General features: G+C 41.6%; 9 protein-coding genes across 12 annotated transcripts; 8 read left to right on the top strand and 1 right to left on the bottom strand.

Annotated features, from left to right (window-relative positions):
* Positions 1–1,099: 1,099 nt before the first annotated feature.
* Positions 1,100–12,435, top strand: rskrb (ribosomal protein S6 kinase related b; the record flags this gene model as incomplete). Its single annotated transcript, XM_079509064.1, has 13 exons — positions 1,100–1,179; positions 2,347–2,640; positions 2,814–2,897; positions 3,201–3,269; positions 4,071–4,140; positions 7,475–7,582; positions 7,909–7,949; positions 9,181–9,208; positions 9,580–9,669; positions 10,622–10,710; positions 11,409–11,519; positions 11,770–11,883; positions 12,196–12,435. The coding sequence occupies exons 1-13, from the start codon at positions 1,150–1,152 to the stop codon at positions 12,433–12,435; spliced, it is 1,368 nt and encodes a 455-aa protein (XP_079365190.1). The 5' UTR covers positions 1,100–1,149.
* A 1,970-nt stretch (positions 12,436–14,405) lies between these two features.
* aldocb (aldolase C, fructose-bisphosphate, b) lies at positions 14,406–30,516 on the top strand. 2 transcript variants are annotated; one of them, XM_079507121.1, is made up of 9 exons: positions 14,406–14,562; positions 20,684–20,821; positions 22,753–22,964; positions 23,650–23,704; positions 24,025–24,185; positions 24,337–24,420; positions 26,094–26,268; positions 27,202–27,401; positions 29,308–30,516. In XM_079507121.1, the coding sequence occupies exons 2-9, from the start codon at positions 20,710–20,712 to the stop codon at positions 29,398–29,400; spliced, it is 1,092 nt and encodes a 363-aa protein (XP_079363247.1). In that variant the 5' UTR covers positions 14,406–14,562; positions 20,684–20,709; the 3' UTR covers positions 29,401–30,516. The 2 variants fall into 2 exon arrangements, with proteins under 2 accessions (XP_079363247.1, XP_079363248.1); XM_079507122.1 differs by lacking the exon at positions 14,406–14,562 and adding an exon at positions 18,928–19,071.
* Positions 30,517–31,824: 1,308 nt separating this feature from the next.
* Positions 31,825–39,393, top strand: pigs (phosphatidylinositol glycan anchor biosynthesis, class S). Its single transcript, XM_079508316.1, has 12 exons — positions 31,825–31,893; positions 32,788–32,927; positions 33,521–33,632; positions 33,875–33,964; positions 35,866–35,957; positions 36,216–36,456; positions 36,919–37,061; positions 37,184–37,298; positions 37,588–37,733; positions 37,902–38,002; positions 38,252–38,462; positions 38,985–39,393. The coding sequence occupies exons 1-12, from the start codon at positions 31,875–31,877 to the stop codon at positions 39,261–39,263; spliced, it is 1,689 nt and encodes a 562-aa protein (XP_079364442.1). The 5' UTR covers positions 31,825–31,874; the 3' UTR covers positions 39,264–39,393.
* A 1,473-nt stretch (positions 39,394–40,866) lies between these two features.
* Positions 40,867–46,220, top strand: srsf1b (serine and arginine rich splicing factor 1b). Of its 2 annotated transcripts, XR_013790698.1 has the most exons (5): positions 40,867–41,308; positions 42,228–42,448; positions 42,729–42,901; positions 43,799–45,073; positions 45,609–46,220. XR_013790698.1 is itself a non-coding variant. In XM_079508628.1 (4 exons), exons 1-4 carry the CDS (start codon positions 41,115–41,117, stop codon positions 43,973–43,975), a joined length of 765 nt encoding a protein of 254 aa, XP_079364754.1. In that variant the 5' UTR covers positions 40,867–41,114; the 3' UTR covers positions 43,976–46,220. The 2 variants fall into 2 exon arrangements, 1 of the variants encoding a protein (XP_079364754.1); XM_079508628.1 differs by having other exon boundaries at positions 43,799–46,220.
* A 1,545-nt stretch (positions 46,221–47,765) lies between these two features.
* Positions 47,766–51,907, top strand: dynll2b (dynein, light chain, LC8-type 2b). Its single transcript, XM_079508330.1, has 3 exons — positions 47,766–47,957; positions 50,635–50,771; positions 51,194–51,907. Exons 2-3 carry the CDS (start codon positions 50,640–50,642, stop codon positions 51,329–51,331), a joined length of 270 nt encoding a protein of 89 aa, XP_079364456.1. The 5' UTR covers positions 47,766–47,957; positions 50,635–50,639; the 3' UTR covers positions 51,332–51,907.
* A 1,884-nt stretch (positions 51,908–53,791) lies between these two features.
* heatr6 (HEAT repeat containing 6) lies at positions 53,792–67,223 on the top strand. The gene is made up of 20 exons (XM_079508105.1): positions 53,792–54,113; positions 55,129–55,236; positions 55,456–55,596; positions 55,994–56,109; positions 56,329–56,443; positions 56,570–56,671; positions 57,169–57,315; positions 57,488–57,774; positions 58,105–58,279; positions 58,787–58,993; positions 59,815–59,914; positions 60,291–60,697; positions 60,921–61,043; positions 61,137–61,223; positions 61,399–61,533; positions 61,645–61,767; positions 62,231–62,355; positions 62,543–62,639; positions 63,289–63,493; positions 65,170–67,223. The coding sequence occupies exons 1-20, from the start codon at positions 53,832–53,834 to the stop codon at positions 65,760–65,762; spliced, it is 3,675 nt and encodes a 1,224-aa protein (XP_079364231.1). The 5' UTR covers positions 53,792–53,831; the 3' UTR covers positions 65,763–67,223.
* Positions 67,224–67,331: 108 nt separating this feature from the next.
* ddx52 (DEAD (Asp-Glu-Ala-Asp) box polypeptide 52) lies at positions 67,332–83,925 on the top strand. Its single transcript, XM_079508059.1, has 16 exons — positions 67,332–67,425; positions 75,677–75,772; positions 76,007–76,247; positions 76,796–76,926; positions 77,458–77,643; positions 78,065–78,208; positions 78,704–78,815; positions 78,906–78,978; positions 79,481–79,684; positions 80,237–80,327; positions 80,434–80,556; positions 81,456–81,606; positions 82,358–82,433; positions 82,822–82,893; positions 83,239–83,532; positions 83,729–83,925. The coding sequence occupies exons 2-15, from the start codon at positions 75,686–75,688 to the stop codon at positions 83,516–83,518; spliced, it is 1,971 nt and encodes a 656-aa protein (XP_079364185.1). The 5' UTR covers positions 67,332–67,425; positions 75,677–75,685; the 3' UTR covers positions 83,519–83,532; positions 83,729–83,925.
* Positions 83,926–85,863: 1,938 nt separating this feature from the next.
* LOC306927643 (large ribosomal subunit protein uL23-like) lies at positions 85,864–88,830 on the top strand. 2 transcript variants are annotated; one of them, XM_079507449.1, is made up of 5 exons: positions 85,864–85,913; positions 86,843–87,023; positions 87,569–87,745; positions 88,496–88,565; positions 88,770–88,830. In XM_079507449.1, the coding sequence occupies exons 1-5, from the start codon at positions 85,889–85,891 to the stop codon at positions 88,782–88,784; spliced, it is 468 nt and encodes a 155-aa protein (XP_079363575.1). In that variant the 5' UTR covers positions 85,864–85,888; the 3' UTR covers positions 88,785–88,830. The 2 variants fall into 2 exon arrangements, with proteins under 2 accessions (XP_079363575.1, XP_079363574.1); XM_079507448.1 differs by lacking the exon at positions 85,864–85,913 and adding an exon at positions 85,940–86,024.
* Positions 88,831–92,621: 3,791 nt separating this feature from the next.
* LOC306927945 (baculoviral IAP repeat-containing protein 2-like) lies at positions 92,622–104,199 on the bottom strand. Its single transcript, XM_079507835.1, has 4 exons — positions 103,239–104,199; positions 96,356–96,434; positions 95,744–95,789; positions 92,622–93,954 (listed from the first exon to the last, which is right to left on the bottom strand). Exons 1-4 carry the CDS (start codon positions 103,547–103,549, stop codon positions 93,527–93,529), a joined length of 864 nt encoding a protein of 287 aa, XP_079363961.1. The 5' UTR covers positions 103,550–104,199; the 3' UTR covers positions 92,622–93,526.
* Between the last annotated feature and the right edge of the window lie 18,142 nt (positions 104,200–122,341).

The following is a 122,341-nucleotide window of genomic DNA, read 5'->3' as shown; positions in this document are numbered from 1 at the left end:
GAAGAAAGGCACATTCACGATTACTTTTAATTGGTCACATGTGGAAGACTGCTATTAGTAGTACTATTACAATGCCACAAATCGAACGATAATTAAACGTTAAAGACAAATGTTAAAACCATAGGTCAGTGCTGGTGCATGTGTTATAATTATAAAAGACATAAGTAGGTCCATTAAAATTAAACTAGGGCAATACAATAAAGTGGCTATTGCTTATGTTGCAAGAGGAAATGGAACAACCATTTTATTTTCAAACCAGGGGGAAATAATGTATTCGTTTTGCAATGACTCCATGCTTTCTTCATAGATGCAACAGGCTAACCGCAAAATAACTAAATAGACCTGTGACCTTTACAATGGCAATCGTTGGCTTTTTTATTTTTCTATCGTTACTTGGCAAATATGGCATTTGTGAATTGCGACACTAATGTGAATGCGTGTCTGGCTGGCTGCAGCACGACCACGAGTGTGTCACCGTCTCCACACCTGAGCGCAAAACTTTCTTAAGCTGCGCACTTCTTAAGCTGCGCGCAGCTTAAAGCTTGAGTTTTTAGACAGCTGGTGGATGGAAAAGAAGCTCCACCTCCGCCGAAGACTTGAGCGGAGGAGAGCGTTTCCGGGAATCTGGCCGTCGCGCAAGAATTCAGCGGAGGTGGAGCTTAATTTCCATCCACCAGCTGTCTAAAAACTCAAGCTTTAAGCTACGCGCAGCCGAGAACGTGCGCAGCTCTTTCGACCGTCTGGCAGTACCTAGAGCGTGTGTGTGCACGCCACCGCTAAACGAGTTTGTGTTCTCATTGGATGACAAAGATGTGGGCGGATTTGCGCTGACGACGTTGCGGGGATCTATGGGATTCTCGGATTAACTTGTTTACGGTATGTCGCCATATCTCAGAGAGAGTCAGTTTACACAACCCAGACAGTTGAAAGTGGGTGAAATTACACTTAATGAACAGAGTAGCAGCTAGTAGTAAGTAGAGTTTGAACACATGACACATTCGTAAACAAACAGGTGCGTGAGCCCGTGTGTTGCCGACCGTGCAGAACCGTGCAGGGAGACTGCACTGCATGGACGTGGACGAGGAGAGGAGAGGGGTGGACGACATACGATGAGGACCATTCGATGATCACCTGGCTGCTGTCACAGAAATGGGGGCCGAAGCCAGCAGAAGCAGGAAGGTGAGTGCGGCTCCTGGCTGCATGCGTGTGACGCACGTAATGGGGATCCCCATATGGAGACCCCCCCCACCCCTCCCCGTTACTTACGCTTTAATCCTGATTCCTGAAATGTAAACATCGCAATAAAAGTGCTATATTAACTCCATTCAGAAATCTTAGTTTGTACACTACACGGAAACCTTTATTATCATCATGGAAATTAATATAAACGCACAGATTCCATGTTTTTCGGGGGAATTCATGAATTAATTGCCAATAGAGAGAATGAGAGATTAGAGTGGGGGGGCGGCATTCGTACAGTGTGTGGATTGATGTTTAGCATTTGGCAAGAATGATGATGATGATGGACATCTTGCATGGTTGAACACACACGCATGTCGCATGACCATAGACTGTAAAGCTCATGACGCATCTTTGTAACAACGCAGAAGATCTGTCCTGTTGGGGGGGGGGGGGGGGGGGGATGAGTGACAGTCACTCTGCTCCAACAAGATGGATCATGGATGGATGGATGTAGGGCACAGCTTTTCCTCCCATAGCCTACTATTAGTGGTGGTGGACCACTATTATGGTAGCCCGATAATAGACACAGAATGTAGTAGCCACTGTAGTTGCCTCCCTGCTCCCATACTAATTAAAGTGTTTGTTTGTTTGGTTGTTTGGACCATATTCTTTTTGTCAAACCTTATCTTAAATCGGTTCTCCCTGCTGAGATTAAAATATCCCTTTCAGGGGAGAGCTGACAACAAACATGGATTATTCTGTTTGATTTATCTCCCAATTCCCCCCCCATTCAGCATGAATTAGGTCAGAGACAGCACGGCACCAGAATAATTAGGTTTCAGAATCTCCTCTTGCAGTATGGATATTGAATTATGGATATTGAAATATATATATATATATATATATATATATATATATATATATATATATATATATATATTCTGAAGTCACAAGTAGTAGTATTTTTGGTTAAAACTTTTGTTAAGTCGAGTCTGTATTCTGATCAGCTCAATTTAAAATGTATAATGTTCCAGACAGTTCCAGTTTTATTTGTTCAATCACTTCCAATTTAACTTATTTATTTTGCGTCCAGTATGATTTCTCTCAGCACATTAATCATGAACTTGATGGCCCCTGTGTGCACGTATTTTATTTCTTCTCCAGAGGTATTCTGAAAGTCAAGAGGAGGAGCACTCCTACTCGTCCGGATGGCGTGGCTTCCTCTCCAGCGTGGGCTTGTCCATCCCAGCAGGTCTCTGTCGCCTGGCTCCGTCCGCCCTGCACCTGCGACAGCGGCGGATGCTCCAGGGGAAGGCCGCCAACATCCCTGACCATGTCCTGAGGCTGGCCGGAGTCAGCCCAGAGAAGCTGAGAGCAGAGTGGAGTCTGCCAGCGTTCATCACCATGTTTCTACCCGAATTCCCCCATAGAACTATGCCCAGGGAGGAACATTTTCAGGTAGGTTTCAAGTAAAATCCAACATGATCTCATTGCTCTTTAATATTTAGTGTAAATAAATATAATTGTGCTATTCAGAGTAAGAGGTTTGTATATTTGCCAAACAACTATATCTTTATCAAACTTCTTTCCCAGGAGAGTTGCTTTGTCATGTCTTTCTGTCCATTGCACAGGTGTTGGGTTACATCACCAAAGGTTCATTTGGGCCCATCCTGAAAGTTAAGGACAAAGCTAAAGAGAAGACTTATGCTGTCAAAGTAAGACCTATATTTATTTAATTTATGTGCCTCTAGCTATGTCCACTTTGTGTTCCCTATGTGTGAATGTGATTTATAATAATTGTAATAAACTGTACCCTCAAGTTAAAGTTTACATTCTTATAACTTGGTTAATTGGTGTAAAAATATCTCTGGCAAGCATCGGACATGCCGTGTTTCATTGTGTGTGTGTGTGTGTGTGTGTGTGTGTGTGTGTGTGTGTGTGTGTGTGTGTGTGTGTGTGTGTGTGTGTGTATGTGTATGCGTGTGTGCGTGCGTGCGTGCGTGCGTGTGCATGAACAGGTTATACCTAAATCAGAGATTCTAAGGCTTGGTGTGCTGGAGCAGTCTAAAGAAGAGGTCATAGTTCAAGTGAGTGCTAACATACAGTATGAGTTATAGGTCACATGATCAATGTGAACAGGAGCAAAATATAAAAGAGCAAATCAAGAAAAATAACAGGTCTACCCATCTTTAGCAGCATGATGATACAGTTTTCACTATGGTGTGTGGACAGTAAAATCCTTAATTATTGAACACTGAAGAGTGTACAAATGGAACCAAATTTACCCTATTGGTTCCATTTGAGTAAAGGATTTTACTGTGTGGTATTAATAGAGAGATGACTTCCGCACACCCATTAGGTCATTTGGAGCAGGTGCGATGATGACGAGGCATACAATGTGTCTCTCCTTTCTACACTGTGTGGTATTAAGAAATGGATTTTGATTTGGATCTTTTAGCCTTTCGGCTAATCTTCCAAGAGTCCAGTCAGGAATAAGTTAAAACATTACAGAATACATTACATTACATTACATTACAAAATACACTGATGCTAAAAGACAACAGTCAAGTATCACAGCGTAAAGTACCTATACCTCTAGTCCTCTACTCACTCATCCGCACACTCACGCACACACAGGCACAGCATATGCCTGCCCACAGACAGATACAGTACATTCACCTATCTATAGTGGACTATGCATGGTCCACTATGGAAACAGAATGATTCACTGTCGGTCAAGTGATCCTTCACAAAACTGCAAAAATACTGGTGGGTGGACTGTGTGGGGAAAAGCAGGCCATGGTGGGAGCCGACCCCTGCCCCTGTTCTGTGAGTCTCTCGTCAGTAATGAGCTGTGTTTCAGGTTGACCTGTGACCTTTGCCCACAGCGTCAGGTTCATCACCCATTTGTCCACGAACTGCAGGACTGCTGGCAGACCCAGCGGCACCTCTACATTAGTGAGTCCTATAGAAAAACAGCCCTGATCCACAGTCCAAATCCTTCCCTCACTCTACCCTGTCTCACCTCAACACCAGTACAGCACTGCCCAGAAGCATCCCACAGTCCCTGGCATGACATTGTCAATGTTTAGATGACGTAATCATCTCTGAACCAGCCGAGAGTCATTATCCGAAACCATCCCTCCCACACTGTCTAACGTTAACAGTGTCTAAAAAATACCCACGGTCCTTATGCAACCCCCTCGGTGTGTGGATTTAATGATTGGACGTGTCCTAAACCAGCCCAGACCCACAATCTCAAAACTGCTCATCTTAAAATGTTTCACCTCAGACCTCAGTGCCAATAGCTTTGTCCAGAAATTACTCCAAATTCTCCTTTACATGATGCTGTTGGTATGTAGATGAAACAACTGAATGGATGGACAATTGTCACATAATAAATAGTGTGTTCCATACCTCTGCTGGTTTGGGGTTTAATCCCACCCAAATTATTCTTCTGTGCCTTCTTTGAACTGTTTCCCTCTCAGCTTTCCTGCTTTCTATTTCAATGAGAATATACAAGAGCAGTGGACTGCTACTAAATCCCTTTTAATAAATATGAAAATGACAAAAAGAACATATGGGTGGCGTAGAGGTAAAGCACTCACCCCACCACCGCAGAGGCCTGGGTTTGATTTTCATCAGCGGCGCGTCCAGCTTGACTAGGAGCTCCAGCGAAAACAGTTGGCAATGTTCGAGGGTGGGAGGACAGCATGGGATTGTGTTCTTTGTTATTGTAATGCTATTGCCCCCATCACCCCTCCCTGCTGAACCAGTGTCCCAATCAACCAGTGGGAGATTGGGCCACTGGTTCAGCAGGGAGGGGTGATGGGGGCAATAGCATTACGTTCTGATGAAACTCCTCAATGTCAGGTGAAAAGTAGTCTCGCGTGAGTAGCTAGTTGTCTCACAGCTCCGTCTACTGTCCCTGAGAAACATTTTGACATTTTATTTATTTACATTTTTAGAAAATCTTAAAAAGCATTGCAAAAAATAGCCCATCCAACACATTGAGATATTATTGGGGCATTTTCTGCTTTCATTGATAGAGACAGAAAATCGACCAGAAATAGGGAGAGAGAGACGGGGAGTGACACGCAGCAAAGGTCGCTGGGATCGGAGGTCAAACCCGCGACACGCTGTCAGGTTGCACTAGCAGCCTACTGTAGGTGCCCAGACGGCTACGCCAGCCATCCAGGCTCTGCTATTCTCTATTTTCTGCTATGAGTACAGGTGTGCCTTGAGATTTTGACTTGCCCAATTGTGTGCCTTGTGTGCAAAAAGTTTGAAAAACGACACCCTCCCCAGACCAACAGTAGTGGTTGGCAACAGGGACCTCAGTACATGTGGGAATAAGAGGTTTTAAAGTTTGCTGTGAGAGATTGCTTCTGGATCTGGCCTAAACATCACCTAGACAACCTAACTTCACCAAGCTAATTAATGCTTTGTCACTCAACACTTCAACAAAATGATTCTTTATTTGGTAAAAAAAAAAGAAAATGTTCATGCGACAAAGTGAATTAGCCTGAACACTATGCACCTGCAAGTGCTGTGTTAGCTGTATAATCCCCTATAGCTGTGATATTATGTCTCCTCCTACTCCTCTCTCATGTGTTTAGCGTTTCTCTCCTACTCAACCACTGACTCAGATAATGTGACCCAGTTTGTTGCCCACCCCCCCGTGAGCAGAGGGCTGAGCTAGCCTGGGAGCCAGATGTTGAATGCTGCATACATGTACAGTCTATGTCACAACCAAAGGATATAGCAACCCTTTTTCCTTAAGCCAAACAGTAGAAAGCCTGGGTGTGCTGTATCTCTTCACCTGGAAATCAAATGATCCTATCCTCTCTTCCTGATGTCACCCCCTCTTCCACCTCTGCCTCAATAACTTTTGCATTGTATATCTTGATTGTCTTCAGCTGCATTAGCCTCCATTACAATTGCAGATTTTAAGATTTGCCAGAGACAAAGTTCCTTGTGCATGCATGTTTACGTTATGAATAAAATAACGTCACATCAGTGCCCTGTTTTAACCACGTATGCAAGGTCTATGCTCAACATACGCCGGTGTGGCGCTGCGAATGATGGGGTATCAATTATTTAAGGGGGATATAACTAGGCAGATTTGTTTTTCAGTTCAGGTTAAAAACTCCAGCAGGGAGACTACATACAGTAAGGCTGACCTTATAGTACACCTTGATGTAAGCAACACAGTTGCAGCTAAAATGGGTGTGTTCGATGGGCCAATGTGCAAGAATGTATGTTGTTGACGACTGTCTATGCTTGCCCATTGCTGCACCAATGGCTTTGGGCAAATATACATAAATACGTACGTGCCGCATTGGCCACATAATGTCAACGTGGCCGCATTGGCCATGTATGTCAGTGGCGCAGCTTCCATATTGAGAGGGGCAGCTTATAACCATAACTCTGCTGCAAGAACATGCCTGAGTAGTTTATAAGTACCTGAGAGACTAAAACTATGTTCTGTTTTATAATCATTACTGTTACTATCTATCTACAGGTATGTAAGACCAGTAAGACGCCTTAGGCGACAAGCGACCGCAGGGCTGAGACACTACCGGAATAATGTCCATTAATTATGTCAACACTGTCATAGAAGTTTCATTTTAAATTGTCTCATAAGCATTTGTGGTCCAAAAATATATAAACTGTCTCAGCGATATTGTCAGGGAGTTGTCTCTGTCGTCACAACTGTAAATAAACTGGCTCAGAAATTTGTAATAATTCGACGGCAGTAACATTAGCGTTTTCTCTCAGTCAGTTGATTCTTTATATCCATACGAGTCAAACCACCCCGATCATGGGAACTAAGTGGATGGCAGTCAAAATGACAAAAGCGATCTTTATAATATTAATACTTAGGCACAAACCAACTATTTTAAGATAAGGTGTCATGATTGTGACATACAGTACATGCAGGGCATACATGCATTAGGAGGCACTAGCTTGCTCTCACCAATATGGTGGCCATGTTGACGCATTGCTCCAGTGAGTAGCAGCAGCCATTGCAGTATCTACATATCTACAGTATGTCTGGGCATGACTACATTTAACATACATTATTAATTGTATTAGATGCAGCTGTGTTGCTTACTAGCCATGTTTTTAATCTGCTGTAGTATTTACCCTGAACTGGAAAACAAACTACAAAATCAGCCTAGGGTTGATGTCCCTAAAGGCCTACACTATTTTTGAGAGTTTTAATATAGTAACATGACCAAAATAGGGACGCCAGGTGTAATGCGGTTAATTGTCCCCACTCCCACAGTGTGCGATTACTGCAGCACAGGAGACCTGTATACATACTGGGTGATGATTGGCCAATTCTCAGAAGACAGTGTGAGGCTGTTTGCAGCAGAGCTGGGATGTGCTTTAGGTGAGTTCAAAGGATAGGTAAGGACAGAGACATGAATTTGACCTCATCAGTGTGTTTTAAACACTTTATTTGTATAGGGTATTTGTATAAGGTTCTTCCATTTTTAACTGATGGGAATTTGGCAATTATTTCCCTACCTTTTCAGTTGCTATACCAAAAGATAAAGTAAATAGTCAAAATTAGTCAAAGTCTGAATGCTGAACATTCATATAATGTGGATATTACATTTTTAATGACCATCAGATACAATGTAATATTAATCTAATACATTTTTAGAGATGGTTCTACATTATAGATAATTATCAGTTCTTTCATGTCCCCTGCAGGATTTCTCCATGACATTGGGATCATTCACAGAGATGTAAAGGTAAACGTGCATTCACACCAGATGCCACATGATTTCTTTGAGTCATGGATGTGAAAACGGACTAATGTGAATTGTCCCTGATGGATGAATGAATGAATGAATGAATGGATGGATGTAAAGGCGCAACCTGTCCTCCAGCGATATTTCGATATTCAATACCCAAAGCAATGCAATCGTGTGCAATCTGAAACATTTTCAATGAATCGATATTTGCTCAGTAATGTAATGCGTTTCCCACGATTCAAGTGACACCATTATTGCTATCGTGGCAATATTTGTTCTCATTGCTCTTCTATTGAAACTCTATTTAAAAAATGTTTGTTTAACATAGACAAGGTTAGACACAAATCTTGACCTTTGTGTCAAACACATTTTGAAATTGTATTTCGCCCCAGAGCAAGCGAGAGGCTCTATTAGCTAAGTGGTAAAAATGTGACTCTGCACTTGCACAGGAAACCTAGGTTAAAATCTGGGATAGAACAGGAGAGTTACAGTGCAGTTTTAAGTGTGAAAAGACAATGTAGAAGATTGTTATAACATGAGATATTGATCATTTGAAAAACTGAAGCCTGAAGATATATGACAATTGCAAAGAAGATGTAGTATTAAACTTGTGAAGATTATATTTTGTCAAAATTCTTTGGATTATCTGAAGAAGATGCTAAATATCCAATATCTATTCAGCAAAAAGAATATATAAACAGCCTCAACCTTTTGCAATAGGGTTTACATTGCAGTGATTCAGGTGGAAAGGCTACAGTAACTAACAAGAAAATGACATGTAGGTGTATATAAACATTTAATAAATGGTTAATACAACATTTACTTCAAATAATTGCTACTTTTATCAGTAGCAATAAACAAGAACCAAGAAATTGTAAAGTAAAGCATTCACAGACAATTGCATCGTTCTAAGCAATATTGAAACTGACCTATTTTTTGGTACTTAACCTATTAAACTGTTCAAGATAAATATGTGTTACTGTATTTGCTGTCTGGATTTGTTCTTACATCCGGATATCCCGTCCAGGACAGGCTTCAGACGCGCCTCCTCAGGAGACTTGGTTCAGATCTGAACTCATTTGATTTGGCGTTAGGAATCCATTGCCACTGCATGCCCTTGCTGACGTCGACCCCAGGCAGGGTTCGAACCCACAACCTTCCGCATGAAAGGCATATGCTCTAACCACTACACTTGTCTTAATGTCCCTTTTTCCTCTTTTTTTCCTAGATGGAGAATATCCTACTAACAGACAATGGTAAATAATAAATTATATTCTAGTCAGCTTCCACAAGAGGGCAGCATAGCTGTGGTTCCCAAGAGATGTGGAACATCCTGTCAGGCTGTCACTAGTGTGCAGCAGTCACAAAAACACACAAAAAGCATACTTGATTGTAATAGGGATAATAAATAGACTATTCTGCTGTCAGTTACACTATCTATACACAGAAAGATCATCATATTATAGTATGAAATAGTAAATTGATACTTTAATCACAATAAAGATATTTTGATAGCAACATTGCTATGCAAAATGTAGAAGCTCTACATTTTGCATGGCAAAAAAAACATTAAGCATGCTTATCTTCTCTACAAAAATAGAGAATAATGGTCTGTTCCAACTTCTAGGTCACCTCCGCCTAGCTGACTTTGGTTTGTCCCGGCGTCTGGAGCAAGGAGGTCGAGCCTTCACGATTTGCGGCACCATCCAGTATATGGGTGAGAAATGGAAAAGACAGAAAACACATTCCTTACGCACATTACTGCTATCACACCAGCGATGTGTCAAGTGCTGAACCGCAGACAACTTGCATTGTATGTGAATACAATCACAGTTGTGTCCTTATTATTAAATTAATAATATCAACAATTGGTGAAACTGGCCTCAAGCTAAATAACATATTCATATTGCATATTCATAGTTACATTTATTTTTCAGCTGATAATTTAATATAATTTAATAACATTTAAACACATTTAATCTAGACGTATCTACAGATATGCAGTGCATTGTTAATTGCGACCGAAGGTCGCAGTCCACTATGGAATCGCGCATTTCCCGTCAGTTGGTGTGTCAGGCACCATATATGGTGGTCGGGGTGAGAGAGCATGTGACATCTGGGATGGAGCACGTGACATCACGTGACATCATCAGGGATGGAGCATGTGACATCACGTAAGGGATGGAGATCCCTGATGTCATCCATATTAAGCCCATATATGGAGATCCCTGATGTCATCAATATTGGCCAGCAACTCTACATCTGACCTCAAACCTCAAACCCTTAGATCTCCATATATGGAGCTGACCTGTTCTGACATTCCATATGTTGATCCTTCCCCATCCATCTTTCCTATTCGATGTCTCCCTTTTGACTGATACCTGTCCATTTAAACGTTATTAGTGCAGCCGCGCCCGGCAGCCGGCGAAAACTAGAGTTCTCAACAGGCCCGAAGATTAAGACCTGGCCCTACCTGGGCCCTCATCTGGGCCAGAAAATTAAGATCTTACCCCCCCATGCCAAAGCGCCAGCGCTCGCCCAGCAGTCTGCTGTCACCCAGGCGGATTTAGGGCGAGGTCGCTTCTTGCCCTCAGGCGTCTTACTGGTAGTACAGAGTACAGACACAGTACATAATCATGCAGTGCAGTGAGCATGTTCTGTTTTCACAGCTCCTGAGGTACTGAGTGGGGGACCCTACACGCACGCAGCTGATTGGTGGTCCCTGGGCATCCTCCTCTTCTCATTGGTTAACGGGAAGGTGAGGTATTCATCATGTGTAACTGAATGTGTATGCTACACAGTACGCATGCATGACGTTATTGTTTATTTGGTCGTGACTCCATCGTGTACTAGTAGTTACTCGTGTCAATCGTGTATTCTCTTGTTTTCTTTTTTTTATTATTATTTTTATCCCACGATTTTGCAACCCAGTTTTTTTTCACCCAGTGCAAATTATCTAATGTAATCCTGGGCGCTACACTTCCTCCGCCAACCTGGGGGGGCAGTGGACTGACCTCATGCCTCCTTCTATGCATGAGGAGTCCAAGCTGCTTCTTTTCACCTGACAGGGGGGAATTTCCCTGGCCAGACGTAGCACGTGGAAGGAACACGTTATTCCGACCAGTTCCTTTCCCCTCCATCAGGCTGGCCAGGGGGAGGTAGTTTTAGAGACCAGGATTACTGCATGTTTTTGTGAGGGTACCTACCCTAGGGGACACGGGGAGAACATGCAAACTCCACACAGAAAGGCCCTATATTCTCTTATTTTCTGTATCGTGTTGACGGCAATGTTTTGGGTGCAAGAAACCTTTATCTGGCATGAATTTTGGAAAGTCACAAAATGAAAGAAGTGCATATGGAGCAAAAAGGGGAAAAGGGGACATTGATGTTTCTAACTTTCTATGCGTTAATTCTTTGTTAATTTATTTTCTCCCTTGCGTGTCCAATTCTGCTCAGTTCCCTTTGCCTCCAGAGGCAGACCACTGCCACATGTTGAGGAAAGTCAGGAGTTTCCCCTATGAAATGCCACTTAGCTTTAGCCCTCCACTGGCCTTGTTAATCACTGAGGTAAGTACACATGCACACAAGCATGCAGACAGGCACACACACACATACATACTGTACACACATAACTGCAGTAGCCTTGCTATTCACTGAGATACTGTAGGTCATTTACACTGGATGAAAGAATATAGAAACAAGATCATTTAACATATAGTATATACCAATATTTAATTATATATCATACACTTTTATCTTTTAACTGTAAGAGAGGGCTAGAATGGTGTCATGTTCACAGTCACAAACCTCTCTGCAGTTACTGTGCAAGACTCCTAGCCGTCGGCTCAGGACCCTTGATCGTTTCAAACGCCAAACGTTCTTCCACGGAACAACTTTTGACCTTACGCTGCTCCAACGCCGACCTGTGGAGGTAATTTGACAGAACTTTTTTGAGGGGCGCCAGCCCCTCCTATGCACAGCTTTGTTTTTAGGTGTGTTTGTAGCATGGAACGTGATGATTTGATTGGCTGATATATGATGATGTATGATGATCAGAGCGTCCCTCACTTCACACGAGTGTGTATTTTTTAAATTATAATATTATTGCAAGATTGGAAATGTGCATATTTCCCTCAATCTTGCTCCGAAGGCTAAATATATAGGTATAAAACTCTGAATGAATGAGCTCTGAATGAATGAATGAAGTTGAGTGAAGTGAACATTCTCTTTTGTGATGTTACAGGTGATTCTGGAGCTGAGAGAGAGACCCGACCGTTCGGCCAAAGCACGGCGGGGACTCACCTTGTCTCTACAGCCTCTCAAAGGCTTTGATTACGATTTGCTGCTCAGCCCTCCTACCACACCAGACACACACCTGGATGCTGACTCTCACACATGTGCTACCACCACGGCCCTTCCTGGACCAGCAGCACCGTATTACCCTGCTCAGGATGAGCATCCAAACAGAGAGGTGTTTGTGTGAAGGACTCTCAGGTTTAATTCTGTCCACACACCCAGGCACACACGCATGCACACACACACACACACACATGCACACACGCATGCACACACGCAAGCACACACGCATGCACACGCACACGCACATGCACACGCACACGCACACGCACACACACACACACACACACACACACACACACTAGCCGATAATCGGGCATTTTTGACGCTCGGGGGGCGTGATCGGGATCGGCCCAATCAACAGCAAGAATGTTTGATATTTGCTCTGCCCCGCTCCGATTATCCTGTAGTGTGTGGTACTATCAGATTTCAGATTGAAAAAAATCGGCTAGTGTAAGGCCACCTTAAGTGTGTTGTTTTTATGGTATGCTGTGCACAATTTATTTCTTCTAAATTGATTAACTGATTAACTGGTCACTTCACACTCACTCATTCACATTTATTCAAGCGTTTATGTATTCAAGTTTACTGTCATTCAAGCAGGAAAGACTGTACTACACAATTTTCCATGTCTTGCACAAACTTGATCACCCTGTTAGCAAATCACTGGAGGCTAGTAGTACTGTAAATTCATCCTAAGACATTAAACAAAGACATTGTTCCTTTTAATTCTATGATCGACTTTATGGCCAGTGTAGTTGCGAAATTTTAAGTTGCAGCTGATTTTTAACTTTTGGAGCAATTATTCATGTATTCATGTAAGTCATGTAATCTTTCCTCATTTTAATTTCCCCAGTCAATGTTTTTATTGTTAAAATTATGATATTGGTTAACATTTGAATTAAGTAATTCAAGCATCAGGTTAAGGTTGCTCATGCTGTCATTCTTTGATGCTGTATATAATCTTAACACAAGCCCTGCACAGATTTCCACTTTGTCAAAGTCATAATATGACAGGAGTCACCTGATATTTCTATGAAATGTCTATGTAATCATTACATAACATGACAACTGAAAAATCATTCAAACATAACATGTTTCTTAGCAGACTTGGAAGTCAGGTCTGAAGTCAAAGGCTACTGTGATCCTAGTCTTGTATGACCAGCCATCCAGTCTCGCTCCACTCAGATTCAGAATGGACTGTGAAACCAACCTGTACCCTACTACCCGCACCTCTGTGCACTTGCCTGAGTAACAAATTACAATGTATATTACTGTCCCAATGTGTGCCCAGAATGCCTCAAATTATGTAATCCTTTATCTGACTTTTTGTCACAAATATGCTTGTTTATAAGATCGAAATCCCATTTATAAGATTTATATAAATATTTTGGATGCAATGGTGGTAGCCCTGCATCATAACCTGTGATGCTATTCAATGCAATAATGTATTGTTGTACAGATGTTCTATTCTGTATTTTTGTAAGTACCTGTGGCTCAGATTAAAATACGCAACTGTTGATACATTGGGGGTAAAACATCTGTGCATCTTTTGGCTGGCTCTGCGTGTTTCACTGTGCGTGCGTGCGAGTGACTGTATTAGTACGATTGAAAATGATTTGGGTTTTTCTTTCTCTTCTTAATCACTTAAACCCTCTAGATTTAGTAAACTGGACCTGAGTAGGCTCTGTAGGCCTACTTGGACCTCTTTTTCCATCTACACACATTATCTTGTGTGGCCGCAAGATAACGTTTATGCATAGTGGAAGCTCCTAAATGTGTAATTCACGGAAAATATTTATTACTTGAGGATAAAGCATGGCATAAGAAGATGGAGCCCCAAGTCTCTTTGCCAACAATATAGCCGGTCTACAAGCTCACAAAGTGTTGTGACTTGTGAGCTTGTAAGTAGAGTATTTTTGGTTAATGCTCTGCTCAGAATATGGATGCTGCGGTTCAAACCATAGAGTTATATAAATACACAAGGTTCAAACGGTTAATCCATTTCGTCAAAGATGCAACATCATGCTGATGCTCATGATGCTGGGGCTGGGTGTGTCTCCAGAGCAATGAGAGCATGCGCAGCAGTCAATATTCATTCAGGATGACGTAGTGATGCTCGTCCCCGCCCCCTGGCTGTGTCTTTAGTACAGAGCGTACAGAGTCACGTTGCGTTGCAGTGTTGAACCACCCGACTGAACAGCAACATCCATCCTCTGATTCCTCTCTACTGTACACCTGCACCCAGCATCAGGTAATATAGCCTACACCTAAATATAGATTCAAAACAATTTAGTTTGTTTTCTGGATAGTGGTGATAAATGATGCTACACACATCTAACTGTATGTTGTAATGTCGCTCCTCATTAGCTAAATTAATCATTAGTAATTTACGCTCTGCGCATCTCGCCAGGCTCCAGCTTGATAACGTTCATGTAAATACGGCTTACGCGACAGTGTTGTCAATATGACCATCATCAAATGCGACAAATAAATAAACACGATGCACTGCAGCCTGTTGCGTTGTAAATGTAGTTGCAGTGAATGCAGTCGCACGCATACACGGTCATTACTCATTTCGAGTCATTTGTCACTTCCGCTGATGATAAGTCCCATCATTCGGCTGGTTATCGCTGTTGACTTAACAGCTTAATTGAAATGCTCCATCGCACTAGCCACTAGGCTACTAGGTTGTCACTTGCCGATCGCGATGCATTGACATTGTTAGCTTGTTGTGGATCAGCCACAGTCGTACTACGAGTACGAAGTAGACAAGCGACTATGTGTCCCCCCGCCATGTTGTATTTTAAGCCAGGCACGCAGGCAGGTACTGGTGGTAGTGTGTGGGTGTGAATGAGGTGTCATCATAGAGCACGTACACCTGACCTAATGCGGCCCTAGACTGATGGGTGAGGGTGACTGGTGGCATTGGCTCCTGGAACAGGCCGCGGTGGTGCTGGTGGAAAGCAAGGTGATCCTCTTAGCTCATTCTGTGGATAAAGGCCTCCAAATAGAAACCTACCGCACCTGGAACCAGCTGGTCTCTGTGTGCGTGCATCTCCAGCACGTCTACATGCCATGGCCTACAGAGGGGCAGGGGCAGGGCACTGCAGAGTTGCAGACTATGCAAACTGTGTACTGTACTCTAGCTGCGATAGAAATCATTTCATATAATAACATTTAAACACTTAAATATAGGCCCACTAGATGAATGCAAGCAAAACAAGGCACTGCAAACGTGTTTCATCATGCTAAGCAAAGGTTTTCCATAGATCATTTTGACTGTTAGACTAGACCCACCCATAATAAAAGGAATGTAAATATTTTAAGTCAGAATGATAGCTCAGGCATTTTTGAGTGGTGCAAACCACTCCAACAACTGGCTTTGTACCCGTGTTCGTACCAAAAAAATGAGCATGGTTACTATGGTCCCTGACATTACGTCAGATCACAGCTGATCATAAGACCTTGCACCACTCAGTTCACACGGGTGTGATTTTTTTTTATGATCCAATGTAAATGTAATGGCAAATTTGTCATCATGGCATCTTGTCTCTTATGTGACATTACATAATCTGAGTGTTATGACAATGATTGTTGAATTAGTGACAATGTTTGGCAATAAGTGTCTTGAGGTAAGACGTAATAATAATAATACATCAAAGCTCTCGTGAAGTCAGGGAGTGTACTGTATGTGCGCATGTTGAGGTGACTGCATGATGCCGTGGGGAGTTGGCTGTCGCCTCGTCATGTCGCAGTGCAGAAACATGTTTTCTTGTTTTGTCGACTCTACAGTACGATTGCTACTATGCAGCATGGTAGGAACAAGGAGACATCCAGTTATGCATCATTGAAGCAAAGTCTGTTTATCCAAATCCCAGAGGAGTTCTGTTATGTGTTGGCATACAAAGACTGCCTCATCTCTGGAATAAACACTGCCAAGCCCAATTTATACTTTGTCCAAGGAAGGACAGACTTCAAGAAAATACATTATTTTCAATTAAGTATGTGCTGCATTGCCCGGACAAAAGCATGTTATGCAAATGCCATGTCCCTAACTCCTTATAATCTGTCTCAGCCTTGACAGTTGTGGCTACAAAATCATACACATCAAGCTGTTCCACTGATCATGGATGAAATGGTATTTTATCCATGATGACGCAGATGGATGTGGCTGTGGGATTCCCTCCACCATGTTCAGAGCAGTGATCACCATCTTGCTTGTTCTCGTTGATTTTAAATGATGACCTTTGTTACAGCTTGGAAGGTCTCCACCAAGTGCAATTTATGCTGATTCATGGGGCAACTTGGCATGTAAAGTACAGTTCATCCTTTATTGAGACAAAGGTTATCTTTGAGAAGGTCACTCTGATGCTTTCTGAATGCAGCTTCAAAGTACTTGTGATGCTGCCAAGTCTCTTTGCAGGTTGATTAGGTTACACAGGATTGATACATGAATAGCATTGGGCCTCACAGCCTCCAAGTTTTCTTTGTGCGCTTTTAGTCTCAGTTTCCGTGATGGGAATGCCAAACTGCAGTCTACAATGCCGTTCAGAACCCCTTGGTGTGTGTGTGTGTGTGTGTGTGTGTGTGTGTGTGTGTGTGTGTGTGTGTGTGTGTGTGTGTGTGTGTGTGTGTGTGTGTGTGTGTGTGTGTGTGTGTGTGTGTGTGTGTGTGTGTGTGTGTGTGTGTGTGTGTGTGTGTGTGTGTGTGTGTGTGTGTGTGTGTGTGTGTGTGTGTGTGTGTGTGTGTGTGTGTGTGTGTGTGTGTGTGTGTGTGTGTGTGTGTGTGTGTGCGCTGCAACTAATAATTGTTTTCTTAGTGATTATTCTATCGCTTACTTTATCGAAATATTTTAGAAGCGCATTTTTGTATTTTATATATCAAGAAATCTGTTAACCAATGACTTAAGCATTATTTATATTTTCCCCATTTGCTTTTCATTGAATTTTAAACAAACATAAATGAAAAAGGTTTCTACTTTGACGAACAATGGTGTCATGCAAAATTGTACTTAAGTACAGTACTAGTAAATGACTGTACTTCGTTACTTTCCACCATATCATTTTAATTGTGTTTTTAGGATTAGGATCACAAGTTGCAGCTGGTCAGTGGACCTGAAAGACTGCGACAGAGTGTAAACATGTAACATGTTGCAGTGGCTCTGACACAACTCACCTACCCTTTTTTTCTTTCATTTTTTTAAAAATGCAATTAAATGCCAATTAAGATAATATATATGCATACTTACTAATTTATATATATGCAAATGTTTTTGCAATATTTGCAATAGTTTGCAGACAGTATACCAACCAACCACATTTGGAACCAGAGTCAACTGGTAGCGTAAATAACACATGGCCATACGGTTTGGTTCCTGTAGCATAACTTGCAAAACACTATTGCAATGATAATAGTGTCACGCGTGCTGTGACTGCTGTCATGCTTGAGCAATAGGGAAAGAGAAATGGGCGGAGTTTGGGCAGAGCCTGCCTTAGAAGGACTCGTTCTGGGCACCATGTTGTTTGTTGGCTTGCTCTGATCATCCTATATCAAATGTAAATCACTTACCCCATTCACTAAAGACCTACTATGTCCCTGTTCTTGCCTGTTCCCTTGTGAGGAAAAGGTCTGTAGTCTGTACTGACAAACTCCATGTACAGTAGGCCTGTAATAATATCACCACGTTCTTTTTGACATGGTAGCAGTGAGCACTCTTTTGTTTGTTCTAGCTTTTGTCCTGTGTGTGCGTGCGACGTGCGTGCGTGCATGTGTGTGTTGTGAAGGTTGTTATCTTGTGGCGGTAAGCTGGGATTAACCGAGAGAATACAGAGTGACAGGGCATAGCCACACAGCCTTGTTAGGGAGAAACGTGAACAAAACAAACCTCTCGCCCGTACATTCACACGGCCATCCTGGGTACCGACCAAAGTTGATGTTTTGGTTACAACGAAAACATCACTCTGGCGGCCTGATCTGCTTAACAGTCGTAGTTAGATAAATACTGTACTCATGTCTAGGCCTGTCATGACTGTGACATTTTACTTGAGGATTAATTGTCATAATTATGGTTAATGATTTAATTTTGTTTTTGGAATTGAATATTGGAACATATGAATACAAATGTCTGTTCTTACTTCTTAGGCCTTCTATTCTTTGGTTTTGGAGAATAGTAGAAATGTTCGCTGTTTTTTTTGGTTTTTCTGGGAAATGTATGGACATGATTATGCAGAATTGTTGCGATTATCTCAAATAATTATGTTATAATAGTGACAGTCCTACTGATTAATATTGTAGAGTGTTTTTCTATGATCTAATCTGATAGGGACACTGAGCGAGGATGGTCAACATAAGGGTGAAGCTAGCCTCTGTACCCAGGTTTTTATTTTCGTTCGCGTTCGGCTCAAAAAAATGAAAGCCTGGGGGAACGTGACACATTTCCTGGTCTAGGAGAGTAGGAGTGGGAGTGAACTAGAACTACAGTCCAACCTATCTACCAGTCAGCACGCTTGGGTTTCCGAGACTACCAGTCAGCTATCACCAGTTGTCAGAGGAGGCAGTGGAGCGACTGAGATTTGAGTTAGAGTTGTGTTGACGGACTGCGATGAGTTCTTCAAGGCACACGATAACGAGCTGACGACATGGACAGCCTATGCCAGGCTATGACAGATTAGGTTCTGTGATAGTGTGTGGCTGTGCGTTGTCTGTCTGTCTGGTCTGGCAAAGGACTATTAACGTTTAGAGTACCATTGCCATAGATCCCGTGAGTAGGCCTATTCCTTCTTTATTGTTCCTAGCGGTAAACAAGGAAGTGATCTTGCATCGTCACACACCCTAAAGATCATTTGGCTCTTCAAAATAAGAGTTGAACAGGGAAGAATGCTGGCGTGAATTATATCACAATTTTGCTGGCGGCCTAACCGTTAAATTGTGTGATTGAGTGGGGAGGTTATTTTACATTTTACATTACACTATTAAGTGTTGAAGAGTAGCTTACAATATTTACAGTAGTATGGTGTTGGCTGATCAGAGTGACAGTCTTTCTTTGCACTCATTGGGAGAGATGCAAATTGTAGTGCCAAGACTTGTATGTTGGCAAGGCTCAAGTGGGAGACATGAATTTGAAGAATGTTTTGGAATGGAAATTTACAAACTGTGCGTGTGCTGGCACGTGTAATTATGTTGGCCTCTCTACCCAGAAACGGTGTGCATCAGTGAACCAACCAACTGTCTGGGTAGTGGGTACGCAACTGCTTATGTACGGCAGAGTGAAGAGAGGAAGAATGTAAGCTGGTTGGGAGCTTGTGTGCATGTCAGCATGATGTTTGTTACTGCCACCAAACACATGACATCACAAAGACCGCTCTCATTGCAGCTGACCTCCTGTGAAGAAAGGTTCTTGTACACAGTAAAATCCTAATTGTTATTTGAGGCAAATTGCTCACACCATGGAGGCCTTTGCATATTGTTTTCGTAATTGCCACCTTAAGCTGAATTTAGTAAGACTTGAAAAAAATATTGGGTAAAGTTCTTTTGCATTTGAAGAAGAAAAAAAAACCTGTGCAAAAATATCTGCACAGCCTGCACCGCAAACACCCGGGTTTAATTATTGGCCGGGGCCGGGCGCTTCAATGGACACACAGTTTTCACAGGGGGAAGCCTGCAGAGATTGACTGTCCTACTGGACGGGACAGGATGTATGTTCAGCAGGGCAGTGGAACTGGGGGAGATGGCGTGATCCTCCAATACTGAACATGTCACTCTCTCTGTTAAACTCCTCACAGTCAGGCGACAAGGAGCATGTGTTTCCTGCTCTCCCCAGGACAACAGGGACCATAGTACACTACTGTGTAAACAACTTCAACAATTACTAAATTGGAAGAATATTGGGGAAAATATTTAGTACACACTTGCCGTATTATAGAACATCTTTATTTTGAAAATGGACACATTTAGTCTGTGACCTTCATCAGCATCATTAGGTAAAGGGCTGGTGAAATGCTGGGCAACTGTTTTTCTTTTTTATGTATATAGCCCCTGTCACACTTGGGGCGGGTGTATACAACCTTGCATCTCCTCCAATACACATGACGTCGCCAGCCACTTCTTTTCAAATGACAGTGAAGATTTTCCCCGGGAGTGCATAACGCATGTTGAGGAACATGCTATCCTTCCTACTGTAGCTCCACTCCCTGCTGGACAAGTTCCCCAACCAACCTGTAGGTGTTGCTAGTGCAACCACAGATACCCTCCCTACCTCGGCTTATCCACGTGGTGGGCGCCTCCAACCACCCAGATATTGAATGCTACGATACTGTACAGGTCTACAAACCGTTAAGCAAAGTAATGTCTCTCTGTTTGTTTTTATTTCTCAGCCTCCGCTCAGCAACGCGCAGCCACCATGACACACCAGTTTCCCGCATTTACTCCTGAGCAGAAGAAGGAGCTGCAGGACATCGCTGAGAGGATAGTCGCCCCTGGCAAAGGCATCCTGGCAGCGGATGAGTCCACCGGTATGAGCGTGTGCGTGTGCTTGTGAGTGTGTGTGCATGTGTTTGCATGCATGTCTGTACATCTAAAATGTAAATAAGACCATTGGATATTGATCATGATATAATGATTAGAATAGAAACATGGTCTCTGTAGTCAACATACTTGTAAGACTTATGTGAGTCTGAATGTCTAAAGATTTTTAAATATAATAAACACTTCAGCTGGCTTGAAACATTTTAACACATTTCGAGCCATACACGTTCAAATTCGATTGAGAAACCACTTCAATGCCATTCCCGTGTGTACAGGCGCGTAGCGTGGATCAAATGATTGACTGGGCAAATTAGCATCGCGGGTGGGGGGGGGGGGGGGCTTGCCAACATGCTAATGGGAGACGATTTAAAACAAAGGCAGCTTGCATGCTGTAGTTTGCTACTAAACAGACATTTGCATGCACAAGGGCTGCCAAAGTAGGCTATCTTTCTTGTTTTTCTTTAACCTCTTCGAAGTTAGACTGGGCCAGATCTAAACTGACCCTGACCCTACGCCAGTGCCCATGCATGTTTGTTTAAGTACATTCAGTGATTTGACTTAATTCAAATATCACTTATTTTTCCTTTTTTTCTGGATAATCCTCCCTACTATAGAGTGTGCTGACCATATAAGGAGTTCCTCCCTGTCCCCAGCGAGCCCCTGGGGTCAAAAAACCCTAGTTTCAGTTTTGGTGGCGGGTGGCAAAGCCTTCATCCAATCAGGATGAGAGGGGCCTTCCTCCAATCATGATCGAGTGGGGGTGGGCCTTGGTGCACATGCTGTTGGCCTGTTGCACTTCCCCCCACTGTAGAGCGTGCATGTGCACATTTTGTTACCGGGGCGGACTGGGTGGTTTTCCAAATCCCCCAAATCACCTTGCGCGTTGCTCCGGTTAGCATGTTAGCGTCTTTCATGCTAGTTTTAGGGCCGGATTGAGCAACAGACCAGGATGTGGCTAATACTTCCGGTTCAAGCAAGGGGCCAGTGAGGCTATTCAACGTTGAAGCTCTCCTCCCTAGTGGTAGGAGGAGGGACTACAGGCGGACCCGTGGATTCATGACCGGGAAATCCCGTGCAGCTGGGCTTTAACATTGAGCGCTCGGTTGCACTTCCGCATTTGACCACCAAAATTTGGTGGTCAAATGTGGAAGTAGACGTTCTCAGACGGTACTTCCGGCAGTCTTCCGGGTGCTTCAAAACGCCACTGAGCAACTTCCACTGACATGAATAGCTGGGGGGGCGGAGCTTCGCGCCAGATCAGTCTCTATCCTTTTATATACTCTATGGGTTCAAGAGCTGCGTCACAGGACCCGCGATTTGTAGTTTTTGCCTGGCACAGGTAAAAGGGTGCCCGTAGAAACGCCTGGCTTTTAATGTTTTAAACATTTCAAAATCTGGTAGGATCACTACCGGATCATAATGTCAAATACGCACAATACAAGATTTCAAAAATAATGGGACGCCACACACTATGCAGCACTGTGCGTCATTTCATCACATGCGGAAGCAGCAGCAGCAGTAGCTGACTAGAACAGAGACTGTTTAATTGGCAGTGGTGACAAATAGTTGGGATTTATCTGTGAACACACATTCTAGACGGTGTTCTTCCCACATATCTACAAGCCTCAGCTGTCCAACGGATCACTGCTTTTAGATTTATCTTTCTTGGCCAGTAGCGATCCAGATAAATATCCAACGGGTTTGAACATTCTCGGGGCGGCCCGACCGTCCTGTGAGTAAGATTGGATCTTTGAACCCCCCTGATACTTGGGAGGGTTGTTTCTGACCACAAATCACCCTGATTGTAGTGTGAGCAAAGCTTAAGGTTGCACATGGCTAATAATGATGGAGAAAATTAAACTGTGTGTATCTTCCATTTGCCTAGTCATTATTTGTGTGTCTGTCTGTGTGTCTACAGGCAGCATGGCGAAGCGTTTGAACCCCATCGGGGTGGAGAACACAGAGGAGAACAGGCGACGCTACCGCCAGCTCCTGTTCACAGCCGATGAGCGCATGGACAACTGTATTGGCGGCGTCATCTTCTTCCACGAAACCCTGTACCAGAACACAGACGACGGCACGTCCTTCGCCCAGCTCATCAAAGACCGTGGAATTGTCGTGGGCATCAAGGTGCGTTCACTAGCACCCCTTCATTCTTTCAGTGCTTCTTTTTGAGCAGGGGGGGGTGGGGTATGTCAAGTGTTTTTCAGTGCTTTTAGAGCTGTCAGTCAGCGTAGCCAAAATGTATACTATTTGAAAAGGAAAGGGTGATGGTTTTACTCTGAGATTCCTCTTAGTAGGTCGCTGTTGTACTGCCAAGCTTTTAAAGTAAACAATAGCCTTGACTTGATCTGCAGTTGAAACAAGACCGGCTGCCACTATGTTTATGAAAACATACTAGCTGTGTCTCTGTGTTGTGTTTAGACACACCTAGTCATGCGTACACACTACAAACTGACATTTCTGTAGGTATCAAGAGAGGTGAAGAGGATAAGCTAAGCTTTAGAACATGTATTACGTCACAGGAATAGGAAGGTCATATTCTGTTATTCGAGTGGAAACAAGTGCGGGCTTGTGTCATCCGTTTTGAGAATAATTCAGGCTGCCACTATGTGTTTTTCCCCCTCATAACAGAGAGGGAGCCGTTTATTTTCTTTAGATAGTAAAACCTGAGAATGAAGGAGAGGCACCGGCTGGATCCTGGGCCAGGAGGACTTTTATGGATAGTGAAGAGCATGTTAAACACAACATTATTGATAACTATTAAATGCTTAGGGATGATCTAAATGTATTATATTTGTTTGCCTCTTGGCAGGTGGACAAAGGTGTTGTGCCCCTGGCAGGAACAAATGGCGAGACAACCACCCAGGGTATGAAATTAAGTCCTATGCAGTCAAACACTACCATAAATAAACAAGAAAATTGGCATGGGCTGTATTTGGATGAGAAATGTATTAGTATGCATTAATCTACACATTATCCCATGCCTAATCTCTCTTCTTATGTTACTTTTGTTATAGAATATATAGAATAGTCCGTCTTTGTCATTTTAAGTCATACTTTGCCTACGTGTAAATCAAAATACCACGTCATGTTTGTACTGTTATGAGAGTGTACTGTACATGGTGCATGCTTATAGTTCTATTGATTCTCATTCTCATCTTCTTCTTCATCTACTCTGCATGTTCAGGTCTAGATGGTCTGTCTGAGCGTTGTGCCCAGTATAAGAGGGATGGTGCAGACTTTGCGAAGTGGCGCTCTGTGTTGAAAATCTCAGACACCACACCATCTGAGCTGGCCATCATGGAGAACGCTAATGTACTTGCCCGCTACGCTAGCATCTGCCAACAGGTCATTGTTTCTTTTTTTTCAGTGTTCAGTATGCTTTACATACTGAACACAAGGGGTCTTATACTACTAGTACAAGTACAAATCAAAATGGAATCATTCTAGTACTAATATAAACACTAATAATAAAAACAGATGTTTTCATGTGTTCCAGAATGGTATTGTTCCTATTGTGGAGCCTGAGATTCTTCCTGACGGAGAGCATGACCTGAAGCGCTGTCAGTACGTTACTGAGAAGGTCAGTACAATTCTTATGGTCATATACAGTAGATAGAACACGGTGACATCAGAGCTGTGCTGAATCCTTTAACAAGCCAATTATGTAACTGAGGTGACCACCAGACCTCCACAGGTGGTTGACCAGAAATACAACAGAATTTTCTACAAAATATTAAATATTAAACTCCCAAGTAAATCCCAATTAAATACTTGTGTATAGTATTTAAGTAAATTGCATTTAATGTTGAACAAAAGGCGGCGTTCCGAGCACTCAAAAAAGTATAGAAAATGAGGAGAGGGTAGCTATCAAATCAAGGTACTTTATTACAAAAGTTAAACGCCAACATGTTTCGACTCACAGAGGAGTCTTCATCAGGGCAAGTAGGAACCTCCATTGAGTACCTAGTTGATTTTCTTTTTCAAATTGCATTTAACTTTTTCTCTGCTATCTACGATTATAATCGTAGCCCTAGGCTAGGGTACTAAAGGTGCTAACTACGTACATGTTCGTAGACAACCGTATACTCCATATATGAAAGCGGCGACCGTCCATTTACCTTTTAGTATTGCTCCGGTACTATGGAGAGCCTCCGTCCTCACCAGCTATGGGATTTTTAAATCCAGCTCCATTGAGCCTCCATTATAACAGGATTTTCAAAGCCTTGTGTCTCTAAAGCTTTGAGCGCTGTCCATGGTGAGCTGTCGTGCATCCCGACGATCGTAACTCATTTGTCTCATTTGTGAACATCGCTGCGGACATGTAACTGCTTCTAACGAGAGCTAAGCTGTATGAGCTTACGGCTAACGATCAATGTCCTCACAACAACAGCCCCCACCTCACTGATAACCCGGAAATGAAGGATCGTAGAGTGAGAGCGGACGGGTGGCACAGGTTAAGTGCTATACAGAGTCGAACGTAATCGGCGCAAGAAGACGTACGCAACGGAGGGTGAGAGAAATTTCTCCCCTTGCGTCACGTCAGTTACGTCGCGTTAAAGTTAAACAGGACAACATGACATCATCGTTCGAAGCACTGCTTTGCAAACTCGTCGGTGATTATCAGTCCTGGACTGACGTTATGTCCAGTGGGCAGTGGGCCACCCAATGCATGGGCTTGCTTTAATATGTTTTTGGGCCAAATGTTAGCCCTGAATTTTTCACCCAGTCCAGCCCTGGTTTTCAGACGAGAACTCTGTGGAATTATACAGCGGAGAACACCAAGGCGTTGCGGTGTGAGCTTGTAGAGGCACTGAGGCAGTGGTATATACTTCAATTATGATGATATAGTGTAAAACTCACTCTATACAGTTATAACTACTTCTCAACTCGTAACAAAAATAAAGTGTCACATGTACCAGTAGCCTACAGTTTGTACAATCCAATCTGTCATAGCTGCCATCTAGTGGACGAATAATTGATTGCACATATAGACCGACACAAGCCTACAATAGCGACGCAACTCATGCAGGGACTATGTAAGGACTAAAAAAAACCTTGCGTTTTTTGTGTGCGTTTGACTTCCCCACGCAAGGCACAAACAGACTCTGTCCAGGCCTTTAGGTGTGCTTATGCTACCACCTAGCGAGCAATACTGGAGTTAATGTTGTTGCAGTTGTTGTTTTTTACGCTTGTATATAATAACTATTTGATTAGGACCTTTTCATATGTTCTCATTGCACCGTTAACTTGTAGGTCCTAGCTGCTGTGTACAAGGCCCTGTCAGACCACCATGTGTATCTGGAGGGAACCCTGCTGAAACCAAACATGGTCACTGCCGGACACTCCTGCCCCGACAAGTACTCCAATGAGGAGATCGCCATGGCGACCGTCACCGCGCTGCGCCGTACCGTACCCCCAGCTGTCACAGGTCTGTGTGACTTTCATGCACAATCCTCACAAGCAGGGTTGCACCAGTTAATCAAATTACCGTAACCAATTATAAAAATGTATCTATACTTTAATAAAATAATCGATTAATAATCACTTCCTATTTTGGCCATGTCAAGATTCAGAACATTTCAAAAAAATGAAAATGGATGATCCACAATCTTTCAAAGCAACATGTTGTGAGCTTGTACTGTAGATCTGCTATTTTCACTATTTCTGCATGACAACGTTGTGCAATGAAGTATAAAATAATGCGTAGGTGGTTAACACTCTGGCCGGCCAAAACAGAGGTCTCCGTCCTATCAAATAATTACGCCCAGCACCCAGGACGGAGATTAATCAAAAGACGGAACATTACTCTACAGCCTGGGAGCGCCTGTTGGGCAACATTCGATGTCATTTCCGGTTGGGACGTCACCCAAAGTGTTCCCCCTCCATTTTAATGGATGGGATAAACAATCTTAAAACGTGAATAACTGTTAATCTAAATCAATGATTCCAATTCCAAAGATTGTGTTGTCGCGTAATCACACCTCCGTTGGTTGTCGATCCCCTCGGGGGTCTTTTGGCTACATTCTATGCTATCTAGCACAAACGAAGATGGCATCACCTTGAAATGGGCTTTGAAGCTGCAAATCGCTGGGCCCCCTGATTCAATGGTTTCAAATACACCTGGGTGATAAGAGTGTTGTCGTCATTAAAAAAAACCTTCATGGTAATGTGATAAATCGAAAAAGTTATAGAATAAAATTATTGTAAAAATCAATAGTTGCAGACAGTCCTACTTACAAGAAAGAAAGATGATTAATGGGGGGGTAAAATGAATGCCACTTTCAGCTGAATGGAAAGATGAATCTGTTCTGTAAAATCCTATCAAAAAATGAACTTTGTGTTTGCACGTCTCTTTTTGCAGGAGTGACATTCCTCTCAGGAGGCCAGTCTGAGGAAGACGCCAGTGTGAACCTGAACTGCATTAACCTCTGCCCCCTCGCCAAGCCCTGGGCTCTGACCTTCTCCTATGGCCGTGCCCTGCAGGCCTCTGCCCTCAATGCCTGGAAAGGAGACCTTGATAATGAGAAGGCAGCCACCGAGGAGTTCCTCAAGCGTGCTGAGGTACGTTTTGAGGTCTACGTGGTTTATAGGTGTCTTTCGGTGAAAAAGAAAGACTTCAATGTGAACTGGTAATCTAGTACATAATGAGTGTGAAACTCTTAAGTATATAGCTACTAGAGTTCTCATCGGGCCTGAAAATTAAGGCCCGGCCCTACCCTACCCTAACTGGGTCGGCCCGAGGCCCGGCCCGACCCTAACAATTACCATAATGTCAGGCCCGAAAACCCGAAAAAGCCTGAGTGAAAAAAAGAGAAAAAAAGGAAAAAGAAAAATGCCACTATATGGCCGCGGCGCCGTGGATTATTGAGACGACCGTGTCAGAGAACGCACAACGCACTATAGTCTAGTCGCCGAAATAAAGGATTTATGTAACTCACGTTAATTGGCTGTTCCATTTCCAACATTCTAATGGTTTCCAGCAATTTCCAGGGGTGAGTAAACATCTTCTGAATCAAAGTAGCAGCGATCCTCTGAAGTGACGCAGTTAATTATGTCCAATAGGCTACTGTCCCGTTAACAAAGTGCAACTTTTTCATCATTCACCGTTGTGCAACAGTCCCGAACAGAGCTATACAATATTATGACAATTGTCAACTTGCCTATAATCTACTAGGTTACATCGTTTACATAATCATTGCCTCTCAAACCCACATACCACGCGTAATGTGCATTGCCTAACCAAAAGAACAGACATACAAACCATCAACATGCCGCTCGATGGCGTGTCGAGTCTGTCGACAGCTTGCAGATCTTTTATTTTGGGCAGTGGGCACACAACGAGGCGCGCTGCGCTGCAATTTAGCTTATTCACCCAGCTGGGTTCAACGAGACAGCAGTGTCTCGTTAAGCCCCGACGTTTCCAAAACGAGCTATTGCGGATGAATCGATGGTCTTATAAAATATTTAAGCATATGGCAAGTTAACTTAAGTTATACAGTTGATGCTGAGCAGTAAGCAGCTCATTTGGTTGGCAAACCAGAGGCCAGCCAGCGGTAGCAAGTTCAACAACCACCGTTCTATTCTGTCACTTTGGTGCGCTGTGCTGCTGCTGATCATCGCCTCCTCCTCCTTCAGTCACATATAGTATATCGCCTAAACTGTAAAAGTTAATCGCCAACATTCACCAGCTCAGCCCTCTTCATATTAAATAAATAGGCTACATTACACAAACAACAGAATTGTTATTTTTGTTATAATACAATTATTTTAAAAAAAATCACGGAAAATCACAGAGCCCGAGGCTCGGCCCGGCCCGACTAATTATCGTGCATTTTGGGCCCGGCCCTACCCGAAAATGTCGGGCCGGGTCGGGTTCGGGCAGAGATTGAGAACTCTAATAGCTACGGGTTATGTCAATCTGGAAACCCATTGGCAAAACAAAAGGAAAACAGTGCCCTCTTTTAGGTCAGTGTACTCACACACACTGATGGCCGAAGAATGGCTTGAAAGGCCTATTGCTTGTCAACCCCTCATAACAATGATATAAATGCCTCTTTGAATGCAGAGAACCTGAAACGTGTTTGGACTGCAAGTACCGGTATTCTGGTGACTTGCATCAGACACATCAGATACTCGAAAATGTATGTCACTTAGCATTTCTAGCATTCTAATGGTACATACAAAGAAAATAATAATAACTAAATCTATACAGATATCATGCATTCCTGAAGAATACACGAGAGTAAAAAACCTGCACAGAAAAACATCCATCAAAATTGGATGTTTTTGGACAAAACATTTCAATAACGGATATAGAGAACTATATATAGTTCTGAATATTGTGTATTCATATTAGGATACAATACAATGAGCAAAACAGTGCCGGACATTGGCATGGGTTCTGTTTAATGGGTTCTGGCTGTCTATGGCATGTGGCCCATATTGACCTCTGTTCTCTTCCCTCCAGGCAAATTCCCAGGCATCGCTGGGACAATATGAGTCTTCTGGAAGTGACTCTGCTGCTGGACAGTCTCTCTACGTGGCCAACCACGCCTACTAAACACCTCACCTTCCACCCACATACTACTGCCTCCAACTAATAGTTTTACCTGCTCTGTCACTCTGTCACTTCCCCGTCAGTCACAGGCCTGCGCTGTCTACTGTACTTTAGGGTTGTCACTGATGCGTTACTATGACAACTGTTATAGATGTCTTCTTAAAATATATATATTTTGAACTATGTTCCTGTTAAGCTGAACAAATGAAATTAGAAGTTTGAGCTTTGAAGGAAAAAAAAACATATGATCAAGGTTGACAAGTTGAACATTTAATTGTTTAATTTCGGAACCAGTTGATGTAGAGAGTTCAGGTGGGATCTCACAAAAGTTATAAAGTTTTAAGCTTGTGTTCTGTTCCGTATTCACTCCATGCCTAACCTAATCCCCTCTCACCGACCCTCCAGAGCAGAGCAGAATAGCATGATGTGTGACTCGTTGTTTGGCTTCTGTCTGACTGCAGCTGTGAACTTATCTGTGAAACTCTATACAACTGTATTAACACCCATTGATACCAACAGATAATCAGTGACATGACGATCATCATCGAACAGAGAATGAACCTCTGGCAAGATACGATGGCATCTGCCAAGAGTTCACGGTGTGAAGTGTTGTTTTTTGCAGAGTGACGGATTTTTTTAGCGGCCCAGTGAGAAGTCAAGTATGGAGGGCGTAGTACTGTGAAACGCATTCTACACTCCATTGGTTGCACAAGAGACAGTTGTAGCTTCAGCAGATGTTGGGATAGATAGACAGCAAAACCACTATACACCCAAGTTTCATCGTACGTAAATGTTTGTTTCCCACTCTTCTAACTATTAGTAATTGAGGAAACATCTTGTGTCTATCAGTATAACATTTAGCTTTGAATTATTACACAATCAGAGTATTCAGTTGGCGTGATGGTATAGGTATTATGTGATACTCGTGCGTCTCACCCCCCTCCCCCATTGAAGGAGAGCAAACTAGTGGACCAGCAAGTATTGGGGTTTGTAGGGGGAAACATTCAACGCAGTTTTGAAATCTTGTGATGTTTGTGATGTCTCTATTGTTCTTGAAGCACTTGGTGTGTGAAATAGTGGAGAAAAGTTATAGAAAATTAAAAATATTAACTAATTAAATGTGTGTACCTATTTTGTGTTTTTCTTGTCATGTCCACTTCTCTACATGTAATGAAAGTATTTTCTTTTAGTCTCTTGGATAGGTCCAGTAAAAATACCAACAGAAATTATGACGAATATAATTTAACTTTTATATTGTAGCTATAAAAAGTTAAATAAAACCTTAGTTGCATATTTTGAGTGTCTCATATTGCAGTTGTAGTTTTTTTTTTAACACTTTTTTTTACACATTTCACCCTGCCCACCCAATCAAAGGTTAAATTTCTCTTTAGCCAATAGGCCTATACAAAATATTTGTAGCAGGTACCATTTTTGATTAGGTGGGCTGCGGGCAGCATTAGAGAAATTTAGACCAACCGTTGCCAACTTGCCATCGGTGCTAGATAAAATACATCAGTGCTGTTGGTCAAAGAAGGAGAAGATAGATAAACTGATATGATAGTTTTCTAGGCATTTCGGGCGGTGGCATACTGTATATTCGTCCTGCCCACCCCAGTGGGGCAGCCGGCAGGCTAGAACCGGCCCTGTAACCTCGTATCACCAATTCACCACCGGCCTTTCATCTGAAACAGACCGTACTGCGTACAAATATCAGACGGAGACTAATATCAGGCATATTGGAATTTGGCGACACAAGCGCAAGAGGCGCTAGTGGTGCTTCCGGCAGAAATAGGTGCGTTTATTTAAAAAAAAAGGGTTAGCCGACGGTGCGGTTGCTTTCTAACCAAACAAGTCCAACCAACCACATTTTGCAGTGAATGAGTTCTCACCTTCTTAGGTTCTCACCCATATATAGTAAATCATGTTTACTATTTAGCAATATATACCGTCGTTTCATTTGAAATAAAGAGAATAAGAGATCCACCCCTCAGTCTACGTAGGTCACGTGATACAGCTTAAACTGGTTGAAAAGAAAGTAACGCACTCTGCCTGTATCGGATCTAACCGCAGTTCTAGGAAAGCCCTGCTGTGATTGGCCAGTAGTCGTTGTGATTGACAGTTCTCGTTTTTGCGACCAGTCATTAGTCCTACAACTACAGTACAATACAACCTATCTCAAACCCTCACCCTAAACCTAACCTCCCACGGGGCAGCACACCTAAACCTAACCTTAACCCATGTCTAACCAATGACTAGTCTAAACTAATACTAATACTAACTACTAGGTTACTTGGTACTACTAGTACCAAGTACTACTAGTATGTATGCACGCACCCCCCTAAACCTAACCCGAACGGACTAACGTCAGTAAAACCATGCCTTCCCGGGAGCCAATCAGACACATGGTGAGGCGGGTCTACCCTAGAACGTTGGTGGGATTCATAATCACGCCTCACTGGCTGGCTCGCATAAGTCAAATGGCGAGCACGGAAGTGGGTGAGTGAATTCATGATAGTAGATGTGTGGATCGATAGATGGTTATTATTACATTTCCACTCGCTAACTTCGACTCGTTAGAACACTTTTCACGCCACACAGCGGTACTCAAGCAACGACATAGATCATGGTCACACATGCAAAGCTGCTCACAGCCTATCCCTGAAACATGACTGATGCTGCCTGGCTGTCACAGCTACAGTACACTACACTACACAGTTCTCTCTGCTCTGGTCCATAGCGTTAATGGACCAGAGCTAAGTTCTGGGGACAGGACAGCCAGATGTACTAATATAATATAGCCGTTTCAAAACTGTATTTCATTTTGGGGGTGCACACACTGCACACAACCAAATGTGCAGGGCTCAGAATCTGCAAAGTTGTAGCCTAGCACACAATTAGCTTGTGGGCTACATCTACAGTTGTTGTCATTTGTCACTCACCTAGCCATGGTTCACATGTCATGATTACCTATTCATGACAGTCATGTTTCAGGGCTATATCTCACCAAACCATACAAACTCCAGTTACTCCACATATTTTCTCTCTTGATGGGTAAACAGCTGAAAGTACACAGTGAAATCCTGAGTGTTAATAACTCTGAGATATAGTAACAGTCATGTTGCTGTGTATAACTGTGTAATAATAATTACAATGGATATTGTTTCCTGTATGTGTTGAGCATGAACCGCTTCTGAACAATTAACCTTATTCTGGCGCACCAAATCACCTCTAAATAAAAAATAACCAATTCAAGCTTTTACCCTCGGTTGCCTCGGTGCTTTGAAAATCGTCCATCCATTGCTTGCCTGATACTTTTACTGATTCCCAATAATTTCCATTGGCTTCTTCTTCCTTGCTGTCTGTCTGTGTCTCTCTGTATCTCTCATACAGAACGCAAGCGAGGCCAGCTCGCTGCTCTGGCCATCGCAGCAGTCGTGATTATCGTGGGGGTCCCTCTGTGGTGGCGGACCACTGAAACGTACCGTGCATGGCTACCTGTCAGTGAGATCAAGGAATTGGCCAAGCTTCAGGTGTGTGTGTGTGTGTCAGTGAGATCAAAGAATTGACCAAGCTGCGTGTGTATGTGCGTGCACAGTTATGGAATTCAGTCATGGAATTCTGGGCCCTGTGACAGCATTTGTACAGCCAGAGCAGAGCTGCTGTAAGCGATAGCTTCTCGCTTTCTAGGACAACCTTTTTTTCTTTCTTTCGTTTCTTTCCAATGAAAACTGCCAGCCAAGTCTATGGACTTTGAGGAGGATATTTACAATTACAATGTTTGTTTAGAGCACTTTATAGCCAGCCAACTCTATGGACTTTAATGTTTGTTTAGAGCACTTATGATGTAAATCGTTTGCCAGCCAAGTCTATGGACTTCGATGTTTGGTCAGGGCACTAATTGACGACGTTAAATGCCATGTGGCCGATATAAATACAGTGGGTGCACCTCACTTCAAGTGATTTTTATTTTATCTTAAGGACCCCCAATTTGATAAGATTGTAATCTCTGGCATCTCTAAGAATGTTTTTTATTGTTATACAATGATTTAGTCTAATACGGTGTGGTGTAATTCCTTTACTGTAGGCATAGATCTAACAGTGAAAACCCTAATCTGTTTTGCAGCTGCAGCTTAGTGTTGATGTGGAGGTAGTGTTTGCACGTGGAACCCTGACCCCTGAACAGCAGAAGAAGGTTCCATTGACACAAACAGAAGATGAGGAGCACACGGTAGATGGTGAGGATGTCCAGTGTTACTGTAAAGCTTGAATTATATTAAACTGGCATTTTATTATACTGTTATTTTTCATCACTTGTTTTCTAAGTAGAGAGTGGCAACTGCTTTTGTTAACAAGGTTCAATAATGTTCACTCATCTAAGGTGAACTGACGATAATGTTAAATTGAAGTGTGTGGCTACGAGGACATCCCATGACATCTCCCCTTAGACACAGTTGTTGTGACTTGTCCTTCTTTGCAGAGGACACAGCTTTAAGGTACAGATATGAGACGAAGTACCGTACAGCTACCATCATGGAGGAAGATTCTTTAAAACAGCCCACTGCTGCAGGTGAGATGTTATATTCAGCTTTCATCTCTGTCTGAATGTATCTTAAAGAGAGGTGAGGAAGGGATGAAAAAGGCAGCAAAAACGGTACATTTGTGGCTTGATTTGTGCGTACTACTTGGTGTATAAAAAATGATGAATGCCCCTCTGCCTTCATTTGTAAATTGGATGCGTGTGCCTGCCTGTGTCTTGTTCAACAATGGCTGAATGATCAGGCACAGTTTAAGTATTGCTCATGTGAACATGAGACACAAGCACAGAAGTTTTTATATGAAGCTGGAATGCAAAAAAACGACAAAATGAAGTCAGTCTATGATCCGCAGTAGGAGGGCAGGGCACTGGAACTCTTCTATCTGATATGGATCAGAGAATAAGCAGCAGGCTGCTTTATTAATCCAAGAAGGGAAATTTGTCCTGCATCGGAAATGGACAGATGTTATCCAGACTGCATCAGATGAAAATACTTTAAATTGTGTTTTTATGGCGTTCATTTGATCAACCCATTACAAGTTGGATAATTGCTGCAGCTCTATTGGAGCTTCAAAATGGTCTTATAATGCCCCACAAGGCCACAACCTCACTGTCCCACCACGGGCCGAGGCGGTGTCTGCCGCTGTCCTGCAAAATCAAAACATGACATGGCAAACAATACTCATGTCTACAAACGCTGTTATCCATGTTACTCTTACACAGAGTGTTGCATTGGTCATTGCATGGGGTACCACGCCGTCCGCCCAGATATTTTTCAGGAGCACACAAACAAAAATGCATTGATTAAAAACACCCCTTAAGTTTGCACCTCAACAAAGGTTTACAAAGCCTGCTGAATGTCACACCCAGCCTATATTAATATGAATGAGCCTAGATGCTAAGATGCATATCAATTGCCCATTGTGTGACCTGTAGTGTAGGTGTTAAGCGACGTGCGTGTGACGTGACGTCTTTAAAACACTGTGTCCCACCAGAGATAGTTTCACCAATGCAACACTGCTGTTACCGGTATTTCAAAACCAGGCTCTCATGATAAAATTCAACAGGCTTCTTTTCTTTTACAAATTACACTGAAACATTTTGTTGTAATTCTAATGTAACTATAATGGCCCCCAACATGTTTTCAAATGCATACGCAAGCACACCTGAGTTCAGCTAATAACTAAAATAACGAATCAGACTGTGCTGCTTGCAACATTTATGGTATAAACCTCAGATCAAATACCTGGCTACGGTGTGTAGTACCCTCATTTTCAACTGAGGGGGGTAAAATATGTCTTGCTTTCTTTGGTCCCTGGTCGTGGAATGACCTGCAGACTAGACTAAAATTGGCCTTGAAAGTTATTTTGAGACGTTTCAAAGTGATCACTGCTTTTGTACAATCCAACATTTGCACAATTTCGGACAGGTATTAGCCTATAGGTTAGCCAGGCTCATATATCTATTTTCTTATGTATATATTGTACATTTCAATTACAATGTAGCACTTTGCCCGTTTTGCATCTCCTGGCTCCAAGGGTTGTACCTCTTTGTAGATAATTATTGTATTTTTAGGTATTCTGGAGGATAAACATGGATGTATTACTGTTTTTTGTTATGTCATGTATTGTGGTAGCACTGTTGTGTAATTTTATTTCTGCCTCTTTCTTGGCCAGTTCCCACTCGTAAAATAGATTTCTGTCTCAATGTGTTTTTACTGGTTAAATAAAGGTTAAATTAATAAATAAATAAAATTCAGTTCCCTCATATTTTACTGCTTTTAAGTAGCCTGACACTCATTTTCATTTCGTCTCACCAGGACATACTTTTTTAATGGTAGCGATTCAGGGCTGGAGCCAAGTGTAAACAACCATAAAGGTTTTCTATTGAGACCACTATTTGACTATAATATTTGTTCCTTTTGTTTTCTTTAGAGGCAGATCTCTCTCTGCACATGCTCAGTGAGAACCCATGTGGATCTGTCGTTGTGTATGTCATTCCAGAATCATCATCCTTGCTGCCTGAGGTTAATCACAATGTCTTTCATGTTCTCTCTATTTTTCTGCACTCCTCCGACTGTCTCATACCTTTTCATGGACATTTAATTTTCAGCTAGTTTTCTTTGCATTCCCTCTTTATCAAGACTCCTCTCTACTACACATTTTTGTACATACATGAAGATTTCAGTTTTCTTAGTCATTAGTTTAGATTTATTCTTTGTGTAACATTACTCTTGTCACGTCTTGTGTGTTGTCTGTATGTGCCTGTTGGCCAACACTCTCAGGATGTGGCGGTGTACATTGGTCAGCGGCGGACAGCCGTGCTTCGTATCGGTGCAGATATGAGAGTGGGCAAGACTCTGCCACAGCTCCTCACGCACCTTCAGCCGCGGGTCAAGCAGGTGCTGCAGGTTATGTCTTTCAGCCACGCTGACATCACCGCCGCACTTAGTGACAGAGTCCGTCTCAGCCCAGGCAACAAGGAGAGCATGGCTGGTAGCATGAGAGCCTTCAAGTCCAGCCCAGGTTAGACTTTGTTTGCAGCACATCTTAATCTCTCCCAATGAACATGGCGTTCTACTCAATGGGGGCTATGTTGATTCAACAATAACAATAAATATTTAACACAGCAAACCATGCTGAAACTTGATCTCTATTAAGCAATGCCCAATCTGCGAACCCATCGACAAAAAAAGAGACTGGATGTTGGCCGTTCACACTCCTAGCACTCCACTCCTCTACACATTGTAACAGGAGTTGCCGACAAATTCAGCTGTGGACTGGAGCTCTGAATCTGTCTTGAGATATTAAGCAATGCCTAACTTTAATCACAATTAAACACAGCCTAACTCCCTCCCTACCTATTAGAAAACAGCCAAACTGAACCAATGGAAAACAAAAACATGATCTTTTGATGATGTGTGGAAATTAATCAAATTTCACATTTAATTATTTGAAATTTAATCTATTTTGTCGTCACTGTTTCAGGCTATGAGATCACTTTCAGCCTGTTGAACCCGGACCCAAAGTCGCACAACCTACAATGGGACATAGAGGGCGCTGTGCAGAGCTACATCCAGCCTTTGCTTACAAAACTGGCCCCTGTGGCCAACTTTAGTATAGACTCTCAGGTAAAGTCACTGTGGGCATTTTGTCCCTAATATAAAGATTCCATTCCTTGTTTGTGCATGTGTGTTTGCAAAGAATAATTTGCAGAGTGAAAATATACTAGCTATACCTGTTCTCCATACAGATTTTGTACTACGCTGTGCTGGGGGTAAACTCTCGCTTTGACAGCAGCCTCAATGCCTACACACTCAACGCTGACAGCCTCGCACATGTCATCAACCCTGTGGAAGCTAGGCTAGGTACGAGAGAAAAAAAACTGTTTTGGGCTTGTCAGGTCGAAATATTCATTTATAACTTTATAAACTTCACAAATTTTCTAAAATAGCAAAAATATCTAATCTAAGTTTGTAGATCAGCTATTTAAATTTCTTTATTTTGGTAAGGTGTAATGTATGAGTGGTTAAACATGAATAAATAGAAATACATTTTTACAGAATGACACGTGTTATAGAGGCTGTTTTACATAGATTTGAAAGATTGAAAACCACTGATATGATTGAGGGTGATTTATTTATGTTTTGTGTCCAGGTTCAAGTGCTGCATCTTCCAACCCAGTGCTGAACTTTCTGCTGTACGTCCCTGACGCTCACCACTCTCCACTTTACATCCAAGGCCACAGGAAGCAGCATGTACCTTCCAATGCATTTCACTCACCGCGGTGGGGCGGTATCATGGTAAGATCAACTCTGTTCTAAGGATCAGGTTTTTTGTAAAGGACATTTGGGAAGTCTGCTCTGTGGGTGGAATAAACCCAGTCTTCTTAAAGTATGTGTGATGTGTGTAGCTGCAAATTAGACAGACCTTGTTCAACCTTCAGTGTAAATTATATATTTTCTTAATAGGTCTATAACGTCAATGATAACTACGGGCCAGAGACTGACTTTCCTGTAAACATCAACATTAACATGGCTGAAGTCATGGGAGTCTTCCTCGCACAACTTCGGTAAGAAATTTGGAGAGTTTGTACTACCACAAATCAATAACACATTCAATGCACAGGCATTTGAAGATGAAACATCTGCCAAGGGACATGCTTAAAAGACACTTCACAAACAGCTGGCCATTACTAGTGTCACTTTGAAGTCACGTTTGTTCTTCTTTTTTTAGATATTTTTGGGGCTTTTGCCTTTATTGATAGATGATGTGCGTGCAAGCAAGCCTTATAGAACTTTCCTCTGCCCTGTTCCCCCAGGCTTATGTTGGGTGTGAAGTCATCTAACTCTCCCCCTGGCTTCCTGGTGGCACCATGTGACAATGCAGGATTGGCTGACTGGGAGCTTGATCGCCTCATGTGGAGTCGTAGTGTGGAGAATATTGCTACGGCAACTACCACCATCACCTCCCTGTCACAGCTCCTCGACCAGATAGGCAACATTGTCATCAATGACAACATTGCCCAGCAAGTAAGCTGTGTTATATCAATTTACTTTGTTTGGTTTTATGTATAAGGTTGTTATATTAAAAAATACGAACTTTTTCATCAGGCGTGCTACATTCTTTATGGGTTTCTTGTTTACAAACCTTGAGTCTGCACGTGCTGGTTTCATGTAATCAATTCTCAACAGATCCCCAAACCTGTTTTGGGGAGCGCTGGTTTCAGTTCAGTTAACCTCCTCTTGTGTGTTGGCTGGTGAGACGCAGAGATGCACCCTAATGAGACAGATATACTGTATACTTCACCCTGCCAACAGTGTTGCGCACAGAGAACAGCTGACATACTATCTCAGCTTGGAGGTCTGCTGTTCTCGGCCATTCAATGCACGCAACACCTTGATGAACAAAGCAGATTCTGACTATATAAAGTTTAGTGCCAGTAATATACAGTATACACGGAAAGTGAAATGGCTGTATTGATATTCTATTTTGGTTCTCTAGGGCCAGGATTTCACACAATTTCTTATTTGATCGTTGTTCCTATTGTGCAGGTATCAAGCGCTGTCACTGCTCTACAGTTGGCTGTGGGTGAGCTGGAGGCAGGGAACCTGGGCTTTGCTCTGCAGTACAGTAAAGAAGCTATCCTTGCTTCAGAGAGAGCTTTTTTCGACCCATCCCTCCTCCATCTCCTCTACTTCCCTGATGACCAGAAGTTTGCCATCTACATACCACTGTTCCTGCCCATGTGTGTGCCTATTCTGCTGTCACTTCTCAAAATGGCATCTGAGGCCAGGCAGCGACACAGGGATAAGAATGCCAAGAAGGACTGAGGAACTGAGGAACATTCCGGCATGAAATACTCAAGTGTTCCGATGTGTGATGCCTTACAAAGGATTATAATGTTATGTTTGTCATCAACACTACACCATAACGGTCCTTGAAGACTGGACATGTTTTTGTTTGGGGTTTTTGTTTTGGGGGGGGGGGGGGGGGGGGGGGGGGGTTGCTGAATAATGCTGCTAAAAATCCGAAAAACGCAGCAGTGTGCAGGGATTCTGAATTCAAAACATGTCACAAGTTAAACGTATTAGTTGTGTTATGGAAGTAATATGTCCATCCGGAAGGTGAATGTATCTTAGAAGTTTATTCAGAAGAACAGCATCAAGCAAACCGCATATCTCAGTCTATCAGGCTTGGCCTGCATCTCTCAGTATTCTCTCCCTCAGCACACCCCTCTCTCGTGGTCTCCTCCCCACCAGACCACCAGGTCCGCAGATAAACATGACCATCACAAAAGTACAATACAGACGCTCTGACTGTCGCCACCCTGCTGAGACAGGAACTCCCTAGCCAGGCCCAGCAGGGTCTCATAACAAACAATAGGTGTGACATTGTCTTTTACATACAGCTTGATCAAAGGGTTGATTGGATTGAGACAGGCCTTCCAGCCACATACATTCATGAAATGATACTAGGTCAATATTTGACAGTCCAATATTGCCATAACACTTGTGAATGGCCTTTTGTTAGTACAGTGGATCTAAATTGAGTGTGCACTGGGACCTGAATGTTATGTTGGCCAAGAAGGCTCAATATATGTAAGGAATGAGTGACTGAGATGGTTATTGAACACAAACCAATAAGATGAAGCAGGACTGGTGTCAAGTCATAGAAAATAATGACTGCGTCACTGCATAATCCTGGTAATTAGTAAACTTACTTAATGTACAGGCTAGGATACAGTACACATTTCTGCTGCCATGGCAATGTAATTAGGCAGCAGAGAGTGGCTGACTTACAGCATGCAGATGGTTGTGGTATTTATTGAAGGTAAAATGCATTCTTTAGGATGGGTCTGTGGGATATTTATCTTTTTTTTTCTTAAGGGAATGGATGGATGTATTTATTATGTTTTCTTGAATGACTACTGTGGATATTGCACTGTTAACATTTGAATGGTTGTCAATTTAACATTTTTATATTTGTTCAATACATTTAAATTGTAAACAAAGACTGCTGTTACTCTGACATTTGTTATGCTGGTGTATGCCAACAAGCCAAGTAACAAACACCATACATGTGCATTTATTTATAGTACTTTAGGCCTACATAACAGGATGATGGCACAACACAACAGCCAGCCACAATAAAAAATAATTATAGCCGGGATTGTTTCTATTTGAACAGAAATGTGCAATTTAGACCTAAATTCACTAGTCTATGTCGACTCCTCTTGTGACTGAAATTTGCACTCTGCTCCCTGCCCCTTGTACCCTCTTTTGATGGGTTCGATCCTTTCCCATACGGCTTATCCCGGAGGTACGCGAGCAGGGCGGAGTCGGCAATCCAGTTAGAAATGTCCATGCATTCTGAGAAAACAAACGCCGTGTATCAAAAGGAGCGCACCATGACTTTTGCTGTGATGACGTAGTAGGCCCTCTGTTCGTCAAGCTACAGAAGCTAGTAGGTACCTCCCAAAGCGACTGCTTTTCTTTCTTCAGTTTCGTCTTGGCTTTCGTTGGAGATTTTACTATTTGTTTTTTTAACCCCCACCGCGACACATTATTATCATCCGTGTAACGTTAACTAGACAGTGGTTGTAGATAATTTGGCTGTCCCGAAGGGCAAACCATCGTTATTTATAGCCTTTGCGCGCTAAAAGAAGCAGCTTGATTATCGGCATGTCTGGCGGGGAAGTGATCCGGGGCCCTGCGGGGAACAACGACTGTCGGGTGTACGTGGGGAACCTTCCCCCCGACATCCGCACAAAGGACGTGGAAGATGTTTTCTACAAGTACGGAGCGATCCGAGACATCGACCTGAAAAATGGAAGAGGAGGACCGCCCTTTGCATTCGTGGAGTTCGAGGATCCGAGGTGAATATACCGTGCATAACAGACACTAGCCCCGGTCCAGAGTGTTAGCACCAAGGCTAAACGCACTAGCCCTGGCCAAGAGCGTTAGCATTAGCACCAGGGCTAAGCACACCAGACCTGGCCTAGCTCTGGTCCATAGCCCTAATGCTTCTATAATTAGAAGCATTAGGGCTATGGACCAGAGCGTTAGCACCAGGGCTAAACACACTAGACCTGGTCCAGAGCGTTAGCACCAGGGCTAAACACACTAGACCTGGCCCAGAGCGTTAGCACCAGGGCTAAACACACTAGACCTGGCCCAGAGCGTTAGCACCAGGGCTAAACACATTAGACCTGGCCCAGAGCGTTAGCACCAGGGCTAAACGCACGTCGCACACTGGTTCTCCAAGTGGGGTCCGTCCGTGGAGGGGAGAGTAGTCCGGCGTCTCCGAGTCCGCACAATATTTTAATTAATTCATTTTAATTGATATTTTAATTGTGCAACTTTATGACAACGGCGTTACATTTGGCACACCGTTAGAGCATATTGTCCCTGAGGATGGGGGGGACATTTTTGGCTACAGGCCCAGCGCCATCGAAGATTTGAGCCGCGGTAACCATGGCAGCCATTTTCCAAAATGGCCGCAACGGCGCCGCCGCCGCCACCTGCTCCCATAGATAAGAGTGAGCGATTTAATTAATTAAATACATATCAAATTCAGATGGCTTTCCCTTTCATATCGAACAAGGCAAACCATTCAAAATAAACTATTTAAATCAAACTAATTTTGAGACACTAATGTCACCACTGTCAAATATTGACCCAAAGTGTTTGTTTACACAGATGACTGAGTGGTTCAAGGCTGTGTGCATTCATCTGTTGAGCACGTACCCCTCCTGGGTTTGGTATCAGTGAGTAATGGACGTTTTGTCTTAATAGAGATGCCGAGGACGCCGTTCATGGACGCGATGGATATGACTATGATGGGTACCGCCTGCGTGTCGAGTTTCCTCGAAGCGGAGGACGTGGAGGTGGTGGCCGAGGAGGAGGAGGTGGCGGAGGAGGAGGAGGAGGTGGTGGTGGTGGAATGGGAGGAGGAGCCCCCAGAGGAAGATACGGACCCCCTTCACGGCGCTCAGAGTACAGGGTTATTGTGTCAGGTAGGTGTTGTGTTCTTATCTTATCGCAAATCTTGCACTGTATTGTATTTATAGTGTATGAGAACATACTGTATATTGCAGTTGTAATATGGAGAATGTCAAATAAAATGTTACCTCTAATTTTTATTTATAACTAACTTGAAAAAACATAATACATTTATTTGTTACGCACTTTATATAATTAAAAAGAAAACAAGATACTAGGAAGAAATGCAACAACATTTTAACCATATTTTAGCCATAATTGCATGCTAATCTCTCACCCATTCTTGGTGTCCAGGTCTTCCCCCCAGTGGAAGCTGGCAGGACCTAAAGGACCACATGCGCGAGGCAGGTGATGTATGTTATGCTGACGTGTTCCGTGATGGCTCCGGGGCGGTGGAGTTCGTTCGCAAAGAAGACATGACCTATGCCGTCCGCAAGCTGGATAATACTAAGTTTCGCTCTCATGAGGTAGGTTTGGCTTACAGTCCTAGAGTAACTCAACAAGGAAGGAATAACTCTGTTGGCATTGCCTTGAGAGTGGTAATAATTTACTATTCTGTCCATATCGGGTCGCAACTCGGAACAGGGCTGGGTCGGCTCTAGCCAACTTGCAACGCTCGACACAGCAACTCGCGGCCCTTGGACCGATAGGTGTCTCCTGTGGCTCAAGTTCGTTAGAGATGGCACCCCTCCGTCGTGGTCTATAAGAGAATGCTCCACCCTTCGGGCACCTAATACTTCTTACTAGTAGTAGAGGTCCCTCCCTACTACTAGTAGGAGGGAGGCCAATCAGAGGAAGGCGGGGCGTTACCATGTCTAGAAACGGACGTAGTCTAGAATTATGCTCGTGGCAAGGAAGGGACTACAGACTGAATCAATGCTGGCAGTAAATGTTTGAAGAGACAAATGGAATGAAGGTGAACACATTACTGGTTGTTTTCAGGATGGATGGATATAACATGGATATAACAAACAAGTTTATCCTTTCTGAAACGGATGCTTTTGGGGCTGCGCCAAATTGATGTGTATCAGTTTGGTGTCTACTGGATTGCAGTGCTTGGATAGACCAAAACCCTGAATCACTTTAGGTATGGTGGATGCCACTACAGAAAAGGTCTTAACTGCATTAGGGTTCCTAATGCAGGCATGGACTGCATTTAGTGTTTGCTATATTGTGACTTTGTTAAATATATTTCAATGCACTGAGTTTCTATCAAACATTTACTAAAGTCCTTTTGTTTTTGTCAAGTCACTCACTGCTCATCCAATTGCTTTTATTATGTTATCAGCTCTGTGTCTGCAGGAATCCCTGGTTTCTTTGAATCTCATGGAATAGCTTTCCTCTTCATGTGTGTGTGTGTTTAGGGAGAGACTGCCTACGTTCGCGTGAAAGTGGATGGTCCACGCAGCCCCAGCTACGGCCGCTCTCGTTCTCGCTCCCGCAGCCGGAGCCGGAGCAACAGAGGGTCACGCAGTTACTCGCCACGTCGCAGCAGAGCGTCACCGCGCTACTCCCCCCGTCATTCCCGCTCACGCTCCTAGATATACATGAGACCCTCTGTAAAAAACCAGCCAGCTCAACCCAACAACGCACCTCAGACTGCCAGGAAGAGAGCAAACGTCATGACATTGAATATAAAACAGAGCTCACACCCCCATCTGCTCTGTTAACCCTTTCAGTGTTGTCCTACTGTGGTTTGTTTATTTTTCCATTTCTTTGTTATTTTTCTTTGGCAGGGTTATCTTTTTTTTCCCGTAGCACCAAATCGTTTTTTATTATTTGAGTATCTGTTCTGTTTGTGGGCCTGTCTTATTTGTCACCCGGCGTCACACCCTCACCTCGAGGTAATGTACACCCACCCCCACCCCTTCTTTCTTTATCTGAAAATTATATCTCTGCTGTCGGGCAGAAATCATATGTCCAAAATATTAACTTATTGGGGGTCCGCATCAAAGTTGGTATGGTGACTATACATTGTCACATACTTGAATGTGTCCTATCACTTTACCCAAATACAGCTCGAGTTAGTTGATTTTTGACCATTAATTACTTTGTCATCCAAATCAATGATGGAAAAAAATGATCTCCAGATTTGGAGTTGGGTGGTTTGACCAACAGTTTTGAGGATTAAACAGTCTGTGTGAAAAACAGACCAATTATCCACATTCTATTGGGCAGCGCCCCCAGAGGCAAATTCAAATGAAACAAACAACAGAGGGTGCTGTTTTTTCCCCTGTTTTTGCCGATGGGTTCCCGCTTCCCAGCTTGGTGTGGGTAAAACCCATGCACAGACGTAAACAGTGTTCAATAGCAATTATAGCACTGATTGCAAAATGGAGATAGTTGAAAATGGGAGATGGCTGTTTTTTGCCCGATAGCGACGATATGTTTCCTCTGCTGAATCCAGGAGCTTTTTGATGGGTAATGGCACCATGTTGTTTTGGTTGGTTTGTCATTGTATTGCTTTATGTGGGGAGGCTGTTGCTTTTCTTGACCTTGGATTTACTGTTGTACTGTGACCTTCTCGTGTGTCTCTCTGTAGAGATCAGAGGAGCAGTATAGGATTGGATCACAGGAGCAGGAAACACAGTTCATATTAGGATAAACAGGAGGAGGAGGTGTCAAAACTGGAGTCAATGGTATGATGCTGTGGCCTCTCAACTCTGAAATCTACATAATAGGGCTTCCTTGTTTTTCTTTTACGCTCAATATTCGCTTGACAATGCCCGAGTACCATTATTGAATGTTTTCAATAGTAACAGATTTTTGTTTTGCTATTTGCTAGTTGCTGTAGTTACTTCTGCATGCCTCATTTCATATTTCTATAGTTCAATGCACCGGTAAGGCTACTTGGGGCCCTGTGGTTCTGCACACAGGTCTTGCAATTTCCTAATTTTATTGTTTGGAGACCACATCCTTTATCTGGATGTAGTACGTAATACTTTTTGTTTGGAGAAGCAATCGTGTGTTCTGGCTTTGGTTAATGTTTCAACATTCAAAATACAAACTTTTGTTTGTAAGTGATACTCGATAGTGTCCTTTTTTAGATTTTTTTCCCCTCACAAAATATTCAACCTCCTAGATGTATTAACTGATAGATTTTTGTATTATTATTTACTATGTGCGAAGGTGTGATTCTAACTGGCCTCCTTCTCTTTGACTGGTATTCTGAAGGTTTGGACTGGGCTCATTGTCTCTCCATTCCGGAGCCGGATCAGTGGATCAGGATTCAGGATCAGTTCAGGATTAGAATTAGGCTTCAGGATGGATACATGGAACAGGAGCATGGGAGCATTTTACTGGGAGAAGATCCCGACCCCGGCCCAGTCCAGCCCGCATAATGCCCGATAATCCCACCAAATTAACAAATTTAATTTAATTGGCGTTTCAAATTACTACAATTTTTCCTTTTTTGTGAATGTGGAACCTCAGAGACATGATGGTGGCATCTGGATGAGCTTTTTTTTTTTTTTTAAGAATTTCCCCCCCTTTTCTGGTGTTTATTAAAAGAAGGAGCAAAGTTCGGATCAAAACCAGGAGGCGGGCTGGGAGGTGCAGGATGGATCCGCGCACGTAAGGAGAGTGGTAAATAGTGGGTGCACATAATCAGAGGAGGGAGGGAAGAGGGAGGCATGGGGATTTCAAGGGAGTGTGTCATTAATGTGTCTTTTTTCCCCTAGGAGGTTTTTTACATGAGGAAGATGAGTTCTTTTTTTCTTGATTCAGATGATAAGGTGTTGGAAGTGTGTTGATCGGTGTCTTCAATAAAACTTTCAGTCATAGTAATACATGTTTGTGTTTTTCTTATGGCAGTGGAGCTGCTTGGATTTCTAGGTCCATGACATCCATCACACTAGGTTTGAGATTTGACACTATAAACGTATAAAGTGTTTCCCAACCCTGGTTCTCAGACATAAAGTACAATACTGCTTGCTGGTGTAACAGGATTCTGCTATTTAAAAGCACAAAGCTAGCACAAAATATCTTCATATGGTGGTCTGTGGCCAAATACCTGGTGATTTGGGGGTTTCACAGAAGTTCCATTCTAATTTAACTTTAAGGTATCTTGTCCGTGACAGGCCTGCAATTACATAGAGAGCAAGTGTATATGAAATAAACATGCACATTTATGTATAATGTTAAGGACAAAATTGTCCATCACTGTTTATGAACAAAGAAAGATTAAACCTAGCCTTTTTTCTTTACTTTATCGATGAAATTATGTATAATATAGGCTTAGTTAGTAGGCACAAACCTACATTCAACGCTATTTAGTATTTATGTAAAATGTATTTTTATAATGAGTACTGAGCTCTGGTAGAGGGGGGCGACAACCACCTCTAGCTCGATGTAAGACAAGGAGCTTGTGGTGGACTACTCAAGGTTTTTGAGTAGTAGGACTAAACAAAACGGATTATTTAATTATTATTATGAAGTAATATGTTTGGAAATAGGCTAATTTGAGCGTGGGGGGCCAAATTGTTAGTGAAAGTTTAATGTATGCTGTACTATAATATGTTAAATGGACTGGACCGAAAACACCAAGGCCCTCTACAGGAAGGGACAGCGCAAGCTGTTCATAACTTCATCCTCACCAGGTTCAGGTCCTTATGCAACAGGCTGCTGCAGGTGTTTGTAAAGTCTGTACTGACCAATGAGTGTCTCCTCTTCTTTGCCATGGTTTGATGGGGATTACATCATCACAAGGAACAAACTGAATAAGGCAAGATGATGATGAGGAAGGCTAGCTTGCGTAATTGGAGTTAAACTGGACAACCTGGAGCTGATGGAGGATGAGGAGGAAGTTATCCTGATGAACCACTCCCACTACCCTCTATTAGTCAGTCCTTTGTTCCAATAGTCATCAGACTCCATAACCAATTAAGCCCCCATATGTTCTGTACTTGTACAGAACATATTATGTACCATTCATTGTCGATGGCATTCAATGTTTGTGTAAAAATCACTCAAAGCTGGCCATTCATTGTTAGTTGCATTCAATGTTTGTGTTTACACAAACACTCAAAGCTGGCCATTCATGGCATTCAATGTTTGTTAGGACAATATTTGTGTTTACACAAACCCTAGCTCTGGTCCATAGCTCAATGCCTTGCTATGGACCAGAGCTACACAAACCCTCAAAGCTGGACACATAGGAAATTGAATAATGACGAACCATTTATGTAGTGAAGCAATTATTCTAGCTGTGTAGAGCCTATATAATATAGGTCGATATTATTAGAATATCAGTGCTTGAAGAATGAGGATCAATGATAAGGATAAGTAGGGATCAATCACTCTCCCTGGGGGCGCAACGGTGCATTCTGGGTGGAAATAAGATGCGGCCGGTGGGCCGCTAGTGGAAAACGCCAGCAGTCGGGCGGCGGCCTGAGTCGAACCAATAACAAAAGCGATGCAATGCAGAAGGCGGAGCAGACCCTTACGTCGCATGTAGCAGCATAAATGAGCAATAAACGAACTGTCAAAGCCTACTCAACACACGCTGAGCTTCATTGATAGACGGTAAGCATGGATGATGATTGCATGGGTGATGTGGGTTCAATGATTGTTAGTTAACCAGAACCCGAGCGAAATTAATTGATGTACGCACTGTTGTTTGCAGTGTTGTTTGCAAGATCATTGAATTGGCTTACAATTTGTAGGCGTTCACAAAGTTGAATGATTCTCATGAGCCAGCGTCTAAACTTGTAGAGTGTATTGCTTTATCTTATCTATTAATGGGGCTTTGTTGCAATGTCATGCTCCCACAGTTGGAACTGTTTTAACTGTAGATGTTGTGAACCTGCATGATTTACTTGTCGGGAGAGTCGTATAATTATCCACGCAAGTTATGTCTATGCGAATGGGCAGGTGTTTCGGACAGCGAGGCCTTTTAAGCACATTCCTCCCAGGTTCATCATCGGCTTTATTCGGCTATGTCAGTGTTTCTCAACCCTTTTAATTTCAAATACCCCCCAATTTGATATGTATAGGCCACGGATGCCCAATTGGATACAATGTTGGTTTATCGCTGGGACCCCAATCTACACTATACAATTATCAGTATTTAATTCTCAGAAAGTACAGATCCAAGTGGTTCCACTTGTGGTACACTCCTGGATTTACAGGATCCCAGCTTAATTATTTAGCTGGGGATCCCTAGCCGCAATTTGCAACTCTAGATTTTTTTATAATGGGATGAATCTAGAGTTGCAATACCCTCCATTGACTCCCCACTCATCATTTTGCGTTTGCGATCTGCTTGTCTTAAACGACGTTAAACTCACCAACATTGCAGCTGTAGTCCAAGCTTGAATTATTCTCTTTCAATCTGCAAAGCTTGTTTTTCATAAAAATCCCCCGTTATGAGCTACTTTCTGTCAAGAAATTCTGTGCAAGTGATTTTTCTAAGTGCTGGAGTTTGGAAGCGCTCGTCGTAAGTCACTGAACGTCCCTGCATGCATCTGTTTCGCATTTGCACATAATGCAGGAGGCAGCAGCGCGACCCCTTAATAAAAACGAGCGCTTCCAAACTCCAACATTTCTTCTTCTTGACAGAAAGTAGCTCATAACATGTCTACGGGGGATTTTTATGAAAAACAAGCTTTGCAGATTGAAAGAGAATAATTCAAGCTTGGACTACAGCTGCAATGTTGGTGAGTTTAACGTTGTTTAAGACAAGCAGATCGCAAACGCAAAATGATGAGTGGGGAGTCAATGGAGGGTATTGCAACTCTAGATTCATCCCATTATAAAAAAATCTAGAGTTGCAAATTGCGGCTAGGGGATCCCCTGGAAGTTGGACCCCCCCCCCCCCCTCCAAGAACCCACAGGGGACCCAGTGATGTTGTGTATTTAGTACTTTAGTTGAGGGCCTCACTGACAACCACATTGGACTTTACAGGAAATGCTGGCTAATGAGTGCGTGCAAAGTTGAAATGATGCTCACACACAGAACAGAGGGGGACACTGGCCCAAGGAGCAAGGGAATGGACTGAGTTGTTCGTCTTCTTTCCTTAAACATGAGCTTCTGGGAAAACAATTGCATTTTTAATCTGATAACATAATTGGTGCTTCATCATTGTTCTTGACTTCATGGGCTTGTCATACCTGAGAGTGAGACAAACTTATAGGTTCATTTTTTTAGATGGGTCCCATGGACATTTTATGAGTCCCGCTTCAATGACGTAAGTCATATTTTGTCATTTTTACAAATTGCAGCATTTAACTCCCATTTCATCTTATATGGTTATATTCATGTAGAAATAAACACAATTCTAAATCTGACAATTGCAAAGAGTTATGCAAACAACAGTGCAAAGTATATGCAAACACAGTAAATTAAATGAAACAATACTGAGTACAGTAGTGCGTCCATGGATCCGTTATCAATAATCTGCGTTTTGGGATGACATTGCATTTCGTTCATCACTTTGCTGGTGAACTATCCACAATACTACCATTGTAGACATTGTTTACATAATAACCAATTGTTTGCTTGTGTGTAGGTTGTTGACGGTGTTCCTTTGCAATGCTTAAATTAGCTGGGGATTTGGACTCAAATGTGTTCAAAGGAGTTGACTCCAGTGCTTTGTACTGTTGTCAATATGGCTGGCAGAGAAGAGGGCTCCATTCCATCTCCTACAGATGATCAGTTGAGTTCTCTGAAGTAGAATTTGCTGCCATATCTGCAACCTTGTAAGCACACCTTGGTGTGTACTGTATTATCCTGCTGGGAGAAAGAAAATGCATTTGTAGATGAATGAACCGTTGCCATGGAGTGATACTTGCAGCGTACATGACTGTTTCCATCAAGTGGTTCAATGAGTGCCAGAAAAACTGAAACATTCTCATGGATTCTGGATTAATTTAACACAAATTACAATGACAGTGTTAAATCCTTTAACAGTGCAGTCAATTAAGAACCAGTGGGAAACTGGAAATTATGAGAAGTTGTTGAAAGGAAATAGATCATGATTGTTTTCTCTGAAATATGACAAGAATGGAATTTATCCAGATTCCAAAGGCAGCATTTGAGAATTCGTGAGATTCTAAACCTTCTGCCCCTACATTTGCAACTGCTGATTATTGTAGGTTTATTATATTATCTGTCTTTATTTTTTTTTACTATGTTTTGCCTCAAGCTGCTGTCACGTTTATTCACCCCCATTATCCTGTCTCTTTATCTGTACTTCTGTAGCGATCATGAGTGACAGGAAGGCAGTGATAAAGAATGCAGACATGTCTGAGGACATGCAGCAAGATGCAGTGGACTGTGCTACACAGGCCATGGAGAAGTATAACATCGAGAAGGACATTGCTGCCTATATCAAAAAGGTACCCGGGACAAAGGGTTGAGCATTATTAAAGGAATGCTCTGCAAATTTATGAACCTTTCGTCAATTTGTGCCATAACTGAGCAATAGAAACATCTTGATTGCATGCAATTCCGTCTGAGAAAATGTAGTCGTCGTCCCGTGAATACAGACAGACCTTTGCTGTCACTTTACATAACAGCAAAGGACTCATAAGTCTTGGTACTCAAACGGTTTACAAGACTATTGTTTCTACAGAAGAGATAATGTCTGTCTGTAGTTTTCATGTGACTACGTCACTGTGGACAATAGGTGCCTTTTGATTGGCGGCTTCTGTGATGAAGAGTATTGACTGACTGTGTGTGTGGGGGGGCTGTTGGTTTATATACACTTGTATAATGCCCTCTAGTGTAATATAATCTACATTGTTTTTTGTTCCTTCAGGAGTTTGACAAGAAGTACAACCCCACATGGCATTGCATTGTGGGAAGGAACTTTGGCAGCTACGTGACACATGAGACAAAGCACTTCATTTACTTCTACCTGGGTCAAGTGGCTATTCTCCTCTTCAAGTCTGGCTGAAACCAACACATGCCTTGTTAACCCCACTTTTATTTCCAACCCCAACATGCCTGACCCAACGCTATGTTTGCCCAAGCCTTTTTCTTTTCAGATCGTCTGCTTTAGCCCCCCCCCCCCCCCCCCCCCCTTCCCGCCACACTCCCTCTGCCTTACCTTTTGTTTTCAATCTCCCCCTTTTTATTTTTCTACCCACCACACTAACAGCGATGGTGGATGGAGCGGTGCTCCTGTTTGGACTGTGATACAGATGGCTAGGGGCCATTCTCATGCACATGCACACACCCACATACACTCAACATGACACAGACAATACACTCACTCACTCATTCAGAATGCTCATTGTTCTAGCATCATACTGACTCATACTTTCCAAACATTATTTGACTGTGCGCTGATGCATGGACCTTGTACATTAGTTCATATGTATACGTTGTATGATACATTGTTTTTCATGGAAATGCCTAGCAACAGGAGATTTTTGTTAAAATGCCTAAGTTTCTGTATGGTTATCGTTTGTGTAAAAATGTCTTGACTGTTGCTTATAATGAATAAAGAGTAGTATGCCAAAGGATTAAACGACTTGTACCATCTTGAATATTGATCTAAACATTGTGATGCTCTGAACATTTAAACGGGCATGTAAGCTACAATTAAAAGACATGCCTGTCAAGGTAACACATTTTAATGTAGTCTGTTGGTACTGATGTTTGGGTTAGAGATTATAAATTCATGTACGAGATGAGCCGCATACAATTAAGACCACTTTGCTGTCGTTATTGGTTCTGCTACGCTCGCCATGGCACGGAAAAGAGGTTTACTTTTTTCCGTGACATGATTCAAACATCTTGTTTCAGTAAGCCTATGAAGATTACAAATTGTTAGTACATGTCCTCCAGCAGGTACTCTATTATGTCAGGCATGTGGCATGGTATACAGCTTGCTAGGCATAGCAGGCTAGATACAGAAATAGCCCATCCTATTAAAGACATTTTGTGAGGCTGCCAATTCAAAAAAGTGGAAAATTGCCTCTTCACTTAATGGACAAATCCCTCCCACGTTCCCACCTGTTTAGTCTGACTGCTTTTTTCTAGTGCTGCCATTTCAGATCAAGTTCTTGAGTTGAGATTCCATGAGATCAGCATAGTTTAGCTCTACACTATATGACAAAGTCAGACAGTAGACACTAATTATTTGTTTGTTCCAGTAAATGGAAACCTTAATGCTACAGGCTTAAAATGGCATTCTAAACCTAGACAATTGTGTCCTTGCAGTTTAGTGGAAACCGTTTATGGAATTACGTCCGTTTCATGTTTCAGAATGACAATCCCTGCACCCCGTGCCCCCATGCTCCCCAACAATTTGGCAACAACTGTTTTGTTGAGGTGAGTGAGGAACAACTTGACTAGCCATGGTTCACGCTCGTACTTCATGGCAGTCATGTTTCAGGGCTACAACTTGACTAGCCTGCACAGAGCCCTGGTTTTAACCCTATTGAATACCTCTGGAATTAGAACAGCAAATGCTAGCCAGGCCTAATAGCCCACTCACTAATGAATGCTCTTGTGGTTGAATGGAAGAAAATTTAACAGCAATGTTTCAACTAGTGAAAAGCTATCCCAGAATAGTGGAGAATGTAGCAGCAAAGGGGGACCAACACCATGATGTCGATACCTGATTGATTTGATATGATTTGTCATTGTAGCTGACACACATTGTAGACGTTTTTTATTTCCAGGAAGAACAAAAATGCAGCTGTAACATCAAGATTTCCATTCACTGGAACAAAAGGTCACTATAGAAACACTTGTGTAGATTTTGACATGAGATAATCATATGCCTAGTACTAGGACTATATGTATTTCAACTGTAGCTCAGCTGCAGAATAGTTGTCACTACATTTAACAGCACATGGTATACTGTTCCTAGGCCTGTTCATTTCTGTTCGCATCCTTGTTTATGTACGTCTTCTAGGCACGTCATGTGTCCAATACTGTATATTTCTCTGTCTGTATTAAACTTTAGAATGTGTCGTGCAATATGTCTGGTGTTGTCATGTTCTCCACACACATGTCTCAACTGAATCAACACAAAACCGGTAGAGGTAGATGAAGACTCTTAAGGGACCATGGGTGGTCAACCCAAATCACAACAAAATCCATCATGCATACAATTTTATATTGTTACAAATACAAATTTGTCTAGTGCTCGTTGTTTTGTTTCATCACTTCCCATTTCATTTGTTTACCCTGTATCCTGGGTGAAATTGGTATCCTGACCTGAACATTTATTTTCCGTCTATAAAGGAGCTGGACTGCTGGAGAGAACAAAAAAAAACACTAGTATCAAAACACAAAAACTGAAGAAAAAAAAATCTGTGACATTTATCTTGACCGGTAGATGGCACTGACAATTCTTGGACGCAACGTCTCTGCCAAAAAGCCAACAGACGAAGAAGATTCATACACGGAAATAGCAAATATACACCTTTTTTTCTGGAAGTATGGCGGCTACGCTTAACTTTCTGCCGGCTTCGAACAATTGTGATACTACTGTATGTCCTCCGGTGACTCTGTCTGTAGATGCCGTGCCCTTCACACCCTCCCCGGCTTCAGAAGGTATAGTGTCGGACGCCGGGTCTCAGTTTTCTCGCTGTTCCTCCAGGCTGAGGTGTCTGCGGAGCGACTCAGTCAGTCTGAGAGAAGAACTCAACCTGCTGTTTGACCAGCTCATCTCTGAGAACTACAACAAAACCCTAAATCCCACCATCACTATACGACCAGAGGTAACTGTTAAACGTATTACGCTTCTGCATCAGTTCAGCTTGGGCTGCTTTCATGCTTGTCCATTTTAATGGCTTCTGGCATCTGTTATAGATTAAATCCATGGAAGATGATTTGTAAGATGATGCTGCTGGGCTCCTCAGTGTGGCAGTTCGCTGTTGAATCTTGTGGAATGTGGACTAATATTTGTAGACCGAGAGAATATTTCACACCTGCCTTGTTATGTTGAGCAAGACTACAAACCCTCTGAGGGTGTGCTACTGTGCTACCACCAGTGGACAGTGGTGGTGATTATAACATTGATCAATTAACACAGGATTTTACAGCAATAATGGCCTACTGGTCCAGTCCAATGCAACCTGTTCCAGACGGAGCTAATGCAACCTATACAACAGGCCCCCTGTTGTACAACAGGCCCCCTGTTGTATATGTTGCCATTCATATGCCATTCTGCCTGAATGTACAGTTACAGTTAATTGTATAAATGATTACAGGGCTTAAAGTTCTCAGTCCTGGCCCGGAGACTGATTTCAGTCCTGAGGATTTCATAGGGGTCATTTAATGAGATCAGTGCAGATTTCCAAAAAAACATTTTCAGTCTTGGGATTTGTTTTGGCTTTAAGCCCTGTGTTAATATACCGGTCCGGTACACATTCTTTACATGTATACTCACAATGCTGTGTGTTATTGCACACTGCAAGTTGCTGTTGTCTCTGATGCATGGTATGATGTAATATTACTATGCAAGTTTAAGTGTGAAACCATAAAGAGTTACTTTTCTCTCCATATACTTGAGCCACCAAATAATCCAGAGTACGGTACCCTATTGGCCTGAATATAATACTATGTTTTTTTCTAATGGAAATATCTTAAAAAACGGGTTCATATTATAATCGGGACTAGACTATTTGACATTTAATGTTCTTTTTCCACAAATGAGTCTTGAAAAATGGGGGTTGTCAGAGTCGTCTTATATTTGGCACAATACGGTAATTTTGATGTAATTTTGCCTTTCAGGATGTGTGTGCCTTGCTGAGACACGCAAGCAGTCTGGTGCCACTAAGTCAAGAACATCTAGTGGTCAAACTATGCCAGTTAATGCACCATCTGCTCAATCAACTGAAGGTATGACTGTTTATGACAGTCATCCAGTGGTGTTTAGGTCGGATGAGCCACTTTCACTTTTACTATGAGTCTTTAAGCTGAGTTTAGATGATTGGGGAGATAAGTAAAACCTCCCTCTCCCTCATGATAATCAAAGAAGACACAAAAATGTAATAATAAATACATACAAAAATAAGAATACTTTGTGTTCACTCACTGTTTTTATTTGATCTCTTTTAGGTAATTGTAGATGAGCAGACATTGACTGTGTTGATTAGTTACACTGTCCGTGCATTGAGTGTGTGCAGTACGTGGACTCACCTGGAAGTGCTGCTGGCCCTCTCCACAGTAGCGTATGGGAATGGACCTCAATGCCAGAAGGTAGGTGTTTGTTTGGGTGTTCTATGTGTCACACCATAGTTGTTGATTGTCAAGTTGACAACTACTGTACATTCTTGATTTTATGTTCTGAGTAATGCATGGTTTCTATCCTTGCAACACTTTAAGTCCAAACACTATCTTGAACACTTCTACCTCGGGTGTTGGGAGCAGCTTGGCTTTCAGGGTGTGACAGGGAGGCTTTTTATTTAGCCTTTTGGTGGGTAGTCCACAAGTTTGACTGACTATGTTCTTTCTTTATTGAGTCAGATAAATTGAGTAGATGAAGCACTCAATATACAGTTCTGGAGCGATGGCTCCCCTTTAGTTCTAGGAAGTATTAGTGGGTCATCATTACAGGTCCATGATTTGAGTTACTGAGTGATTTTCTTTTTTGTAGCACCTTGGTGAGTTACTGAGTGAGGATGGAGTCCTGGTACGCTACAGCTCCCCATCTCAACCCAATGTGGAGTTACGGCGCGCAGCACTTACCTGCATGGCCAGTGTCTGTCTCGGGTAGGTCTTTCCAGTCTTAGAAGATTTAAGCAGACTATTTTAACTATTATTACATTGTGTGGCTTATGATTGGCCTTTTAGCCCCATAGCGATTGTAATTTGTGATAAATGCAAAACAAAAAGTGTTGAGCAAATGTCAATGTTGCTGCTTTTAGGATAATTGTGTATGTGTGTGTGTGTGTGTGTGTGTGTGTGTGTGTGTGTGCTGTGCTTATGTAGGATTCCTGGTCAGCCCCCGGTGGAGGACCAATACAGGAATACATGTTTTAGAGCGTTCCTGCAAACACTGCAATCAACCAAACCCCCCCAAACTGACGAACTCTTCTACTGCACGGTATGAATTTTAGTTTAGATTAAGTTATTTTAGTTGTATTTGTTTTTAGTTGTGGTAGTTGGTACTACTAACTAATATTATGATATAGTTTGGATTACTGTATCTCACATTTTGTTTTGTGCGCAGGTGATTCAAGGAGCATTGAAGGGTCTTCAGTGCTATCTATCAGGTGGGAAGTGGAGATTTGGTGGAGGGGAAGAGCTTGGGTCTCTGCTTGCCACACTAAAGGTGCGACTCTATTACACTTTTATAAATGTATCAATATATTACATGTTTGCACAGATGCTGGAAGTCCTGGAATATACCTAAACTTTATTGGACTTGGTAACTCATGCTCTCACAAAATACATATAACATAATAATAACATGTGTAATGTAGCAATGTCTGAAAAGAGAGGCTTTAAAAAAAACCTTGACATTATGCACCTTCTTAGTATTTTCTTAACATTTATTTTCATAATTTTGTGTGATTAACCTTTTGCATGCATTAATTACCGCATAGTACTGAAATATAGTTATTTTCTTTAATTGAAATTTGTTTTAGTTTAATTATACAGTGATACTAGTCACTTTCTAAACCCATTATATTTGATCCTATTCTGTATGTTATTCTGCTACTGGACAATTGCAACATGGACAATGGACAATTGGACATACTAGTATTCATATCCACGTGGATATGAATGCAAGATTTATTGTGTAACATTTTGCTGTATGTTCTGCAGAGGCATATGTTTCAGGGAGCTCCAGGTGTGAATGTGGAGTGGCCGGCTGTTCTCTACCCAGCTCCTCTTCCTCAGTATGAGGGTCTATCCCCACCTAAACCCGCTGAACCTCAGAAGGAAGCTTCCGCACCAGGAAAAGCCTCGGGGGTGAGACCCCGATAAAATGCTTTTATTCCTTTTGCTTCCTTTCTATAATAGGCCCCTGTACTCAGAAAACAATCACACTGTTGGTGTTGGTGTGATTGTAAAAAGAAAACATTTAGACCTAGATCTTAATAAGAGTGTTTAAAATAGCCTTTGCTAAATGTCTCTGTGGCAGAACAAGAAGAGGAAGTCCAGAGGGAAAGGGAAGAAGACCGCTGTGGAAGAGAAAGGAGAGGAGAACGAAGATGAAGATGAAGCGCTGCCTGTTGTTCAGAAAGGAGGTAGAGGAGGAGGCAGAGGTGGTGGTGGTGGAGGGGGAGGAGGAGGAAGAAGAGAAGGAGGTAAAATTGAAGGAGAGTCCTACTCTAAAGCCCCTGCTCCTTCTTTATACCCCTCCTGGAAGATGAGCAGTTCTGAATCAGAGTTTTCAGACCCAGAAGGGGGAATGCAAAGCAAACTGAGGTAAAATAAATAAATTAAGTCATGCATTTGGTCACAGTTTCTTTGATTGTTTTGAGAACAAGGTGTCTTACGGAAATTGCTAACAAAATGTACAGTAGAAAATGAATGGAATGAGGATACTTAACGGAGCACTTTATTTTGTTGGGAAAACAGAATATGTCAAACGATTGTTCATTGTTTATTCATATCTTGCTATGTGGCCATGAGTAGTTATTCACATTTTAAGTAAGCTAATATAATTGCCCAGGCAGGCACACAGAACAAGTGCATGTTTTTTGTTTTGTTTTTTAATGCTGTGTGAGCGGTCACTTCAGCGTTTGACTCTTTCAGACTTTACCATGCTCGTGTGCGTCAGGGCGCGCTGCACTGCCTGCTGGCAGCGGTGAAGGCAGTCGAGAAGAAGACTCTGTATGGATACTGGTCTTCCTTCATCCCTGACGCTCCTATAGGAGGACCACCGGCCCTCACCCTCCACACCATTATGCTGAAGGACCCCTCGCCCAAGGTGAAGCACACACTTGTGTGTGTCTGTGTGAGTGTTGGGTCTTGTGTGTTGCGAGTAGAGCTAGACCGATATGTCGGTTTGGCCAATACAGTATATAGACCATTTGACTTTTTGATTTTGTAATGAAATTACAAATTAAATTCTTACAAATTAAATTCTTACAAATTAAATTACAATTCTTGCTTGGGCTGTTCTGCCTTTATTGGATAGTACAGTTGAGAATGACAGGAAAGGGAGTGACGCGCCGCAACGGTAATCGGCTCGGGAATCGAACACGTGACTCGATTTCAGGTCGCATTTGAGCCTTTATGTGGTATGCGCCTTAACCACTAGGCCATTGGCGCCCCTATTTTTTTATATGGTCAAACATCAGTAATCTGTTGTCTAGGACTCTCCAACATCGGGATCGGCATCAGACCCCAAAATCTGGCATCTGTCAGGCTCTAGTCGAACTTGTGAGTGTCTGTGTGTATTATTTACCCCTTCACCTCTGTCGTCATCCTCCAGGTGCGTGCGTGTGCTCTCCAGGTGTTATCTGCCCTCCTGGACGGCTCTCGCCAGTTCCTGGGCGTGGCCGAAGACACGTCGTCTCCCCGTACGTCTTTCACGCCTTTCTCCTTCACCGTGGCTACCACCATCAGAGAGCTGCACCGCGCACTGAGCCTGGCTCTGCTAGCCGAGACCTCCTCTCACACACTCACACAGGTCATAAAGGTATAAGCACACTGTTTTTTATTTTACACACCATATTTTACCGTGTAAGATAGCATTGTGATTCTGTGACTGTTACCGTTACTGCGGCAGTGGCTCAGGAGGTATGGCAGCACTCTGTGTCTGAAGATCTAAAGATCCCTGGTTCACTTCTCCATACTTGGTGTCGAGTACGGTGTCCCTGAGCAAGACCCAGTACCCCTAATGGACCCTTCTCTAAACCCCACCCCAAAAGCCATTGTCCAATGCTAGCTTAGCAACCGTCACTACACTCTGTCATGTTATTTCTCCCACACATAAACAATAGGAATATCACAATAACGCAATGGTGACTATGAACCAGCAACAGATTCCACATACCCAGGAAAACAGTTGGAGGATGCATTTTTCACCACTTTTCCAAAACTGAAATCAACACTTGTTGACTAGATTAGAAGCGATTTTTAAACTTTTGCTATTGAAATGATCGATTATTTATATGGAGAAATCCCGTAATTTAACATGCATCTCAATGGGTGTCAAGCACAGCTTGCCAGTCCTTGGTCTGGCAGCATGGAGTGGGTGGAACTTAGCGAAGTGTGTGTGTGTGTGTGTGTGTGTGTGTGTGTGTGTGTGTGTGTGTGTGTGTGTGTGTGTGTGTGTGTGTGTGTGTGTGTGTGTGTGTGTGTGTGTGTGTGTGTGTGTGTGTGTGTGTGTGTGTGTGTGTGTGTGTGTGTGTGTGTGTGTGTGTGTGTGTGTGTGTGTTTTTATATATAAATATCTTTTAAATGTTGTATATATTATCTCCAAGGATGAGTACAAATACTAATTGTTCTTTATTCCAGTGTTTGGCCTACCTGGTGACCAATGCTCCCTACCAGCGGCTGAGACCTGGTCTGCTCACACCTATATGGAAACAGATCCGTCCATATATACATGACAGAGGTGAGAGATCTTTCCAACCTGGTGAAAGAGAGCTTTAATGATGCTAGTCTGCTGTGTATTGTACACTGATGGTTTAAAGTGTAGTGTCCATTCGGCCACTCGGACACATGCCCAGTCAATTTAGATCTTGCGCAGTCTAGCCTCTAAAAGACGTGGTCAAAAAAACAAAACTACAAAGGATACATTTGGTACTGGCAGCCCCTCACCCCTATACATGCAAATATCTGTTGTAGCGAACCACAGCAAGCCGCCTTCGTTTTCAAATGGCACCCCGTTAGCAAGTCGGAAAATCAGCCAGTGTTGCTTCTTGTGTCTTTCACAGCCCATGATCCTAAAATAAAGAAACAACCCCTCACCTGCCTCTTCTCCTTTTCAGACGTGAACGTGCGTGTGTCGGTCCTGACACTCTACGGGGCGCTGGTAATGACCCAGGCCCCTCTCCCAGAGGTACAGCTCCTCCTCAGACAGCCAGAGGGCAGCAGCAGTGCGGGCTCCTTTACGCCGCAGGAAGCCTCGCTCAGCTGGAGACAAAGAGATGGAGTCCCTTCGCCCTCACGCACGCTAACCGCACACTCTCAGCACAACCCACAGCGCCCACCGCACACCCCTTCACCTCGCACTCCTCACACCCCGAGCGAGATGGAGGCCAGTCCACCGTGGCTGCTGCAGTTGTGCATTTCCCTGGTGATTCAGCCCAGGGAGGACCAATCAGACAGTGAGGGAGTGGGAATGGGTGGAGCTGTTTCTCTGGAACCTGCCCCTGTCCGCCTGGAGGCCCTTCAGGTGAGAGACTGTCTTTAGGTAGACTTCCAATGACAATGATCATATGAGAAGCTTTCTAACCTGGCCTACATTCTGCATGCTTACAATTATCAATAATTTGCAATTTTTTTGTATTTTGTTCTTCTCTGACTGTTCTGTTAGCCTATTTCCTATGTCTGTATCCTATTAATTCCCCCTATCTTGTCCCTATTTCTCCACTTGCATATGTGCATGTGTGTTCCAGGTGCTAGCTCACCTGGTGCAGGGTTACTTCTCTCTGGCCCAGGTGTGTCTGTGTGAGATGGGCCAGGTGAGCGCTCGCTGCCTGCGTGAGCCAGAAGCCGCCATACAGCTCCATGGAGCCAAGGTACCAGGAACACCCTTTAGGCTGCGGTCATTGACATGCATGAGCTCTGCAGACATGCAGCATCAGCATCATCTTTTCCTTCTGCTCTTTTAGTTACTGGAGGAAATGGGGATGGGTATCATCCAGCAGTATAAAGCAGAGAGCACTGTGCCTGAGAGTTCCAGGGTTCCCATGACTCAGGTAATTACAAACCTGTCTTTATGCATTTTAATATGGCTCAATTCGTATTTATTTAGTTGATTAGTGCTTTGCTCTGAAGAGGTTGTAGAAATGTGGTGTGACACATTGAATGTACTTAAAATGTTTTGCTTGATATTGGCGTCTGGATAACAACCCGTACAAACCGTGACTGTAGGTGGTGCAGTTTTGGTCTGACATGTTGAGTGGACCGCTGAACGGAGCCCTACAGAGCGAGCAGCACCCCACCCTGCAGACCAGTGCCTGTGATGCTCTGTCCTCCATACTGCCACAGGCCTTCACTCAGCTGCCCGTGAGTTCTTATACAGCAGATGTTGCAAACACCTTTCAAATGCATTGCCAGGTTTCATAAATGCACCAGGGTTAAGATTTGAGTATTGTTTTGATTTATTCTTGTGTTTAGGATAAGACGCAGATGATGTGCATCACGGTTCTTCTGGGGCTGACCTACAGCGACAACTCTCTGGTGAAGGCAGCAGCTGTCAGAGCTCTGGGAGTCTACATAGTCTTCCCCTGTCTCAGAGAGGTAGGCGGTTACTTTACCCATAAGCCTTTTTATTAGAGCTGCAAAATAATGAGATGCTTGTGATGTGATCATCGTTTTATCGTGGAGATTAGGGGAACCAAATTATTGTAAAATCTCTCTCCATAATACTATCTAATACTAATATACTATACTATACTATACTAGTATAATACTATACTAATATAATACTAAAGCAGAACATTGGGTTTTCCTGGTGGCTCAGCCAGTTTAATGAGTTTCAATCAGACTCCTGTCATGTCTCACATGTCTCCTTTCTCTTCCTTTTGGTTTCCCAAATAATTATAAAATGCTTCAATATACGGTACTATGATTTGTAATCGTGGAAATTAGAATAGCAGTATATGCTTACATATACTTACTATATGTGTACAACCCAAACATTATCTCCTCATATCCGTATTGTTACCAAGAGGTGACTTATCCCCCCTTCCTGTTTTTGCAGGATGTGATGTTTGTTGCTGATACTGCCAACACCATCCTCACCGCCCTGGAAGATCGCTCTCCTAATGTGCGTGTCAAGGCGGCCTGGTCATTAGGCAACCTCACCGATACACTCATCATCAATATGTAAGTAAGCATACGCACAGATGTTAAACGTGCTGTTGAAAGATCAACTACTCAACACATTTCAAAAACATTTACAGAGCAAAAATGGAAATTAATCACAGTTTTGTGGGTGCATGAGTATGCATGGGGGAAAAAATGTCCAAGTTAATTTTCACATGCTATCATGACTTCTCTAACTCTTGGCCAGGGAGAGCCTAGGTGTGGAGTTCCAGGAAGAGTTGTCAGAGATGCTACTGCTAAAGATGCTCCAGTCAGCCACTAAAGCCTCAGCAGATAAGGACAAGGTGAGACCACTCAAACATGTATTAAACAACGTTTTGCAAAAAGTTGGTGAGGTGAACAAATCCCAGAGATAGCCAATTGTACAAACCAGATATTTTCAGGCCTTCAAATCTAATTTAAAGTGGTCTACTCTCCATATATTATATGGGCATGTTACGTTTGACACCCACCTTCCACATTTTGTTTGACACCTACTGTCCACCCAAATAACATTTTAATATAAGATGGTGGTCCATGGCCTAATGCATATCATCAACGCGGGGGTCCTTGACATTCAAAATGTTGAGAATCACTGTATTACACATACATTACTTGCACAGAACTATGTAACAGTAATGTGCATCACAGCCCAGAAAAATATTTCTGATAATATGAAAATATGTCTGTTCTGCCTACATTGTCGCGATCATGCATTGTGAGCTTGTAGATCTGCTATTTTCCAAAGCTTATTCTACATTTGAAAACTTGAAATGGGCCATTCTGGATAATTAGTACTAGTATTTACTAGTATTAGTAATTAATATTAGTAGTACTTTTTGGTACTTCAAGTACATTTTGATAACCAATACTTTTGTACTTTTACTCAAGTTAATTTTGAATTCTGGACTTTAACTTTCTACATTGCATTTTCCACCACCGCTTCCTCCCCAGGTGAAGTGTAACGCAGTTCGAGCGCTGGGTAACCTGCTGCATTTCCTGCGCTGTGGTCAGCTGACCCGCGCAGCGTTCCAGCGGCCGCTGGAGGACGCTGTCCGTGCCCTGGTGCACACCGTCCAATCAGAGGCCACCATGAAGGTGCGCTGGAACGCCTGCTATGCGCTGGGAAACGCCTTCAGAAATCCTGCCTTGCCTCTAGGTAATGAAACACTCACTGTAAAGGTAGAAATTAATACGTTGTTGCTGTCAGGCAGAAACCTTGTATCGCCATATTTCAACTTGTATGTTTTTGAGGGGCGCTAGCCCCCCTATGCCCAGTCTCTTTGTGTGAATTTTAGTGATGATTTGATTGGGTGAGCAGTGAGCACCCCATAGCAATGATTTGATTGGCTGAGCAAAGTACATATTGAGGCTAAAAAGTGAGGGCAGAAAATTGAAGACGCCAATTGTGATTGGCCATAATTGAATAATTTCATCAATGGGGCGTGGCATGAAGATGATCAGCCTGTGGCACTGTTGACGTGTTGTGGAAGTCCAGGTTTTTGCTTTGATAGCGGCCTTAATCTCATCTGTGTGGTTGGGTCTGGTGTCTCATCTTCCTCTTATCTGTGTGTTTGGGTCTGGTGTCTCATCTTCCTCTGTGTGGTTGGGTCTGGTGTCTCATCTTCCTCTGTGTGGTTGGGTCTGGTGTCTCATCTTCCTCTTATCTGTGTGGTTGGGTCTGGTGTCTCATCTTCCTCTTATCTGTGTGTTTGGGTCTGGTGTCTCATCTTCCTCTTATCTGTGTGGTTGGGTCTGGTGTCTCATCTTCCTCTGTGTGGTTGGGTCTGGTGTCTCATCTTCCTCTGTGTGGTTGGGTCTGGTGTCTCATCTTCCTCTTATCTGTGTGGTTGGGTCTGGTGTCTCATCTTCCTCTTATCTGTGTGGTTGGGTCTGGTGTCTCATCTTCCTCTTATCTGTGTGGTTGGGTCTGGTGTCTCATCTTCCTCTGTGTTTGGGTCTGGTGTCTCATCTTCCTCTGTGTGTTTGTGTCTGGTGTCTCATCTTCCTCTGTGTGTTTGTGTCTGGTGTCTCATCTTCCTCTGTGTGTTTGGGTCTGGTGTCTCATCTTCCTCTGTGTTTGTGTCTGGTGTCTCATCTTCCTCTGTGTGTTTGGGTCTGGTTTCTCATCTTCCTCTGTGTTTGGGTCTGGTGTCTCATCTTCCTCTGTGTGTTTGGGTCTGGTGTCTCATCATCCTCTGTGTGGTTGGGTCTGGTGTCTCATCTTCCTCTGTGTGGTTGGGTCTGGTGTCTCATCTTCCTCTGTGTGGTTGGGTCTGGTGTCTCATCTTCCTCTGTGTGGTTGGGTCTGGTGTCTCATCTTCCTCTGTGTGGTTGGGTCTGGTGTCTCATCTTCCTCTGTGTGGTTGGGTCTGGTGTCTCATCTTCCACTGTGTGGTTGGGCCTGGTGTCTCTCATCTTCCTCTTGACAATACAACACACATTATCTATGGGCTTTAGTTAAGCATAGTATTGTGCTCTACAAGAGTGTCGCGAAAAAGTAGCAAAAATATCAGATCTACAAGTGAGCTTGTCGATCTGATATTATTTTTTAAAGTGGTCAAGTGTGTCTGTGGATTTTATAAATATTGAACCAATGTTAGAGCTTTTGAATAAATACTAACTAAATTAGATTAATTGGAACTCAGGTCATTATTATTTTTATTTCCTGAATGTTTTGGATGGTATACAGCTTGAATATAATGTTCTCTATAGTAACTTGTAATGATTGTGTAGATTGTATGTATGTATTACTGTTTCACATACTCTTGGGTGTTTTGCAAAATATAACATACTCAAAACATTATATTCCCCCCCCTGCTCTTCTCCGTCAAGACTCTGCGCCGTGGTCCAGGGATGCGCTCTCCGCCCTTTGCTGCGTCGTCACTTCCTGCAAGAACTTCAAAGTGCGCATCAAGTCCGCCGCTGCCCTCTCCATTCCCACCCTCCGGGTTTGCTATGGAGACGCGGAGCGGTTCGGCCACGTGTGGCGCTCCCTGGCCGAGGCCCTGGAGAACAGCGAAGACACCCATGACTTTCTGGAGTACCGTTACTGCGCCAGCTTACGCCACACGCTGTCGCAGGCTCTGCTGCACCTGCTCAGCCTCAGCCAATCGCAGGACATGTCCACCCTGGGGGCGTCGCTGGCTGGGGAGGCGGGGAGGGGCGTGCGTGAGCACCTGGTCAAATACCTCCTCGGAGAGGTGGGAGGAGAAGGGGTGGAGAGCACGGAGGGGGAGAAAGAGGGCGGTGACGTTGATCGCTCCAGCCCCCGGCAGAGAATACTCGGCCTGCAGGAGACTCTGAACAGACTGAAGGAGTTGAGGTTGGAGGAAGAGGGGGACAAAGGTGCACAGGAGGTGGTCGTAGACTTCCTGGAGGATTTGTTCAACAGCTGCGAGGAACTGAAAGCCGACTCCTCCACCTGACCACTGTCCCACTTTGGACGCAGCCTTCCTCTTACTTTCACGCTTGAACCTGTGATCCCTGGTTGCATGCTGCTGTCCCACACTGTTTAGGCCTGTCACAATTATTAAATAATCCTCATAATTGTTTCCATATTGAAAAATGTTTGTATACATTTTAAAAAATTGTGGAAATAGCCGATTTACAAGCTCACAAGCATCTAGGTTGGATATTTCCACTATTTAAACCAAAAGTATAAAATTATGCAATATAGCTTATTTTGACCTACATTGTATTTCATTATTATTTTGATAATTGGTATCGTTCATTGTCAGTCATTTATTTCTTTATTTAACTTATTTGTCATATCTGCCCTGTGCAGCTTTTTGTTTACAAAGCCTAAAAGCCAAACTTAATACTATTTTTATATTCTGTGTTGTGACAAAAATACAATTAAATTGTTAATCACAATTGACAATTAAGATTTGACAATTAAGCATTAAGTACAATTTCATGATGGTGACACCCCCTAAAGGGTGATTCACACTGAGGACTAGAACTATAACAAATATAGTTTTATCTGTATTAGTGCTCAGTGTGAATGGCACTTAACCCTGGATGAAGTGGTTAAGATAATTGTGACGCTGCTAGCTATTTTATCAAATTTAGCTGGGGACCCCCTGGAACCCCCCAAGGACCCCTGGGGTCCCCGCACCCCACATTGAGAACCATCGCTAGAGGAGCTGAGCGGCCTGGAAGAGACGACATCACACTACAGTGATGAAGGCAACATACTTTTCATAACATTTCTTTTTTTTATGTATTAAGCAATGCAATGAATGTACATAAGATGGTGAAAATAAGATAATAAACAAATGTATGTACAAATTATGTTATTAATCTGTTTCCAGCATTCAAGAACAGCTTTTAATTTAGTTTATTATCAGATGTGATTTGTTTGTTGATGAATCAATTATTGTATTGATCATTTCACCCCTCATACCTCTCATGGCTATCACCACCTCTTTACTTGTTTTTAACCACTAAAACCTATGCTAGGGTCCATGTGGATATTAACTTCAAGGCTGCCTTGAAACGTGTTTTGTTCTTTATTCTTCATAAGATATCTACTGAAGTAATGGTATAGTCATCTATGTACTGTTTGAACTTCAATATTTTATAGATATGAACTTCAGTATTTTAGATATACTGTTCAGATCACATGCATCGATTATGTTATATTTGTTAGTCACTTGGAGGAATATGTGTCCTTTGTGGTGCAAAGACATTGCCAAAGGTAAATTGAATTGAGATTGATTTATTTTTATTTTTTAGAAGAGTCCCATTTATTTCCCTGTGTCCATAGTATACTAGTATTTTATATTGATATTAACACTTTAAGCTGTGTGGCCTGTGCCACAAATCATTTTGTTTTTAGATGACTATGCAACGATAAACAATGACACTTGGTTCAATAAAATCTTGAAAACAAATTCAGTTTAATCTTTTGCAGCCCGAATATAATAATAAAATGATTATTGATAAATGTAGGCTGCTTCTCAGAGATAAACCTGGTTCTTGCTGTTTTAACCGCAGCCACCAGAGGGCAACATGGCCACTTCTATCTACAGGAAGTGCTAGCTGGATGTTGCGGATGTTGACTACTGATGACAGACTGAGTAGCACGCGGCTCCGTTCTTTTGGCAAATCTAGAACTTCCTGCCAGAGAGCTAGCAAATTTAAGACATCCGGTTGCTTTCAGAATAAAAGCGTGGTTAATTAAATAATTATTACATTACATTATTAGTATTGTTATTACATTACAGTTATTGTGAAGACACACATTATGTTTCTGTGTAAAAATAAGTAATTAAATAACGTAAAAAAGTTATCTAAATGGATAAATGCCCAAGTCCATGCACTGGAGTGCCCAAGTCCATTCACTGGAGTGCATGGACTTTATAAAGTGGACACTGGACAAAAATCCCTGCTATGTATCGACTAGTGTGACATACGCACATGTCCGGGGAGACCTCCTCTACAACACCACACTGTCCGCTAAGCACCAGAGGTGTAAAAAATTTAATTGGCACACCATACAGCGAGGTGAAACATAAAAAAATGTCCCATTTCCAGACTAAAGTCAACTAAAGTGGACACTGGACAAAAATCCCTGCTATGTATCGACTAGTGTGACATACGCACATGTCTGTGAAGACCTCCTCTACAACACCACACTGTCCGCTAAGCAGCAGAGGTGTAAAACAAAAATTGGCACGCCATACAGCGAGGTGAAATATAAAAAAATGTCCCATTTCCAGACTAAAGTCAACTAAAGTGGACACTGGACAAAAATCCCTGCTATGTATCGACTAGTGTGACATACGCACATGTCCGTGAAGACCTCCTCTACAACACCACACTGTCCGCTAAGCAGCAGAGGTGTAAAACAAAAATTGGCACGCCATACAGCGAGGTGAAACATAAAAAAATGTCCCATTTCCAGACTAAAGTCAACTAAAGTGGACACTGGACAAAAATCCCTGCTATGTATCGACTAGTGTGACATACGCACATGTCCGGGGAGACCTCCTCTACAACACCACACTGTCCGCTAAGCAGCAGAGGTGTAAAAATTAAATTGGCACACCATACAGCGAGGTGAAAGATACAAAAATATCCCATTTCCAGACTAAAGTCAACTAAAGTGGACACTGGACAAAAATCCCTGCTATGTATCGACTAGTGTGACATACGCACATGTCCGTGGAGACCTCCTCTACAACACCACACTGTCCGCTAAGCAGCAGAGGTGTAAAACAAAAATTGGCACGCCATACAGCGAGGTGAAACATAAAAAAAAATCCCATTTCCAGACTAAAGTCAACTAAAGTGGACACTGGACAAAAATCCCTGCTATGTATCGACTAGTGTGACATACGCACATGTCCGGGGAGACCTCCTCTACAACACCACACTGTCCGCTAAGCAGCAGAGGTGTAAAAATTAAATTGGCACACCATACAGCGAGGTGAAAGATACAAAATATCCCATTTCCAGACTAAAGTCAACTAAAGTGGACACTGGACAAAAATCCCTGCTATGTATCGACTAGTGTGACATACGCACATGTCCGTGGAGACCTCCTCTACAACACCACACTGTCCGCTAAGCAGCAGAGGTGTAAAACAAAAATTGGCACGCCATACAGCGAGGTGAAACATAAAAAAATGTCCCATTTCCAGACTAAAGTCAACTAAAGTGGACACTGGACAAAAATCCCTGCTATGTATCGACTAGTGTGACATACGCACATGTCCGTGGAGACCTCCTCTACACCACCACACTGTCCGCTAAGCAGCAGAGGTGTAAAACAAAAATTGGCACGCCATACAGCGAGGTGAAACATAAAAAATGTCCCATTTCCAGACTAAAGTCAACTAAAGTGGACACTGGACAAAAATCCCTGCTATGTATCGACTAGTGTGACATACGCACATGTCCGGGGAGACCTCCTCTACAACACCACACTGTCCGCTAAGCAGCAGAGGTGTAAAACAAAAATTGGCACGCCATACAGTGAGGTGAAACATAAAAAAAGTCCCATTTCTAGACTAAAGTCAACTAAAGTGGACACTGGACAACAATCCCTGCTATGTATCGACTAGTGTGACATACGCACATGTCCGGGGAGACCTCCTCTACAACACCACACTGTCCGCTAAGCAGCAGAGGTGTAAAACAAAAATTGGCACGCCATACAGCGAGGTGAAACATAATTTTTTTTCCAATTTCCAGACTAAAGTCAACTAAAGTGGACACTGGACAAAAATCCCTGCTATGTATCGACTAGTGTGACATATGCACATGTCCGGGGAGACCTCCTCTACAACACCACACTGTCCGCTAAGCAGCAGAGGTGTAAAACAAAAATTGGCACGCCATACAGCGAGGTGAAAGGTCAAAAACTATCCCATTTCCAGACTAAAGTTAACTAAAGTGGACACTGGACAAAAATCCCTGCTATGTATCGACTAGTGTGACATATGCACATGTCCGGGGAGACCTCCTCTACAACACCACACTGTCCGCTAAGCAGCAGAGGTGTAAAACAAAAATGTAACAACAGACATTGTAATTACTGGTGTTGGAACACTAATGTCTGCATGAATGGTAATGGTAGTACTATTACTGTGAAGTACTATGTAGATCGACCATTAACAGTCATAGTTAAGTACTACCACTGGCCTATAACAGACTACTGATATGCAAAGGAATGACTCTCCTGATTTCATTACTCTTTCTCTGTCGCGTGTTACTGATCGTGGGGTGGTGAGCCGCAAGCATGTAGAACCATCTGGTGTAATCGAAATTCCTATTTGTGACGGCACTAAAATTAAGTATAAGTTGGCCTCAATCATTTGTCATACAGGCGCTGTGGCCAAAGCTGGACACTTTTGGGCAAACTTGATTTATGATAATGTTGTAATTAAAGCAAATGACACAATGATACAAATCTTACCAGCAGCAAATGCTGTGCGAGAGTCAAAAGTAAATGGGTGCTTATATTTCTATGTGAAATGTAGTGATGCTGGCACCACAATAGACAAGGATAATAACAGAACAATAACAGAGGACAATTTGGAAGATGATGATGATGATGTGGTTTTATGCAATGAAAGTCTAAATCACAATATGTGTGAAGCCATACCATTACCAATTCTAACATTTCTACAACAGACATCTGCTTTCAAAAAAATTCATACACGGCTTGAAGAAGCAGCCGCGCAGGACACACAATTTAGACGGGCACTTGAGAAATTCAATCTAGCCAACACATCAGTGTCATTAGTGTCTCAGCAATTTTCTAGGACAGACGTATGCACCATATTAAACAGCTTTGTAGAATACACACTTCTGCCTCCTTTCCTTGGAAATGACCTGCTTTGCCTTAAAAGTCTTAGTCTGTATAGTTGTACTCAATGTGGTGACAAGGCCTTACCATCTACAAAGAACATGTCACAATACATAGTGCAGCCACTTGAAGTGTCACAAAAAGGCATCTTAGACACAATTGCACAAATATTACCTGCTCAATCTGAACAATGTGAAACATGTCAGCAGGAAAAGAGCTTATCAACATATGAAGTAATTCACAGCCCACAGACCTTACTTCTCCTGTTAAAAGCTGGCACAAAAATTCCAAAAACGTTCAATTTCTCCTGTCTGTACCACCACAATGAGTATACTTTGGCCAGTATGTGTGTATTTTTCGACAGGTCACCATATGTGTCAGTGTACATCCTTAAAGATCATAAATGGCATATCGCGACAAATGAATCAAATGACACAGCAGGCTATACCTTTGAGCAACTAACATCAGCTCGACATCACACAAACACAGTAGTCACAGGTAGTTTCTATGTCCTGTCATACGAGAAAATAAACAATCAAGAAAGAATCAAGTTTCGGCAGGACAAACAAACGCATAAATGCACAGACAGATGCAATCAACGCACACAAGTGACACCTATTCCAAAGCTAGAGGTAACTCCTTCACCTGACTTAGCTTGCGTGGAGAAAGCGGACGGGTGGCTGTGTGATAAGACAATCGATCAGTACCATCAGCTCTTGCTATCTGTAGTTGTTGACAAAAGGGCATATATTTGTCCCAGCACTTTTGTAAGCCAACAGTTAAGGAGTATTTATTGTGGTGACATCAGCGTACTACCAGATGTACCAAGAACATCACAGAATTGGTGGAGCTATGAGTTGGTAATATTGCCAGTCAACATAAAGTCTCATTGGGTAGCAATTGTCGTAGATTTCTCCACAAAGACAGTGGAGGGTGATAGCATAATCTTAGATGTTGTTCTAATGGATTCACTCCATAAGTATGAACAAGACATGGTTAATGTATTTTGTCCACTGCAAAAATACTTAGCCTTACAGTACTTTGCAATGCATGGTAGAGGTATGGCTATCACATTTAGATATGAGTGTTATGACAGTTGCCCTCATTTCATAACACAAACTGATAACAGTAGCTGTGGTCTCTACACTTTTCCAAAGCTGTTCTGTTTGATGTGAGTCTCAACACTTACCAAACAGAGCCTGAAAAGCGAGATTGTGTATTGTATGAGCTGACAGGAAAAATTGTATTGCTCTGAGTACATAGTTTAAGTACTGCACTGCACTAAAAGGCTCTGTTTTGTCTATGTTGTAGGAGAACTTCGCCGCCAATGGAGGATGCGAGGGACCCCAAATGACACGTCCCCAAGACCTTGGGTTGTGATTTAATCCAATAGTATTTTATTGTGCTGTATTTTACCTTTTTAGTCTTTGTGCTTACTGTGATCATCTAAAAACAAACGTTTGAAATGTTTGGACTGAGCTGGGTTTGCTTTATATACGTACATCTAACTTTTGATCAATTTATGTGTGTGTGTGTGTGTGTGTGTGTGTGTGTGTGTGTGTGTACAATGTTTGCACTTTATGTTTGCAGTGATGTTTTGCACTATAGGTACTTACTGCATGTTGTACCTTTTTATACATTTGAGTGATGTGTGCACTTATAGGTACATTGCATGTTGTACCATATTATACATTTGAGTGACGTTTGCATTGAAGTACATTGCATGTTGTACCTATACTTTTGAGTAACGTTTGCACTTGGTACATTAAACGTCTTACCTTTTTATACATTTGAGTAATGTATGCACTTATAGGTACGTTTGCACTTATAGTATCATTTTGAATTTTTGAGTGACGTTTGCACTGATTGACGTTTGTAGTTTTTGCATGTGTTTGAATAATGTTTGCTGTATTAACACAGATGCACACACATACAGTAAATTGATCAAAAGTTACTACTAAACTATTAAAGTAGATTCTCAGTCCACCTTAAGACAAATTACGTTTAAAAACAAATATTGTAGGGATTTGGAAACTTTTTTTGCAGAGTGAATTTTTCTTCTTCTGTGTAACAGTGAATGAGAAACACCGTAAGCAAACTGTATGCCTTTTTCTTTCCATTGAAAGTGTACACTGTTATATTAGCAATGATTAATTAAAAGGTATTTTTTGGTAACTTTCAAAGCCTTGTCTGTATTCTTTTATATTCTATTGTATTTTAGTCCACTTTTTGACCTTTCACCTCACCTTCAAAAGTCAGTTCTATCTGACCTCAATTTATATTAAAACTGTTATATTCAACCATGTTTGATGACAACAAATGGGAGCTGATCGTTGAAACAAAGACATTCCATTTGTAATACGACGATTGCCCAGGTGCCCAGGTGACGGTGCCCAGGTAATGAGGTGACAACGATTGATCGTTGTCACCTCATTACCTGGGCACTGCCCAGCCAGTGGTGGACAGCCAGAAGAAAGATGGTTGGGTTGTTGTTTGGTTGGGGATGAAATCAAGTACTTGGTTACTTTCCACCTGGTGTGTGTGTGTGTGTGGGCAGTAATGGCTGTACTCAAGTGTGCATGCATGCCGTTAACAACCTAATTTAGAGCTATCAATGTTTCACACATATGGCACACGTGTGATAGTAGTGATCTACATAGCCTTTGCATATCAGTAGTCTGTTATAGGCCAGTGGTAGTACTTAACTATGACTGTTAATGGTCGATCTACATAGTACTTCACAGTAATAGTACTACCATTACCATTCATGCAGACATTAGTGTTCCAACACCAGTAATTACAATGTCTGTTGTTACATTTTTGTTTTACACCTCTGCTGCTTAGCGGACAGTGTGGTGTTGTAGAGAAGGTCTCCCCGGACATGTGCATATGTCACACTAGTCGATACATAGCAGGGATTTTTGTCCAGTGTCCACTTTAGTTGACTTTAGTCTGGAAATGGGATATTTTTTGACCTTTCACCTCGCTGTATGGTGTGCCAATTAAAATTTTACACCTCTGCTGCTTAGCGGACAGTGTGGTGTTGTAGAGGAGGTCTCCCCGGACATGTGCGTATGTCACACTAGTCGATACATAGCAGGGATTTTTGTCCAGTGTCCACTTTAGTTGACTTTAGTCTGGAAATGGGACATTTTTTTATGTTTCACCTCGTGCCAATTTTTGTTTTACACCTCTGCTGCTTAGCGGACAGTGTGGTGTTGTAGAGGAGGTCTCCACGGACATGTGCGTATGTCACACTAGTCGATACATAGCAGGGATTTTTGTCCAGTGTCCACTTTAGTTGACTTTAGTCTGGAAATGGGATGTTTTTTGACCTTTCACCTCGCTGTATGGTTTGCCAATTTTTGTTTTACACCTCTGCTGCTTAGCGGACAGTGTGGTGTTGTAGAGGAGGTCTCCACGGACATGTGCGTATGTCACACTAGTCGATACATAGCAGGGATTTTTGTCCAGTGTCCACTTTAGTTGACTTTAGTCTGGAAATGGGACATTTTTTTATGTTTCACCTCGCTGTATGGCGTGCCAATTTTTGTTTTACACCTCTGCTGCTTAGCGGACAGTGTGGTGTTGTAGAGGAGGTCTCCCCGGACATGTGCATATGTCACACTAGTCGATACATAGCAGGGATTTTTGTCCAGTGTCCACTTTAGTTGACTTTAGTCTGGAAATGGGATATTTTTTGACCTTTCACCTCGCTGTATGGTGTGCCAATTAAATTTTTACACCTCTGCTGTTTAGCGGACAGTGTGGTGTTGTAGAGGAGGTCTCCCCGGACATGTGCGTATGTCACACTAGTCGATACATAGCAGGGATTTTTGTCCAGTGTCCACTTTAGTTGACTTTAGTCTGGAAATGGGACATTTTTTTATGTTTCACCTCGCTGTATGGCATGCCAATTTTTGTTTTACACCTCTGCTGCTTAGCGGACAGTGTGGTGTTGTAGAGGAGGTCTCCACGGACATGTGCGTATGTCACACTAGTCGATACATAGCAGGGATTTTTGTCCAGTGTCCACTTTAGTTGACTTTAGTCTGGAAATGGGATGTTTTTTGACCTTTCACCTCGCTGTATGGTTTGCCAATTTTTGTTTTACACCTCTGCTGCTTAGCGGACAGTGTGGTGTTGTAGAGGAGGTCTCCACGGACATGTGCGTATGTCACACTAGTCGATACATAGCAGGGATTTTTGTCCAGTGTCCACTTTAGTTGACTTTAGTCTGGAAATGGGACATTTTTTTATGTTTCACCTCGCTGTATGGCGTGCCAATTTTTGTTTTACACCTCTGCTGCTTAGCGGACAGTGTGGTGTTGTAGAGGAGGTCTCCACGGACATGTGCGTATGTCACACTAGTCGATACATAGCAGGGATTTTTGTCCAGTGTCCACTTTAGTTGACTTTAGTCTGGAAATGGGATGTTTTTTGACCTTTCACCTCGCTGTATGGTTTGCCAATTTTTGTTTTACACCTCTGCTGCATAGCGGACAGTGTGGTGTTGTAGAGGAGGTCTCCCCGGACATGTGCGTATGTCACACTAGTCGATACATAGCAGGGATTTTTGTCCAGTGTCCACTTTAGTTGACTTTAGTCTGGAAATGGGACATTTCTTTATGTTTCACCTCGTGGCAATTTTTGTTTTACACCTCTGCTGCTTAGCGGACAGTGTGGTGTTGTAGAGGAGGTCTCCACGGACATGTGCGTATGTCACACTAGTCGATACATAGCAGGGATTTTTGTCCAGTGTCCACTTTATAAAGTCCATGCACTCCAGTGAATAGCATTTATCCATTTAGATAACTTTTTAATTACTTATTTTTACACAGAAACATAATGTGTGTCTTATAGCATCATATAGCATCATTTAAATGCTTCATTTGTAGTTTTAATTTGCAAATTAAACTTTTTTTCAATACTCTAGAGAGGGTACTCTTATTTTGAAGAGATCGTCCACCGGAAGTCTTATATTTGCTCACTAGATTTGCCAAAAGAACAGTGCTGTAGCAGGCTGCTACCATGGACGCCTTCGACTTGTTCAGAAAGCTTGGATCGGGAGCAAAGTTTGATTTTAAGAGGTTTGGGAAAGATGCTGAACGTTTTAAGGTAATGTTTGAACGTCCGGCTGTTGCTCTATCAACACAAGACGGCCAATAATTGTGAATTTCCACCAGTTCGTCATTTTATACTGATTTCTAGTATTACGAACTCCTGCTGTGATGTCAACAGCCTTTTTACTCATGTGCCTTAACAGCAGTCATTACTAGATCAGGAGTTTGATTGTGAGACCGGTTTGTGGAGGCAGACTTTTTATAAACCTTTGTGTGTTGTTTTGTACAGATGTCGAGACCCAAACGAGGGGAGGCTTCCTCGGACGTTCTCTCTGGAATCAACTACTTTGGCTCAGGGACAATCAATGGCATTCCGAGCATGCCTGAACAGGAGGAGGAGGAGGCTATTGATGGGGATGAAGAGGAAGGTGTGGGACAAGAACCTGAAGCTGGAGTTAAGAGGAAACGAGTTGAGGAGAAAACTGTAAAGAAGAAGAAAAAGAAGAAATGTAGCCAGGTGGACACGGAAGGTAAAGTATCATCACAGGAGTTCAGATTCATTAGTTGTTGATCACTTATTAGTGGTCAATAACATATTTATATGTATGTAAACATGAACATACGTTTTGACTATTCTTTATACATATAAGCTTCAGTTATTACTTCTTACTACTCTAAACATGGTTCTCAAAAGCCTCAAGCCCAAACCAGGGCTCAGGTAGGGATAAAACGTTTTTTTAAGGTAACCCACACCAATGCGACTCATTGAGTTTGCAAGGAGTTGCATTGGTGTGGTTTACCTTAAAACCGTTTTGAGTTCAAGCATGAGTTAAAGTCCGTTGCTCTCCCCATGTCTCCCATATATGGAGACTAGGTTGGCGGAGTGTGTGTAGAGCCCAGGATCGCATTAGATAATTGACACGGGTGAAAAATGGGTTACAAAATCGTGGGATAAAAAAAATAATATATTGATTAAAACCGTTTTGTCCCAACCCGACCCTTTGTTGTGGTTTGGGCTCTAGAATGTAATCAGAGAGATCACAAAGCTGCTTTTGTGTGGTTTCATTTCAATGTGAAGCCCCTCAGGGAGAGATGGAGGGCTCTGGCATCCTTTGGACCTCTTCTCTGGACAGAAAGACCAAAACTCTTCAGAAGGATGGGAACGAAACCATCTCACTGAAAAGGCTGAAGCATCTCCACCAGGAAAAGGTATCTGACTTGTTGATGAACACCAACAAATGGTGATTAACATAAGCTTTTAAATGCTAGAATGGTATTTATTTTGATCCAACTTTTTAAGACATTGCGTGCACAAAATCCTTCACAGACAATTAGCCCTTCACTAAATCCCACCCCAAAAAGCGATTGTCCAATGCCAATCCAAATAGTCTAGCAACGGTTGCTATGCAGGTCAAGCTTTCTTCGCTGCTAACGTGCCTATTGGACAAGGATGGGTTGGGGAGGGACTTAGTGAAGGGCTAATTAAACCAAGCAAGTACAATAAATGAGTACCACAGACGAAAAACAGTCTTAAGTCTTAACAGTCTTAATTTCATTCTGACCCCTCCATCATTTATACATTATGGATCAATAGTGTGGACTGTTTTTCGTCTGTGGCATTCAGCGTTTAGTAGTGTCCATGTGAACCATTAGAACGTTATGTGACACTCTTTTAAATACATGTTTCATTGTCTGATCTTTGTGAGTAATAGTGAGTTTGTGCCTTCTCCTCCGATTCAGGTGAACAACATTCGTGCCCGGCACCGTATAAACGTACATGGCAGTGACTTGCCCGACCCAGTCTCCACGTTTGAGGAGCTGCAGTCCGAGTACCGTCTAAATGCACGGGTGCTGCACAACCTGAGAGAGGCAGGGCTGAACTCTCCAACGCCCATACAGATGCAGGCCATACCCCTGATGATGCATGTGAGTTCACATTTTTAATGCATAATCCCTATATTATAGTGCAGTGGTTCTCAACCAGTGGTCCTTGAGGAGGTTCCAGGTGGTCTCCAGCTAAATGATGGAGAGTTGGTAACCAAATGGACGCTCTTGAGTACTCAAGAGTTACATTTTTGTTAAACATCAGCATTACTTAATTTACAAGAAGTTTACACATTTAGAGAATGTAGAACAATGATAAAGTGTGTGTGTGTGTGTGTGTGTGTGTGTGTGTGTGTGTGTGTGTGTGTGTGTGTGTGTGTGTGTGTGTGTGTGTGTGTGTGTGTGTGTGTGTGTGTGTGTGTGTGTGTGTGTGTGTGTGTGTGTGTGTGTGTGTGTGTGTGTGTGTGTGTGTGTGTGTGTGTGTGTGTGTGTGTGTGTGTGTGTGTGTGTGTGTGTCACACAGAGTCGTGAGCTGCTGGCCTGTGCTCCTACTGGCTCAGGGAAGACTCTAGCCTTCTGCATCCCTCTTCTGGCTCATCTGCAGCAACCAGCTAACCTGGGGTTCAGAGCAGTTATCATCTCCCCAACCAGAGAACTGGCCAGTCAGGTATACATTAAAGAATTCACACTCAATAAGCTCATCTATTTGTTTTTTTTATACTTGAAGTTGAAGGTTGATCATCAACAGTAGGTAATGGCCAAGGCAAGCTTTTTTTACTGATGGAAATGTTTCTGCAAAATGCCTAATGATTTCTCAGATGCACTTGTTAAACAGCACAGTTGTGAAACAAGTGAAATCCAGTTTCAACTGATCCTGATTTGTTTGTTTAGCTTGTACATGAGCATGTACAAGCGCAATTATCCACTACAATTATTTGAAAACTATTTTGCTAATATAAATTATTATTACATACATTAACCACTTTACGATCTATTGTGATCTTGTAGATCTGCTATTTTCAAAAATGTTAGCACTTTTACTTTTAAGTGTATTTTGATGCTTACTCCAGTAGCATTGTGAACACAGGCCTTTTACTTGCAAGTTGCAACAGAGTAGTTTTATATTGTGGTATTTCTTTCACTTTCCACCACTGACATTTAGACACACAGAGAGCTACTTCGTCTGTCTGAGGGACTGGGCTTCAGAGTTCACATCATTGACAAGGCTTCCATCGCAGCCAAGAAATATGGGCCACAGTCAAACAAAAAATACGGTAAGACTGCGGAAGATGCCAAATGCACATGTCTTTCTTCTCTCCTTGGTTTGCCCCTTTCTCACTCTCTTCTCATTCTTGTCACTGTAGATATTCTGGTCAGCACACCAAACAGACTCGTCTTCCTCCTCAATCAGGACCCTCCAGCAATAGACCTAAGCAGGTGACATGGATTGTGTGTGTGTGTGTCACATATTTGATATAATCGCATTTTGCATAATCACCATGTTGAAATAATCATATTTTCAAACATTTGTATTTAAATTGTGGAAATGGCACATCTATCTGAGCTATTTCCACTATTCATGTAAGTTTTCATAACGTTATTAAAATATGGAAGTTATTTGTTCCCTGTGCACCTTTGTTTATGAAGCCTAAAAGCCAAAGGCATAATGTGTGGTCCCCAGGACGATTAGCTGTTGCTTTGCACCAGCTAATGGGGGCTTAATACAATTCTATAAACTCTGTTCCAATGTTCAACGTCAGTAACGCAATTACGCAGTTAATCGCAATTATTTGAGACAATTAATGATTAAGTAAAATGTCATAATCGTGACAGGCTATGTGTGTGTTGTCTTTACAAATTACACTGATATTTGGTTCATTGAGTTTGTGTTTGACTTTGTGTTTTTTCTTTGTGTGTGTGTGTGTGTGTGTGTTGTCAGCGTGGAGTGGTTGATAGTGGACGAGTCTGACAAGCTGTTTGAAGATGGTAAAACTGGGTTCAGAGACCAGCTTGCCACTATTTTCCAGGCCTGTACCAGTCCCAAGGTCCGCAGGGCTTTCTACAGTGCCACCTGCACACCAGACGTGGCAAAGTGGTGCCGTCTAAATCTGGACAATCTGGTGTCTGTCAACATCGGACACAGGTAGCATTTCATCTACACACCCTGACCCCTCTATCTGCATCTACTAGGTTTACATTTCTTTCTAATATATTTTAGAATGACTCTTTATATTTCTTTACTGTTTGTAACTAGTTTTTGTGACACTTGATAAGCACATTGAGCTAGCGATTAGAGAAAATTGACATTTGGTTGATTAGATAAACCTTTGTCGATTAGATGCACTTTATTATGCCCAAAATGACATGGCATTTAATAATGCATCATGCACAATCTAATTGTTGTGAGGTCAGTGAGCATTGGTCTTGCGGTTAGAGTGTCCGCCCTAGGATTAGGAGGTTGCGGTTCGATCCCCGGCCGGGTCATACCAAGGACTCAAAACGGGACCCAATGCTTCCCTGCTTGTCCCTCCCAATGCCTCCCTGTGACATACATGTACTAGCGTCAATGTCCAGGGGTCTATGTCTAGCTGCCTCACGCTACAGAAACAGCAGATAGGGCCTCATGACTCGGCAAGGCTTACTTACTATTACAGTGTTATCTTTTTTTTATATGTTGAATAACGTGTGTTCTCAGGAATGCAGCGGTGGAAACAGTGGAGCAGGAGTTGCTGTTTGTGGGGACAGAGAACGGAAAACTCGTGGCCATGAGAAACATCGTCAAAAAGGTATGCAACTTTTTATAAATGCGATTAACTGAGAGAGAGTGACAGAAGATTTCTCTGAATGTTTTCTCTCTGACCGTCTTGTTCAATTTACTGACTCTCTTACCAGGGGTTCCTGCCTCCCATGCTGGTGTTTGTACAGTCCATAGATCGTGCACGGGAGCTATTCCATGAACTGGTGTACGAAGGCATCAACGTAGATGTTATTCATGCTGACCGCACGCAGCAGCAGGTACAAGAGTATTACAATCACTTTGCACAGATACTCATGTGGAACATGTTGGACTTGGGATTACACAACATTGTTTTTGAGGTGCGCTAGCCCCTCCTATGCCCAGTTTTGAGTGTTTGTGTAAACGCAAATGTAGAAGACAAAAGTGAGGATGCAAATTGTGATTGCGTGGGAGATGTGCCATTGGTTGAGAATGAGATGTATGATGACTTACTGTATGATGATAAGAGTGCCCCTCACTTCACACAGGTGTGATTATATATATATATTTTTAAATGCAGTAGATATTCAGGCGTTAAAACAGCATTGGTAAAGGGCCTTCCCAGATTCTTGCCCTTAACACTTTTAGTGCACTGGGATTTTTCAAAATAAAGGCACTAGTGCCCAGCAGATGAGGCAGATTTTACTCTGAAAAGCCCTGCCTTCCATTACCCCCCCCTTCCCCCAAAACCGGGAGGCATAATCTTGCCTCGCTACGTCACGCTTGTCACATCTAAACTCTCTAGAAGCCTTTATATTCCAAACGAGATGCCAGGTTAAGTCAGAAATGATGACAGAACATTGCCGCTTTGATCGAAACCATGGAGAGTGCCTTAGATTTAGAGAAAAGAGACAGTTTAGTTGGGCAAGGAAGTAAAATGCAGTCCGCATGCGTGAAGCATGTCTAGGATCGCTGAAGAAGGAATGGCAACAAAAAAAAAAGATTTCAGCGATCCCGTTTGATATCAATAAAAATGACATGCATGTTAAAATGTATTACTAAAATGTATACTAACGGAACCTAACTTGGACCAGCTACTTTCTATAACCAAGTCATAGCGTTATGTTATCATATGGAATTTTGAGCCATGATTCTTTGTGTTAAGTTGATAGTTGTCTTTCTTATCAATGTCTCCCAGAGAGACAACGTTGTCAACAGTTTCCGCTCAGGGAAGATCTGGGTCTTGATCTGCACTGCGCTGCTTGCTAGAGGAATCGACTTCAAGGGAGTCAACATGGTGCTAAATTATGACTTCCCCACCAGCGCTGTTGAATACATCCACCGGATTGGTTAGTTCCTCCTCTTTAGTCTTCAGTAATCAATGTATTTTAGTTTTTCTCTCTCCCTTTCTGTCTGTCAATGTTTCATTGCATGCTTTATCTGTTTCTTATCTATTAGTAGGGATGTCCCGATACACTTTTTCCTTTCCGATCCGATCCCCATGCCATAATTTCTGTGTTAGCCGATACCGAATACTGATACCAGAGAATAATATATATTATAATAAAAAAAGAAAAAATATCTTATTTTGAAGTCCACCGACTGGGAATAGTGTTTATAGCTATCTAGCTATATATCTCGTGTTTATAGCAGACTCCTCACTCAAATGTGCACTTGCAGTTTGGGCAACTCAAAAGCAAACTCCACATGCCCCAACATTTTATTTACCTGCCATAGTGTCAACCCCTTACCCCTGTGTCGGATCTGTGGTTAGACTGGCATATTTGCCGATACCAATATGACCAAATAAGGGTCAATCCGATACTACAGATACAGTATCGGGATATCTCTATCTATTAGTATTTGCAGTACTTTGTACTTGTTTTATGATGTTTTAGAAATATTTAATCAGACATAGCCTTAAAATATTAACTATAATGTAGTAAAAATATTAATGATATGAAAAAGACACTAAACAATGATTTATTGGTGCCTACAACAGCATTTATAGCGTAGTGTCAACATAAGTCAAAATCGAATGTATGTTATGTATAATATAGCCTGGTTTTTGACTTAACATCTACATATGCTGCTTTCCAGGCCGTACTGGTCGAGCTGGACACACAGGGAAGGCCATCACCTTCTTCACAGAGAATGATAAGCCACTACTGCGCAGGTACACAGGATATAATACACGCCATTGGAATTATTTAAAAACTGCTATTTTGTTTGAATTTGAGATTAGCTGTCCTGACAAAGTCAACATGGAAATGTATCCCATAGCCACTAGTGTTGTGCAGGTGTTTCATATTTCACTGACTGAGTTTATTCAAATAAAACTGGACAGAAACTTGCCAATGTTTTGTAACAGAAAAATCAGAAGTGCACAATATTTGAATCACTTTCAAAACTTTCAACTTCTAGTTCATCCAACCAGAACAGACCATTACTTTACTCTGTAGTCCCAAAGAAGTGGGCTAGCTATCCAGCTCAACTAGGCTTGCTTAACCTGGTCTTTATCTACACTTTGACTAACGATTGTGTCTGTTCTGTCTGTTCTACAGCATCGCCAATGTAATTAAGCAAGCTGGCTGTCCTGTGCCTGGCTACATTGTGGGCTTCAAGAAGACACACAGGTATGGTACCTGTTCAGATCAGATTATCTAGTTGTTGGGGTATTTGCTACATTTTCACATATATGCATTTTATTGATGCCATTAATATGGCTTCGATAAAAGTGTCTTGCTCAGGGACACTTTGTCAGATAGACCAGGGGAAAAACTTGGCGACCTTCTGATTCCCATGCGTTCTTTCTAATACATACATACATACATACATATACACATTGCCACTGATTGGTCCAGTGGTTTGCAGACCGACCCATTTCAAAATTACACAAAATGATTTCCTGGCTTGAAAGATATAAAGACTGTAGTTGTACTAAGCGCATTAACGGGGCTGTATGTTGTTTCTGTGTCCAGTAAGGTGAAGCAACGGCTTCAGAAGAAACCTCCCAAAAGGAGCACCATTTGCACAACACCACGTTTCCTGCAGAAGAAGAATCCCACCCAGGCCAGGAAATATAAGCAAGGACAGGAAAGCACAGGAGAGGGTTTGCAGAATGGAGAAAAGACGCCTAAAAGATCAGATGGGCAGAAGAAACGAGAAAAGAAGAAGAAGAAGAATGCAGAGAAGAAAGTGACATTAGAGAAGCCAGTGGCAACAGACAAACAGAAGAAGAAAGTATCGGTTAAGACATGAGCCAAACTGAAAGAGTAAGTCTTTTATTTATAAAAAAAAAAACATGCTCACAATCACGACACACAGGGTAGTATTCACACATGCATACACATACCTATTAAGACCATACATTGTTTTTCTTGTATTGCTTTCATCACTTTTATTTGTAGAGAAACTGGGAATTATATATTATTTTTGAAAGCCAAAATAGTTTTGCCTTTTTTGTCCCAGCTCCCCTGTGAAAAAAGTAAAGAAGAAGCTGGGAGGTGTACAAAAGCAGAATGAACCAACAGCCTGAAGTACAGAAGAAGACTAACATGAAGATGTACAGCATATCTTGCTGTAATTCTACTGCTGGTTACCATATTTGTGTGGTGAACTCTTTAGACTTTCTACCAGAGTACAATAATGAAGTGTTTTTAATGACATCAGACATGTGTTTTCATTCTTCTTGCCCAAACCAACTCCTTGGGACAAAACCGTTTTAAGGTCAACTACACCAATATAACTCATTGAGTTGCATTAGTGTGTTTGACCTTAAAACGGTCATCATGGAGGCTGAGGAGATGTTTGTCCCAAGGAGTCCCTACCGGGGTAGTTTGGATTTAAAGTAACAAGGCAACACACATTGTTAGCTATCATGTAGACACACCTGGTCGACATGCTATGCTGCATAGAATAATTTAAAATTTTCAAATGCTTTTGATGGAGATGGTGAAAAAGTGACAGTTTAATTTATTTCCTGTCCTCTTCAAGGGTTCTGGTATCAGTGTTGTATCATTTAAATAGCACTCATCCATGCAAACATTTTATTTTAACACTAAAGTGTTACTTTAGTGATAAGCTACACAGAACATTACACCATTTGTAGTAATCTTATAACTTTAAATAAAAGCGCATCATTTCCCTCCAATCTGTCGATTTTATTGCTTTCTTTCTTCATTTTAGTTTAGTTTATTTTATTTGGGGGGGGGGGGGGGGTGAAATTGACAATTTAAGGATTTTAAGATCTTAAAAAGGGGAAATGAATAAATGAAATAAAAAAAGACCATTGCTGCATCAAAATGTATCATCAAACTATACTATAAAACTGGTCAAACATTGGCCAAATGATTGTAGTCAATCTGCAAGCTCACATGCCAATGTGTAGTGATCTACTATTCTACAATATTACATAATACATTTACAAATATGTAATTAATTAACAATATTTTTCTTTTGTAGAATGTCTTGAAAACATTCTGTATGAATTGTTTACATGTCATGTAAAAATTAACAATAGAAACTATTAGGGAGGAAGAAAGGGGTGTCATTGAGAAAGGTACAAATCTAGATTAATTGCACATAAAGTGAAATATTTCAACTTATTTAATATTGGTATATTTATTCTGGCACATATATCATGAAAATCAAAAATCCTGTACCTCAAAATATTACATGAGACAGTTTTATCAAGACCAGAGTCAACAAAGCTGTTCACCAGGTGATTTTAGAGACCTTGCTGTATCTACTACTAAAACTATGAAAGAATAAATAAAAGGAAAATGCTGTTGTATGTTAATAGGAGTTTGCACACACAGACAGTATATTTTTGGTTTAAAAAAGCCAGTCTTCTACAGACAGGAGATTCGACACGTGAGCTTGTACATTGGCTATTTTAACTATTCAAAAATGTTTTTCAACAAAGACAAAGAAGTTAAGGGATAAGGGGTTTAGCATGGACGAAAATAGAGCCCTAGGAGTATAGTGGAAAGCCTGGTGACACAAGGTTAGACTAGGAGAGGGGTAGTACAGAATGGCTGTACTAGGCTGGATCTGGCTAGAATAGGCTAGACTACGGTGTACTAGGCTGTACCAGACTGGGCTCTATTAGGCTGTACTAGCCTCTTTGAGGGAGTTCCAGGGGGTCCCCAGCTAAATAATAGTTTGGAACCAAATGGACCCATATGGGTCTGTAACTCTGAGAGAGAGTGTACAAATGGAAACAAATGGACCTGTTAGGGTCTCTCAGAGTTAAATTAACATTGATTTTACAATATAAATTGGGGTCCCAGAGATAGAAATGCCATTAAATGGGGGTCCATAGACTAATGTGCATGTCAAACTGGGGGTCCTTGAAATTAAACTGATTGAGAATCACTGCTAGAGCTGTAAAAAATCTTCTCTTATGGCATATCTTTTCAAATGGGGGTCCGTGGTCAAATTAGTGGAAATGTGGGGGTCCTTGACATGAAAAAGTTTGGGAAGCACTGCTTTTACAAAGTCCCTTCGGCTAATGACCAATAGTGGGCGTTATTTGGGGTTTTATGTAATATCGCGATATAACGGCGCATGAAATCTCGCCCGTGCATTATATCGCAGGAAACCCCCTTCCATCTTCCTTTTCCTAACATGGCACCGAAGGTGAAGAAGGAAGGTTTGTCAATCCACACATTTAAATGATATAAACTGTGTAAATGCTCCATGTTATTCAACACCGTACGGCTTGACGTGGCATCGTTTCAACCCGTCTCAGCACGGTGCTTTTGTGGGTCTAAAATACGTTGATAATACGTATATATTTCAAGATAGTATTCAACTCGCATGTCAGTGGCGTTATGCGGTGCTTCGTGCTAACGTTAGCAAGCTAACATGCTAACGTTAATTCTGGTGTCAGAAACACGTTTAACAGCCTACCGCCTAGATTCAGTCAGCGTTTGTGTCAACAACAGATGTTAACATCTTAAACCGCCTGTCATTTCCTCTTAATGTAGTACCCTGTAAATACGTTTGTACTAGATATTATGATAGCACGAAGGCCGGTAGTGGACGATTTGCTACACGTGAACATTGGCTGCACATGCGTACTGTGTACAACTTAACGCAAGGAAGATAGAATGAGGCTACTATTAACATGTTTATTAGCATCATTCAGCATGTCAAATGAAAGTCGTGGTCTAAACTAAAGTTTAGACTCTAAACTACGATCTTGAAAATACTACATTTCAGGCTTCATTGCTTTTTAATTGATAGCACAGGATTACTACACAATTCCCACGTGTGTAAATACTAAATCTGTCTGTTGCACCGTTTTTATATGGCTTGTCCTAACAGCACTTCTGACAACCTTAAAATACTACTATCAGCCATTGTCATTATGGTACCCTGAAGTCTTTATATGGTAGAGTAGACTGCACCATTAGATAATGATTTCAAAAGCGGGTTTATACTATTTAAATATAACAAAGCAAGTTAATACAAGTTGGGTAGAGTTGTGTGTTAAAGGATCTAAAATATTGCTTTTCAGCATCGGTGATTCTAGAATCTAGTAGCAAGAAATGTAATGTCATATTTTCCATTTCATAGCTGTCCCTGCCAAGACAGAGGCCAAGTCAAAGGCCCTGAAGGCCAAGAAGGCTGTGCTGAAAGGCGTCCACAGCCAGAGGAAGAAGAAGGTCAGGACTTCTCCCACTTTCCGTCGCCCCAAGACCCTGCGTCTGCGCAGACAGCCCAAGTATCCTCGCAAGAGTGCTCCTCGTAGGAACAAGTGAGTACCTCGGAGTGATGAGTCGAACCAGTAAAGATGACATGACTTGGATGGTGCAAATGATGGCAATTAGCGATCAAAGTATGAAATCATATGATTCTAGCTTTTTAAAATACTGATGCACCTAAACGGAAACGTCATGCCCGTATTTGCTCTGTATGCTGTGAGGTATAATGCAACATGTGGCATTATACCATACCATTATACCAGCACAGCATAATCAGTGTTGGTTTATAGCTATACAGTAGATCCACTCGTATACAAAAACAAATACATGAATAACAGACTCATCATATTCCAAAGTTCTGTTCTCAGGGATCAATTGTAAGTTAATTTTAATCAAAGTTTAATCCTGATATAGAACGGTTAATTAGCAAAAGCTCCAGAAGTGCTAAACACTTGGGAGTTTGAGTTTGTGTCCCATCCTTGGAGACTGAGCTTTTGAATCTCATGCAGTAATTTCAAGCTAATTATCCTTGAATGATTTAAAATTGTTAAGATGCATGGAGTTTGAACATCAGCCTAACAAAATGCTCATGTTCTAGGTTGGATCATTATGCCATCATTAAGTTCCCCCTGACAACGGAGTCGGCCATGAAGAAGATTGAGGACAACAACACGTTGGTGTTCATTGTTGATGTCAAGGCCAACAAACACCAGATCAAACACGCTGTCAAGAAGCTGTATGATATCGATGTCGCCAAAGTCAACACACTCATCAGGTATGATTTAGGATTAGTCTGTTCTCGACCGAACACAAACTTGCATCTTGAACCCAGCTTTGCTAAATTAATCAACAGTACAAGGGTTCAGTCATTCAACTCTGAAGAGTGGGGAATGATTGAGATGAGGTTGAATGATTGTTTTGATAAATCGTGGGCATGTGCTTAATTTTGACATTGTGATGAAACTAGAGCTTGTCTGGGATTTGGATGTCGTCACTTATACTCATACAATGTCACAAGTGCTGTCTCAGAGTAGGGAAATGCCTAGCAGTGACATCAGTACACTGGAAGATTTCAAAAACATACACAAAAACAACAAAAAAGTTTGCTGCGAAAACAATGGCTTCTATGGTATGCTAAGATTAAAGCTGTAGTTGATGTTAGCTTGGAATCTCCATCAATGTATGTCATTCATGGGTAGATATGTTTCTGAACTATCCATGGCCCACCAATAATGGTGTGTGCCATCTTGTGGGTATTATAAGGATAAAGTATGGCCTGACTCTTATTTGCTTTTACGTACTTGGTTATTACTGATTATCAAAAAAGAAAAGTAAATGGTCGTCCCCACAATATCAAAATATTAGATACAATATCAATATTGTATCTATATCAAAAATAGTCATATTTAATGTTGTCATTGCCAGGCCCTGCCAGGCAGGTTCTCTAGCACCAGTTTGCTCAAGGTAAAATTATGCTTAAGCCTGACATGTGCCTTATATTTTCCTCATTCTTCCTGTCTTGCAGGCCTGATGGTGAGAAGAAGGCGTACGTTCGTCTAGCTCCAGATTACGATGCGTTGGATGTTGCAAACAAGGTGAGTCTGTTGGATCACACTATCTAAATCAAATGTTTAACGGTCTTGATGGACTCGTTAAGATTCTGTGCAAGTGATGTAAATATAGATCGTCCGACTGCCTGTGATGATTACAAAGGAACCACTGATGCCAACTGGATTCTGTATGGTGTGCATAATCTTGTGGACAATATCTAATTCTTATATATATTTTTTCCTTTACAGATTGGCATCATCTAAACTGTGGCTGAAGAGACATGTGGAATAAATATTTGTAAAAACTTTACTCTGATTCAGTGTCCTTTGTCTTTGAATGACTATATGCTTTGCTTTAAATCTTGAGAAACGCCACATGGTACAGTCAGACTTTAGGCTAAAGCATAGGTTTTCAACAGGTCGTCCGTGGACCACTGATGCTCCGTGGAGGTATTGCATCTGGTCCCTGACCATTCATTTAGTAATGTAGGATTTGTTTTAAATGTTCTTTCCACTAGTTGAGAAACCGTGAACTGAATGACCTGGTGACCTATGATGAGTCCATCCATGTAGTCATTTACTGACAAGTTGGAGTTCAAGAAATTCAACAGAGAAAGGGAGTTAGAATCTCAAGAAGGGAAGTGCACCGGATTGTCTGGTTGAGTCATTATTATTATTATTATTATTATTAGGACATTTTAACAGTAGTCAACGGTTGAGAAACAGTGGGATGTATACACATAGGATGCATAGCAAGTGTTAACACAATAGTGGTCCCCAGGTTGATTTTAAGTCAGGGTGGTGGTCCCTGGTTCACAATCAGTTGAAAACCCCTGGGGCTGGGCTAAAGGATCACACACGTTCTGGGGACTCATATTCTACCAGCTTATGTGCAGAATTAGTTTTTCAAATGTTAAAATGTGTGAGACTTGACAGTGACACTGAGCTCTAGTAGGATTAATATGTATTCATATTGTGACTGAGTAAGTTAATTAACAAGTCATTAGCTTACATGAACCTGATTAAGTTAATTTGGTTCCATATATACACTATAAAAGGAAAAAATATGCTGATATTCATGTTTAACTTTTATATGAAATGATTGGCTGTATATTTAAAATGTGTGCTTAAATTGTTAATTCATAATCTGGTACTAAAATGAGTAAGTTTGAGTACAAAAGTTTGTTTTAATCTTGATTTTGTTTATGGCATAAAGATCACACAAATCTAAAATTACACAAGACCACTCAAACCTAATACATAAATGGTGACCATTTGAGTTATTTTATGCACTCAATACTTTGGGATATTTTTTTGAATTAATTTCTCAATGCTCTAGCTTGCCAACGTAGGGAAGCACAAAGTAGGCTACTCTAAAACCACCTGGTAGATGGCTGTGTTGACTCAGGACTTGATAAAACATTGTATCAACACCAGCAGATGACATGACACCAGCATCAAGTAACTGAATCTTCATTTCATGTGTTTGGAGGAAGGAGGACAGGCAACAAGTCAGTTTCCGCAGTCATTGATGATTTGGGGTGCCATGGCATCCGCTGCTTTTGGTCCACTGTTTATTATTGTCAAAATGATTTTCAAAAAGAAACGTGCTACTAGCATGAAAAACGACATATACACATGTGTAGTTTTTCCATGATTTTCATCTTTTATTTTCAACATTTCTTCATCTTCAAAAACCATGACAAACGACATACTATACTACTAACAACGAGGTACTATATAATAGTGGTTTTCAACCAGTGGTCCTTGATGGAGAGTTGGTAACCAAATGGACCCTTATTAGATATTTTACCCTTATATATTAAATTATTGTTAAACATCTGCATTATATACACAAGTACAGTAGAACAATTGTTATTTTGATCGTTTGCCTGTTCTCTTCTAATGGTACAGAATGGAATTGTGGACATCTAATCTTTCCAACGACAACAACATACGTTTTGGGTCTAAGGCTAAATGTAATGGTCCGTGGCTAAAATGCAGAATAAATAATGGGCCTCATTTAAAATGACATCACGTCTCCATATGAAGATCACGACACTGACCTCATCAAACCCTGGATAGCCGTACATGGAGAAGACTATCATCACCTAGATCTGCATCGAGCCAGCCAGCAACTCCACATCTGACCTCAAACCCTTAGATCTCCATATATGGAGCTGACCAGTTCTGACATTCCATATGTTGATCCGTCCCCACCTGTACTTCCACTTCGATGTCTCCCTTTTGACTGATACCTGTCCATTAAAACTAGACGGGGGCCCACCAAAGTTCTCAACAGGCCCGCAAATTAAGGCCCGGCGCTACCTGGGCCCAACCCTGTAAAGACACTGCCCCCCGCTGACACCCTTAGATCTCCATTATATGGAGCTGACCTGTTCTGAAAAGGAATCTTTGAAATGTTTCATAGTTTTAGAAATATAGTGCTTTCAAATTTGAGACATTTATAATGGGGCTCAATGGCAGATATTGGCACGTCAAAAATCACTTTCACCTAGAAACTCCATTCACACTTTTTATAATTCAGCTTAATGTGGAGACACATGCTGGAACTTTTTACTTTGAAATGTTTTGTAGTTTATGAGTTATTTAACTTTAACGCCCAATGCATTCTCAATGGCAATAGCACAAACTTTGGCATGCTACTAGTCCTACATACTTACACCTAGAAACCCCATTCAAGCCTACTTAGGTTCATCTTACGGTGGACATGTTTGCCTGAAAAGGAATCTTTGAAATGTTTCATAGTTTTAGAAATATAGTGCTTTTAAATTTGAGAAATTCAGAATGGGGGTCAATGGCAGATTTTGGCAAGTAATGATTTGAGTGGGGTTTGAACCCACTATCTCCAGATCATGCAGCCAGTGTGCTAAGTCACTGATGTACTTGCTACCTGCCACAATGCAGTCTGCTGTTCCCTGTGAGTACAACATTGATACAAAAAATAAAATAACAGGAGATTTGTCTATTGTTTCTTTTGCTGTTGTTTATCTCTAGACGCTCGAATGTTTATGAACCACAATGGAAACAAGTCTCTTCTGTCATTATCTATTCGGCCTTTTAAGAACAGCATGCACAGTGGCTCACTGGGTACAGAGCCTGCCTGGTAATCAGGAGGCTGCAGGTTCAAGTCCTGGCTCTGACATAGTGTCCCAAAATCATGAAAATATGACATAATATATTATGCCGTCCCAAACCATGGACTATAGTATGTCGTTTTTTCATGATTTTCATCTTTTTTTCAAATCCTCCAAAATCATGAAAAACGACATGCTATAGTATGCCGTCCGGAAAAAATTATAACTTTGGCATGCTACTAGTCCTACATACTTACACCTAGAATCCCCATTCAAACCTATTTAGGTTCATCTTACGGTGGACATGTTTGCCTGAAAAGGAATCTTTGAAATGTTTCATAGTTTTAGAAATATAGTGCTTTAAATGTGAGAAATTTATAATGGCAGATAGTGGCACGTCAAAATCACTTTCACCTAGAAACTCCATTCACACGTTTTATAATTCAGCGTACTGTGGAGACACATGCTGGAACTTTTTACTTTGAAATGTTTTGTAGTTTCTGAGTTATTTAACTTTAACGCCCAATGCATTCTCAATGGCAATAGCACAAACTTTGGCATGCTACTAGTCCTACATACTTAGCCTGGTTAATAAACCAGACCGAATCAGCCGTTGGCAAAACATTTTTTGCCTGCCAGCGGATTAGGGTCTGGCGAGGCTCAGTAGCACGCCTCTTTCCTACAACCGAGAACAGGTCGGGCCAATCGGGACACGGTATGCAATATGGGCGGGCTTTGGTACAGTGACGTTCAATGCTTGAGACCTTTGACTGACAGTAGCTCTGACCAATTGCGTCAAAGAGAAAATGTTTGAACCCGCCCCCCGGGAAATGAAATCCAAGTGGAGCCAGCCCAGACTAATATACCGCGACAGTGTTGTGTGATATTAGTCTGGCTTATTAGCCAGGCTACTACATACTTGTCCCATAGTACAATAAAAACAGAAACTACTTCGGCCAGACTTGTCAAGCATCAAAGACCAGCCATATTTTTGTAGTTTTTATTTTGACAGGTAAAAGGCATGAAGTACAGACATTAATCCAAGTGTTTTTGTATATCAGGCAATATCTTAATAGCATATGCCAAAAGAGACAAGTTGTACAAAATGGGGAATAAATAAATTGCAACTTTAACTTGACTACTTTGAGTCTCCAATTTCTCCTTTTGAGTCATTAGTCCGGCAGTCGAGGTGGACGGGTTGGAAATTTGGTATATAGTCTTTTTTATTGGCCTAAAATATTGTCTATATATACGTATATATTCATGAATCCACTTGCTGACCGGCTTTCGATATTGGGCAATATATTTTATAGGAGTTTCTTTTGACCCTACCATTAACATCCTATGGCAGGCAAAAATGTCAAACTTTTCTTTTGCTTTAAGTAGCATGTAACATGTCAAACTAGGGGTTTTCATGATTCTGAATCCATTCCAAGCATTAGTTTTGCACAAAATACACTCCTTGGGCTAAAAACAGCCATAGCCACTTGCCCAAAATGTGCTGACCCCATCACATTTGTGCTGACCTCATCACATTTGTCATGACGTCTACGACCGTTTTTAGCCCAAGGAGTGTTTTTTGTGCAAAACTAATGCTTGGAATGGATTCAGAATCATGAAAACCCCCTAGTTTTGCATGTCACATGCTACTTAAAGCATAAGGAAAGTTTGACATTTTTGCCTGCCATAGGATTTAATGAAAAGAAAAAGCCCAATACTAACAGCCGGTCAGCAAGTGGATTCATTTATGTATGTATATAGACAATATTTTAGGCCAATAAAAAAAGACTATATACCAAATTTCCCACTTTAAACAAAAGAAGCCCGTCGGCTGCCGGACTATATTATTATTGCTTTCAGTCAATGAGACTAGTGGACTACTGTAGTTCCGTTAGTATGGAGTCCAAATTAAGAGAGGAAGGTTCGGACTGTCCCTTTCACTAAGCCTCTACAGATGGGGCACTTTCGCAGTGAGGGGGCACACTCCTTGCATACCACCAGGTGTCCGCACGGTATGAACACGATGTTCACCTCTTTGTCCATACACACCTTACAGGTGCGCTCCTCCTGCAGGCGACGTAGCTGACTCGTACCTGATGCCATGGCTTCTGCCAGCATTTCCCGCTCCTCCTCTCTCTTCTGGTCTTCAGCACTCAGTAGATCTGAAACCAACTCCTGGACTGTTTTATAGTTTTCTCCACTTGTCAGAATCTTACTCTGGACCGTCTGCTTGACCAGGCTGCGCTCAAAGCCCATCTCCAAGGCAGACTTAATCACTGGAGTGTTCATCATGACTGCATCCTCAGAGCGCTCCTCGCCCGGACCGAGGTGCACCACTAAGAGAGAGACAAACGGAAAGAAAGATAAGAGATGCAACAATATGGCACAGGGCACGGCTCCGCGGCTTCGTCTATACATACATTAGTATTACTGGGGGGTATCCATGTTGTCTTATGTCATTTTATTATTTTCCATGTCTTATGTCATTTTATTATTTATTTAATATGTTGGAAATTGTATGAATGCATGTATTATTTTAATCTTTCTGTATGTCTCTGCTACACCCCCCACATACACATGGTACTTAACTTTATACACATTTGCATTCAAAGACCACAATGAAAATGAGCTCTCCAGCATTTCTGTGTTTTATCCTTTTGACAGATATGTAAAAAGATGTTCATAAGGATTTTATGTCAATAACAATATCAATCAACTTGTGATATCTGCAAACACTGAAGGGAATGGACTTAATCATAAGAGAATAAGATGCAAGGCAGGTCAATTGTTAGTTATTCTACTCAAGGAGTACTCAAGGAGAACTCTTGTGCCTCCCTCTGCATTGGAATCAGTCAGTCAGCCCTATCCCGTCTTCAGTTGGTTCAAAACGCAGCAGCCAGGCTCCTAACCGGCACCAAGAAGAGAGACCACATCACTCCCGTCCTGGCCTCCCTACTGGTTGCCGGTGCGATTTAGAATTGATTTTAAGACAATTGTATTTGTTTACAAAGCCCTGAACGGACTAGCCCCTGCCTACATCTCTGACCTGGTAAAGTACCCCCCCCACCACTAGGCACCTCAGATCAACAGACCTGGAGCTACTGGAGGTTCCACCGACCAAATTGAGGCTTAGGGGAGACCGCGCCTTCTCCGTCGCACCCCTAGGCTATGGAACACCATCCCTTCTCTGTCGCAGCCCCTAGGCTATGGAACACCATCCCTTCTCTGTCACAGCCCCTAGGCTATGGAACACCATCCCTTCTCTGTCGCAGCCCCTAGGCTATGGAACACCATCCCTTCTCTGTCGCAGCCCCTAGGCTATGGACCATCCCTTCTCTGTCGCAGCCCCTAGGCTATGGAACACCATCCCTTCTCTGTCGCAGCCCCTAGGCTATGGAACACCATCCCTTCTCTGTCGCAGCCCCTAGCCTATGGACCATCCCTTCTCTGTCGCAGCCCCTAGGCTATGGAACACCATCCCTTCTCTGTCACAGCCCCTAGGCTATGGAACACCATCCCTTCTCTGTCGCAGCCCCTAGGCTATGGACCATCCCTTCTCTGTCGCAGCCCCTAGGCTATGGAACACCATCCCTTCTGTCGCAGCCCCTAGGCTATGGAACACCATCCCTTCTCTGTCACAGCCCCTAGGCTATGGAACACCATCCCTTCTGTCGCAGCCCCTAGGCTATGGAACACCATCCCTTCTCTGTCGCAGCCCCTAGGCTATGGAACACCATCCCTTCTCTGTCGCAGCCCCTAGGCTATGGAACACCATCCCTTCTCTGTCGCAGCCCCTAGGCTATGGAACACCATCCCCTACTCTATTAGAACCTCCCCCTGCATTGAAGTTTTTAAATCCAGGCTCAAAACCCTGTTTTACTCCCAAGCGTTTGATTGTCCGTGATATTGTTTAGTTTGTTTTTAACCCAATATTATGATTTTCCTATGATAACTTATTGTCTGTATTTTGCTGTGCACCTATTGGCTGTGCTTGTCATGTTGATGAGATGTTCTGTACAGCACTTTGGTACAATGAAAATTGTTTTTAAATGTGCTTAATCATAAATAAATGTGATTTGCAATTGCCACTCTTGTAAAAATCAATTTGTATTGTTTCATGCTCACCTGGGGGATCCACAAACTCCCTGCTGGTGTCTCCATTTGTAAGGAGCTGTAAGAAGAGAAAACACACACACTTCCATTTTCTGTTCTTGACAAATTTTTATTTTGACTTGTCTTGAATTTGACTTGTCTCCACCAGGCCGAATGACTATGACTATATCTCTATAGTCGTGTTCAAGACGCATCTGTCCGATATTTCATATTCCATCCGAATTGGCTAACATTGGCATTCAAAGTTTGCAGGATTGGCCAACAAACCTCAAATCATGAACGCAATCTTTCACGGACTTTCCTACTAGGCTGAGGAATATATCCCACCCTTTTCACATTGGCCTGTTATAGCACCACCAACAGGTGGATTTTTGCAAAACACATTTTTGGAACAAAATGCCTCAAATCATCCAATTGCCATCCAAGGCTAAGAAGAAATGGCACCCTTTTCACATTGGCCTATAATAGCGCCACCAGGAGGCCACAACCTGAACTTCCCTAGTTTTATTTTATTCTTTAATGCAAGTGATTCTTAATGCTCAGAGAAGAGAATTTCACTGCCTGAAATGCCAGCTGTATGTGCCAATCATTCCAGTCAAGAAAGGTGGGAGGTTCTGTACCAACCTGTTCAAAGAGTCGAGGGAAACGAGCCTGGATCTGATGAACAAACTCCTGTCCCTTCTCTTGGAGCAAGTATTCACATCTGCAATAAACCAGAGGAACATGAATCAATACATAACCATTAAGGACGCACAGGAATCCATTTTGTAATTATACCTTTCAGGACAGGAACCCCTTTGGGTTGGGGGTAGTTGTTGCCATGTACAGTATAGGAACATACATTGTTATTTTTTGTCATTTTTGATGGGCGCTAGCCCCTTCTATGCCCAGCTTTGTGTGAGCATGTGTACCCCATAGCAATTTGATTGGCTGAGGGCTTAAAAAGTGAGGACGCCAAAAGTGATTGGCCGGAATGTGATGATGTATGATGATAAGTTTCACTTCACAAAAGGTGATTTTTGAATAAATATTTTTCAGAAAACTTAGGTCAGGATTTAGAAGGCGTCTTTAGAATCAGTCTAAAGATAAAAAATAGTCTATGAACAGGTTGAAAAGTATCTTGCCACTAATAAATTATTGTACGAGTTCCAATCTGGCTTCAGAACATCCCACTCCACTGACACATGCCTTCTCTATTTGAGCGACCACATCAAACAAGAGGTGGACGCTGGCAAATACTGCGGCATGGTCATGCTGGACCTCCAAAAGGCTTTTGACACCGTGAACCACTCCATACTGGTTAACAAGCTAAAAGCAATTGGTTTCGATAGCACATCAGTGAGCTGGATGCAATCCTACCTGGAGGGGAGAGAACAGATGGTGGAAGTGAACGGAACACTGTCCCCCCCCCCTCCCAGTGAGCTGTGGCGTTCCACAAGGAAGCATACTAGGGCCTCTACTGTTCCTAATATATGTAAACGACATGACTTCAGCCTGTGACTGCAACTTGTTCCTGTTCGCAGATGACTCAGCACTGCTGGTCTCGGACAGGGACAAACTGCAGGTTGAAAATGCCCTCAGCTCTGAACTCGGTAGAATCTGCACCTGGCTCGCTGATAACAAACTATCTTTACACCTGGGAAAAACTGAATCCATTCTCTTTGGCTCTATTAGTAATCTCAACAAGGCAAATGGCTTCTTGGTTAGAGTGGGTGACAATGTTATCACACGTAAAGATGAAATTACCTACCTAGGTTCCATCCTGGAGGCTAATCTTTCCGGTGATAAAAGGGCCACCAACGTAATCAAAAAAGTCAACCATAGAACAAGATTCCTCTACAGGATCTCCTCACTGGTCAACAAAAACACCTTGAAGACCTTAACAGGAGCCCTTGTACAGGGTTTCTTTGACTATGCATGCACCTCCTGGTACCACAGCACCTCAAAGGCCCTTAAAACCAGGCTCCAGACTTCCCAAAACAAACTGGTCAGGCTCCTACTTGATCTAGCCCCCCGAACCCACCTCACCCCTGCCCACTTCGACAGGCTGGAATGGCTTAGGGTCGACGACAGAGTACAGCATCTTGCAATGGGTCTGGTCCACAAGATTCGATACACCACCAAGATACCCATGTACCTGTCTAGATACTTCCTTAATGTTAACGAAGTCCACACCCACAACACCAGAGGGAGTGCAACGAACCATGTACAACCCAGATTCGGCACAAACAAGGGACTAAATTCTTTTCGCTCCTATGCCACCAAAATGTGGAACGCCCTACCAACTGTCATTAAGACATGCGAATCCCTTGACTCCTTCAAAACCGCTCTCAAAGGGCACCTACGGATGGCTGCAATTCGAAACTGGCCCCCGTAAAATCTGTTTCCCCCCCCCCCCCCGCCCCCCCCTTTTTTCCCCTCACTGTACATATTTCTTTTCCCTTTTTACCTCCTTTATGATGAATTCCTGTTCTGTCTATAGAAGTGTCTATTTGTACGTCTCTAAATGTTTTGATGATTTGAACATGGTGGACCCTATTGGAAACAAGTGTAATGCTTAATTGGGTCGTCCACTCACAGTTAACAGCCTTTGTATTGAGTTTGTGCTTGAAATGTACTGTAATTCTGCAAACTGTTAATAAATTCTTCAATCAATGAATCAATCAAACCTCTGTCACCTGCTCTACTACCTGTTCCGGTGTCATGATGATAACTTGTGATGATACTACAGAGCGGCAGCACAGCCGTATCACTGCCGCCTGATACAATAAATATGCCTACAAGGCTAAAGATAAACTACATTGTCTAAGAGTTCTATTACATCTCCACCGTAACGCACTATGCTGAACAGGTTATGGGCCCAGGTATGCAATACAAGTCTAGAGCAACAACAAGGTAACAGAAGTAAGAAGAACTGTTAGCCAAGAGAAGCTACTAAGACGAGCCTGGATGAAGACGGCGCCGAGAGACTCCCGCGAAAAAGTTTCTACAAGCCGCAACTCAAGCAACGTTTGGAGATAGTGAACTCTGAAGAGAAGGAAAGTGAAAATGGCCGGAGCAGGAACGCTACAACAGCAGATTGTATTTGATGGAACAGAAGATAAGTATGATTTGTGGGAGACGCGATTCCTAAGTCGTTTACACATTCTGAAGCTGAAAGACACTATTTTGAGAGAGCCCGCTGGTGAGGCTGCAATATTAGCTGCAGATCCAGCGAAGAATGCAGACTGTTATGCTCAATTAGTGAATGCACTAGATGATAAGAGCCTTTCATTGATAAGACATGAAGCCGCCGATGATGGCAGGAAAGCCTTGAAATTATTAAGGGAGCATTATTCTGGAAAAAGCAAGCCCAGGATTCTAAACCTGTACACGTCATTGACCACCATACAAATGGAAGGAAATTAAACTGTTACTGATTACATGATAAGGGCTGAAAATATAATATCAGCTCTTCGTGATGCAGGAGAGAACATGAGCGACGGGCTGCTTGTAGCCACCATTTTGAATGGACTGCCAGACTCATTCAGACCACTGGCTGTCCACGTTACACAAAATGAGGACAACGTGACATTCAAGGACTTCAAGAGAAGACTGAGGGTCTATGAAGAGTCTGAGAAGATGAGGACAACTGGATCTGCGGACAGCGTGATGAAGACGAACACAAAGCAAAGCAAACAAGGCTTCAAGACACACAGGAAGGAAGGGGAAGCCACTCTGACGTGTTACAAGTGTGGAGAAAAAGGACACATCAGAACCAGGTGTACCAAGAAAGTGTGGTGCAGTCACTGCAAGAGCAACACACACGCAGAGTCTCTATGCAGGAAAAAGGGAAAGGACGGAGCCAGAAAGGTTGCAGAAGAAGAGGACATCGACGACGGGGATCAGTGTTTCATGGCCAAACATGCAAACGACGAGAGGCCATCAGCCAACGTAAAGAAGAAAGGGATAATGGTGGACGCCGGAGCGACATCTCATATTGTGAACGATATCGCCAAGTTCAAGTGCTTTGACAACACATTCCAGCCCGACACCCATTCTATCGAGCTGGCGGATGGGACCAAGTGCAGCGGGATGGCGCAACGCAGAGGGACGGCGCTGATCTACCTGCTAGACAACGAGGGACGACAACAAAGAGCGCAGCTACAGGAGGCACTGTATATGCCAACCTATCCACACGACATCTTCTCAGTGGCAAGAGCAACGAACGGAGGAGCAACAGTGACATTCAAGAAGGGGGACAGCCACATGATCGCCAAGAAGGGGGACAGGTTTGACTTCTATGAGAATGGTAATCTGTTTTACTTGCCAACTGTTCAGAAAAATGTTGATAAATGCAATATGTGCCACGACATGCAAACCTGGCATGAAATATTGGGTCATTGCAATTATGAGGATGTACAAAAGTTAATGGGTGTGGTAAGAGGTATGGAGATCAGAGGCAGTGCAGCCAGGCCAGCGCAGCTGTGTGAAATATGTGCGAAGGGAAAATTCACACAGACAAGGAATAGAGAGCCAGACAGAAAGGCTACAGTGCCCTTACAGCTGGTCCACACTGATTTAGCTGGTCCAATGAGAACCCCAAGTTTAGAAGGTCACAAATATGCACAGTCTTTTACAGACGATTATTCAGGTGCCATGACAGTATACTTTCTAAAATCCAAAAGTGATGCAGTACATGCCACAGAGAGGTTCTTAGCAGACTCCGCCCCTTTCAGAGAAGTTAAGTGTTTACGTTCTGATAAGGGGACTGAGTTTACAAACAGGGAATTCAAAGCACTGTTAACCAGGAATAGGATTAGGCATGAGACATCTGCACCCTATTCACCTCACCAAAACGGCACGGCAGAGAGAGGTTGGAGAACCCTCTATGAGATGGGCAGGTGTATGCTTTTTGACAGTAAACTACCAGACAAAATGTGGAATTATGCTGTACAGACAGCCGCCTATGTGCGAAACAGGTGTTACAGTAGACGCACAAAGAAAACCCCTTATGAGATGCTCACAGGCAAGAAGCCAGACATGTCCAAACTTCAGAAATTTGGATCTGTGTGTTTTGCATACACACAAGAGAAAGGGAAGTTAGATCCCAGATGTGAGCAGGGTCGTTTCATTGGGTACGACAAGAACAGCCCAGCTTATCTTGTGTATTATGCAGACGCAGAAAAGATCCAAAAACACAGGTTAGTGAAATTCACAAACAAGACAGTCAACGAAAAGGAAACACAGACACATGGACCACACATTGAATGTCAGGACAGAGAGGTACACCCCAGGTTCCTTGACAATGAGGAAAATGATGATGAAAAAATGGGAAATGCATCAGGTCAAAGTGTTCAAGATGATGTTTCTGTTTCTGGGGTTGAAGGTGAACAGCCTAGCGCTGAGGGTCAGGGTAGAAAGAACCCACCTAGAACTAGGAGAAGGCCTGTGCACTTACAGGATTATGACACTGAAGACACAGCAGACAGATTGGTAACTTGTGTAGACTCATGTTATAGGGCAGTTTGCAACATACCACAAAATTACCAGGGGGCTATACAGTCAACCAATTCACAGCAGTGGATACATGCAATGAATGACGAAATGCAGTCACTAAAAGAGAATGATACATTCAAGCTCACCCAGTTGCCATCAGGCAAAAAGGCAGTGGGGGGTAGGTGGGTGTATACGCTCAAGAGTGAAACAGATGGGTCAGACAGGTATAAAGCAAGATTTGTTGCAAAAGGTTACAGCCAGAAATACGGTATCAATTATGAGGAAACATTCTCACCTACTGCTGACATGACAACTGTCAGAGTAGTCATGCAAAAGGCAGTGCAGGAAGATTTAGTTTTACATCAAATGGATGTGAAAACCGCATACCTGCACGCACCTATTGATTGTGAGATTTATCTCGAACAACCTGAAGGTTATGAGAAAAAGTCAAAAACAGGAGAGAAGCTAGTATGCAAATTACAGAAGTCTTTATATGGTCTCAAGCAGTCAGGCCGAAACTGGAATTCTCTGTTACATGCATATCTCACTGAAAACTGTTTTGAACAAAATCCTGCTGATAACTGTCAATATACAAGGGAAAAAGAAAATGAAAAAGTGATTCTGATTGTATGGGTTGACGATCTGATAATTGCTGCTAACAATGAGGAGGTTGTGAAAAATGTCAAAGTGATGCTCTGAGAGGTTTAAAATGAAAGACCTGGGGAAATTAAACAATTTTCTAGGGATAGATTTTAAACAGTCAGAAGGTCAAGTCACAATGTCACAGCACAGGTATGTGAACAAAATCCTCTCCAGATTTGGGATGCAAGATTGTAAGGTTAGAGAGACCCCATGCGAGTCAAAACTCGAATACACAGAAAATGCTGAAAGTATTGAAGACCCGAGAATATATAGAGAGGCAGTTGGAAGTTTGATCTATTTGGCTACATGCACAAGACCAGATTTAAGTTATGTGGTCAGTAAACTTTCCCAGCATTTTGCTGAACCAAGTGAAGAGCATTGGAGCACGGTAAAACACGTGTTCAGGTATCTTAAAGGTACAACAGATCGTGGGTTATGTTTTAAAAAGGATGACACAGGTGAACTAGGCTTAATAGTCCACAGTGATGCTGACTGGGCATCTGAGGTCACAGACAGACGTAGCACCACAGGGTACTGTGCCAGTCTAAGCGAGAAAAGTGCTCTCATTTCATGGAAGAGCAGAAAACAACCAACAGTTGCACTTTCTACCTGCGAAGCAGAATACATGGCCTTAGCGTCAGCCATACAGGAGTGTATGTATTTGCAACAGCTACTCAAGGGTATTGATAAGTGTCAGTATGCACAAATCAAGGTTTACGATGACAACCAAGGAGCTATTGCACTAGCTAGGAATCCAGTAAACCGACAAAGGTGTAAACATATTGATATCAAATATCATTTCATAAGAGAAACTGTGAATAGTGGGAGAATAAGTTTGGATTATTGTCCTACTGACAACATGATTGCTGACTTAATGACAAAACCAGCCACTAAGCTAAAACTGAAAAAGTTTGCTCAGTATTTGTTTGGCACTTAAAGTGCAAGAGAAGTATAATGTGCCAAAATGTGTTTTTGTTGTTTATTTTCTATTTTCTGTCAAAATGATGTAATGTATGATGTACCACAATAAGCTAAGATCGAGTGGGGGTGTTAAGTATAGCATTATGTGCGCCCCTACTCATTGTGTCCTACAGAGGGCAATGTTGTCTGCAGTACGTCCTGAACATGACGTCACTGACTCTACCTCTGTCACCTGCTCTACTACCTGTTCCGGTGTCATGATGATAACTTGTGATGATACTACAGAGCGGCAGCACAGCCGTATCACTGCCGCCTGATAAAATAAATATGCCTACAAGGCTAAAGATAAACTACATTGTCTAAGAGTTCTATTACATCTCCACCGTAACGCACTATGCTGAACAATCTCCGTTTGTGCCTTTATTCTTTAGTCGTGTATGTGTGCGCGATCGTGTGTGTCACATACCTAGGAGCTGGTTCTATCAACGCAGTCGTATCCAGGTAGTGGATTTTATAGAACTCCAGAAGGGCGGGGAGGTGCTCGAACTCTTGGTCTCCTATCTTGAACCTCTTGCTCGGCAGAGAATTGATTATATAATGAGACACTTTGGAGTTTTCGGAGACTGACAGCACATAGTCGCCCGGGCAGGTCGACGAATCTCGAACCAGGAACATGCCGTGCCTCTGTCCATGTAATCGATTCTGTGCCTCCTGTCGCGACACGGGTCCAAAATACCAAGCGGACCGATCGGACGAATCAAACCGTGCAGTTGACATATTTGATCAGAATAAATAAAACAGCATACAAGAATAGAAATAGATCGAACAATAAATTAAAGCGTCTATGTGATCAGCCGGGACAAGCAGCAGACCACTAGCAAATGGTTGGGTTTTGGCCGGGGTGAATGAATGTTAAAAAAGAAAGAATCCAAGGTTGGGCATTCGTCGCCCCGAGGCTCTTCTCGACTGATTCCTGGCCAAAAGCTGCAGGCTCCGGAGACACAGCCAATAAACACACCACCAACCCTGACGTTGTTTCACACACAGTCCTCGACTAGCTGGATCCAACTTTGAAACATAATGCTATTCCCTCCAGTTTAAGTCAATGGGAAATGGATAAGAGTAGCCCAAACCTTTGAACAGAAAATACACCGAGCGAGGGGCGAAGAAGCAACAAATCAAGGTTCCCCTTTTCGTCCCTTCTTCAGAGAAAAAAAAGTAACCTTTAAAAAGAAAACACAATTTATCTCCAACCTACTGTCGGCTACGAGACGGAAATGCTGCCTTCTTACTGGCTCACCAGAACTATCCTCATGTCGTTACAATGTTGCGAGGCGCCCCCCAAAAATGTTACTTTATATCTCCTCGGTCTTCCTATAAGGCAACGCACGTCACGGAAATGTGTTTTTAGAGGTCCCCTTTCTTGAGTCGGAGGAGCAGACACTCTTGACCAGGTCTGGCTTCCTGTGTGGAGCACTCGTCAAAAGCCTGCAATGAACTGGTAAAGTGCGGTTGTAAAAAGGGTTGTGGTGCAAGATGCTCATGTCAGAAGGCACACTGGAATTGCACAGCTCTTTGCAGTTGTAATTGTGACAGATAATTTAAAGTTGAAGATTATGTAAATATGTTGCTAGAATGACCGTATTTATTTGATATTGGCACAAATAAACATCTAGTGATATTCTCAATGAACTTATTGCATTCCTTGACCCAGATAATGTATATTTTGACACCAAGATTGACTTTCTAAGTGGCTTAGAAGCCGAGATAGCGGCACTTATAGATATTACATGCCGGCCATCTTTGAACGCCAAGATGGCCGCCTTCTGACATCTTGATGACGTGGCCCCCCTTCCAAAATGAAACGTATGGTTATGGAGAGCATGTGGAAAAATGTTGGCGCTTTTGTCCGCCGCGTCCACATTTTGCTAAAATATGGCCTTAAGCTGCCGGGCTATGGTCCATAGCTCTAAACGCATTAGAGCTACGGACCAGAGCTATGATGAAATGTTGGATTTAATCGCAGGGATCAAATAATGAATGTATGGATTTTTTATGTACAGCTCACTCGCTGTGTAAAGTGGCTAGTGTTCAGAAGGCAGCTAGATGTTTCTGTCGTTGGTGTTGTTAGGCATTTTAGATAACATTTAACTTTAAACCAGCTTGAACTCGCAAATCATTAAAAGTTCTAATTGAGTTCATTAATAACAGTGGTCTCCCGTCTCTTCAAGTCTTTAAGTGTGAGAGATCCTCCTTGGTTTTATTCCACTCAGTGATGGAAAAACTAATAGCTACGGTAGAAAGTAACACTGGTTCAAAGTGTATCCTTGGCTGGGAGGCGAACCCGAGACCTCATATCAACAAGGCACATACCTTACCAGTGGACTTAAGAGCCAGACCAGATGAACAACCAACCCCAAATAAACCAAAGACAAACAGAGCAATTTGTCAGGTTTACAAATTAGTTATTTATATAAATGTTTATTTACATTTGACTTTTCTTTACTAAAGACATTAAACTGTAATTATTCATTCCATCACTTAATTGTATCAAATAAATCCACTAAAGACTAGGCCTAGTTGTAATAATTAATTCCATTTGTTAAGTCCATTAAAGATAACTTATTCATTCTATCACTGAGGAAATCTCTTACATTTCCACAAAAGCACCGGCGGCGCGAGCGGATGTCCATACGCCGTTACTACGCTGTCCAAGAGAGAGACGGCGTATCAACGTCGTGTGCACGGCGTGTCGGCGTAGTTCATTTTCAGTTCACTTTCAACTGTCTGAAAACACAAAAATAGTCCAAAAAAGTCCGACGGCGTGAGCAGACGTTGATACGCCGTTGATACGCCGCCCAGAGAGAGGTCGGCGTATCAACGTCGTATGGGTGGCGTGTCGGCGTAGTTCATTTTCAACTGGACAACGTTGTCGGCGCTGTTCACTTTCAACTCTTTTTGCTATGATTGATTGATTGATTTTTGATTGATTCTTTTATTTCCGTGTGCTACACACAAAGTGCCCAACCCCCATGTGGTTTATAAGACACATTTGTATTTAATTATATTCATAATACATTGAATTAGAGTGAGCTGACTGCTGAGTGTTGGACGTTGTGTGGCTATAAGTATGCAGAGAGAAAATACATCATATTAACTTCTTTGTGCAATGTTGAATTTATACTTTGCTCATGCACTTTACTAGAAATATATAGCCTATATTTCAAAGTTCTCCAGAATTGAACTAGATGACATGGGAATCTGGGACTTGAACATGGAACCTGTGTTGAGAGCCTGATCATCAGACCAGTACACCATCCATCTCTCAGAATTGTTGAAGTGTACTTTTGTATTTTAGTGTATGATTGGACTGGGATTTGAACATGAAATATCTGTGATGAGAGTCCTATCATTAGACGACTACACCATATAATTCATTCATGCATGCAATGCATTCTCAATGGCAATAGCACAAACTTTGGCATGCTACTAGTCCTACATACTTACACCTAGAAACCCCATTCAAACCTATTTAGGTTCATCTTACGGTGGACATGTTTGCCTGAAAAGGAATCTTTGAAATGTTTCATAGTTTTAGAAATATAGTGCTTTCAAATTTGAGACATTTATAATGGGGCTCAATGGCAGATATTGGCACGTCAAAAAATCACTTTCACCTAGAAACTCCATTCACACTTTTTATAATTCAGCTTACTGTGGAGACACATGCTGGAACTTTTTACTTTGAAATGTTTTGTAGTTTCTGAGTTATTTAACTTAAACGCCCAATGCATTCTTAATGGCAATAGCACAAACTTTGCCATGCTACTAGTCCTACATACTTACACCTAGAAACCCCATTCAAACCTATTTAGGTTCATCTTACGGTGGACATGTTTGCCTGAAAAGGAATCTTTGAAATGTTTCATAGTTTTAGAAATATAGTGCTTTCAAATTTGAGACATTTATAATGGGGCTCAATGGCAGATATTGGCACGTCAAAAAAGCACTTTCACCTAGAAACTCCATTCACACGTTTTATAATTCAGCTTACTGTGGAGACACATGCTGGAACTTTTTACTTTGAAATTATTTGTAGTTTCTGAGTTATTTAACTTTAACGCCCAATGCATTCTCAATGGCAATAGCACAAACTTTGGCATGCTACTAGTCCTACATACTTACACCTAGAAACCCCATTCAAGCCTACTTAGGTTCATCTTACGGTGGACATGTTTGCCTGAAAATGAATCTTTGAAATGTTTCATAGTTTTAGAAATATAGTGCTTTTAAATTTGAGAAATTCAGAATGGGGGTCAATGGCAGATTTTGGCAAGTAAAGATTTGAGTGGGGTTTGAACCCACTATCTCCAGATCATGCAGCCAGTGTGTTCTAAGTCACTGATCTACTTGCTACCCGCCACAATGCAGTCTGCTGTTCCCTGTGAGTACAACATTGATACAAAAATAAAATACAAAAAATAAAATGACAGGAGATTTGTCTATTGTTCCTTTTGCTGTTGTTTATCTCTAGACGCTCGAATGTTTATGAACCACAATGGAAACAAGTCTCTGGCTCTTCTGTCATTATCTATTCGGCCTTTTAAGAACAGCATGCACAGTGGCTCACTGGGTACAGAGCCTGCCTGGTAATCAGGAAGCTGCAGGTTCAAGTCCTGGCTCTGACATAGTGTCCCAAAATCATGAAAATATGACATAATATATTATGCCGTCCAAACCATGGACTATAGTATGTCGTTTTTTCATGATTTTCATCTTTTTTTCAAATCCTCCAAAATCATGAAAAACGACATGCTATAGTATGCCGTCCGAAGCCATGAACTATAGTATGTCGTTTTTTCATGATTTTCATCTTTTTTTCAAATAGTCCAAAATCACGAAAAACGACATGCTATAGTATGCCGTCCGAAAAAAAATATAACTTTGGCATGCTACTAGTCCTACATACTTACACCTAGAATCCCCATTCAAACCTATTTAGGTTCATCTTACGGTGGACATGTTTGCCTGAAATGGAATCTTTGAAATGTTTCATAGTTTTAGAAATATAGTGCTTTAAATGTGAGAAATTTATAATGGCAGATAGTGGCACGTCAAAATCACTTTCACCTAGAAACTCCATTCACACGTTTTATAATTCAGCTTACTGTGGAGACACATGCTGGAACTTTTTACTTTGAAATGTTTTGTAGTTTCTGAGTTATTTAACTTTAACGCCCAATGCATTCTCAATGGCAATAGCACAAACTTTGGCATGCTACTAGTCCTACATACTTACACCTAGAAACCCCATTCAAGCCTACTTAGGTTCATCTTACGGTGGACATGTTTGCCTGAAAAGGAATCTTTGAAATGTTTCATAGTTTTAGAAATATAGTGCTTTCAAATTTGAGAATTTTACAATGGGGCTCAATGGCAGATATTGGCACGTCAAAAAAGCACTTTCACCTAGAAACTCCATTCACACTTTTTATAATTCAGCTTACTGTGGAGACACATGCTGGAACTTTTTACTTTGAAATGTTTTGTAGTTTCTGAGTTATTTAACTTTAACGCCCAATGCATTCTCAATGGCAATAGCACAAACTTTGGCATGCTACTAGTCCTACATACTTACACCTAGAAACCCCATTCAAGCCTACTTAGGTTTATCTTACGGTGGACATGTTTGCCTGAAAAGGAATCTTTGAAATGTTTCATAGTTTTAGAAATATAGTGCTTTTAAATTTGAGAAATTCAGAATGGGGGTCAATGGCAGATTTTGGCAAGTAAAGATTTGAGTGGGGTTTGAACCCACTATCTCCAGATCATGCAGCCAGCGTGTTCTACGTCACTGATCTACTTGCTACCTGCCACAATGCAGTCTGCTGTTCCCTGTGAGTACAACATTGATACAAAAATAAAATACAAAAAATAAAATAACAGGAGATTTGTCTATTGTTTCTTTTGCTGTTGTTTATCTCTAGACGCTCGAATGTTTATGAACCACAATGGAAACAAGTCTCTGGCTCTTCTGTCATTATCTATTCGGCCTTTTAAGAACAGCATGCACAGTGGCTCACTGGGTACAGAGCCTGCCTGGTAATCAGGAGGCTGCAGGTTCAAGTCCTGTCTCTGACATAGTGTCCCGAAAATATGACATAATATATTATGCCGTCCCAAACAATGGACTATAGTATGTCGTTTTTTCATGATTTTCATCTTTTTTTCAAATCCTCCAAAATCATGAAAAACGACATGCTATAGTATGCCGTCCGAAGCCATGAACTATAGTATGTCGTTTTTTCATGATTTTCATATTTTTTTCAAATAGTCCAAAATCACAAAAAACGACATGCTATAGTATGCCGTCCGAGAAAAATTATAACTTTGGCATGCTACTAGTCCTACATACTTACACCTAGAATCCCCATTCAAACCTATTTAGGTTCATCTTACGGTGGACATGTTTGCCTGAAAAGGAATCTTTGAAATGTTTCATAGTTTTAGAAATATAGTGCTTTAAATGTGAGAAATTTATAATGGCAGATAGTGGCACGTCAAAATCACTTTCACCTAGAAACTCCATTCACACGTTTTATAATTCAGCGTACTGTGGAGACACATGCTGGAACTTTTTACTTTGAAATGTTTTGTAGTTTCTGAGTTATTTAACTTTAACGCCCAATGCATTCTCAATGGCAATAGCACAAATTTTGGCATGCTACTAGTCCTACATACTTACACCTAGAAACCCCATTCAAGCCTACTTAGGTTCATCTTACGGTGGACATGTTTGCCTGAAAAGGAATCTTTGAAATGTTTCATAGTTTTAGAAATATAGTGCTTTTAAATTTGAGAAATTCAGAATGGGGGTCAATGGCAGATTTTGGCAAGTAAAGATTTGAGTGGGGTTTGAACCCACTATCTCCAGATCATGCAGCCAGTGTGTTCTAAGTCACTGATCTACTTGCTACCTGCCACAATGCAGTCTGCTGTTCCCTGTGAGTACAACATTGATACAAAAATAAAATACAAAAAATAAAATAACAGGAGATTTGTCTATTGTTCCTTTTGCTGTTGTTTATCTCTAGACGCTCGAATGTTTATGAACCACAATGGAAACAAGTCTCTGGCTCTTCTGTCATTATCTATTCGGCCTTTTAAAAACAGCATGCACAGTGGCTCACTGGGTACAGAGCCTGCCTGGTAATCAGGAGGCTGCAGGTTCAAGTCCTGGCTCTGACATAGTGTCCCAAAATCATGAAAATATGACATAATATATTATGCCGTCCCAAACCATGGACTATAGTATGTCGTTTTTTCATGATTTTCATATTTTTTTCAAATCCTCCAAAATCATGAAAAACGACATGCTATAGTATGCCGTCCGAAGCCATGAACTATAGTATGTCGTTTTTTCATGATTTTCATCTTTTTTTCAAATAGTCCAAAATCACAAAAAACGACATGCTATAGTATGCCGTCCGAAAAAAATTATAACTTTGGCATGCTACTAGTCCTACATACTTACACCTAGAATCCCCATTCAAACCTATTTAGGTACATCTTACGGTGGACATGTTTGCCTGAAAAGGAATCTTTGAAATGTTTCATAGTTTTAGAAATATAGTGCTTTAAATGTGAGAAATGTATAATGGCAGATAGTGGCACGTCAAAATCACTTTCACCTAGAAACTCCATTCACACGTTTTATAATTCAGCGTACTGTGGAGACACATGCTGGAACTTTTTACTTTGAAATGTTTTGTAGTTTCTGAGTTATTTAACTTTAACGCCCAATGCATTCTCAATGGCAATAGCACAAACTTTGGCATGCTACTAGTCCTACACACTTACACCTAGAAACCCCATTCAAGCCTACTTAGGTTCATCTTACGGTGGACATGTTTGCCTGAAAAGGAATCTTTGAAATGTTTCATAGTTTTAGAAATATAGTGCTTTTAAATTTGAGAATTTTACAATGGGGCTCAATGGCAGATATTGGCACGTCAAAAAATCACTTTCACCGAGAAACTCTATTCACACTTTTTATAATTCAGCTTACTGTGGAGACACATGCTGGAACGTTTTACTTTGAAATGTTTTGTAGTTTCTGAGTTATTTAACTTTAACGCCCAATGCATTCTCAATGGCAATAGCACAAATTTTGGCATGCTACTAGTCCTACATACTTACACCTAGAAACCCCATTCAAGCCTACTTAGGTTCATCTTACGGTGGACATGTTTGCCTGAAAAGGAATCTTTGAAATGTTTCATAGTTTTAGAAATATAGTGTTTTCAAATTTGAGAATTTTACAATGGGGCTCAATGGCAGATATTGGCACGTCAAAAAATCACTTTCACCGAGAAACTCTATTCACACTTTTTATAATTCAGCTTACTGTGGAGACACATGCTGGAACGTTTTACTTTGAAATGTTTTGTAGTTTCTGAGTTATTTAACTTTAACGCCCAATGCATTCTCAATGGCAATAGCACAAACTTTGGCATGCTACTAGTCCTACATACTTACACCTAGAAACCCCATTCAAGCCTACTTAGGTTCATCTTACGGTGGACATGTTTGCCTGAAAATGAATCTTTGAAATGTTTCATAGTTTTAGAAATATAGTGCTTTTAAATTTGAGAAATTCAGAATGGGGGTCAATGGCAGATTTTGGCAAGTAAAGATTTGAGTGGGGTTAGAACCCACTATCTCCAGATCATGCAGCCAGTGTGCTAAGTCACTGATCTACTTGCTACCTGCCACAATGCAGTCTGCTGTTCCATGTGATTACAACATTGATACAAAAATAAAATACAAAAAATAAAATAACAGGAGATTTGTCTATTGTTTCTTTTGCTGTTGTTTATCTCTAGACGCTCGAATGTTTATGAACCACAATGGAAACAAGTCTCTGGCTCTTCTGTCATTATCTATTCGGCCTTTTAAGAACAGCATGCACAGTGGCTCACTGGGTACAGAGCCTGCCTGGTAATCAGGAAGCTGCAGGTTCAAGTCCTGTCTCTGACATAGTGTCCCAAAATCATGAAAATATGACATAATATATTATGCTGTCCCAAACCATGGACTATAGTATGTCGTTTTTTCATTATTTTCATCTTTTTTTCAAATCCTCCAAAATCATGAAAAACGACATGCTATAGTATGCCGTCCGAAGCCATGAACTATAGTATGTCGTTTTTTCATGATTTTCATCTTTTTTTCAAATAGTCCAAAATCACAAAAAACGACATGCTATAGTATGCCGTCCGAAAAAAATTATAACTTTGGCATGCTACTAGTCCTACATACTTACACCTAGAATCCCCATTCAAACCTATTTAGGTTCATCTTACGGTGGACATGTTTGCCTTAAAAGGAATCTTTGAAATGTTTCATAGTTTTAGAAATATAGTGCTTTAAATGTGAGAAATTTACAATGGCAGATAGTGGCACGTCAAAATCACTTTCACCTAGAAACTCCATTCACACGTTTTGTAATTCAGCGTACTGTGGAGACACATGCTGGAACTTTTTACTTTGAAATGTTTTGTAGTTTCTGAGTTATTTAACTTTAACGCCCAATGCATTCTCAATGGCAATAGCACAAACTTTGGCATGCTACTAGTCCTACATACTTACACCTAGAAACCCCATTCAAGCCTACTTAGGTTCATCTTACGGTGGACATGTTTGCCTGAAAAGGAATCTTTGAAATGTTTCATAGTTTTAGAAATATAGTGCTTTCAAATTTGAGAATTTTACAATGGGGCTCAATGGCAGATATTGGCACGTCAAAAAAGCACTTTCACCGAGAAACTCCATTCACACTTTTTATAATTCAGCTTACTGTGGAGACACATGCTGGAACTTTTTACTTTGAAATGTTTTGTAGTTTCTGAGTTATTTAACTTTAACGCCCAATGCATTCTCAATGGCAATAGCACAAACTTTGGCATGCTACTAGTCCTACATACTTACATCTAGAAACCCCATTCAAGCCTACTTAGGTTCATCTTACGGTGGACATGTTTGCCTGAAAAGGAGTCTTTGAAATGTTTCATAGTTTTAGAAATATAGTGCTTTTAAATTTGAGAAATTCAGAATGGGGGTCAATGGCAGATTTTGGCAAGTAAAGATTTGAGTGGGGTTAGAACCCACTATCTCCAGATCATGCAGCCAGTGTGCTAAGTCACTGATCTACTTGCTACCTGCCACAATGCAGTCTGCTGTTCCATGTGATTACAACATTGATACAAAAATAAAATACAAAAAATTAAATTACAGGAGATTTGTCTATTGTTCCTTTTGCTGTTGTTTATCTCTAGAAGCTTGAATGTTTATGAACCACAATGGAAACAAGTCTCTGGCTCTTCTGTCATTATCTATTCGGCCTTTTAAGAACAGCATGCACAGTGGCTCACTGGGTACAGAGCCTGCCTGGTAATCAGGAGGCTGCAGGTTCAAGTCCTGGCTCTGACATAGTGTCCCAAAATCATGAAAATATGACATAATATATTATGCCGTCCGAAGCCATGAACTATAGTATGTCGTTTTTTCATGATTTTCATCTTTTTTTCAAATAGTCCAAAATCACAAAAAACGACATGCTATAGTATGCCGTCCGAAAAAAATTATAACTTTGGCATGCTACTAGTCCTACATACTTACACCTAGAATCCCCATTCAAACCTATTTAGGTACATCTTACGGTGGACATGTTTGCCTGAAAAGGAATCTTTGAAATGTTTCATAGTTTTAGAAATATAGTGCTTTAAATGTGAGAAATGTATAATGGCAGATAGTGGCACGTCAAAATCACTTTCACCTAGAAACTCCATTCACACGTTTTATAATTCAGCGTACTGTGGAGACACATGCTGGAACTTTTTACTTTGAAATGTTTTGTAGTTTCTGAGTTATTTAACTTTAACGCCCAATGCATTCTCAATGGCAATAGCACAAACTTTGGCATGCTACTAGTCCTACATACTTACACCTAGAAACCCCATTCAAGCCTACTTAGGTTCATCTTACGGTGGACATGTTTGCCTGAAAAGGAATCTTTGAAATGTTTCATAGTTTTAGAAATATAGTGCTTTCAAATTTGAGAATTTTACAATGGGGCTCAATGGCAGATATTGGCACGTCAAAAAAGCACTTTCACCGAGAAACTCCATTCACACTTTTTATAATTCAGCTTACTGTGGAGACACATGCTGGAACTTTTTACTTTGAAATGTTTTGTAGTTTCTGAGTTATTTAACTTTAACGCCCAATGCATTCTCAATGGCAATAGCACAAACTTTGGCATGCTACTAGTCCTACATACTTACACCTAGAAACCCCATTCAAGCCTACTTAGGTTCATCTTACGGTGGACATGTTTGCCTGAAAAGGAATCTTTGAAATGTTTCATAGTTTTAGAAATATAGTGCTTTTAAATTTGAGAAATTCAGAATGGGGGTCAATGGCAGATTTTGGCAAGTAAAGATTTGAGTGGGGTTAGAACCCACTATCTCCAGATCATGCAGCCAGTGTGCTAAGTCACTGATCTACTTGCTACCTTCCACAATGCAGTCTGCTGTTCCCTGTGATTACAACATTGATACAAAAATAAAATACAAAAAATAAAATAACAGGAGATTTGTCTATTGTTTCTTTTGCTGTTGTTTATCTCTAGACGCTCGAATGTTTATGAACCACAATGGAAACAAGTCTCTGGCTCTTCTGTCATTATCTATTCGGCCTTTTAAGAACAGCATGCACAGTGGCTCACTGGGTACAGAGCCTGCCTGGTAATCAGGAGGCTGCAGGTTCAAGTCCTGGCTCTGACATAGTGTCCCAAAAATATGACATAATATATTATGCCGTCCCAAACCATGGACTATAGTATGTCGTTTTTTCATGATTTTCATCTTTTTTTCAAATCCTCCAAAATCATGAAAAACGACATGCTATAGTATGCCGTCCGAAGCCATGAACTATAGTATGTCGTTTTTTCATGATTTTCATCTTTTTTTCAAATAGTCCAAAATCACGAAAAACGACATGCTATAGTATGCCGTCCGAAAAAAAATATAACTTTGGCATGATACTAGTCCTACATACTTACACCTAGAATCCCCATTCAAACCTATTTAGGTTCATCTTACGGTGGACATGTTTGCCTGAAAAGGAATCTTTGAAATGTTTCATAGTTTTAGAAATATAGTGCTTTAAATGTGAGAAATTTATAATGGCAGATAGTGGCACGTCAAAATCACTTTCACCTAGAAACTCCATTCACACGTTTTATAATTCAGCTTACTGTGGAGACACATGCTGGAACTTTTTACGTTGAAATGTTTTGTAGTTTCTGAGTTATTTAACTTTAACGCCCAATGCATTCTCAATGGCAATAGCACAAACTTTGGCATGCTACTAGTCCTACATACTTACACCTAGAAACCCCATTCAAGCCTACTTAGGTTCATCTTACGGTGGACATGTTTGCCTGAAAAGGAATCTTTGAAATGTTTCATAGTTTCAGAAATATAGTGCTTTTAAATTTGAGAAATTCAGAATGGGGGTCAATGGCAGATTTTGGCAAGTAAAGATTTGAGTGGGGTTTGAAACCACTATCTCCAGATCATGGAGCCAGTGTGTTCTAAGTCACTGATCTACTTGCTACCTGCCACAATGCAGTCTGCTGTTCCCTGTGAGTACAACATTGATACAAAAATAAAATACAAAAAATAAAATAACAGGAGATTTGTCTATTGTTTCTTTTGCTGTTGTTTATCTCTAGACGCTCCAATGTTTATGAACCACAATGGAAACAAGTCTCTGGCTCTTCTGTCATTATCTATTCGGCCTTTAAAAAACAGCATGCACAGTGGCTCACTGGGTACAGAGCCTGCCTGGTAATCAGGAGGCTGCAGGTTCAAGTCCTGGCTCTGACATAGTGTCCCAAAATCATGAAAATATGACATAATATATTATGCCGTCCCAAACCATGGACTATAGTATGTCGTTTTTTCATGATTTTCACATTTTTTTCAAATCCTCCAAAATCATGAAAAACGACATGCTATAGTATGCCGTCCGAAGCCATGAACTATAGTATGTCGTTTTTTCATGATTTTCATCTTTTTTTCAAATAGTCCAAAATCACAAAAAACGACATGCTATAGTATGCCGTCCGAAAAAAATTATAACTTTGGCATGCTACTAGTCCTACATACTTACACCTAGAAACCCCATTCAAGCCTACTTAGGTTCATCTTACGGTGGACATGTTTGCCTGAAAAGGAATCTTTGAAATGTTTCATAGTTTTAGAAATATAGTGCTTTTAAATTTGAGAAATTCAGAATGGGGGTCAATGGCAGATTTTGGCAAGTAAAGATTTGAGTGGGGTTTGAACCCACTATCTCCAGATCATGGAGCCAGTGTGTTCTAAGTCACTGATCTACTTGCTACCTGCCACAATGCAGTCTGCTGTTCCCTGTGAGTACAACATTGATACAAAAATAAAATACAAAAAATAAAATAACAGGAGATTTGTCTATTGTTTCTTTTGCTGTTGTTTATCTCTAGACGCTCCAATGTTTATGAACCACAATGGAAACAAGTCTCTGGCTCTTCTGTCATTATCTATTCGGCCTTTTAAAAACAGCATGCACAGTGGCTCACTGGGTACAGAGCCTGCCTGGTAATCAGGAGGCTGCAGGTTCAAGTCCTGGCTCTGACATAGTGTCCCAAAATCATGAAAATATGACATAATATATTATGCCGTCCCAAACCATGGACTATAGTATGTCGTTTTTTCATGATTTTCACATTTTTTTCAAATCCTCCAAAATCATGAAAAACGACATGCTATAGTATGCCGTCCGAAGCCATGAACTATAGTATGTAGTTTTTTCATGATTTTCATCTTTTTTTCAAATAGTCCAAAATCACAAAAAACGACATGCTATAGTATGCCGTCCGAAAAAAATTATAACTTTGGCATGCTACTAGTCCTACATACTTACACCTAGAATCCCCATTCAAACCTATTTAGGTTCATCTTACGGTGGACATGTTTGCCTGAAAAGGAATCTTTGAAATGTTTCATAGTTTTAGAAATATAGTGCTTTAAATGTGAGAAATTTATAATGGCAGATAGTGGCACGTCAAAATCACTTTCACCTAGAAACTCCATTCACACGTTTTATAATTCAGCGTACTGTGGAGACACATGCTGGAACTTTTTACTTTGAAATGTTTTGTAGTTTCTGAGTTATTTAACTTTAACGCCCAATGCATTCTCAATGGCAATAGCACAAACTTTGGCATGCTACTAGTCCTACATACTTACACCTAGAAACCCCATTCAAGCCTACTTAGGTTCATCTTACGGTGGACATGTTTGCCTGAAAAGGAATCTTTGAAATGTTTCATAGTTTTAGAAATATAGTGCTTTCAAATTTGAGAATTTTACAATGGGGCTCAATGGCAGATATTGGCACGTCAAAAAAGCACTTTCACCGAGAAACTCCATTCACACTTTTTATAATTCAGCTTACTGTGGAGACACATGCTGGAACTTTTTACTTTGAAATGTTTTGTAGTTTCTGAGTTATTTAACTTTAACGCCCAATGCATTCTCAATGGCAATAGCACAAACTTTGGCATGCTACTAGTCCTACATACTTACACCTAGAAACCCCATTCAAGCCTACTTAGGTTCATCTTACGGTGGACATGTTTGCCTGAAAAGGAATCTTTGAAATGTTTCATAGTTTTAGAAATATAGTGCTTTTAAATTTGAGAAATTCAGAATGGGGGTCAATGGCAGATTTTGGCAAGTAAAGATTTGAGTGGGGTTTGAACCCACTATCTCCAGATCATGCAGCCAGTGTGTTCTAAGTCACTGATCTACTTGCTACCTGCCACAATGCAGTCTGCTGTTCCCTGTGAGTACAACATTGATACAAAAATAAAATACAAAAAATAAAATAACAGGAGATTTGTCTATTGTTCCTTTTGCTGTTGTTTATCTCTAGACGCTCGAATGTTTATGAACCACAATGGAAACAAGTCTCTGGCTCTTCTGTCATTAACTATTCGGCCTTTTAAGAACAGCATGCACAGTGGCTCACTGTGGACATGTTTGCCTGAAAAGGAATCTTTGAAATGTTTCATAGTTTTAGAAATATAGTGCTTTAAATGTGAGAAATTTATAATGGCAGATAGTGGCACGTCAAAATCACTTTCACCTAGAAACTCCATTCACACGTTTTATAATTCAGCGTACTGTGGAGACACATGCTGGAACTTTTTACTTTGAAATGTTTTGTAGTTTCTGAGTTATTTAACTTTAACGCCCAATGCATTCTCAATGGCAATAGCACAAACTTTGGCATGCTACTAGTCCTACATACTTACACCTAGAATCCCCATTCAAACCTATTTAGGTTCATCTTACGGTGGACATGTTTGCCTGAAAAGGAATCTTTGAAATGTTTCATAGTTTTAGAAATATAGTGCTTTAAATGTGAGAAATTTATAATGGCAGATAGTGGCACGTCAAAATCACTTTCACCTAGAAACTCCATTCACACGTTTTATAATTCAGCTTACTGTGGAGACACATGCTGGAACTTTTTACGTTGAAATGTTTTGTAGTTTCTGAGTTATTTAACTTTAACGCCCAATGCATTCTCAATGGCAATAGCACAAACTTTGGCATGCTACTAGTCCTACATACTTACACCTAGAAACCCCATTCAAGCCTACTTAGGTTCATCTTACGGTGGACATGTTTGCCTGAAAAGGAATCTTTGAAATGTTTCATAGTTTTAGAAATATAGTGCTTTTAAATTTGAGAAATTCAGAATGGGGGTCAATGGCAGATTTTGGCAAGTAAAGATTTGAGTGGGGTTTGAACCCACTATCTCCAGATCATGGAGCCAGTGTGTTCTAAGTCACTGATCTACTTGCTACCTGCCACAATGCAGTCTGCTGTTCCCTGTGAGTACAACATTGATACAAAAATAAAATACAAAAAATAAAATAACAGGAGATTTGTCTATTGTTTCTTTTGCTGTTGTTTATCTCTAGACGCTCCAATGTTTATGAACCACAATGGAAACAAGTCTCTGGCTCTTCTGTCATTATCTATTCGGCCTTTTAAAAACAGCATGCACAGTGGCTCACTGGGTACAGAGCCTGCCTGGTAATCAGGAGGCTGCAGGTTCAAGTCCTGGCTCTGACATAGTGTCCCAAAATCATGAAAATATGACATAATATATTATGCCGTCCCAAACCATGGACTATAGTATGTCGTTTTTTCATGATTTTCATCTTTTTTTCAAATCCTCCAAAATCATGAAAAACGACATGCTATAGTATGCCGTCCGAAGCCATGAACTATAGTATGTCGTTTTTTCATGATTTTCATCTTTTTTTCAAATAGTCCAAAATCACAAAAAACGACATGCTATAGTATGCCGTCCGAAAAAAATTATAACTTTGGCATGCTACTAGTCCTACATACTTACACCTAGAATCCCCATTCAAACCTATTTAGGTTCATCTTACGGTGGACATGTTTGCCTTAAAAGGAATCTTTGAAATGTTTCATAGTTTTAGAAATATAGTGCTTTAAATGTGAGAAATTTACAATGGCAGATAGTGGCACGTCAAAATCACTTTCACCTAGAAACTCCATTCACACGTTTTGTAATTCAGCGTACTGTGGAGACACATGCTGGAACTTTTTACTTTGAAATGTTTTGTAGTTTCTGAGTTATTTAACTTTAACGCCCAATGCATTCTCAATGGCAATAGCACAAACTTTGGCATGCTACTAGTCCTACATACTTACACCTAGAAACCCCATTCAAGCCTACTTAGGTTCATCTTACGGTGGACATGTTTGCCTGAAAAGGAATCTTTGAAATGTTTCATAGTTTTAGAAATATAGTGCTTTCAAATTTGAGAATTTTACAATGGGGCTCAATGGCAGATATTGGCACGTCAAAAAAGCACTTTCACCGAGAAACTCCATTCACACTTTTTATAATTCAGCTTACTGTGGAGACACATGCTGGAACTTTTTACTTTGAAATGTTTTGTAGTTTCTGAGTTATTTAACTTTAACGCCCAATGCATTCTCAATGGCAATAGCACAAACTTTGGCATGCTACTAGTCCTACATACTTACATCTAGAAACCCCATTCAAGCCTACTTAGGTTCATCTTACGGTGGACATGTTTGCCTGAAAAGGAGTCTTTGAAATGTTTCATAGTTTTAGAAATATAGTGCTTTTAAATTTGAGAAATTCAGAATGGGGGTCAATGGCAGATTTTGGCAAGTAAAGATTTGAGTGGGGTTAGAACCCACTATCTCCAGATCATGCAGCCAGTGTGCTAAGTCACTGATCTACTTGCTACCTGCCACAATGCAGTCTGCTGTTCCATGTGATTACAACATTGATACAAAAATAAAATACAAAAAATTAAATTACAGGAGATTTGTCTATTGTTCCTTTTGCTGTTGTTTATCTCTAGAAGCTTGAATGTTTATGAACCACAATGGAAACAAGTCTCTGGCTCTTCTGTCATTATCTATTCGGCCTTTTAAGAACAGCATGCACAGTGGCTCACTGGGTACAGAGCCTGCCTGGTAATCAGGAGGCTGCAGGTTCAAGTCCTGGCTCTGACATAGTGTCCCAAAATCATGAAAATATGACATAATATATTATGCCGTCCCAAACCATGGACTATAGTATGTCGTTTTTTCATGATTTTCATATTTTTTTCAAATCCTCCAAAATCATGAAAAACGACATGCCGTCCGAAGCCATGAACTATAGTATGTCGTTTTTTCATGATTTTCATCTTTTTTTCAAATAGTCCAAAATCACAAAAAACGACATGCTATAGTATGCCGTCCGAAAAAAATTATAACTTTGGCATGCTACTAGTCCTACATACTTACACCTAGAATCCCCATTCAAACCTATTTAGGTACATCTTACGGTGGACATGTTTGCCTGAAAAGGAATCTTTGAAATGTTTCATAGTTTTAGAAATATAGTGCTTTAAATGTGAGAAATGTATAATGGCAGATAGTGGCACGTCAAAATCACTTTCACCTAGAAACTCCATTCACACGTTTTATAATTCAGCGTACTGTGGAGACACATGCTGGAACTTTTTACTTTGAAATGTTTTGTAGTTTCTGAGTTATTTAACTTTAACGCCCAATGCATTCTCAATGGCAATAGCACAAACTTTGGCATGCTACTAGTCCTACATACTTACACCTAGAAACCCCATTCAAGCCTACTTAGGTTCATCTTACGGTGGACATGTTTGCCTGAAAAGGAATCTTTGAAATGTTTCATAGTTTTAGAAATATAGTGCTTTCAAATTTGAGAATTTTACAATGGGGCTCAATGGCAGATATTGGCACGTCAAAAAAGCACTTTCACCGAGAAACTCCATTCACACTTTTTATAATTCAGCTTACTGTGGAGACACATGCTGGAACTTTTTACTTTGAAATGTTTTGTAGTTTCTGAGTTATTTAACTTTAACGCCCAATGCATTCTCAATGGCAATAGCACAAACTTTGGCATGCTACTAGTCCTACATACTTACACCTAGAAACCCCATTCAAGCCTACTTAGGTTCATCTTACGGTGGACATGTTTGCCTGAAAAGGAATCTTTGAAATGTTTCATAGTTTTAGAAATATAGTGCTTTTAAATTTGAGAAATTCAGAATGGGGGTCAATGGCAGATTTTGGCAAGTAAAGATTTGAGTGGGGTTAGAACCCACTATCTCCAGATCATGCAGCCAGTGTGCTAAGTCACTGATCTACTTGCTACCTTCCACAATGCAGTCTGCTGTTCCCTGTGATTACAACATTGATACAAAAATAAAATACAAAAAATAAAATAACAGGAGATTTGTCTATTGTTTCTTTTGCTGTTGTTTATCTCTAGACGCTCGAATGTTTATGAACCACAATGGAAACAAGTCTCTGGCTCTTCTGTCATTATCTATTCGGCCTTTTAAGAACAGCATGCACAGTGGCTCACTGGGTACAGAGCCTGCCTGGTAATCAGGAGGCTGCAGGTTCAAGTCCTGGCTCTGACATAGTGTCCCAAAAATATGACATAATATATTATGCCGTCCCAAACCATGGACTATAGTATGTCGTTTTTTCATGATTTTCATCTTTTTTTCAAATCCTCCAAAATCATGAAAAACGACATGCTATAGTATGCCGTCCGAAGCCATGAACTATAGTATGTCGTTTTTTCATGATTTTCATCTTTTTTTCAAATAGTCCAAAATCACGAAAAACGACATGCTATAGTATGCCGTCCGAAAAAAAATATAACTTTGGCATGATACTAGTCCTACATACTTACACCTAGAATCCCCATTCAAACCTATTTAGGTTCATCTTACGGTGGACATGTTTGCCTGAAAAGGAATCTTTGAAATGTTTCATAGTTTTAGAAATATAGTGCTTTAAATGTGAGAAATTTATAATGGCAGATAGTGGCACGTCA

This window comes from Electrona antarctica, assembly GCF_951216825.1.
Source record: "Electrona antarctica genome assembly, chromosome: 8".
Taxonomy (NCBI): domain Eukaryota; kingdom Metazoa; phylum Chordata; class Actinopteri; order Myctophiformes; family Myctophidae; genus Electrona; species Electrona antarctica.
Note: the sequence above shows the minus strand (reverse complement) of the source record. Positions and strands in the feature narration are given on the sequence as shown.

Bases quoted from the DNA above. Each gene is read 5' to 3' on its own strand.
- aldocb (XM_079507121.1), top strand. From the start codon at position 20,710: ATGACACACCAGTTTCCCGCATTTACTCCTGAGCAGAAGAAGGAGCTG. The intron at 22,965-23,649 runs GTGCGTTCACTA...GCCTCTTGGCAG, and splicing joins GAATTGTCGTGGGCATCAAG to GTGGACAAAGGTGTTGTGCC. The intron at 24,421-26,093 runs GTCAGTACAATT...GTTAACTTGTAG, and splicing joins GTCAGTACGTTACTGAGAAG to GTCCTAGCTGCTGTGTACAA.
- pigs (XM_079508316.1), top strand. The intron at 37,062-37,183 runs GTAAAGTCACTG...TTCTCCATACAG, and splicing joins ACTTTAGTATAGACTCTCAG to ATTTTGTACTACGCTGTGCT. The intron at 37,734-37,901 runs GTAAGATCAACT...TTTTCTTAATAG, and splicing joins CGCGGTGGGGCGGTATCATG to GTCTATAACGTCAATGATAA.
- srsf1b (XM_079508628.1), top strand. From the start codon at position 41,115: ATGTCTGGCGGGGAAGTGATCCGGGGCCCTGCGGGGAACAACGACTGT. The intron at 41,309-42,227 runs GTGAATATACCG...TTGTCTTAATAG, and splicing joins GTGGAGTTCGAGGATCCGAG to AGATGCCGAGGACGCCGTTC. The intron at 42,449-42,728 runs GTAGGTGTTGTG...CTTGGTGTCCAG, and splicing joins GTACAGGGTTATTGTGTCAG to GTCTTCCCCCCAGTGGAAGC.
- dynll2b (XM_079508330.1), top strand. From the start codon at position 50,640: ATGAGTGACAGGAAGGCAGTGATAAAGAATGCAGACATGTCTGAGGAC. The intron at 50,772-51,193 runs GTACCCGGGACA...TTGTTCCTTCAG, and splicing joins TTGCTGCCTATATCAAAAAG to GAGTTTGACAAGAAGTACAA.
- heatr6 (XM_079508105.1), top strand. From the start codon at position 53,832: ATGGCGGCTACGCTTAACTTTCTGCCGGCTTCGAACAATTGTGATACT. The intron at 56,444-56,569 runs GTATGAATTTTA...TTTTGTGCGCAG, and splicing joins ACGAACTCTTCTACTGCACG to GTGATTCAAGGAGCATTGAA. The intron at 61,534-61,644 runs GTGAGTTCTTAT...TCTTGTGTTTAG, and splicing joins AGGCCTTCACTCAGCTGCCC to GATAAGACGCAGATGATGTG.
- ddx52 (XM_079508059.1), top strand. From the start codon at position 75,686: ATGGACGCCTTCGACTTGTTCAGAAAGCTTGGATCGGGAGCAAAGTTT. The intron at 76,248-76,795 runs GTAAAGTATCAT...TTCAATGTGAAG, and splicing joins TAGCCAGGTGGACACGGAAG to CCCCTCAGGGAGAGATGGAG. The intron at 80,328-80,433 runs GTATGCAACTTT...CTCTCTTACCAG, and splicing joins TGAGAAACATCGTCAAAAAG to GGGTTCCTGCCTCCCATGCT.
- LOC306927643 (XM_079507448.1), top strand. From the start codon at position 85,961: ATGTTATTCAACACCGTACGGCTTGACGTGGCATCGTTTCAACCCGTC. The intron at 86,025-86,842 runs GTGGGTCTAAAA...TCCATTTCATAG, and splicing joins CGTCTCAGCACGGTGCTTTT to CTGTCCCTGCCAAGACAGAG. The intron at 87,024-87,568 runs GTGAGTACCTCG...CTCATGTTCTAG, and splicing joins AGTGCTCCTCGTAGGAACAA to GTTGGATCATTATGCCATCA.
- LOC306927945 (XM_079507835.1), bottom strand. From the start codon at position 103,549: ATGTCAACTGCACGGTTTGATTCGTCCGATCGGTCCGCTTGGTATTTT. The intron at 95,790-96,355 runs GTTGGTACAGAA...CTCTTCTTACAG, and splicing joins TCCCTCGACTCTTTGAACAG to CTCCTTACAAATGGAGACAC. The intron at 93,955-95,743 runs GTGAGCATGAAA...TCTCTCTCTTAG, and splicing joins GGAGTTTGTGGATCCCCCAG to TGGTGCACCTCGGTCCGGGC.